Source organism: Pyxicephalus adspersus, chromosome 5 (genome assembly GCF_032062135.1).
Source record: "Pyxicephalus adspersus chromosome 5, UCB_Pads_2.0, whole genome shotgun sequence".
In the NCBI taxonomy this organism is placed as follows: Eukaryota; Metazoa; Chordata; class Amphibia; order Anura; family Pyxicephalidae; genus Pyxicephalus; species Pyxicephalus adspersus.
The window spans coordinates 65,081,453-65,225,631 of NC_092862.1; the positions used below are offsets into that span (position 1 = coordinate 65,081,453).

A 144,179-nucleotide genomic window follows, 5' to 3' on the forward strand; every position below is an offset into this window, starting at 1 on the left:
AGATAGGAGTTATCTGTTTGGTCCAAAGGAGGCTCAGTCTCCCTAAAATATGGAAATTTGCCAGCTTGTGCTTTGTATTTTGCTTCCATGATTGTAAGCCTGACAGCATGTAACATTGTTAGGTCTGGTACACACAAACTGATTCCCTGCCAATGTTGTACTTCATCCAAACAATATTTCTATCCAAAGTCCCAAAACACTGAACACATGTGTACTCTGCCCTTATGATTCCTTCCCTGGATAGAAACAATCAGAACCCTGATCATAGGATATCATCACAGTATACTTTATCATTTGTACACTTGACAACATTTGTATGCTTTTGAATAATATTCACCAACACGTCTATCCCACCCAATCAAAACCAATCAGTCTCTTACCATTGGTAAGTTCCCTTCAGATCTGATAATTTCATCTTCAATCTTGCTGTTTGTATCAGACCTTTATTTTATTCTAGCATTGTATGCACCTGGCACTCTTTAATAGAGAATTCCTATATCAGTGACCAGCACTGTGTGGTATCCTAAGGAATAAGACGTGCAGCGCCCCCTAGTGCCGGCAGCGGGCAATGCAGGAGGCTGCACGTCTACAGGGATCCCGGGGATGCGAGCGTTGTGCGATCCCCGGGCGAATGATCTTTTCCTCTCCTGGCTGTGGGAGGAGGTGGGGATGTATTCTATGAGCTGGCCTTTGTCAATCCCGCACACCGTACAGGCGGATGGTGAGATCCCGGCTGGTGAGCCTCGATAGATCCTGCTCACATGTATCCGGATTCCATGGGATCTGCTGCATTGTGTAGGAGGTAGTGTTATTCGCTGTAGGGGAGCCAGCACCATTCATCAGCATTGAACTTTCAGCCATTGATGTGATATCAGCAGATTGTGCAGGGACACATGCTGGCAGTGGAGGTGCCAGGTGGGCATCCAGCATTGGCATAGATCATTGCAGGTGGTGCATGCTGGCAGAGGGAAGGAGGTGGCATCATGGCCATAGACCGGGATCGGGAGGCCGAGGAGAATGGCTCTGTGCTGCCAGCTTCCAGCACTACAATCCCCCCATCAGAAGACATGTCTGCCGCCCCCCCATCCCCAGCACACCCGGGCTCTCGGTACAGCCCTCTGCTCCTGGACTTTGATGGCTCCTTGCTGCCCTTCCTTGGGGGACTGGGCACCTACAACAAGCGCCTGGTACTGCTCACCTGGATCCCAGCTTTGTTCCTCAGCTTCAGCCAATTCTCAGACTTCTTCCTCTTGGACATTCCAGATAAATGGTGTAAGACTAATGGCAGCTTGCCCTACCATGCCCCCGACCTCCACCTGCGCCTAATCAACGACACCACCCCACTTCCAGAGGTGATGCTCCTACTGCCACCCCCACAGCTGCCCACCACCCCATCCCCCATGGCTGGCACACTGCCCCCCAGCAACAATGACTCCTGCCTTTGTCATGAATGGACCTATCGGATCCACGCTGGCCTTGTCCAAAATGTAGTGAGCAAGGTAAGTGCGCCTGGCGCCCTACTACTTGTTGTAACCTGTGTTCTTCCTATATATCACAGTGCAGGATACAGAGAACCAACCTCAGCATTATTCTTCATGACCGCTATTATATTAATAATAACCTGTAAATGTACAGTGCAAGTTCCTGTAAAAACACAACAGGTTTTTCAACCTTGGTGGCTCTAATAAATAGCAGATCTTAAGAACAGACTGGCCATAAAGACCTTCTGAATAAAACGTGTATAGAGAAACCTATTTAAAAATTAAAAAACAAATTATTTATAAGCACCATGCACTTGTCTAGGTGAATACACTGTCCCTAAACCTTGTAAGATCCTAGGAAAGCCTTGGCCCCTAATTCTTTAGTGTGTCAAAGCCAGTTTACCATTGAGAAACGCTTTCAATAATTTTTAGGTCTCTGGGAACCCCCCGCTTTATTGGGGTTGGTGGGGAAAAACCCTCTTACATTGGTGGCCGGTGGAAATGCACCTTACAGTGGTATATAGACAACTAAGACATCAATCGAGTCATGCAACTGGTTCTGCTACATGGTGTTGAGATTATCAAATGGGGGGTCAATCAGCTGCAATTCAAGGAATCTCTAGGAACCTCTGGAGGAACCCTGGTTGAAAATGTCTGTGCTAGAGCATGTTCTACCAAGGTTTGGGATCCTAATCTTTCCCAAGGAAAATTGGTGCCTCCAAGAACTGCCTGGAAATCAAGTATTTTATTACATGTTATCATTTAATGTTTTATTATCTTATGGCTTTCTGTGATTTTTGGCGGTTGCAAAATTTTCATTTAAAGTCTCCTTTAGGTTTTGAGTAGAGTGGAGAAAGGTTATTACCCCTCACATTTTTATTGTAGCCTGTGACCCCATCCTATATATATACCAAAGACAATATCACAAAAATATCTGGAACCATTCAGGTTTTTAATGTTCTGGTGAAGGGGATTTGCCTCACTTCCACTCCAGTAATGATGGTCATTGGGACAAGTAGTAGAAGACCGTTCCCTAATAAGGACGCAACAACAAAAACTGAGAATCTAATGCACCATAAAAGAAGGCTTTGTATGTAAATTTTATACAGCCTTCCAAGTGTGCAGTTATTATTTTTGCTTTCATGTGTTTTATATTATACAGCACATTGAAGAGTTCATGGTTTTCAATTTATTTAATTTGTTTAGTATTTGATGTAGCAATCTACTACATAATGAATTGTCCTTTCTTTTTCTAAAAGGGGTACATGAACTATTGACAGAGAACATCTTAATATATTCTGAAACTGTCTATGCCACATAGGACCCCATTTGAAGAGAAGGGTGGTGTGGATGTAATAGCTGGTAATGAGAAGATCCTGTTATCTCTGAGCATTGTCCAGCTATTGCTACTGCTGAACCAAACCATCTCAATTAACCTTTCTGTTCTCTTTGAAAATGTGCCATCAGTGCCATGGCCTTTTTTTTAAAGGTTTACAGGAAATGTTTCATAATTTGTTTGAGAAACACAAATAAAATGTATACAATATTTGTCCACCTGGAGTAGGATCTTTTCTTCTGGAATGTTTTCTCCAGGAAATAAACATTGCCAATTAGTAATTAAAAGTGACAGTTTAATGACAAGTGTACGGAAAGTCGGGAGTAGAAAGTAAACTATTTCAGGCATGTTGACGGAGTAGATTGTCAGCTTGTAGAAATGCAACTGCATATGTCATGAATAAGCTCTGTACAGTGGAAACCATTATAAAGGTTATGTTTGTATTTCCTTATATTCGTTTACATACATTTGTTCAGTTGTTTGCAATAAATTAAACACTGTATTTACTAGGAAAGGCTAAAACATGGTTCTAGAGCTTCCCTTTTTATAATAGCAGTAATAGGGCTGTTTCTTCATAGCCTATTTTAATTTATGTTTGAAGATCACTGGACTAAATTTAAAATTCAGTGTGTGTGTATGTGTGTGTATATGTGTGTGTGTATATATATATATATATATATATATATATATATATATAATTTCTTGGATACTGGGGTTTTATTTTGATCTGCCCACAGTCTTATTGGCCGAGGCTGTTTTCTGCCATAGTTGCTGTCCAGAGATAGCTAATAGGATGGTGGACGTAATACCAGCTTTCTTGCCTGCTATTAAACCATTCATGGTGGGAGGTATTTAGGTGTGGAATCAGAGCTACCATAATTTAAAGATCTCATTTAAACCTCACAATAGTAAATCGATGTTTCTGAAACATTGGCAACCCCCGGCAGAACCAGAGACTGGAAAGAAAAATTTTTAAAAGGCATGAACTATTCATTTTGCCTTTTTGTTCTTTATGCAAGTATTTTTCCTTAAGAACAGGGCTGGGCATTTTTTTTGCAGATTAAAAGGTTTGTTTTTTACCACATTTGTAAGGAAAGGTTCAGATAGCTATTGTATGTATCTAACAAAAAATGAACTAGTTTTCCAGTCAATGTGATGGGATCACAACACACTAAAATCCAGTATAAAATATATATAAAAAAAAGTATTTGTACATTTGTAGGTGGTTCATTAGTAAGTAGGCAATATGTATTGCAGCACATTTTGCTATACATGAATTTATTAAATACCAATGTGACATGTATACCTGAAAACAATGCTTTGTTACATTTATTCAGTTTTTAAAGTAGTGGAGAACATTAAAAAATCAGTATGATGAGCAGTATTTTTGCTTGTAATCCTTGCCCGGCATTGCCTGCAAATCTGTACAGGAATAACGACATGTGATGCTGAGCTGTAATCCCAAGGATTGCTAATACTGCATTCGAGTTGTTTATTTTAAAGCTGAAGCTGAACAAGGCAAAATCTTAAAGAAATTATGTTGATTGCTATAAATGATTTTTCTTTTTGGGACTTAACTTTTCAAATTCAAAAACTCCATTGGGTAGCTGTGCACCTGTCTGCACAACTATGACCTCTCAAGCCTTTTAGTTTTTGTTCAAAGTTGCTCACCAACTGCTTGCTGTGACAAATCCTGTCTTCTTGTGAAATTGCATGATTTCCACTGTGATGCAGGGATGCAGGCAAGTCCAGCAGCTATTGTTCTTCCTAGACCTCCTTCCTGCTAGAAGAAAGTGTTGCCTGCATTGCTGTCCTTTGCCATGCTCACTGCATTCATTGCACTGAATGGGGTAGTGCATGAAAATGTGCAGAAAGACGATCAGTGCATTGACAAAACAACTGCATCACAAAGTACAAGTAGGAACATCAGATGTTCTCTATGCTATATCTTATATCCTTGTGTATTTCACACTATCTGGAGCGCAGTGAACAGCATTTCACCACCTATTAGTAGGAACGAGGCCTTACCTTTAGTGTCACATCTGCTTGACTCCCCCAATGGCTGAGGAGTGTGTGCTGTAATGCAGTGTGCAAGCACATTTGACCCATAAAACAAAAATGTCCAACACTGTACTTCATTTTTTAGTCACAAATTAACATTATTGCTGTTAGAACTAATTCTGGTAAATTTGGGGTTTAGCTGAGCTTTAAAAGTGAGCCTGTAGAAAAATAAACCTCATCAAGTCAGATATTCTGGAAAATTGAATATCTGCACACATCTTTTTCATCTTTCTGACAGTTCAGGAGCCCCCGAACACTTGGTGATCAATATGCTAATGGTGTATTCCAGCTCCAAATTCCATCACCCACCCACATCTGTGAGCTGGCATTACAAAAGGTCATGGCAATGCGCTGATTTATGAGCTAGTTTTACTATTTACAGCTCTGGGTTCAGGGTCTTTCGAAGTGCTAAGAAAGACACTTCTAAGGAAACAAAGGTATGCACCAAAGCCTCAATGGGCCATCATTTCAATGGGTGCTCTAAACAATGGGGTTACTATAAACTCTGACATTTCAAAAGCTCCCTAGTGCTATGCTTTGATTTCCTAGCAGCTTTATTGAAAAAGAAGCTTGCAGACCACTAGAAATGTGTGAACGGGCACTTCACTTGCCGATTTCCCCATTCTGTATACCTGCATCTGCTAGGGTGTCTCGCAATTCTGTAGGAGAACTGCTCATTGTCTAGTTGTTGACAGTCCACCTGTCATGTACTTAGGGAATCTGCATGCTTGCTAAGTGATGTCGATATTCACAAATGTTTGTGTGCATTCTTTCTGAGTAGCATTACAAACAGATTGTCAGTGCAGCCTAATGCGTGCAATATTAGGTCCTGAACTTTCAGCACATGACAATGCAAAACAGTATGTATATTGTAGATCACTAAAGATTAGTTTTGCGGTGCAACTTTGTATTGCAATGCACAGCCACAGTGCATGGGTGCAATTTATGTCATAGGATGCATTGTGATGTTAACAGTTTCTGTTTTATAAACCTTTTGAAGTAGGGTTGTAGAAACCTAATGATTGTTTTGCTTGTAGGAATATTTAAAAAAATATTATCCTACCTCCCCATAGAGCACAGCCTGGCATGTAAAGCATATGAAGCACCTTGGCTGGTGATTGACAGGCCAACAGTGAGAGGCAACATTCCCTTACACAACTCCAATGCCTTAGTATAAGGTGTGGGAATTTAGGAGCCATTTACAGCCACTTTGGGAGGTAATATGGCTTGTGACTTCTTAGGACACCAATTTCTATTCTTGTGAGCAGCTGATAGGGATGAATGGAGCCTATCTTTTGTACAGTAAATTCCATCTGTGCAGAAGGATTAGCGGAGAGGTGAGCTGTGTCAGCAAGTTGCAGCTCACTGTCTTTATAAGTCTATAGGCTTTCTGCCATTGCGGAAATTTATAATAATCATGTTTTATTATCACTGACAATTGTAGGATTTCACAGTCTGTGATAAGTAAAAGCTATTCACAGTTATTTGTATTAGCCTAGCAGGACAGGCGTGTCTACCTTTTTAAACAGCTTTTCTGAATTTATTAATATCTATCACACTTCTGAGACAGATGCATTTTGATTCACTTAAAGCCAAATGTTGAACAAATGCCATATTTTTGCAGGAGATAGATGATGCAATTTTCAAAGTTGCTTGGATAGCCTAGCACATATGCTTCCTGGTTCTTAATTTGTTGATGTAATATATAGTAGTTGAGAATTCAGTGACATCACACTTGTACTAACAACAGCCAGATGTCTGTTCTTTCACTAAACCTAAACGATTAGCTTATGTGACATAGCCATTTGTCTTATGACAAAGCTGCTTTATAAGTAGCTTTTCCCATTTCCATGGCATATACAGGGCAATGCTGCTGAACATCTTTGTCCTTCCTTACTAATGCCCCTGCCCTATACCAAGGATGTGTTCCATGAACTGCTTACTAGTGGGAATAAGCCTTGGGCAATGGGGTGTCTTTAGATTCCTAACAGTCAGACTTCAGTTGCACTTTTTGAAGAGACTGTCCATGGTCCTGATACTCAGCACCATGTGACCAGACCACTGAAAATCACAGTTGTTAAAATTTCCATGCCAGTGAATTACATTCAGAAGGTATTCCAGTAAATGTCACACATTCTATTTAGACACGCCAATTAATACCATATGGTGGTGGACACCCTTTATGCACCCTTGTAAAAACTATGCGTTTTGTTGGTTTTCTAAAGTCTTAAAAGATGTGTGAAAGTTTTACAGAAACTCTCCACGTTGACATTGCTTCACTGCGGGAGTTGTATTACTTTGTTTTACTGGGAAAAATCAACACACATAGAATTTAACTAGCAATGCACAATTTGCACAAGACTGTACACAGATCCACTGTGGTGTCAAGTTTTTCAAATTTTTTCCAATATTTCCTTTTTTAACAACTTTAAAGCGTATACAAATCAAAAACCTTGGTTAGGTTTGGAAGAGTCACCCTTTATTTGTCCCAATGACTACTCTCTTCAGTGGAGAAAGAGGGAATGTGAAATCCAAACATTCTGAGTTGTCAATGTAACAGGTGAAGGAAGATCTTCCAATGTGAAAATGATCTCAAACATTTAGCAATTCTTCTTTTTAGTCTTGCAGTTTTTCAAGGAAAAATGGACCAGAAAAGGTATTTAGGTTTCTGATCCTTTGTTCTGGGATAACCAGCAAGAAGAGTGACATTTACCTCTTTCAATTAAATTTAGGCCTCGACCTTGCAAGATTATGATAAGTTTAGGATTTGTAAACCTCCCAGGTGCACACATTGCATACCTGTCTCTATCTTTATGTTTAAGGTAATTAGCTTCTTACAACATTTCTTGTCCCAAAGTGTCCTTTATCAACAATACTTGGTCACTTATCACATACAGGCAGGTTTTCTATTATATCTCATGTCTGATAAAACAGACTTTCCTTAAATGATGGCTGATTTGACTTAATCTTTAAATAACACATAGAATTAAACTAGCAATGCGCACAGATGCACAATGATGGCTGATTTGACTTGTGCTATTGAAATTACTGGAGAGATAGACCTCGAGCACCAAAAAGAGCTTTTAATGTCTAAAAACCACCAGACTTAAAATATGTCCTGAGCTGTATAGATCCTTTTTTACTGGACTCCATGCAGATCCAAATATTGTTTATGTTTGTTTAAGGACATTCATAGCTATTCACAATAACTGTTTTTACCTGAAGCTCCCCCTGCCTAATAAGAAACTTAGCGCCACAGAGGCCTAAAAACAAAGTAGCCAGTTGCTTTGGTGTTTATTTCTTTTTTTCAAACTTCAGATTACTTAGCCTATCCTAAGACTACCGCACTCTTGGATTCGGTATCTATTCGGATAAACCAGCCTAAATGCATTGCACTTGATACTGGAATGTATAATACATTTGTTGATCTTGAGGTTTTTGCAGTCATATTGTAACATGAATCTTTTAGGCTTTATAAGAATTGTTTGTAATTTTAGTTAAATGATCCAAGATTGGATACACTGAATTAATGATCTTTTCTGTAGTAAAAGAATTTACAGGCTTTTATTTTGAGCTGAACATTTTTTTTACATTTTAAATTTCTGGATTCATATCTTTCCTCTATAACTAAGAAAAGTTTTGGGATTAAAACTAAGAATGAACATACTTGTATTGGTAATGCATATTTGTATTTGAGTGAACATTGGTGTATGTCAGGATAGTTCTGGGAAACTTTGGCCTGGTTAAGACAAAACTAAGTGACCTCAAGAAGAAAAAAGAACTGTAGGATGAAGGTTGAAGTATTTTATGAACGGATTAAGTAGACATTGTTGCATCTGGTCACATAACACTTTATTCACAAACAAAACCTGGGAACCTTCCCTTGGCCAGGTACTGTAATCTCAGGGCTGAGGGGGTCAGGTAGCAATAAAGGGCCCCTAGTCATCAATAACTATTGGCACCACGTTAAAGGATGTCTAAATGATTGAATATATTCACCTGGCACATCATATTTTATTTGCACTGTCACCCACTCAACCACCCCAGTCTTCTTCTGGTATATATAGATATCCATTCTCATTTGATTAATGAATTCAGGATTTTAGGAGACGGAGAGTCATGTCCAGTCATGCCTCAGGGTTATCCTATTACTTTAGGTTCAAAAGTGCAGACTGAAAGGAATACTAACACTCAGGTTTCACTTGTGTATTTAATCCTTGAGTGACAGTATTCAAATGAAAGCAATTTTCCATTATCTCCTGGAGCATGCAGCTCCCTCTCTTTCTGTGAGTTTTATAATGTAGCATTGATGTTTATTTGCCTTACCACTGATATTTCATTCTGTGCATATAGCATAGCCAGCTACATGGCTTATTTATCTTCTTGCATCAGTCAGTGCTATAACAAATCCTTTTCCTATTTGTTTTGGAAGCACATGTTATGCTTTTCTTTCTTCTAATGCTTGTTCAATGTATTTCTTATATATATGTCTGGCATTGAGCTTGCCATTGCTCCGTGGGAGCAGGTGATGACATTTTTGGCAAGGTATTAGAAGGAGCGACAGTGCCTGACTGCAGTTGGCACCAGTAGTGATTGCATTTGCTTAGAGGAAGCCTCATATATGAGAATTTGCTCGTTACCAGTGGGGCGTTCACATAGTTTCTGAATTTCTGTAGGTTTTGATACAGTTTTAGCTACATTTTGTAATAAGGCGGCAAGTTTTGCTTGTATTTTATGGACTTGTTTGTAAGAAAAATGATTATCTTCATTTATAGGGATAATATAATATGAAGATCTGCCTGAATATATGGCTTTGTCACAAGAGAGACATTGGTTTGGATTATTCTCAAGGCTTCCAGGGGGTAATCATGCCAAAGCTGTAGCACTGACTGCCCAGAGTCACGGCCTAAATCAGCATTTAGCTAAAGCTTTCAAATTAGGAAAACAACATTTGAGCACTAGAATAATATCTGTATTTTCAACAGTAGATTTCTGTATATTTATATATATATATATATATATATATATATATATATAATCCATTTAATAAAGAATTTGCAGTATTTTGTACATATTTATTATATTCAGGATTACAGATTAACATTTGTTTAAATATATTTATTACATTTTAATGAGATATACCTTAATAATAAGGATGGATAAGGGATTATAATTGGAACCCTGCTGAATAGCTCTTTTGTAAATACCGTAGCCTATCCGTAATGATATAACAATGGTGGCCCAATCAAAGCACCCCCTGAAAGCCAAGACAGGGCCTGCAAGGGTGATGGAACCCAGAAATGCTCTGGTATAAGAACTGATTAGTAGATCCCAGGACTAGGATGTGAAGGAGTACAGCTGGTAATACAGTGAGGATGAGCTGGTCCCAGCCTAGGGCTGGTAACTAGCAAGCACCAAATCCTGAGTAGAATCAAGGTTTATTATTATTACACAGTATTTATATAGCGCCATCATATTACGCAGCGCTGTACAAAGTCCATAGTCATGTCACTAACTGTCCCTCAAAGGAGCTCACAATCTAATGTCCCTACTATAGTCATATGTCATTAATACAGTCTAAGGTCAATTTAGGGGGAAGACAATTAACCTAACTGCATGTTTTTGGGATGTGGGAGGAAACCCACGCAGACACGGGGAGAACCTGCAAACTCCATGCAGATAGTGTCCTGGCTGGGATTCGAACCTAGGACCTAGCGCTGCAAAGGCCAGAGTGCTAACCCCTGAGCCACCGTGCTGCCCAGAGGTACATTGAGGTACATTGAGGTACAGCACGTAGAAGACTGGTGAGATGTCCAGGTTCAAGTCAGTAATGGAGATTATGGGCAACCCTTGTCAGATCAGACCGAAGTCCCTTCACTAGCAAAAGTCAAGCAAGTTCAGAATCGGAGATCTTTTATATATATATATGTATATATATATGATATATTGTCCCAAAGATACATCCTAAAATCTCTGGAATAAGTTCTATGCAGGACTTTAAATGGTAAGTTACTCTGTTAGAAATGCACGTTAATAGATGACATATGTGCACAGTTGCCAATTAGCCTTTTATGCACAGAAACATATACACGCTTATGTGAGTGGCCAAAAAATTGATGGTGAACATTATGTTCCTAACTACCGTTTCCCATTCTTTAATTCTTACAGTCCTTAATGGAGTTTCTATTAGAGAGAGACCAGGTCCAAATGTTTGCAGCTACTGCTGCTGTGTATTTTATTAGGTTACCCTTATTGTTTATGTGTTTTCTCTTTAAAAATCATCAAACATGTTGCTTTTTTGTTTATTACAGGGATCTGTATGGTTTATCTTTTATAAATTGATTCTGGTATATCCTGTGGTCATTAGACTTGTAATGCTAAACTTTCCAGCACATTGAATACCTAGCCACTGTGAAGCTTTTTTATCACTTTTCATACCTGAATAGCACAGAATTTGACATGTCATTCCTCTACCAAAATACTTTTTCTTCTTTGCATTTAAGCTTAGGGCCCTTCTCAGTTGAACAGTCTTATTTTAATGCATGGCACTATTGTGTGCCTGTCTCTTTCTCTACCCTTCCATTCAATTCCCAAAAATAAAGGCAGCTGTCTTTTCTTTTCTGAGTTACTCAATCTCCTTTGCAGCCTTTGATTGAATATGCTTTTTTCTCCTTCTAAATCTGTTTTTGTCATTTAGAGCACAAACAAAAGACATCAGTCATGTCAGATCTTATATAGGCTTGTACTAAACCACTGCATAGGCAGTTCTTGTGAGTAAGTTAGAGCGAGCCCACTCACACATATGCATTTTAATACATATAGATTCTTGTATTTGTATACACGGTGTTAAATACGGAGCTATTTCACATTTGTGTATGTTTAGGTGTAGACAGTACATCGGGAACCTTTTAAAGCTTCCAGTTTGTGTTTATGTATTCCAGTAATGGCTGCATGGCATTTTTAGGGTGGGTTCTTGATTGTGACTACAGTGGCCCATGCCTGCAAAATGTATGGTATTTACTTGTTTCCATCACAATTAAAACGCACAAAGTGTCTCATCCTATAGCAAGTGTTAAAACACGATCACCAGGTAATACTTTAATTAAATCTGCAGTTTTAAATAGATTGAAAATGATTTTTAAAACCAATACTAACATGTTTAAGCCATTATATGAGATTTTAGGGATTGGGTTTACTTTCAAGTACAACTAAGGGTTGCTGCTTGACAAGCACCAAATCTACTTACCGTTTGATGCATCGGCATTATAAGTAAACAAAAGAACTTCCTTTACCTTCTCTGAATAAACAAACTTCTCCATCATTTGTATCTCACCAGAGCCAATACGTTTAGCTATATTTCCAAGTTTTGAGTTGGAGGACAATAGTTTGGGGTTCAAGCATTCCCAAGTTTAAAATGGCACACATGAACAGAGTCAGCTTTAAAGAATAATAAACATGAGTTTCTTTTGTTTGACATATTCATTATGTGCTGTATTTTTCCGTGGTTACCATTTGGAGTATGCACCATTTCAAAAGGAAAACTTGCAGACCGCAAATGGTAGTACATTGTTGCATTTGTGAAGTGGAAACCAATTAGGTGATCTGACTATGGTGAACTGAGATCTAGGTGGTTTCTATGAATCACTATCTATTACCCTAAATAAGGCCATTTTCAGCCACTAGAATTATGCTGAGTCCAATCTATAAAGGCCCAAAGGCCCATTTGTTGATTGGAGGCTGTCTAGCATGAAGGTCATGTCACTACCGAATTTAAAAAAAAGATTATTGACAAAACATTGGTATGTTAGTGCTATGTACCAGGTTTGCTTCTTGTTTTCTATATGTTTCAGTAGATTCATAGAGGCCAAGTGAAAAAGAAATGTATAGCTCGTGTTACACTAAATGACTGTTGTTTAAATCCTTGTGTCTTTGTGACTCTAATTTCTAAATAAAAATATTGTGAAAGAAAAAGAAATGTATATTGAAAAAAATTGAAAAACTAGTGATTATATATTTTGTGCTTTATTTTGCAAACTCCATCTTTTGTGGTCTGCTTGATTTGTAACTACGGTACTCCTCAATCTCTTAAATAACCACAATTGAAGTGTGTGTATGTAGGTATATTTTAAAGTTTCCAAGAAAATATATCTGGCATTTATTATGTATAAAGCTAACCATGGTAAAGTGTCTCTGAATCCAAATTGTGTTTCCATTTTGCATAAACTTAAGAAATGTTAGGTTTTAACTGCTGTCTGTGTTTTTGCTACTGTAATATTTATCCTATTTATTTTAATGACCACTGGGACTGGAAGAAAAATTAAACATAAATTGTGACCCATAAATGTAAAAACCTGTATTGTCATGAGTGTAATTTGCCAATTCTGTAAAGAACAGCTGCATAGTTGTAGTGTTGGCAAAAGTTTTAGTGTATATTATAGTCTAATGTATATAGGAGGAACGCTTAATAAATGAGCCTAGAAGGCTTGTTGTCAAAGCAGTCAAAATGTGTGACTTACAAGTGCCAGTGAAGCAGACCAGGCTGGGCAGATGGTAGATAAACAGTTGGGTAATGGATCTTGTAGAGTGGTTTCTATCACCTGACGGTTTGGCTGGTATTAGGAACAAGCTGTTTTATTTCATTGCTTGCATAAGGCACTACTCAATTAAAGATTTACAGAAACAAAGTGAGCCAAGTTTCACAGACCATTGATGAAGTCGGCAATTTGTCCGGGCAGACATTGAGGCACTTAGATTGTGGTTCTGACCATGTCAATCACCCTATGTGCCAATTGTCCTATAGCAGGGTAGACAGTCCCATTTTTTTTACAAATGCTAAACAACATTGGGGGGCTGCTGTATGCTAGCTGGATTTGTGTTCAAGACCGTTCTGTTCTTCTATAAAAGGATCCAGCTTTCTATAATCTATCTATATATACAATCTATAGTGCTATAGTTTAGTAAACTACTTCCTTAGGGAGCTTATTCCACGTTTTTTATTCCACAATGTATTTTCCAGATGCAGAGCGTGCCCCCTTGTTCTTTGTAATGATCTTGAAGTGAAAAATCTGGAAAAGAGTTTTCTATATGGACCATTTATATATTTATACAGGATGATCATATCCCTTCTTAAACGTCTCTTCTCAAGGGAGAATAGATTCAGTTCAGCTAATCTCTCCTCGTAGCTGAGCTCCTCCATTCCTTTTATTAGTTTAGTTGCCCTTCTCTATATTATATTTTATGTGAACTGGTGCCCCAAACTAGATTGCAAATTCTAGATGAGATCCAACCAATGTACATTGTAAGTGAAATATTTTATTCTTTTCATTATGTTTTGCAGGATCAGCTATAGTCTCCCTAAGCTATTTGCTCACTATAACTGCATGTAGTATATCTGCTATCCATCAAAATCACCTTGTATGGACAATATTGCTGTTAATTTTTAACTTGCAGCCAATCTCCTAGTCATGCTGTGGATGCTTGACAGGACCAATAAAATGCACGTGATTACATGTGAATGTGTAACTTCAACTCTAAGCAACAATGGGTATATGCTATAATGGGTGCAGATATAATCAGAACAGGCATTATGAAATCAATGTTATATCTCCACACTCCGTGAAAAGTTATCCTACATTAGATGTGAAATAAATATTCCCAGATATTTTCACAAAGAGGTCTTCTAGATCACAGCACTATACCTCTTAATGTAATTCCAGTTTGTGATGAAACCCATGTAACAAGAAGGTAGTTACAGTGGAAACCAATAGATCTGTCTATTACATGCACTGCATTTATGATGGGGACTTTTATTAGGCTTCATTCACAAACATTTAATGCAAAATAAGGATCTCATTGATTGCGATTGTCAATTAACCTAGATTTACTCTAAAAATTACTTTTTTAGGTTAAAAGGATTAGGTTAAAAAAGGATTGTTATCCTGCATTAGGTGTGGTATTTGAGCCTGTTATCTTCAGCTGCATTTTACCGTCTCGGACATTGCATTACTTGGACCTAGTTTGTTGGAGAGAGGTGTTTACAGCCAGCGTTGCAGTGATGTAAAGGGGTGTGGAGTCACAATGCTGACAACAATTTAGGCACTAGTATAAAAGAGAAAACTGTCTATTAACATTGAGGTTGAACCAAGTAGACAATGGTATCACCGTTCTGCTTTATATTGGAGGGTTCATTGTAGTTAAATATGCCTAAACATACTGTTAGATCTAGCCTTTCAATCAATATTGGGTTCTTAAACTTCCTACACAATGTGATATGGTATCACAATCTCCTTTAGGTTTACCAAAGTCATCTAATGTAAGTGCATACCTACCCCTTGTCCCCTTCTATTCCATTTGTATTAAATCAGACGGGCCCTTGTACTACATAGTTGTTGGTAAATCTAAAGAAGTTTGTGTGTGGCACTTTAGATATTTAAATGGCCTCACTAGTTGCAATCCAGTTGTTGTGTGTCACATTATTTTCTTCTTTATGGTAAATCAATGTGAAAATGTATTATAGCAATTTAGAGACTATATAATGTATCAAAAATTTGTTTCATGTTCAAATGTCCTGTATCTCTCTCAAGGACACACACATGAACACATTCTTCTGTATTGATTGTTGTGCCCATTATCCTCATAGTAACTGATGTTGTTTTGTTTCCCCCACCTAGCAGCAGGCAGGTGTGTAACGTGCTAATCTGCTCAAATTTTTATGAAGATTATGATGTAACATGCATGTGTAACAGCATTTTGGTAACTGTTTAAACAAATAACCCTCTTCCTGCAGGACACTATGCAAGTCTTGGGGGCCTAAAGGCATAGAGTGACTGTTGCCATACTCCTCTCATGGAAACTTTTTAAAACAGAAGTAAACATGCTAGAGAAAATAAAAACTTTGGAGCCCCCAGGTGCTTTTTGTTATACCGTGCATGTATGTTAAGCACAGCAGATCTATGTATCCCTTCCTGAACTTCAGTGTCACCGAAACCTATTTCCCGTACTTCTATCTTTTTGTGTTTGGAGTCCTCAGGCTCATGAATAGTCAGGCTTGTATGTACATATGAGTAACTTTGTCCCAGTGCAGAATAACAACATCAATTACAGAAACAAAGTGCTGATTGGTAGAAAAAAAAAACATCTAGCAGTTTCTTTTGCCATAAATAACCTGCTTGTCAGCACTCTTAATAAAAACATTAATCAAATTCTGCTGTAAAGTGTATGTAAACCTAAAAATGAACTTTTTCTTATTTGTTCTATTTTGATCTGTTAAATATGAAAATCTTCTAAAAAAAGTGTTCTAGAACACCTTTCATTACATATTACTACCTGCTTTCAAGGCATGGGTAAAAAGAAAGGTGGTGTGTGTGTGTGTGTGTATATATATATATATATATATATATATATATATATATATATATATATATATATATATATATATATATATATATATATATATATATACACACACACATCTTAATCATGTTTTTTGGCCATGTGATTACATGGATAGATACACATTTAGCCATTTAGTAATGGGGCACCTTTAGTGCTGGACCCCAAAGCTATTACACATCTGATATGGTTGACACTGGTTTGTATCCTCTTTGTAGTTTTTTCTATTGTACTAGCAGTTTAATCTCTTCCTGTATAATTAGTCTCTTTTAAATATAAGCTTTCAATATTCATGCATGCACTATTAGCCATGCAATTAATTAAACAATACAAAAATAATTGAAGTCTGCAAATGACAGACTTCTGTTCAACATAACTTTTTTTCACTTTATATTTCAAGCTGTAGTTACATGAAATGTCACAATTTTATTTAAACACAATGCCTACTTTATTATGTATATATCTGTAATCATTACAAAGTGGTTTCTCTGTGTATTTTGATTTGACTAAATATTTCTCACTGTGATATGAACCATAGCGTAAGTGATAATGATAGTCACTGCTATTGTGTACTACTTCTTTATTCTCTTAGATTGTAAGCTCTTCTGGGCAGCTCATCTTAGTGTACACACACACACCTACCTACCTACCTACCTTGTAAACAACAACATTTATCTCAAGTGTCCTTATTTTAAAGATGAGATGTAAGAAAATGTGGTGTGTGTGATTTATATATATATATATATATATATATATATATATTTATATATCTTTAAAATAACCACACTTGAGATAAATGTTGGTTTACAAGGCTACTGTGTTTAAAATAGCTCCTTCAGTTAAGTGTGTCTTATTGAAGGTTGCGTGGAAGAGCTGTGATTCACTGTTGCCAGCATTTTTCTGTGATACTCGCACTCTGTAAAGAAATATAGATATTCCCGAGATAATACACATCTCTCATCCATGTAATGTGTTTGATGGTTTGTACTTTGAAATGCCATATAATGACAGAGCACTTATTTATAAAGTTGTCAAGCTTTGGGTTAACTACTGTTTTTAAAAGAAACTCGGCATGGCCAGTCCACTTTTTTTTTTTGAAACATAAAAACATTTCTTGTAGACCGCAAGTATGTTGCTTATAGCTGGTCCTCGAATTTTTACCTCACTTTTAATCCCATACAGGGGTCACCAGACATGAAAACCTGAAAGAATAGCTAATCTTTCTTGATTTTATACACATCTAGATAGATACATTTTTAATTATCTTGGTGTTATACCATAAAATCCAGAATGCTGCACAATGTGTGTTTTAGGTGTAACAATGAAAGGATACATGAAGGACAGATGTGGGCACACCTTAGCATACATAATGATAAATACATGACTAGGTAATAAGTAATAGCTGTAGAAATCAGTCCAGTAATTTAGATTCTTCCCTTCCACTTACAAATGCTGAGTCAGACTCCTTGTGCTGAGCAGATTCAGGCTGCACTGGGACACAAGGTTTTCAACAGGAAACATTGTTGTACTCGGCAATCTCCCAGATGACACACTCTATGGGCGATATGTCTCCTATTTAGTTGGAGTAATCCACTTAAAAGCCTAGGGCACAAAATACAAAAATACAAATACAAAATATGGAGGAAGGAAAAAGAGAGGTACAAGAAAAAAAGGACAAGACAGATTAAAAAATGGAAGTAATCGTCTGTTTGCTATGGACTACTTTAATATACATGTGTTTTAGCTGGGGTTCTTAAAAATAGATCCAAACCCAACTACTAAATCTCATATAATCTTTAACGTAATAAAGTATTTTCAAAGATTGTTTTCAGTCTGCCACTTTTATTAAAATAATAACTGGCTATCCTAGAATGAAGCTCCACGTTCAGGGCAATACCTGATAGGGGATTGCAAATCTCATACTTTTTTTGTTTGTTTTTTTTACTTGAATGACGACAGTTGTAAATAGGCTACATGGTAAAGACTGAACACCCTGTAAGACGGGTCAATATACCATACAATTCTAGCAGCCCCTGTATTGTAATTTTTAAGCTTATTGTGTTGAGTATCTGTTTCTCCTTCTTTTGCTTTAAAACATTTTATACAGTTTCTAAAAAAGTAATAGAGGCAAAATTAGTCTGGTTTGTGTTTGCTCATATAATCTTTTGTACCTTTTGACCTTACCTATACTGGCCTTGGCTTCTAAAATCATTACTATCTGTTCCACTTCCAGACTATAAATCTGCTTAATAGGTTTCACTCTGGCCCTGTCTGTCTATTGTTACCGGCAGGCAATCCATGGGGCTGCATCCTAGGAGTTGCCTTGCACCAAAATCAGTTTCCACCATAAGGCTAAAGCCTTATGGTACTCACTTAGGTACTCACTTGCAATAATTATCGTTAGAAAACGAACGACTAACGATTATGCACGATTATTTTGAACGATCGTATTGTACACAATTCTGTACATGTTGTAACAATACGATCGTTCAAATATAATCCACCAATAATGTACACACGCTAGATATGATCGTTTGAACGATGCAGGAAGTGACATGTAAAGGTGAAAGTGTGCTGCAGAATTATCCACGATCACTGAATGACTGTACCCACAATAGATAGTGAGCGATGATCGCTCAGTCAGATCCGCCGGGACGGTCAGTTGTTTCCAGCGACAATCGTCGGCGTCGTTGTGCACTTTTTTGTTAACGATTATCGGACCATTGGTCGTTAGTCCTTTGTTTCCAACGATAATGATTGCACGTGTGTACGTGTAACCTTAGTTGGGACTAGCACTATTTTATTATGGCAATTACCACCCACAAGCACTTGCTGGAAAACCCTAAGTGCCCAGGTGTAGTATCAGGCTTTCAGTCATTTACACTTGCAAGCTGAACTAATTCAATTCTACGGAGGTGGCAGAGGCTGTGAACTGCCTCCTCCTGTCTGTCAAATAAGGCATAATGGGCAGACCAATTTGGTCCAATGCCACCTGTTTTTTGCAAGTGGTTTTGAGATGTAGACCACTAAAAAACGCTTGTTTGTCTGCACTGGTTGTAGACCTTTATTTCACTTTCAGTATGTCTGCAGTGATTTTTTACAATCCATACCTGTAGCCATGTCATCCTAATGAACTCCATATTATTTCTATTCTGATATTTATTTTGTTTCAGTTATCAGGTTCCTTTGCCCCAGAGACCACAGATGGCAAAACCTACCATTCCACCTGAAATTACACCATCTTGTTCTCAATCTGTATGACAAATTTGTTTAAGCTATCAGATCCTATAGAAGGAGATCCTGAACAGTAGCCTTGATGAATTGTCACCGGTAAACATTTGTATTCTCTTCTTGGCTGTATTTCTCACACGCAACCTTGGAAAGAATTAATATGCATGTCATGCGTTATGACGTTAGGAGGCTCTGTCCTTGAGCATAAACTGTTGTATGTTGTGTTTTTTTTCTGCTAGCCTGTGAGCACTTGGTAGCTATTATCACTCAGCTTTTTAATTCTACCCAATCTGTCTAATAAGCTTCAGAGGTCTTTTATGTGCAGTGAATTGTAATATGTGTAACAAAATCCTAAGAATGCAAATATTAAATGCAATTATTTGAATAGATGTATATGTTTGCTTCTGATGATATACATACGATTTATATATGTATCACTTGTGAAGTGGCTTGTCTGTGCGTGAAGGAAGGAAACACTTTATAGGGATTTTTATATTTACAAAGTGTTCGTTTCTATATGAAATGGGAAACTGAGCTGGCCACTTGGAGGCTTGTGATTATGTACCAGCTTGCTGTGATCCATTTGAATGCTTCCTAATAACACAAGGTAGGGGACTAAAAAACTACTTTGGTGTCCTAATCATAGACAGAAATTCTCACAAACAGACTATTAAGGCTTTTAGAAGTCTTAAAACCAGTGTGAGTCATTATCTTGTTTTCCAATCAGGTTTCATCTATTAGATCCAGCTGCTGGGAAGAAAACATCAGGCTTCAGTTCAAACATTAGTCTACAAAGTATTAAAAATGGGTAAATCTTAAAGGTTGTTCAAATAAATGAAACCAACGTTTTCATTTTATTGTATTTCTCATTTATCCTCATTTATTAAAGCAAACCTATACTTAAAATCTAGGACATAGGACACTTAGAAAAGCAGGTGGTTAAAAGCATGAACATTTTTTTCGACAACCCCCTGTAAACCTAATTATTTACCTTACTAGCATTTGTAGGCATTTATAATGCCCAAATGCTGCAGTGCCCATAAACTCCTCTCTTGTGTGCTGGCCTATCGCCATGAATAAAGATTTATGCAAGGTTTTTTTTAAGATGTTTAAATGCTGACAAACCATTTGTCTGTATCCATATAACACCTAAAATTTGGCCATCTTATTAGGATACTTTATTTTACTAAAAAAATTATATGTTGTCTCATAACTTACAATTTGCTGCAGAAGAGAATTACCATTCTTGATGGTTTTTTGACTCTCTTCATACTTCCTAGGCTCACCGAAACCTTTGGAGCATTTTACATTATCAAGGGCATAAACAATATTTACATTCTAATACTAGTCGTAGTTAACATCAGCCTTTTTAAATCTTTTTACCATGGGGGAAACCCATTTCCATAACTTTCAGGACTTCAAGGAACCTCCACTATATTTACCATGTCCGCAGTACATTAGTTTGAAGCTTCTTATAATGCTCTCCATTGGGAAGTCACCTTTGCACCAAAAAAAGATCATTGGTGGTAATGGGTGAAGGCACAAATTATTCATTGCTCAAGGAACCCCTTGCAACATCTGGAGGAACTCTGGTAGAGAAACACTGGTCTAAAGGCACAAAGTTAGGCCATATTCACATTGTTTCCAAGCCTTTCCTGGGTGGCTTCTGGAAGCTGCCAGCCACCAGTCAGTTGCCACTGTGATGCTAATTTTAAAATGAGTGATTGTCCAAAAGAACTCGTTTACAAGGGTGGTGGTACAGCTAGCATTCCAAGTAACTGTAGTTACTGGGTAGTATGTTTCCCATGGCTACCCCTATAAAGAATGAGGGAGGTTGATGACTGTCTAATAAAAAAAATGGTAAAATAGTTCCAATGGGGACAAAAACTGCAGAAAAAGTAGGAATAGTATCACCTACATTTTTTGTAGAACAGCAAAAAGATGGTTTCTAGTCTCCCTTCTGTGTGTTTAGGACTTGGCCTGATACCTCTGATTGACAGACTATGGGAGCCCTGAAGTCCCCATACATCAAAAACAACCTTGAGTTAGGAATCAGAAAATGGACTAAAAGCATTGCCTGTAAGATAGTTTACAGAAGTGAAGGACACTTCGCTGCAATAAATGGAATAAACAAAGAAGCCACATTATTGAACCACAAAGATCCCAGAGGGGAAATTAAAGGGCACTTCCTAAAATCTTGTTTTTCCTGCAGGAGTGTTCAGATCCGCAGAATATCCCTTTCCATCTGACATACACATCCACTGTTTAGGGCTCCCTCCTCTGAGAGACAGCACAATTTTTCTTTAGAGTGGCCGCAACTATCTTTGATATCATCATTTTTTGTTTAGCTCTATTGACATTTGGGTGCTTAAAGATGATTTGTTGTAGTACATGTTTTTTTGGAAAAGTATAGGTAAATAAGTATTGATTACATATTTAAATTTACCTGCTTGAGTCTTCATATAGTGATGGCACTGCTTCGGACTTACTTGCAGAAATGTAAAACCAGAGATATATTACAGTATTTAATACTTTAAAATTATAAATTTAATTTCAGTTTATTCCTCACGTCTTTCACTTGCTTCAAAAGCAGCTCTAATGGATAGAAAATATGCCTCTTAAAACTGGCCCTTTGTGACCTTTTCTAATATAAGAAGCCTTAATATGTATTTGAAAATGTAATGAAATGGTACTTAAAGCTGAACTTCAGGCAGATAAAAACAAAATGATGTTGCGTGTTACTTATTTATGTATTTTAACATACAGCAAGTATTATCTTGTATGTATATAGTACCAACAGATTTTGCAGTGCTTTACAAAGTCCATAGTCATGTCACTAACTGTCCGTCACAGGCGCTCACAGTCCCCACCACAGTCATATCTTGTTATCATAGTCTGTGGCCAATTTTCCTGTAAAGTCAATTAACCTAATTGTATGTTTTTGGGACATGAGCGGAAACAGGTATGCCACACAAACACGTGCACACAGTGTCCTGGGGGGGTGGAGAGGTGACACCCCTTTTACAGGAAAATTGATATCACCAGTCTGGTGGCAGTGTTTTGGTAAATTGGCATTGCAGAATTGCAAAGCCTTCAGCAGATTAGACCATTCAAATATCTATATTTGAACTGTGTATTGAGCTGTTTGCCTGGAGTTATTCTTTAGGATGAAATAGCTAGATGACAGGTCTAGTGTTGTAAATTGAATAAGCCTATGTCCTTCACTCTTGGGTTAAACACCAGCTCATTTATCATAACAGGCAAAGCAATTACATGACCCTGTTAGCCGGGGAAAGCATACAGCCTGGTAACTTAAACAATGGCATTTCTCTATTTAATTTATTGCTCGTTGATGACAGAGTTACAATCTCTCCCCTGTTCTGCCCAGCTAGTCAGTTTTTGTTACCTAATTACAGCTTGGCAATAAACATTAGAAAATTGTGTTTTCAAATATACCAATTTTTGAGATATAAAATACATTCTTTGGGGATCGCAGGATTATTTTTTGTAAGTACATTTCTGTTTTTAAACTTTTAAGTAGATAAATGCTGACTTCTTTGAAAACATGAATGTAGTAAAGAAATAAAAAGCTGCCCCTACAGCTCTTGATGTTTTACTAAAACCTGTAAATCCATAGGTCCCCTGCTGTACCGGCTGCTGGGAAAATGTTAAGGAATCATTTTATCTAAACACCGTCATCAATATGCAGCCAACAAACATCCCTCAGTATGACAGTGAAAAAAACCCTAATGATTTTCTGTCTTGTAGTATGTGATCCTGAAACGTTTGGCGCCCATGTATATTTATATGATCTGTTAATGAACGTGCTTTGCATTAAGGCACTTTGTTAAAAATGAAGAGGCTGTCAAATACTTTTTTTTTCAATGTACTCCATTGCATCATGCAATTCAATGCAGATGTGTTGCCTTATTTCTTTATGGTGTCAAAATGAATGGTACCACAACAAGGCAATGCTTGTTATGTTTATTGTGGGCATACCCACAACTCAAAGATGCAAGTGAGCGTGCAAATATGTCTACTAATATTTAGCTTTCCAAATTGCATAATCTGTTATTAACATGTCTTTGTTTCAATTTCTTGAAGAGGCAATAGGGAGAGAGAACCTAATATTGCTTTGTTTTATGTTATGCATTTTATAGTGTAAGCACAACTTTTATAACTTTTACAGCAGGGGTCAGCAAACTTTATTGGCTACTACGCCATTTTAGGAGGTCAAGAAAGCACACTAGGCCAGACTCTCTTTCGAATCCCAGCCAGGAATGCCCCTAAAGGGAAATCCCTCTCCTCCGCAATGCATATGGAGGAAAGGGAATGTCCCCTTACCCCGGCAGTGGAAGTGTTAACGCCGGCCACGGAAGGGAGGCATACCAAAGAGGCTCAAGGGCCGTGGCTTGCGGACCCCTGCCAGCGGGCATTAGGCCGGATCGACCAGGGGGGCATTAGGCTGGAATGGACTACTGGCTAGGACGTATCTGTTCTAAAGGCCAGAGTTTGCTTACCCCCTACACTGGTATCTAGTCTTTTTTTCCTGTACTTGGCTATTTGGCCTTAGCTTCCACAATTCATACTCCTTATAGGTCCCATAAACAACTATGCATGTGTGGTATGATGTTTTGTTAAACTACATTTCTTTACACTACAATAGCTTTCAACACACATGGGGGCCAAAACATTGTCAGTTAACTTAAACACTCCCATTTATAGGTAACTATACCTGAACATCTTGCATTATTTTCAGAAATTGTAGTGTATGCTCAGCTTAAACCAGTTTTAATGCATTTTAATGAATAATGTTCCTTAAACCTCTAACCTTATTCCTTATGTTAAATACTTTACAGCTGAATAGCAAAATGACTTGTAATTTAATAATGCTTCACTAGGGAGAAAGGATATTCAAGACAAATCCACTTAGAAGGATCTCATCATAGCAAGTTAAACTTTCTAAATAGGAATGTGAGTCAGTGTAGCAAGAGCAGTTTTGTTAATCAATATTCACTGGCAAGAATAAGCCATTAAATATCAGCAGCACTTCATCTTATTTCCACCAATATCATGACAAAAAATGTGCCTGCATCTCATAGGTCAGTGTCAGTGTTGCCAGTTCCTCACTTAGCAGTTGCAGGTATCTCTTGTGCTACTACAGTTCCATATGTTCGAATATTCTTCCTTTTAATTACATAAGCTACTTTATATACATCTAAAGGACTATTTTTTGATTGTTTTAATTGGTTCTGTGGTGCAGGGTTGTGGTCATGAAGCAGACTATCTTGTCTCAGCATTCTGGATCTCGGCCCATTAGCTACTTACTCTGGGATGTATAGGCTGAATCCCAACAAGGATGGCAGAAAGTAGGATGATGTGAGTTTAGTAGTTATGTACCTAAAGCCAACACTTTTATTTTGTTATGTTTAGACTAAAGCAGTTAATGGTTAGAAGCACTCTCACTGTTGTTTTATTTCCTGTTGTTTATATCCCAGTAGAGTAATTTTTCTTAATTCCTGAGTAAGTAAAATCCCCTAATAAATAGTTGGAAGCTGAATGAGTATCCATATTTGAAGGTTTTCCCTTATGTTCTGTTAAAAATTAGATTAGATTTCCCATCACTTTGACCCAGTCGTCTCCAGGACAAATGGAGGAGACTTTAGTATTTCCACCCTCTAACCCTTTAGATTATTATAGATAGTATTAGTAATGTCAGAACAAGGATTGTATAGGCCTTCGGGGAAAAAAGTAGATGGGTGCATTGCCAAGGACATTGGAACAATTGAACCCACACGGTAATTTAGTGATCCACCAAGGATAAAACACACCTGGAGACCGTTGTACATATGTACATGTACCTTTACCAATACCTCTGCCAAGTGGTATTGACCCCACAACTATGCAGGCACTATCAAATAGGAGGGGAGGTCAATCAGCCAAAGTTTGATTAAACCCTAGTATCTTCTGAAAGGTTTTATGGAACCCTAGATGAGAATGACTGGAGCTGGAAATGCTACTTTATGTAGGTAAATGCAACCGTCCTACAAATAAATTATCTTAGAATGTTAGCCTAGTAGGAAATGTATTTTGTGTGTGTGGTATCCTGCAGGTGAGCCATTCACATTAGCCCGTCAGTGCTTTTGATGTCTAATGTACCACCTTAGTCATAAAGTACAAACTTAAGGGAACCACTTTGGATGGACATCCATTAAACCGCCAGTATGATATGTATGGACTAACAGTGAGGACCAGGATACCTTAATAAAAAAATTAAGGATAAAAAAAAAGCCCACATAGGGTAAAACATTCCACTAGTTCCTTCTGATAAAATAATGCTTTAACCTCGGGTCTGAACATATATCAATATGTCATCTGGTAATTTAAAAGAGCTAAATCATCTTACTGTCATTTATTTTTGCCAATCTCGGTATTCAAGGTCTGAAAGCTTTGAAGATCTCTGCACTGAAGTGTCTGATAAGTAGTACTTTTGTAGACATGCAGATAATTCTACTCAGCAATAACTTTGCAGCCCTGGGCAGTAAGCCATACAATGATCTTTGCACAAAATACAAGAAGTTGAGAAAGCTTGAAATATTTGTCATTGCTTTTGCAGTGTATATGAATGTAACCTATTGTTCCTTTTTTCTTTTAATCTACCTTTTTAAAAAAACATTTTTTGGCAAAATATGGCCAAGTAGGACAGTCTACTTTTTTATTAGTAGGAGGATTGGTAGGTCCTAAATGCTGTATTTAGAAAAAGTCCCTTACCCAGGCTACATTGTATATTTTCAATTTTACATTTTTGTGTATTTCAACTCTAGTAACATATGACCTTCTAAGGAATGTGTTGCATTTTTGCAAAGTTTCATAGTTTCCCCCTGTGATGTAGCTATTGTACTGTGCAAAAAATATATTAATATAGTTATTCTAGGACTATAAATAAACACATATATAAAAATACTGGGGCCATGTTATTTATCGACACTCTTGGAGCCAATGTAGGTAGTAATGTTGAACAGCCTTGTATATGGTCCTCTCCTGCGCCTAGTTATAGTTCCCTTCCCCTGCACACTCTGTCTTCCACGCAATAAGCATTAGAAGCTACAGCATGTATCTTGATTCCATTTTTTTCCTGGCTGATGGACTACAAGGATCATCCAGCCCACTTCCCCCTTCATCTGTTCTCTCCTGGCCTTCCCCTTTCAGCTTTTTGCTTTCCATTTTTGTTTCTCATGCAGTCTCATGTTAGTCATGTAGTGTCCGCTTCATGTGTGGACATTACCTTGCATGATTTGCATTGAAATGCAGGCCGCCATGGAATGGCCATGTACTGTTACAGTGTGTTTCCGGTCACAGAGACTGGCAGGGACTGTGGACTCCTATTTCCTGGCTCTTGAGGATCGATCTTTTGTAATCCTTGGAGAAGAAGGGATTACACAGTACAGAGTCAAGGCCAATTCTCACAAGTAGTTGTTTTTCCACCAATTCTCTTGGAATTTCATTACATTTTTCCCAGCAGTGCTGAATAGCTATTGTGGCCTTTAAATAAACTAATTTTCGTTTAGGTTTTGTTATGAAATTATGTGCACCTCTTGACAAGAACAGGGGAAGCATGAGGCTGATCTGAATTATTTAGACTGCTATCTTTTATATGAAACACCACAGAATTTACCACCATTGTCACCTACTGTCAACTGCTAGGTGCCGGAGAACAGTGACAAATAGTAATCACTAGGCTTTTCAGAAGTTTGCAAAGTGGTGCATTCTTTAACTTTAAGTGTAGTCACTTAAAAAAGAAAACTTGAAAATAAAAAAAAACTTGCTAATTTAAGTCTTTGGGGAAACGGATCCTGGACTTCATGTATTGTCAGAAAGAAATGCATAGATCTTAAGGTCTGTTCCCTCTACAGCTATGAATTGTATTGAATTTGAATGGGGAGCCCAATAAACCACATTGCACAGAAATGTTGCACATGCTGTGCCTTTGAAAATGTTGTGCATTGTCATCAGTTGTGCCAGAGTATAGTATTACTGTATTAAATCTAGCAACTCTAGTTCCAACTGTAGCTTGGATAGTTATTAAGTATCCATCATGTTTATTGAATCAAGCAAGATATTGTTATTAAATACTGTCAGTGGCAAAGAAAAAATATCTCATGCTCTATTCATTACAAACTGCTTGACATTCAATAAATGTAAACACTTAAATGACTAGCTGATTGGCAACTTTTCTTCTGCACAGATTTACTACCTTCCACATTTACATGTCTGCTTCTTTTGATGTTGTTCTGCTTATATGTAAGACCTAAATGCAAGGATGCAAGCTAAATGAGTTTATGAATATAATGCTTTTAGTCACTTATTGTAGAACAACACAAGGAACAAGGAAAGGTGTTGCCATACTAGAAAAGAACAGGTTTATCTAATCTAATCTGTTAATGGTTCTACTGGCAGGCTTAGCAGATGTTTACAGAATGTTCCAGTGGCTACCTACAAAAAACAGCCTAGCCTATGGGGTATAGGCAGCCTACATCACATATGTGGTTTTAAAGTTTAATCAGTTATACTTCAAGGGGCCTATTATTAAGCATGAAATATATTTTTCACCAAATGTTCTCTGGTGGTAACTTATTTGCTGTCTTTTAAAATACATGCACTTTGGAGATTCACCTGCAGAGAATGTTTGATGAATGTTAAAATTGTCAGAAGATTGACGCTGGAAACATTCTTTTGTGATCATTTCCAGTAGCAGATGAATGAACAAATACTGTACACCGTGCTGATCTGTTCATGGAGAAGGGAGGATGAGCGAGCCGCACCCTGCTGTACTTCATACGTTGTTCATCAGTGTACCACAGTGTGTTATTGAACAAAGTTGGGGGACTGCTGTACACATGACAGATGTTCGGCCGACACAAGCACAACCCATAGTGTACGTCACTGCTTTATAAAAGGACTTCTGGAACTGTGATTTTGAGTAATTGCAGGAGATAAAGGACCTCACAGAACGGTGATCAAAATTCTTCCATCAGTCTGTGTTAATTGAATTATTTCTAGAGCCTATTGATAGACATCTGTACCTGTCTGTGTATTTTTATTACTGAGAATATTAAAATCGGACAATCTTGTGGGAAATAAAACCCTTGCAGGTTCTGCAGAGTGATTGCTTTGCGGTGACACCTGTACACATTCCATTAGTAGAGCCATCTCAAGGCTCCTTCAGTCAATCAAAGATAAAGAGCTATTCCTCAGCCTCTCTCTTGGTTGGCCATAATGCACAAAATGTATTTTGGAATAGTTTCTTCTGACTGGCCCTGGGGTTAAAATGTGTTAATTGCCTAAAACGTATGCCAATACTGGAAGGGGAAGTAACATAGCCTTGGAAGTTACTTGTCATTTGACATTGGGGGGGGGGGAAGAAAATCCTACAAATAAATGGATACATCTAAGCCAAATTTTAGCATTTATGATTTTCATAATATTCAGAGCTCTTTATAGGAGGTTTTGGAAGAATAAAACCTCATTTCACCTATTTACAAAATGATTTATTATTGAATGTGTGTGTAATATATATATATATAATTTATATATATTGAAATCTAAATCTATATATATTGAAATTGAAATCTAATGTCGAGCATAAAGCTTGTATGTAGCCTAGGAGTCCATGTATATCAGTTTATGATCCAATTTTCCAAAAATTTACTTCAGACTTGCTAGCATTTGGGTTTCGATCATCGAAATCAATGTAAGAAGAAGAGATACAAAGTCTGATTCTCACTAAACTTTCTGTTTCACATGTATTCAAGAGCCTCCCAGTTAACATATAAATAGTCAAAAAACTTTTGTATATGGTTAGGTAAATCAAACTTCTAGGCACACAGCTTAATGTACAATTTGAATAAATAATTTTACTATTTTGCCTATTTACTAATATGAGCTGTCTCTGGCTAGTCCAATGCTTTAGCCACTTCTCCAATGCTTCACAGACAAGTGACATGATTCCTGGTTTACTTATTAATAATAGTATTTCTATTAATATTATTAATTATATTAAACAGGATTTATATAGCGCCAACATATTACGCAGCGCTGTACATTAAATAGGGGTAGCAAATGACAGACGAATACAGACAGTGACACAGGAGGACACTGCTCCGAAGAGTTTACCAGTCCCCTGTTTGGTATTTATTGGTGAATAATAGGGAAGTGACTCAAATAAATAGGAAGACTAACTAGTAAGAAGTAAAGTATTGTTACAGAGTTCATGACAAGATTGGGTGTTGGGGATAATGAGTGCATGTTTGTATGTAATATTCTCCATAAGTCCTTTTAATTGCTTGATATGATATATAGATAGGTTTTCATATGAACATGTACAGGTTCTTCCATTTGTAGCTCTTTATGTCAGGAAGAATAATCCTCACTACTGAATGGCTTGTGAAAGAAAATCCCCTACAGGATAGGCTGTTCTAAGTATTTTGTTAAATAAGTAAAGCTACCGATTGTCTCATATACCCCATAAATGATAAACTGTGCATGGAAAATACATTGCATTGATAAGGTTATTTATAGTAAAGAGGATTTAAGTCTGAAAATGAATGTATGTCTGTCTATTCTTTAAAGATAAAAATAGCTCCTAATCGTTATCCTTAACAGGTCCCCTGATTCCTTGGTACTTCCTGCCTAACACCACAGTTAAGGGAGTAAAAAATGTGAAAGGCAGCGGTATTAATTGCCTCGTCCCTTGGCTGCTAGATAGAAGCAAGTAAACAATATCAGTCAACATCACATATGAAAATTTGTAATTACCATTGTTGGAGCAATGTGGAGCACCGAATGGTAAATGGAAACACCAGATCTACAGCCGGACTGGCCAACCGCAGTGGTGGGCACCTGTGTTGTTTAGGGTAATACTGTATCATATTTTGTAAAGGTGCTTGTGAGCCATAAAAATTGGGTGAATTAATTTTTTAGCACTTTCAAAAATAAGAGCAAACTTGTGTGTGCAGTATGTGGTATTTTTTTTCTTTTCATCATTTATTTATTTTTGATGTGCATACACATAGCTGGTTCTCCCCACAATGACCATTATAATGCTATTTCGGATCTGATACTTTTCTTGGCAATAATGGAAATTCTTTAAAGCCTATGTAAACACAATCAATACAATCTGATATGAGCTTTTACCATGTTAGTGATATAATATTTATGTATTTGAGCAGCTTTTTATAAAATAATACCTGTGATCTTGCCAAAAAATGTTTTTGGATACAGAATAACTACACTCAAGTGAGTGCCATAAATGTGCATCTCAACACACATTACACAGGCATAGCACACTGTTTTCACCATTGGGAAACATTCTCAGAAATGCCCCTGCAGCTATGGCTGAGGAACATTCATGAATTAAATCAAATTTGAAAACGCGTTTTAAATAATTTTAGGGTCTTAAGAATCTAAAGCAGATTAAATGGAATCACATACATATACTGTGGGTGAACATAACCCTGTGACCAGCTGCCGGAGTTGTCATCTACTCTTAGCAATGTCTGAACAAATTGGTATGTATGGATAGGCTCAGTTGCAGCACTTGACTTGCCCTTTAATTATGGAAGAGGAGTGGTGCTGCAAGCTTGGAGAGGCTTATTATGTGTTATGGGGACTTCCCACAGCCTGACATAAAACACGCCAACAAAATAAGCAGTTTTCCTAATTACACTGTGTCTGTCAACTCTGTGCTATTTGCCCTTTTCTTGTCATATTATTTAATAAAAATCTAAACTAAAAAGGCACACAATGTATACATGCAAAAAAATCCTGTTGATCAGAATAAAGCTTTATTTACGGTATATGAAAATCAAATGTATGCTCGCTAATGGGCAAAATAGCTTGGGAAAATGGACATTTGTAGACAGAGATGTAGGTAAGATGATCATTGCACTGCTTATTATCACAACGCCTCTGATTTCATGGTGTTCTGTTTTTTTTTTCTTGCAGTGGGATCTGGTCTGTGACTCATCATGGAAAGTTCATATAGCTAAATTCTCACTGGTTGTCGGGTTGATATTTGGATACTTGATAACAGGATGTATTGCTGACTGGTAAGTTGTATATTCTCATGGTTGTCTCACTGTATCCATATTGAGAAGCAGATGTCAAGCTATAAAGTACTCTGCCGATATCAGAGAGTCATTGTCTGATTGAGCAGATTGTTACATCCTAATGGCAAACCTATTGATCTTGTCAGTGAGATAGCTGATCAGCATTGATTGCTTGTTTTTCCCTTATCAAGCCCATCTTTATTTATTTATAATGTAATGTTATGAAAACACATTAGTCACGATTTAGCCCCCATTGTTTTTGGGTTATTTGGTAATTCCTACAAAAATAATAAACAATTAAACATAAGAGAAGCAAGTAAAGGAAAATTGTCACCCCTAACATGCACATACACTTATACCCAGGTGTTTGGCAGCACAGGTTAATAGAGTTGTAAGTGTTCCAAATATTGTGTAGTATATTCCACACTCCTGGTTTCTGTCCAGGTGGCACACAAGGAAAACTTTTCTGGTAGTACTTTACTAAGTCAAGTGCTCCAGCCTCTAAACTGGAACTTCTGACTTGTATAACTTCAAAGGTGAATTTCAAACTGAGCTCCAGGAAACTAATAATTACAATTCAGTATTATGGTATTGTTTTTTATATAAGCAGTCTTTGTACCAAAATTTGGCATTGTGTCAGCCTCTTGCATCCCCTGTAAAGCAGAGCCTAAAGAAAAATAAACAGAAGGGACTCACTGCTGGAGCTAAACATTTGCATGCTCCATTTACTATGATATCTTTTTGTATTCCTTGTCCAATTAGGAGCGTTTCAATTTTATACCTTGGTGTAGGTCTATGTACAGTAGAGGCAGGTTAGGTTTGTTACATATGTCCACTGATTTTGGAAGGAATCAAAGTTACACACAGTCCTTAAATAATTACATTACAGGGAGGTAAGAAGGACACAGCCACTATTGCTGTGTCTTAACATAGTGATCACTGTTATTTATTATCAAAGTAATCATATGGTCAGAAGACAGTTGTCAAGGCTCCTGACCACTTTCCAGAGATATGCGCTAGATCTCAGATTTTGGGTTTTCATTCTCACATGCACCCTCACTTAACCAAGTTAGAATAAACAGTTTGTTGGGGTTAAGAGCTTTCCATTATTTTACATTATGCAGTCTGAAAGTGGTAAAAATACAGAAGTTTGCTGGTGACTATCCACGCTAGAACATTTCTGTGTGATCAGTGGTTATGGGTTCACATAATTCCTTTTTTTATTACGTTACATTTTTGCTAATGTTGAAGGACTCCCTTGTAAGGCAAGTATAGCTATATGAACAGTATTCTCTGATTTCCCTCTGTAGTATTGTTTTATTTTATTAAAATATTTAACAATGACTGCAAGTAATATTCTTTAAATGATGATTGCCGTGCCGCTTTGTTTGTCTGGAAAATGCTCCAAGTTTTAGATATCTGCGTGTACTGCATTTCTATGAAAACCCATACAGAGATGTACGGCAGGATTTGTGTGCTTCTGCATCAAACACGCTGTGTAGAATGCAGACTTCTCAGTGCTCCAGTGTCATTTGTATTCCTAAGGCATTTTCAGACTACCTAAGGCATTGTGGTATGTATTTGTAACTTGTGACCAAACGGTCTACGTTCAGCAAGGTCATCATCGTTACTGTCTTTGACCTTGAAGTTGCCCTTCACAGTGTTAACATCAAATAGTTTTCTAGCATGTTGCTGCCCAGAGACAAACACCAGTGAGACTGCAGTTATTCACTAGTACGCATGTACAGTATTCCTCTGGTTACTAAGCAACCATTAAATGACTCTGCTGGGGAAAAGACCATAGGATTCAACAGGAATATGTGACGTTATTAATATTAGCATTGCATATAAACACTTTTTGTTTCCCAAGAATGCTTATAGGTATGTTCACATTTAATGAAACATATCCTGCATCATAGAACAAAAGGACAGCTCAGTCTTTACTGATTTTACTGATTTACTTTACGGATCATTTGATGCAAAATTAGAACTTCAAGTATAGTAATTGTATTGAATTACAGGATGTAGCCAGTGACAGTAGAAAGCCACTTTCAGTAAAATTCCAAATGATGTGATGCTTTTTTTTTTAGAACAATATATACTTTGTAGTATTGCTTAATGCATTTGTTTACACAATTAGGCGTGCTTTAAAACAGAGCTTTCAGTGTTTCATTTATTACTAGTGTATGTATATGCAGTTTGTTAGGTTTATTCTTGCTAACGAGTACTTAAAAAAAAAAAAGCCCTTAGTCCTACCCACCAGGTCAACTTTCTATTGCCCAGCATGTTGTATGCCAACCTAAAGTGGGCTGAGCCCAGAAAGTAAATATTTTATATCAGTGTTATAGGGGACATCTAGAAGTGGTAATTGTGGCTTACTAGTAGCCTGGAAAATTGACATTTGGACTGAAATTTCTTCTTAAAATAACCTTCAGTGTTCTCCCCAAATTTTTTTAAGCTAGGTGGGGAGAAGCTGTGGATAGGGGGATACATGTCAACTTTAGTATTTCTAGTTGTTGTTGCCATAGGAATCTAGTAAACCTGTAGCTCCCCTATACCCCCCTATACCCCCCCTATATCCCCAATTTATTTGTTACAACTTTCTAATCACCTTCCACTTAATACATCCAGTTTTTCCATTGTCTTTTTTTTTATGCCCGACTGTGCAGTGCATATGTATTGTGACTCAACTTTTCCCATAACCACCCAAAATAGTTGTGTGGTTACTGAAAAGTGCTGGGTGGTTCACCCAGCTAAAAGGTTCTAAGGAGAACTCTGCCAGTGTACTATGAGGGTACCTAGGCACTCACATACCTTCCTCTTTATACCTATGTGTTTTCAGTGTAAGAGCTAAGGCTCTCTAGTGCTTGACTGTTTGTCTTCGGCAGTGTGGAGTGAGATTTGATTTTGTCTTTACTGTTCTACTTGCTGAAGACTTTGGTTTGAGGAAGTAAAGGTCTACCTTTACCATGAAGCCAGTCCTTAAACAGGGAGACAATGCAGAACAAGGCATTGTAAGCCCCACATCAGTTTCTAACTAACTTTCAGATGACCATGCTATTCTCCTATTCAGAGAATGGTTGGATCTCCTCTAGGTGGGAGGATCTACTTTCCTATCACAGCTTTTCAGACTAGTACTCATGAAAAGCTCCTATATATCCATAATCCAGTTTGCCTGCAGCTTGCCTATCACATATAATACAACCAATCAAATTAGGATGGGCCCAAATGTGGCTATGGCAGGCCTTAAATGGTTTATTTTTACATTTGGTTGTCACCTGATGGTATTTGATATTTATTCACCGCACATTTCTTTCAGTTCTGTAAAGGAACCTTATTATAGGTTGGCCAAGTCAAAATTTTGTTACTTATATTGTTGCTTAAAACACTTCAGGTTTTTGTCGGAATCTTTTGCGACCCTTTGACCCAGCCTTGCAAAACTAATCGATGACTTTCAGATTGCTTTGTGTTAGCTGGTTAAATGATTGGGTGCCTATGTTTGTTAATAAAAGCTGAGTAAATAAGGAAACCACAGTGGAGAGGGAATCGGAGAGTGAAAAATTCCAGGAACAGAAGGTTATAATTAACTAGTGGTATTTCACATATAAATATAGTATTCCATAGGGGGTAGTCTTTCCAGGGAGTGTGTATTTTCTAGTTACCATCACCGGATTCTTTGTCTTTTCTCAGTACGTATCAAGGAGCATGTAATACAGACAGGTGGTACATTACCTAGCAGTTCAATAAAATTCATCTGCTCAAATAAAGAACAATACCTTGCCCTAGAACATTACTATAAAGTGTGTATTGATAAACATTATATTTCTGATTTTTAGGGCAGCCTTGGAGGGGAATCCAAGCAGGGCTTTTACACAATTGATATAGGATTGGTATATAATTGAAAAGAATAAATATGTGACTACCATTGATTTTTCTGTTCTCTCCAAGGATCGGCCGACGTCTTGTGCTGCTGTTCTCTGTAGTCTTCAACCTCATTTTTGGACTTTCTGTGGCACTCTCTGTGAATGTGACTATGTTCAGCACGCTCAGGTTTTTTGAAGGTTTCTGTCTTGCTGGGATATTTCTCTGCTTGTACGCACTGAGTAAGTACTAAAATTTGTTCCTGTTCTTGTGTGCTATTTTAACTGGTGGTAGATGTGTAAGTACCTCCATCGTAGAGTCAGAAACGTAAAACTCCCTAAAATTAAAGGAAACATTTTAAAGAACAATTCTTTAACATAACAGCAGTAGGGTCTTGTACCGTGCTTGCCATTGATCAATGCAGAATGGTTCTGGCATCCACTATGGCTAACTTGAATTATTAAAAAATGCAAACTTTTTGGATTGGTAAGATCCCTTTATCAGGTTTTATATTATTCTGAAATAGTTTCTTACACCCACATTTTTGTACTACTTTTACTTAATATTAAAAAAAACAACAATTTTTCTCTTGACATATTTGAGGCATTTCCATAGGGCAAGGCTGTATAGATAGAGACCAGAGAAGTATAATGGGGTAATTGATTTCTAAATTAAGAGAGAAGTCCAGGCACAACTCCTTGAGCTGTCCATATATAAGAAAAGCTTTATTGAAATACAACCACTTTGCCTGACACATGTGAATAGTCTGTATTATTGTAAATAGTTTGGATATATTAGCGTTTAAGAGTGTAGATGTGCTCGTGAGCAGGAGATAAAAAGTCCAGGCCCATTCATTAATCAGTGGGGATGAGAGTTCTTTTAAAACCCTTGGTCAATGGCTTTACTCTATTTTTGGAGGATAAAAATACAATTCAAATTGTAGATGCACAAAGAACTCCAGAGTTTGCATCCCACAGATCTCAGACATAGGGCCTCATTTATTAAAGCTCCCCAAGGCTGGAGATGATACACTTTCATCAGTTAACCTAGGTGATCCAGCAAACCTAGAATGGATTTCTTTAAAGTCATTTGCTATTTGAAATGTTTTTTATCCTGGACCAGACCCATTCCAGAATTGCTGGATCACCCAGCTTCAGCGATGGAAGGGTATCTTCTCCAGCGTTGAAGAACTTTAATAAATCAGGGCCATAGAGTCTATGAGAGTTGAATTTATGTTCTATCCACTTTAAATATGGGTTTTATATTCCACCGGAGTCTTGTAGCTTCTAATATTTGTGTCCTGGCTGATATAGTTATGGGTTGATGGATCACATGTATATAAATTTATGTCTGAAACATTTGGAGCCTTGGAGCCTGGGCTAAACTTCAAAATCACAATGGAAGCAGCAATAAATTACCTACTTACATAGACAGATATGTTCATTATATAAATGGATTCCCCTCTCAAAGCCACTTATAAATTTGCCACTGAGTAGGCCTCTATGTCAGAAAGGCTGATCTAAGGGTATGTGCAGATTTACGTCACTCTCTTTGGAGTACTCGATTGTAACCCAGCACCTTTTTCTCTCAAACTGACTACCATGCTTGCATTATTTTTTCTTGTTCTCAAACAAGTACAGCATTGGTATTGCTGCCATCACATAAATATATGTGCTCCAGTAAACTTGGTTAATTTTATCCAACAATAGGAGTAGTGTCTTTGTTATAGGTACAGTACACATCTTTGCCTCTCTTTCGAATACTGTTTTTTTTTCATCCCTTTTTAAAAAATTGGTTTCTGCATTCTTGATATGATTAAGCCAGCAGATATTTTTCAAAATTAGAAGTTAAAAGAAATACTTTGTGACTCACTCAGGGATAAAACAGGTGGGTCTTCGCAGTACACTGTGCTTCTCCATCTTTGGTTTGATTAATCCTTCACAATGAGAAGTCGTGACTGACTAAGTGTTACTAAAAAGCATCCGAGTGCTACGGCAATAAACAAACCAGTGCTTGTGAGTAAAACCACACTTTTCCTAAATTGATTCACAGCATATTTGTGGCTTCTGATGGGCCCAGCAAATATATGCAAATAGCTGCATAGCCATAGCACTCTTAATTGTGGCAGGCCTTTTAAGCAAAATGCTTTAGAGATTGTACCCTAGCTATTGAAATTGTTGCCCGCAGTATTCAATTCAGTTCCAGCTGTCATTTTTCCAATGTTAATATTATATTAGAAAAAAAATCTGTCTTTTTAATTTTGGCTGTGTGTTCCTTTTGTGATGGTAAAATGTGCATTGGTAAAGAAAAATATCTTTTGATTCTTTTCCACTGGTTAGTCCAATACATGCCATGTTGGTTAGGGTGCGAGTAGTAGACATTTTTAATGTTAATGCCTGGCACTGTCTTGGTGGCTTTGGAGTTTAGAGCAGTGATATTACCCCTTTTATTACATCATTGGGAAGCATTATATTTGATCAAGAAAGGTCAGATATTGTTAGTCTAAATGTATACTATAAGGTCTGTTACAGTATTCTAACAAACACATTGTACTACCTATTCTGTTTCAGAAGATAACTTTGCTTACTAATAGCAATCAGTTCATAAAGTTTGTGACGTCCCAGAAAGGTAAACAAAGCTGTCCCATTTTTATGTTTGCATATAGCGTTAGCCACACAATTAACAAATATGCATAAGTTAAACAAGTAAAACACCATTATCCGCGTCTAAGCACTGTGTAAAGAAGAATATTCCATACTTGAGTGGCCACAATGTCACTAAGCTTGCTGTGCTGATTTATCTGAAAAGTGTATTTTGTCTCGTTACAGTATGTGGAGCTTGACATGCTTAAAATTGTAAAAAGGATGCAGTGATACACTAGTTTATATAAGGAATGTGTGATATAAGTGTTCTCTTTACATAAAGACTGGTGACAAGTCTGGCAATATACACAAAGTACATTTGGTCTTCCAGAATGAAAAGCATGTTTAACTCATGCTGTTTTGCTGTATAAATCACATTTCGTTACGATGTCCATGCGTCGTCCATCACTTAGCAATTATATTGAGAAGCTGAGGGTTTAAAAATATAATAATTGTTTTTTTCCTTGAAACTGAAGGTGCATATGGAGCAATAAAAAGCAGGCTGATAGACATTAGACTTTACTCTTGTCCATAATTCACAATTGCTGACATTGGGGAGACACCTTTTTGTTTACAGTAGCTTTCTACGTAAGTCTTCCTCATATGTCTCTGCATAGGGCTTCATACTGCATACAACCCTCCAGCAGCCCTTGGGGGCTCTTTTTGTTTTCCTTACCTAGGTGCTTACCCATGTTCTTTAGTCTGGGTTTACATTAATACATTACATAATGTTAATATGCTCTGACCTGGATTGCCCAATTACAGTATATGAAATGACTGCCTATTGCACAGCAGTGCATGAAAAATAAAGTTTTTTTCCCCCCCCAATAGCAGTGCATTGCAAAATTAGTACACCTGTTGTCATGCATTGCAACGAAGCTGCCCTCAGTCTCCAACAACACTAGGTGTAACAACCTCCAATGATAAGGCTTGAACCCTCTGTTTTAGTTAGTGCCACTGGTCTGTGTTTTCTATCAAAAATTTATAACTGGGCTATATAAATTTCAGAATAGGATGGACGAAATGGATCAATGAAATACAAATATTTGGTTAGAACATTCCAATATTTAGCTTTCATCTGTGTATTTTGTGATTTTCTAGAAGCTCAGCTTTTGGCAAAGAATGGATGTTTTTTTTGTCTTCCTCTGTCTTCCTGCTTGGGACAGACCTTTGAAAATTTGGTTGTGTGTTGTAAGCTAATCCAGTTGCCTATTTCTTAACTAAGCTTTAGGGCTGTCATTCCATGCACAGCAAAGCTGATCATTTTCAACATTAGCGCCCTGAAACCAGCATGTGGTCAACTTCCATTGAAAGCAAGTCTCATTTCCATATTTGTATTGTTGGCCTGCCAGAATTTACCAGAAGCTTCCAAATTACCAGTGAAAGAAAGGAGGAAGGACATTGTTACAATGGGTGGGTTTGAAAGAAAGTGAGAGGGTTATTTTAAAATTTTGTTGAGTTTTCAGAACCTGCAAATAAAGTAAAACAATCAAGTTGTACAAGTCAGACATGAGATGGGCAAGACTGCAAATGCCGAAGAAGCGTACAGAAAAAATAGAATTGGCTTGTTCTTGCAAACAAAAAATGCCAAAGGCAATAATAACACCAGTTACAAAAAAAAATGGTTATAAGCAGGTCTAATGATATAGTAGTCAAGAAAATATAAAACGCATGTTAAGGTAATGGAAGTTCTAAAGTTCCAAGCCTGTAGATTAGATGTCATAACTGAGGAACATAATAAATTAAAAAGAGGTAAAGTAGAAAAAAAGAAGGTTATGGGGCATTATAGGACAAGGCAATAGGGAGATGAGCAATAGGGTATGTGTGGTAAAGGGTAAGCAAGGGTAGTAGAATTGGGTTCTTCCATGGTCCCAGTGAAAGAAGCAATCTTGACCCATAATCTCCTCAAGATGAGCATTGAAAAATTATTCAGGCAGACCAGGATTGGATATAGGCCTTGGTATAGTCGCCCTCATTTGTGGCCAGGATTTACATTCTTATATACTTGACCTCTTGGACCCATTCTGTGATGGTGGGACCTTGGCTTTTTTTTTTTTTTTTGTTAAGAAGTTTTAATAAGCCTGGGGGAAAACTGATAGATTACATGTCAGGATTGGGGGGGGGGGGGGGGGGATTACAATCTGGTTTAGTTTTTTTCTGTGTGGGGTTTCTGTTGGGCTGGGATAGACTGTAGGAATATGTGCAAAGAAGGTTATTTACTAGTCGTGAAAGGCATTCTGATTTCCCATTCCCATGAACCTTGTAAGATGTACAATGTTCATTCCTGCCAGAAAGTGGTTTTATGTGGTTACTTATTAAGCCAATTTATTGTAAGTGCCATCTAATTGCTTGTCCAGTACATGCTTCCTGTAGTAATTTGTTTTTAAGTATACAACTTGTGCTGTTCTTTCCCAGTGTCAAAGTAACCAGTCATGAAGAACTTTAGCAAATCCCGCCTAAAAAATAAAGGTTCTACTGGAGAAATGTGCCAAAAACCTTGTAAATAAACACTGTACGTAAACCAAAATACCCATGTATAACAGTGTAATTTGTTTCCTGTTATATTAAATTATTAAAATGTTAAATTATACGCAGCACTGCAAAATAGTTATAATTCACTTTCCCGTGCTTCACAAAAGCAGGCCATATATCGAGTAATCAAAGTACAACTACTGCCCGATCTTCAGATTTACCAAACTGTAATATGAAAACAATCCATTCAACCTGTATCTATACAGGCAGGGCCTTTTTTTTATCCTGGGCTATGTTGGCTATACTACAGTCCTCTCCTCGAAAGTTTAGTTGACATAGTTTTCATCTGTCAGGCCTTCTTCAACTATAACGTGATGTGATAAAGTCATGCAGTCACAGCTAATCTATTGTGGATGGACATATCCTTCCTTCTCTTTAATCATGCTTGGCTTCATTTATTACTATTTGAACTGGACATGCCCAATGCCAAACGTAGGCTAGCCAAAAAACATGCTACTTGATGTGCAGAATTAGGATAAATAATGCCAAAAATTAGCACAATTTTTTGGTAATTGACGATTGAGCTCTCCGATCGTCAGGATCTTGCAGCAGAGAAAAGTAAGTTTGTTGCAAAGGAAAGGACAACCTTCCAACCTTGTGCTATAATAAGAATGTCCAGAATATTTAAAAAAAAATACTAATTTCTGCATTATTTTTGCCATATTTCCCTATATATACATATTTCCCTACATATATCCCTACACAGTTATTGTCCCACTTACATCTCTGACATGGTTAAAAAATACTCCCCCTGCCGCTCCCTCCGCTCCTCAAATGATCTACTAATGACTTCCTCACTCATAACCTCATCACACGCACGGATACAAGACTTCTCTAGAGCTGCTCCAACTCTCTGAAATGGTCTTCCTCGCCCTATTCGGCTTGCTCCTACTTTCTGCTCATTTAAAAGAGCGCTCAAAACTCATTTTTTCAAACTTGCCTACCCATCTTCTTCTGTCTGCTAAACCCTCATTACTTCCCACCACTACATATCGCCCATCCTATTGTGTGTGAAATTCCCCCACCTACTAGATTGTAAGCTCTTCGGGGCAGGGTCCTCTCCTCCTGTATCACTGTCTGTATTAGTCTGTCATTTGCAATCCCTATTTAATGTACAGCGCTGCGTAATATGTTGGCGCTATATAAATCCTGTTTATTAATAATAATAATAATATTTAAACATGCTGTATTTATTTTTGTAACCTTGGCTAACAGCTTTTCTAATGTAATAACTATCTTCCATTTTCATAAAATATTAAATAGTGATAATAACAAATGAAATAGGAAATAAAACTTATTGTTCTTGTTACATGGACTGAATATCTATCTCCAGTAACTGCTGTACATTTAAATAGAGGAATCTAGCAGAGCTTTCATTTTAGGGCTTGCTAGAAGGAATTGCCTTTCGTGCTCTGCTGAAAATTGCCTGAGATAGCAATTTCCTTGCATGCAGCTATTTTAATGGAGTGAATGGAGAAGTACAGAGGAAAGAACGCTGTTGAAGAGTAGACTTGTTTTATAGAGTTTGTAAGTGTTTAAGCACTTGTGAGTATGCACCCCATCGATAACTGCAATTTCAATGTTTAAGATTATGAACTAAAAGAAAATGCATTCTTTTGGTAAAATGGTCAAGATTAGGGAGCATTTGGGTATTACTTGTAGTTTTTGTTTTTGCTTTAGTGGATATCTCTTTAATGTAGCATTCTGATATGACTTTGCTGCTAAATGAATGTTTACCAATATTTTGCTATCTATATATCTTTAAATATGAATTGACACTCTTGTTCAGCAACAGCCGAAATAACCTGAATGGCCACTTAAAGATTATATTGGTTTAAATCAGTCTAACAAAGTAATAGCATTGCCCCTAGGGCAACATTGTAGCACAATCTGTGTGATCCAATAGTACACACTAAAAGAAGACAGCAACAAACAGATGAGATCTGTAAGACAGCAAAAACAAACTACTGCACAGGCACTTGGTTTCATCCAGGGGAAGATATTTTGGTTCTGTAAGCAAATATTAAGTCTAAATGACAAATTGATAAAGATGGCACTGGGAGTACTGAAAAGTGAGGCATTGTCAAGACGAGTATTGTAACCTTATTTAGAATAAATACCTGTAGATAGAACACGTTCCCGTTACTTAACAATCATACACATAATGTAAAAAATATCTGATGCTGAGTCTGCTTTATCTCATTCAGCAGGAGGCATTGTAACTGCCTTTAACAATGTTTTCTATTGTAAACTTTATATTACCATTGACAGTACAACTATATATATGGCAGCAGCATATTGAATTTGATCCTGCTTGGCTTTATTGATCCACACAAACCAACACAACACATTTACCCCTAAGGGCTTAATGATAGAGTCACTTGAGAAGTGCATAGTTTGTTGACATGTTTGTTGGAAGCTAGGATTTGAAGTGGAGTGAACGTAGCATATGTGTGCCAAGAGTTTAGTCAGTGTTTTTTGTAAACCAATTACAGTGGTTTAGCTTTCCAAAAAGCCTTTTTCCAGCTAATATAATGACTTTTCCATTCTGAAGCTGTTAGCCTTATAGTAATGATGTGTTTTGTCCCTTTTTACTTAATATTATTTAATATTAATATTGATGATGATGATGATCCAACATGGCAAAATTAAGCCCCAGTATTTGCTTCCCTTCTTCTTAATCTTGTTCAGTGATAAAGATCAAAAAGGATGGCAGAATGCTGCATTTTCGTGGGCCTCTTTATATCGGTCAACTGGGTTCAATGCTAAATAGACGTATAGGATGGAGAAACTTTATTTTTATTGTAGGATAAAACAGTGGTTTGTCAGTTACTTACAGATACCATTGGTGTAGAATTATCTCTGTATGTCAGCTCCTGAATCTGGGGGTATATTACTTAATTATCTCTGTATGACTTAAAGCTGAAGTTTTATCTGATAACATTTTACCTTTTTCAAATCTTCCACCCCATTCCCACTTGTCTTCTGAAAAATAAAATATTAAAAATAATAACTTACCTGCCTGATCTCCACTTTTTAAATATACTTGCCTTTCCTAGCTCCACCACAGGTGCCCCCACCTTCACCCAGTACTCCCCGAGGCTTAAGATCTTGATTGGCCAGATGAGAATGACATAAATCCAGCACATGTGCACACATGAATATATATCATTACTGCACTATGTATGAGTACAGTCCTCCGAAGTTTACAGTCAGTGTGCCCCATAGGTTAATGCAGCTGAAAACGTTAAACTGTCTTAGGAGGGCTGCCACAATGAAGTAAGGCTGGTGGCATAGGCATGTTTTACTATGCCCAGTCAGTAAATGGCACGATCTGTTTGTTTTTTTCTTTTGTTGACGGTCAAATTGGATAGTATCCAGACTTTCTAGCCAAGTAATCAGGTCACACTCGATCATGCTGGCATTTTATAGATCTCTGTAAGCAAAGTTATAGTCATTACATGCACAGGGTTTAGATTATTTGCATTACACGTGGTGAAGAACAACTTGTACACAGATACAGCACATTAAAATAATAAAAGCACACCACATGGAAATTGCTGAATAAGCCAACATTACAACTTTATTCCATTAGTGTCTTCAGGTAAATATGTTATACTTGAACAAATAGTACATAAAATTCATATAGTGTATTCAGCCTCATAAGTCTCAAATTTATTATGTCACATGGGAAAAGTACATACATTCCTATATAACTACTACTTCAAACTAATGACATCAGAATCTGGATTTTCATATTTGGGGCTAGAGGTTAGGACCTCCTCAGGAAGTATGCAGGTGGAATCTTTCTTATTTAAGGCTTAGATATTGAGGATCTGGTGTGCTTTTTGCCATTGACATGTGTGACTGTTGGGAAAATAATTTGCCAAGTTGTTAAGGACTGGCTGAACCAGTAACATCAGAAAAATTCAACAAAAAAAGAACAAACTAAAGAAATAGTCACAAACCCCTGCAAATGAAGGAATTTTGTATGGATAATTGGTCACACATTTCACTAAGTTAATATCAGAGACTGGTTACACAAAATGCCTAAAAACTAATTTCTGCTAATGGGGCAATACAAATTCTGAGGCTATAGGTTTATGTACTTTTTCCACAGTATATAACATATATTACATCATTACATCTGCTGAGTGAGTGAAAATACATAGTTTCCTTTTAGTTCAATTTTATCACTGTTCTCTGCATACACTGTTTGAATGTAAATCTAATGTTTGTGTGTTCAAAAAAAATCAACAATTCCCATGTGTTGTTCTTACTTCTTCACATAACTGTATTTTACCATTTTACAGCCTCCTACCCAATGACTGTAACAAACAAATACCTTTTACGTCCAACATTTTTTACCCCTTACATGAAATCTAAGAAGTAGGTCATTTAACACACAAAATTTAAGTAAAGTGTATCTTAACACGAATATATATGGAAAATGTAATGTATTTCATTTAAATGTGATTGCTGAACTAAGGCTGGGAACCTAACCTGGACTGGCAATGCATTTCTGCAGAGAGTAGGAAGAACCTCACATTGACCTTATGTGAGTTGCTCTACTTCAAACATCAATATCTTTATATTAGCAACACTAACAAAGCCTGTACACATTCTCCACCTGAAAATAAATATTGTAATTTAGATGATTAGATTTGGTGTACTATGGTTCATAAACATTTGTCCTGTACACTAATGTGGGTTGAAATATGGTGGAGCTTCTAAACTTGCCCAACCCAACTATTAGTTTACCACTATTCAAACTTGTGCACATGTAAAACTCTATTTTTTAACCTTCCCTCCCTTTACATACTGTTCAATGGTTTAGTCTCCCAGAATAAAGTTTTAAAACTCTCACCACTAATTAGCCACCTAGTATAGTACTAAGCTAATACTTTCCAATTGGAGCCACTCAGACATGGCCTGCTAAGTGACCTTCACAGTTGGTGGATGAACACTTTTTTTTTTTTTTGCTCAAGGGTGTTTTCATCTCCATATACAATGTTCTGCTTAATACAATCATTGTGTCACCATGAACAGCAGGATCTGGTAATGACTTGCAGGCAAGCCAATAAATACTACCCTTTAAAAAGTTGCCTTGGTTTCATAAATTAACCCAAATATAGAATCTAATTAAACTGCACAGAAACATTTTGTTTAGGCTGAAGTTGCTAAATAAGTAAATAAGTATAAAGCCATTTTTAAATATTACGGGATAATTGCTATTTTAGCTAAAATATTTTTTTTATCAGATTTACTATCTATTTGCGCTGGTTTAAGCAGTGGTTAAAATTGTTTACAAGCCACAAATGTGCTTAGCTGCTGCGCTGGAAGAATAGTTCCGGGGGGACAAAGCTGATTTAAGTAGGGCTAAATAATTCATTGCTCACAGTGTTTAAAGCTATTAGAATGGAATATGCAAATATAGTGTGACTCGCTTGAAAATGAACAGGGTGATAGAAAGAACATCGGCCTTTTGGAAAGCCTGGAGAACACCAATTAAGTCATTGCTGGAAATTGTTCCAGTGTGACCCAGCATGTGGTGCATGAGGCAGAGCCAAGCATTCCACCGGGTAACAGTGATTAGTCACTATTTAACATACAATTAATAGCTTCAGCATTTGCACAGTGTAACTCATACACTCCATATCATTTGTCTAACTTGTTTATTTTGTATTGCCTTCAAAAATGTGTATGTTCCAAGCACTGGAAAATTCCTAACTTGCTTGAACAAAATCAAAGCTGTACCAGCAATGACAGCAAAGTAGTTTAGTTTGTGCCAAAGGTAATTCAAACCAGGACAAAAACATTTCATCAGTTCGCAAGTGGAAAGTAATATCTGCCTACAAACCTGTTCCTAATTTTGTTGATTTGTAATATGGGTACACACACATGTAAAGGGTTGCTCAATGATCTGTACAATAAATGTTATGCACATTTCTTTTCAAGCTTGTGATTCCCTGTGTTTGAAGCAGCCTTGAAAAAAAAAATTGGAGTAGCAGAGGTTATGACTATACCACTGCCATGAATGTTTGAGTATTGATTGCAACAGTTTTTTTTTCTTTTTTAAAGAGATTAAAGCCAAGGGAGTTAAAGGTATTCATTGTAAACAGACATGAAAATATTAAGGCCCAGCCAATGTCATAATATGCATTGGCTTCAAAGGTAAGGTACACAGGTGGGGTCAGAACTTTTTACATTAATGTAAAAAGTCCTGATAGGCAGTCTTTTTATGGTAGTAAAGACTGTTACATAGACAAAAATGCTTCTACCTACCTGTGAAGATTTTTTTTCTGAGCCTCTTGGTCTAGATGTCATGCCAATATAAGGTAGTTTGAGAGTGGTCCACATCACCACCCAGCCAATGAAGATGGTTGAAGACTTCAAACACAAAAGTAGACCAGGTGAAGATGTCAGTGTGGCAAGAGACATTGCAGCCATCTCCATGTTGAATAACACATTAGACTGCCATAATGTACAAATATACAAAGCATGTATATTTATTGTTTTTCAATACATTTTGCCTAAGCAGCTTGTGTGATGAAGTTGAGGCTCATTTTAATGATTGGGTGATTGATGTTTAATGTAATGGTCAGTATCTGGCTGTAATAGTGTTTAATCTTTTTGTGTACTCGTGGCCAGCTCTTACTTGTGTTGCTGGTGGTCACTAGCTCAAGGATGTTCCCTGGTTGCTGTTTCATCTCCTTTCTGGCTAGAATAAAGCTGACAACGTATTTTGATTTCAGGTGGATAGAAATGTGCTTACATTTCTGTTCTTATGTGTTCTTTATTTTTTCCACTTCTTGCTCCCTTGAATCAGATCTAAATATAAAGCTTTTATAAAATTGATGTTTAAAAAACTGCATGCAGCAGCAAATAGAGATTACGTTTTAGGCGAGGTCCTTCCTAAAATCTTAAAGTGAACTAACACCAAAGTATCCTGTGGGTTTTAGGTCACCCATCTAGCGAATCGCTTTATTGCGGAAGTTTGTAGTATAAACCCTTAGCTCATCCCTTAGAGCCAACATTGACATTTTGTCTTTGACAGGGAGATAATACATCTAAATAACAGAGCACACATTTGTCCCTGAGAAGGCCCAATATTTTTAGAACCACTTAAAGTGGAAGTAAACCCCAAAATAACCCAAAACAAAAAAACACACGTTCAATGCCGCAGATTGGTCTATCAATTGGGAGGTTTCTTCCATCGGGTCCTGCGTCATTCTGGTATCCGTCTTCGGCCTGGCGCAGAGGGAGCACCAGGTGCCGCCATTTTCTCCTTCCTTCTTCCGTGTTCTTCCTACATCACCCGATCTCGCAGTATCTAAAAACTGGAATTTTTCTCTGTTCTGGAGCTTAAGCTGATCATTGGGAGTTGGCCCCTTTAGTTGTCAACCAATAATATGAGACCCCCACATGACTCCAAGCTCCTCTTCTTCCTTCACCACCTCTATTTCTGGTCTTAGAAACTCATTATGATCAAAGGCAAACTTATTGTTTGCAAAGGTATTAGATTTAAAGTTGACCTTCCAAAAAGACTTATTATGAACTGCATCTTTTTAAAGTAGAAATAAGTACCCAGCTTTTATATTTAATAATTTGTTTTTTTTTTTTTTTTTTTGAACTACTGCTTCTACTTCTGCATTCCTTTCCTTGGTGAGCATGGCATAGTTCTTGACTTACACTCCATTGATGTGCCTCTGTACATGTAGGTAGACTGTCCTGAAACTTCCTGGGACATTAATATCCCAGGAGGTTTGGTTTTGGGAGCTAAAATGTTGGCAAGGACAGAGCATGCAAAAGCAAAACTGCTGACTAGAAGAGGACAACACAGGATTAGATTGGTTTTAAAATATATTTATTGTAGACACTGCATAAAAGCTAAGAGGAGTAAAGCATGTTTTGGGGAGTAGAAGAGTTTGATTTCTCTTGTACTGTAGTTTTAATTCTTTCACGTTGATTAACAATAACTGCAGAATAACAAACTGACACAATAAAAACACTTGTTTCTTACCCCAAAAGAAGTGTGTTTAGCTGTTGTGTGTTTGTTGCTTTGTGAAATGTTAGGTCGTACAGATAACTTTTTGATTCTCAAATATCTAATGACTAAATGTCAACTGTTATTGTAGTGCACATGAATGAAACGGTTGTATTTTATCATTTCTCTTTGTTGCTTTGTGTGTCATGAGGTTTTCGGTATCAGGATTGTTTTTTGCCTGAAGATAAAACCTAGTGGTTCAGACTCTGTTTAACAATAACTTAGCCCACAAAGGATATCACTGAAACTGTAAACCTCTTTATTAAACAAAGAAAAGGTAACTGCAAATGGTAGGGATCCCAGCACAGCTCCAAAGAGAAAGAAGGATAAAGGATTAATGATAACATGGCCCTGACCTTAAACAGTAACTCTTTTAACACAAAAATTGTGCACTTCCTCTTCTTCAGCCCCCACATACATGTCTTTGCTTTATTCTAGTCTCAGGAGATTTGTTGATATGGTGTCACTACTGCATTGCTTTTCACCTTATTGCACAAAAGCTGTACCCAAGGACCTGCAGTGCATCTTCCAGCTTTTGCTTTATCAGTTCTAGTCATCATAGGGCAAGCTCTATGGACACAAAGTCTTGTCTCTAAAAAGATGGCCTCCTTTACACAGTAAATCGGTTAGTATATATTTGGGGAAAGAGAAGAGGGCCTACAGGTAATAGCCGTGACTAGTTATTTTTTTTCTATTTTTGGCCATAGTTTTCACAGTTTATATATTGTTTAGGTTATCTAGATAAAAAAATGAATATATTCTTCTTTAAATGCTGCTGGAGCTGACATAACAGTAATGTTGACTGTTGTGCACAGTGCTCATGGAGAGAATAAAGATAAGACAGTGCCGATCTGCAATGGATACGTCTTACTAAGAATTGGTGCCTACCTCTTTCTGCCTGTGGATATTTTTCTCCATTCTTGTATGTGTTGCTAGGCTGATCTGTGTCAATGAAATGCTAACTGCAAGTTCTTTTTACTAAAAGAACATACAGATTATTTGCAGACCATTTAACATACTGTGCTAACCATTTTCTTTTAATTGGGCGTTAATGCTTGCATGTTAGAAAGATCCCATCAAAATACCCAAACTTGCATCTACCCCTATGCAACCAACCCATCCAGCTGTTATTCTTGTTTTTAGCGATACCATTGACATTATATAATTGAAGATGTGTCAACCCTAATCATACATAATCTGTTTCTAGATGCAGCATGCTTTATTTTATGTTACTTTTCTCAGCAAATGCCCAGATTTATCTAAGTACCTGATCACAGAATAGTCTCAGCCTGTTGCCAGGGCAGCATGAAACTGACGCTAGCACTGGGAAATGACATTTGTAAAATGTATTTTAAATCTGACATTGCTATGACCAGTACCGTCTAAGACAATACTATCGCTATACTCATTTCATAAATAAAGCTCTTAGTGCCTGTCTTTTACTGTTCAGGGGGTGCATTTTTAGAATGTGTTGGCAGTATGGCTTTCATAAAAAGAGTATAATATGATATAAATTACATCACATAAAATATGCATTTCAAATCTATCTACTATAGGCTGTTCTAATAAAAATCATTTTCAATGGTCTGTGTTAAAACAGTTTGAAAGATCTGCAGATCTTGCAAAAATTTGGTCCAAACCTATCCATTGTGCATTCAGGTCCAACCCCTTCCCCAGCAGCACATGCTTATTAATTCTTTACTTTTCCACTTCTCCCATCGTTTGCCAGTATCCACAGAAATACCCGGTTCTTCTGGGTATGTAAGAGCATGTAACTTCATGTAAGCCAGGCTTTTCTTTTGCTTCTGGAAAATAAATGGAGAATTATTGGAGGGAAAGGAAGCTATCTATATTCTGTTTGGAAGCTCTACATCAGCAAAATACGAATTCACTAAGGATCCTACAGTAACAATCATCATCAAAAGACATTCTGAGCCGGTTTGTTTGCTCTAACCCTTACAGATCCCCTGCACATTTGAAATAGAAGTGTAAGATAAACAGCTGCCCATTTGATGTTGCTAGGTCTTTCAGTGACAGCGTTCAAAGGGTAGGAAAAAAAAAGTCCACAAATATATGTGTAAACGCTTCTCCATCACCAGGATATATTAAATCAGGTGTAACTTTTTTTTTTTTTTAGTTACCCCAGGTGTATATGTGGGCATCCTTATCTTATCAGTTAATATTTGAAGACAATGATATTTATAAATTTTTTAACATCATTTAAACTACACATATGTTCTGTTAGTTACAGATGCAAATATTGGGTATACATGGTTTTTGCATCATTATTTATGATCTAGTTCACCTTATACCTATAATATAGTTTTTGGATAGTTGAATAATATCGGGAATGCAGCAGGAGGCAATGGTACAGGCAGTTTAACACACAAAGTTCCCAGGTAGACAGGAACTAGCTAGGTTTTCATTTATTCTATCCGATCCTGCCTGTAAATGAAATATTCTTTTAGTGGCCTGATCTCTTTTTTTGTGAACTTGTTTGTAATGACTCAGAAGAAAGTTGCTCTAGGAAATGCTAAATATATTTTGCAAGGTATATACACCCTTCCCCAAGCCTGTTGGCCTCAGGGACCCCTTTCTTCCCTGATGACCTGGACATATTCCATGATGACAATTCCAAAAATCATTGGTTTCAAATTGTGATAAATTGCTTCAGGGAGCATGAGACATTATTTTTATAGACCTTAACCCCATTGAGAATCTTTGGGATGTACTGGAGAAGTCTTTACATGGCAGCCCAACTCGCCCATCATCAATACCAAATCTTAGTGGAAAAATAAATGCAAATCTAGACATAAATACATTTTGTTCCATTGTAGAGGCTTACCAAAATGGTAACCATGACTGATGCATGCTGTAATAAAAGCTAAAGACGGTCCAAATAAATGTTTTGTGACTTTCATTTGGCCACACAGTATATTAATAATATTAGCAACTATCACGCATGTAATGGGAGTAATGAAGTATAAGTGTCGTGTTGAGTTCCTTTTGCAAAGAATTAAGCATGTCGCATTTATAATGGACTGCAGCTTATTGGTGCACTGAATTCAATGAGCATACAGTGAGTCAGGCAGAGAAGGTAATTTGGATTCTCTTTATTTTTAAACTCAGAAGCTAATAAACTGCTTAAGGAAGACTGAAAGGTTTATCAGAACAGCTTTTATACTGCTGTGACAAATGTGTTTCATTTTATTGTCTGCACATAGCAATGGCCTGACATAGAATGTCAATGTTCACAGGATCATTGTGGCAGTCAAGGTAATTTCCATATCACTCTATCTTGTACTATTTGTGGCAGATACAGAAAGCACAAGACTGTGCAGTGAACTCGAGCACAGGTTATACGCTGTGGCCTGGCAGTCATCATGAGCTTTACTGTAATCACTGTCATTTATGTTATGTAGACAGGCAATATTATTCAGTTGTATATAAATAGCAGTGCTGCTTGTGTAATACAATAAATGACTTGAATAAACCTGTACTTTTAAAGCCCTCTAGAACCCCAGTCCCTGATGGTGATTGGTCCTACTTTATTGTTGGAGGCACGGTAAATGTTGCCTAGATTTTATCATATATCTGCATTAAATTTGTGTTTTTTATCTCTTTAAGCTAATATGCAGTAGCTGAAGCTTGGCTGCTTGGTTTACTTTTTTGGCACACTATAATGTAATGTGTAATCTCCTCCAGTATTATTTGGAACAAGATGTGCTTTTTAAAAATAGGTAACCAGTAGTCACTGCACTACATTGAAATAAAGGGGGTACAGATTACCTGAAATATATTGTTTATTTTATCAGTGTGCAGGACCTACATTCATTTCTTTGGCTAATATACATCAGTCCAGGCATTTGGGGTGGACAGAATTCACTGAAGGGCACATTTGTAATTTATTTATTTATTTAACAAATGTGGTCCTGGTTATCTCCGATGACTGTACAACCAAACCTCTTATAATTGTATTAATAGGGAGAAGCTAATTGTAATTCATAAATTGCTGTGTAGAATATATGCATGATGATCTTTGTAAATACTCCTGTGGACAATAAAAAATCCATTCAGCTACTGTCAATGAGAATAAAGAAAAAGAAGAATGCAGAAGGAAGGATGCCGCATTGTTTCAGCATCCTCTGACGACTAGCCATATGTAATGAATGGTCTCTTTATGCCACTTTGCAGAAATTTGCTACAGTGGTTGGGAAAAGAAAGTTTCCTGGCTTGCAGGATGAGGCTGTGACAAGTCACAGACCTGTGATTTAATTAGTGCCATGTTTTAGGAAATCCTTTTTTTTGCTTCAAAGATATTAATTACATGTGTCAAATCACTTAATGGTAGGAAGGAAACACTGACCAAGCAGATTCCTTAGGACAATTTCATGTAACATCATCCAGTTCAAAGCCAGGCTTTGCACAAGCAGATCTCAGTGTCTCATAATGTTTAGCCTTTTTTTCTGTCTGTGTCCTATTGAAAATCAATCCTTTGAAGTGGTGTAATGATGTATTTTAAACTTTGGGGGAAAAACGTGGGAAGCCTATGAAACCTAAGTTTAAGGAACTTAAAGGAATGTAAAATATTAATTTAGGCTAAAAAAAGAAATATTGAAAGTATCCACACACACAGTTCATTTGACAAAGTGCTTTAAGTGGCCACAAGTCTCCTCCATGAGGACATTAAATTGTCTGTTGTTTTTTTTTTTTGTTTTGTTTTTGCCATTTTATAGTTAGACTGTGTCCGTTTTTTGTAGTATGTAGAGAAAAGGAAGGACAGAGAGAAAAGTGAGATAAATATTGCGGTCTATCGGACTGATTACATCTAGTGGCCTCTTCTTGTCATTTTGCTAATGTGTGGGTTGTGAGAGATTCACCTAGCATTGAACCCTTAGAAAGATTCTGTTGCTCTTATCAGCATTACAAAATCCCCATTCTTTCCTCCCAAAAAGGTCTGTAACATAGAGGTGGTGTTCGTATGGTCGTTTGTCTAGTTTGAACAGCTGGATGGAATGGGACAGTAAAATGTTTACAATGTATGTCTTTGGTGGTCTAACATATTAGGGTCACCATCCTTTCCTTTTTCCTTTCTTTTCCTGTTCCCTTTCCAATTATTTGTCCTATCCCATGTTTAATATGATTGGCACTTTCTCTCTATTATGCATCTTGTGTGTACTGAATACAGATACCCAGTTTAATTATCTACAAGGATACTGTAATCGGTCTTCTATGGTGAAGGATTTTATTCAGACCTCCTTATTCACACTGAACTCCTCTTGCTGCTGTCAGAATTTCACTGTCTTTGTTAGTAAGACTATGTGACATGCATATTATTCAACAGAGATTGCATGGGTATTCTTGCATACAAGCCTGCTAGAAGGAACAGACAGCCCTGTCTCCAGCTGCTTACACCACTGAAATGGAACATGCATTCTTATGGCCTAAATAAAGAGAGGGAAATGTGCAGCTTGCTTACCGTGTGTTCACATGGTTTATGACATGGTAGGATGTTTTCTCCATGTTAATTGGGTATTTATGATACCATTTAGCTTGAAGATTTGTTAGTTTACATTGTTACCTACATTGGAAAAAATGAATGTGCTTTAAGTTCAGATTTTTGACTCACTACAAATAGTTTTGAACACGCTGGGTGACTTCCATTCCATGATAATTTTAATTACTGTTGGACATCCCACAGCTAAGCTGTTCAATTGTTCTAGTGCAGTGTTTCTTATCCAGGGTTCCTCCAGAAATTGCTAGGGCTTCTTTAAAAAATGAGCAGTTTGTGCCTCTCAAGTCAGTTTAACAGATATCAATTATCTTTTTGGTTATCTGTATGAGTGACATTCTTTCAACTGGCCAGCAAGGCATTCTTCCACTGATAACCACACTAAAGTACTGTGATATAGTAATTATAGGAGAGGGGAAAGTTATTACAAGGGTTCCCCATGTTAGAAAGGTCACAAAACACTGTTCAAGTGTGAACACCAAACATGGGATTTCTCTTACTTTGGGGCATTTTCTCTGTTTGTAAGACATTATTATTAATATTACACAGTATTTATATAGCGCCATCATATTACGCAGCGCTGTACAAAGTCCATAGTTGTGTCACTAACTGTCCCTCAAAGGAGCTCACAATCTAATGTCCCTACTATAGTCATATGTCAATAATGTAGTCTAAGGTCAATTTTAGGTGGAAGCCAATTAACCTAACTGCATGTTTTTGGGGTGTGGGAGGAACCGGAGTACCCGGAGGAAACCCACGCAGACACGGGGAGAACCTGCAATCTCCATGCAGATAGCGTCCTGGCTGGGATTCGAACCTAGGACCTAGCACTGCAAAGCCTGGGATGCTAACCCCTGAGCCACCGTGTTGAAGGGAAGAGCATCTCCCAAATGGGGCAAAGAAGATGGAAGAAAAATGATATGTTTAAAACATTCTTACCTTAAAACAGATTAAGGAGAAATAAACTTGTTTTGCTTTAGATATACATTAGGTACAGTATACAGTAGGTGAGATGAAATAACACTACTAGTGCTAGTCATTGGTTCTTGAGAATGCTGAACAGTCAGTGGGCCGATATTTTCTATCATATATATATATATAGTTTTCTATAATTTTGTACAGCTAAATACAGCTGGCCTTCCCCATAGGAGAGCAGGTTTTTGATGGATAATGCTGTATTGAACTGCCATCTAATGCCTCCATGTATTCAGTTATCTTTGGTGTGGTTAAAGAGGAACCATGGAACACAATGCCTTTCAGAAGATGGATTTAAGCAGCTAACTGACAGTTATAAGGATTTAACTAGACATCCAGCCAAATGCAAATACCAAGGCATTTTCATCCTTTCTTGATATACATACCATAAATAAATACTTTATGGGGATTTATTTGGCCTTATTTATGTGGTTTGGTTTCTTAAAGCTAGTGGAAATGGGCCCATTTTCATATTTGAAAAAGGTGCATTGTTTAAGGGATAATAGTTCAGCTGAGGAATCTACTTTAGCAGTGGATCCAAACACGAAGAAAGGCCTTTTGAACAAATGCAGCCCAAATGAACATGTAGATCTATTACCTTTCATTATGGGGTTAAAATTATAGTCGCCAAATGGGTAGGGTGCATTTGAGGAAATAGTATATTTCTATGATTTTACATTTAAGAAGAGTTGATATAAGCTACCATATGCATTACAGTTGGCCCTAGGTGTTCTTATGTTCTCATTTTCTTATATTCTTATTTGATGCATGACTGTCACAGCTACTGGGCATATGAAACACTTTGCGGTATAGAGCAGAAAAAAAGTACGATTGTGTCAGCCGCAGCTTGATGATTGTCATGGGATGACTGCATATAAAAAATACAGACAGATACAAGATAAAAGGCACAGATAAATCTCTACAGGAAAATTGTACCATAGTTTTATTGAGGAACAAAAAAAAAAATATATATATATATATTAAAAACAAATCTTCCCGTATAAATACAATACGAAACACAGGGAAACAGTGTAGCATTTTAGCCTTTGTTCAGCTTGGTTTTTGCATCAAAAGATTATTGTAATTAATGTATTCATCTTGTTAAATATCCAGCTTCTTATTTCCAATATGCAGTTTTAATTTTTTTGGAGTTACACTCTAACTTTTTAATTGATCCCCTGCTGTTAATGAGGTTTAAGGACTAGCTGTTCAGAGCATTTTTTTCTTTCTTTTAACACATCTTTGTTCATTATATTCTGTTCCAAAGTTGAGACACAAAAAGTGCACATGAGTAAACATTTGTTTGGTGTCCAGTATGAGGAAGATCTCCATATCCCAATTCATACTTCCCAAGAATAGATACTACATAAGAAATATTTAATGATTCAGCAGTTCTGTATTACCAACATGAAAGGCATTACTTAGAAATATAGGGAGCAATCTTTTTGTAATGATCAAAATATATAACACTTGGTTTAGATCCAATTTGTGATAATGCCCCACAAACATTTAATTTTGTAAAATAATCTGTTGCGCATGTGATCTTCTGTATCTTGAATGCAGTGGTTTGACAGTTGAGATGAAAACAATCAAAACCAACAGTTTCCGGATGCTAAGAAATTAATTGAGCAGGGTAGAAAAGTTTTGCAAACTAATTATTGTTCTTTGAAAAGGGCAGCACCATACAGATACAAAACTTTGTCACATGTGTCCCATTGTTTCAAAATGAACAGAAGTCTTTGTTTATGGGTGGCTTCATTAGGTGACCCTACAGCCTATTAGTAGACACATTGATTTCACCCGAAAAACCATAAGAATCCATTTATCACTGCCATGGCTAGGAATATAGACTTATTTAAGGAACATTAGGAACATTTACATATTTTATGCTATTAGAATGGTTTTCCAGGTTGTAGCTAACATTGAGTTCTCCATGGATAAATGAAAGGAAAGGCAATTGTTTGCAGATGATCACATAATCCCAGTACTTTGCAATAATTTTTCATATAGCTTTTTAACATGGCGATCATGTTTTGTTTTGTTTTTTTTGGGAGACACCATTAGAGTAAATGTTATCTTAGGTAACAATTGGTTGCAAACAATATGTTGTGATAACATCCATGGGAAATCAGATCACATATTGCTTACAATCTCCATATAGGTAAAAGCGCAATAACAAACTGGCCATGACATGTTTTTGGAATATTTGTGTAAGTATGCATACATTTATCAGATTATCTCCTGAGATGAACAGTCCGACACGTGTACAGTTGTTGCCCGACGTCATTCTTCAATCCGCTACAGTAGATCAATGAACCAGGGAATGTTTCTGTGAATGTCAATTTCACTGCTTTATAAATAGACTCCAAAGTGTCAAAGCCAATTTTCTAGCTTCATTACAAAGTTATAAAAGTCATCCTGAAGATTATACCACTGATTTATTGATGTGGCATCATAACCAGTGAAGTTTTTCTGATGCTCAAGATCAATTTCTCACAACTAGAGAACCATTCAGTGGCCACCAATAAATCTGATGGCATAAAATACAAACAACAATATCCAGTCTGCTGCTTGATTGAAAACTGTATGCTTCTTTGTAGACAGTGCATCTTCTTTTTTAGTTCTTCTAAAAAGCCATTGAAACGTGCAAGGCTATGAAAAGCATCCCCTGTTCATTTGCAGCCATTTGGAAGGACCCATGCTAATCACTTTGATAATACAAGCACTGTATTTATCTTGGGCATAAAGCAGGTGCCTGGTGCAGAAACAAGCAGGAGGAATCAGCTTTTCTTGGTACAAGATGACAGAGACACAGCAAGACTTGCTGAAGATGACACACTCCATTTCCTCAGATGAACCTTATAAAAAAAAATTAAAAAAAAAAGTTCTTGGAAATACTTGACACAGATTTCTGATGGTCTGCTTTTGCTAAACCATGTGTCTTAATTTAATAATATATCACTTTTTTTTGTGCTTGTATGATTTTTTTTTTTCTATTCTAGTTATTCTTGGAATAAAAAGAGGGCAAATCCTGAAAAAACACAAACATTAAACCAGCAATAAAAAGTTGAGATCTAAACCAGAAGCTTATTTTGGACCTACGGTTGACCCAAGCATTCTGCAGCAGGATCAACCATGGTCCTAAGTCAATGGGAGCAGTTGGGAACCATTTTTGTAGAAGGTTGCCTGGCATGGTTTCAGAAAGCGTCAAGTTACATTTGGCCGCATGACAAACACACTACCTACAGTGCAGTTTGCTCCTGGGCATATAGTTTGCCAGTATGATAACATACTGGTTGGCATCATTCATGGCTAGCCAAGAGTTAATTAGTATTAACAAGTTCAGACCAATTTAAATGACATATAACAGTATTTCATACGTTTAATGAAATAGTAAAAAATATGCGTTTTGTTGTCTTCAGCATAAATTACCAGATTCTGTAAAGAATAATATTTCCCAGGAAACCATATTTTGTCATTTCAGACAAATTCACAGTATATTCTAGTGCAGCCAAATATGTAAAGTTTACTGCCTGTTCTGTTGCAGAGCTTGAACTTTCTTCCCCTCACTTACCTCGCTGAATCCTTTTGATGCTAGATATTCAAGAATGGCTTCAGTCTCAAGAGATCCATTTAATAAAAACATGCACACGCAAATCTGACAGCCTAGTTCAGCCATATTGTAATTGGTTTTAAAATAGCATGCAGTTTTGTGCAGATTTTTCATTTTAAGTGAATGTGGATTTGAAGTGTTTGTAGCAAAGGTAAAGTCCTTTGTAAGTTATCCAATCTCTCTGTGATTGTAACACAGTCGGGCTTTGAATCAAATTATTCATTGATTGCAATTTAAAGTAATGTACCTGCTTGTCATTTACAACTGTAATGTTGCATGAATGATTTCTCACATCTTTTATTTTCCACAAATCATCAGAGAATAGTCTTTTAAATGATTTTAGGACAGCTAATATGTACAAAAATATTGCAGTGATTGGCAACCACCAGTTTGATTCACTTCCTATTGACAAAGTTGTACCCTGCTGAGCTACACATGATGCCATTTTTATCTGATCTGAGCTATTGTGGAACATTGATGTGACCTCTAACTTGGTGCACAGAAATTTGACTGGGTTAATATTAGCACGGTTTGATCTGAACTAGTGTGTGAGATTGATAGTAAGGAATATTTGGCACACAGAGGTTTGACTGGGGTAAACATTTTTCTCAACAATAAATGAATTGCAATAAATGGTGTAGAAGAAATAAAAAAAAAAAAATAAAATAGGAAAAATTGGTCAAGCTATAGAAAACAAGAGTTTTTACAAAATGTGCATTTTGGTGCATTTCAACATATTTTTCTATGCCCCTAAAAGTCCTCACCACTTTCTTTTCCCTCCACCTATTGTAGACATAAGGTTTTCAATGCTGGCAATCTAATATTATTAGGGTTTTACATGGTCACAAACGATTTTGTCCTTCGACTGGCTAAGTTCACAAATAAGAGTAAAGCTGTAGTAGCTGTAGTGCAGTGTGCAGGCACCTCTGACCCGTTAAACATGTATTCTGTTCACCATGTATTCCATACATGTGTTTGTTTTCATTTATCAACCTGATTGCTATTAGAATCGGCATTGTTTAGATTTGAAACAGCTGTAAAAATTGCAAAAGCTTAAAAAATGTAAATGTAAGCATTTTTAATCATTCGCAAGTGGCACCAATTAAAGTTAAGGCACCAGAATCGGCAAACTATCCCTTGACATTATATGTGCTAGTATAATAAACTAGGAACCTCCTTTCACTTACCAGGTTGTAAAGTTGGGCAATTATTCCCAAACACACCCATGGAAGGCTACTTTCTATCTGTCCTAAAACATTCCAGTGTATGAACATGTCATTAGGTAAACACAGCCATCAGCTATATTCATACCACAATTAAAAGGTTAAATCTGAGTAAAGATTTAGCAAATTAAATGATAAAAAGTTTCAAAGTACAGATTCAAAATGGAGATCACTTTACCCCCTATGTTAAATCAGCACACAGTTGATTAAATATAACTCAGAACAAATAAATTGAGAGAACTTGTATTTCAATCCACATTACAGTATATGTTTGATAGCATTAGCAGTTCCCTGATTGTTTTATCATGTTGCCTGGAATTGCTCTTTAACATTCATTGTGTCATAAATCATTTTTCTTTCATTGTTTTCAGTTGTAAGGAGAATATTTCTCAGCAGGTTTACTCAGCATTTATGTCTAATGCATATTTATTGACCCTTTTATTGTAGTGATATTATTCTGTCTAGCTGGATCGCTTTATATAGCAATTGATCTAAGAATGTGTCAACAGGTTTCAATTGCGGACAATTTTTATTTTCTCAGGCCGAATCTAAAGTGTGGTGGAAATGCAAGGCCTGGTAATTCTGTGCAGTACTCTGTATTGTCTGATACTAAGGCTTCATACACACATAAAATTGTCCTTGCAGGAAATGATCTTTCATGATTGTTTCTCAGTGACAGATAAACAGCATGTTGCGTATACCAATGTTTAATCAAATTCAACTGGAATTCAAATAATCAGTATATCACTCATATGTCAGTGTTTTAGGACTCCTGACCAATTGATTACCCAGCACAGCTACTTGCATGTGCTAGTACAAAGTCCCTGTGTAATTTTATTTAAGAACTGTGCTATATCCCCAGAAACATATTAAACAAATGTTATATCCCAAAACCCTCAAGATAACAATAACCCGTCCTAAATTGTTAACAACCGATTTCTGCTGTTTTCTCCTTTTTAATTCTCCTCTGGTTCTTCTGGATCCTATGTATAGTGCAATATAAATTGTGTTCCGTAATTGAGGCTTCTGATTGTGTGTTGTTTAATGCAGCTTTGTGATGTAATAAAAAAGGGAATATATGCAGGCATCATCAGTGGTTGTATATAGAATACATTTAATGTCATAGGAGCATCCTCCAAGCATAGGACATTCCAGTGGGTTCTGTTTATAAGTAAAGTAACATATGTTGTAACGTGACAATAACATATGGACTGATTTACAGAACGTCATCATTTGATCTGAGACAAATATAAATAGGGAAAGAATTTTAATCTAAAAATAATGTCATGTTTTAAATATTTGTAGTAATGACTGTTTTTATTTTGTCATTTTGGATGAGAAATGTGTTTCCTGTTGGGTTCAGTGAAGGAATACTATGAATAGAAAAGCTTTTATATTGATTTTTGAAAATGCATTACCATTGAAACTATGACAAAGCTAAAGAAAGGTATCTGAAACCTTTGATGAAAGCAGCCATTCTCTGAGTAATAGGCTACAAGCCAGTGACATCATGATAGAAAAAGTTGAATAGGCTCTGTACACTGCTTCCATCAAAAGCTTCTGAGACAAGTGTTCACATTCAATACCCTGATGGTGCATTAGTGTATGGATTTAGTCAACATATATGAAAAATATTCTGATTTGGAGCAACAGTGTATGTAGATCTGCAGAAAAAAGCTGTACATTGTGATTCACTCAAATATAATGTCTGTCCTAATTTAACCTAAATTCGCATCCCATGGTATGAATCATTTTATTCCCTCTCTGGACTGATTATCTGAATTTCTAAATTAAATTTCTAGCCTTGCTGCAGGAAAAAGGTATTAGACAGATGGCTGCTGCTACTTGTACAACTAGGCTTGTTAGATCGCAGAAATCACAACTAACATTCACCCAAAAGAAAACTTGATTGGCTGGTTTGATTTTATTTTGGTAAATTAAAGGATGAAAAAGACAATGAATCATTTTATTTTTATTCATTAATGTGTGACATGCACTGTCAATTGATGTTGAATTAAATATCTGACTTTTTCTCTGTTCCAGGAATAGAGCTGTGCCCTCCTGGCCACAGATTCATGATCACCATGGTGGCCAGTTTCATTGGAATGGCCGGGCAGTTCCTTTTGCCAGGTTTGGCAGCGCTCTGTAGAGATTGGCAGATTCTCCAGGCTGTCATCATCTGCCCTTTTATCTTGATGCTCTCCTACTGGTAGTAAGTTTTCTCCTATTTTATCAGTAGAATTTTCTTCATGGATTTTACAATTTGCAAAGCATTTCTCAGAATAAATTGTTTCACATTTGTTGTTATTTTATAGCTGTAGGACTTATTGTATATGTATGTGTATTGATATGTCAACTTTGAAAAGTGTCTTACCATCAAATTATTAAAACCCAATTTCACAAAAATTTGGGACATTCAGTACAATATCTCTTTGACACAAAGAAGATAAAAATAAATATTAAAAAAAGTAGCTTCTTAGCATTTAAAGTCAGTGCTATCATAATAACTATCGTGTTTCCCTGAAAATAGGATAGGGTCTTATATAAATTTTACCTCTGAAAATCGCATTAGGGCTTATTTTCAGGGGATTTCTTATTTTTCTCATGTACAAAAATCTATATTTATTCATGTACAAAAATGAGACAGGTGGCAACAAAAAAGATGACAGTTACCAGAGGCGTAACTACCGTAGAAATCAATGAGCCCTCCAGCAAAACTTTTGATTGCTCTCTCAGAAAAAAAATTGTGCCCTCACACAATATCGTATCCCCATATGTGCCCCCACATATTATGGTATGTGTGGAATGCATTCCCCACATAATAAAGTGCCCCCACATACTGTATATAGTGCCCCCACACAATACAGAACATGCCCATCTATGTGAACACACATACATACATTACAGCATTTGTTAAAAAAAAAAAAAAAGTACTCACCACTACTGATACCTTACTCCGATCCTGCGGTGTGCGTCCCAACTACTTTAGTCCTCTTCTCTTGGTATCCCTCCGTCGCCGGGTACCATGTGACTGCACTTTCCGAAGAAGCTTGCACAAAGAAGCTGCTGATAGGGCTTATTTTCGGGGTGGGGCTTACATTTCCCCCTTGCATGATTAGCATGCTAGGGTTTATTTTTGGGCTAGGTCTTATTTTCAGAGAAACACAGTAAAAAAGAATGCAAAAACAATGCTAATCACACTGTATCGAGTGTTAGAGGGAGAGGCTACATGTCAAATCATAATACATGTCCCAATAAAACTATTGTGTATTATGCCCAAACTTCTGAACACAATAGCAGTTTAAAAACTCCAACAGTGTTTTTTAGGTATATGTGTGAAAATTCTAAAAAAAAAATGTAGCACAGGTTAATTAATACATGCATAATATATCTCTTTAAAAGTGTTTTGAACAGTTTTTCAGTACATGCAACACTTTTATTCAACATAAATGGAAGCAAAGTGCTTGCACTAAGGAGTTGTGAGCATGTGTTTAGAATTTGCCCACACATACGCTTCAAGGACATTTTTAGTTGTGTCATGTATCCAACAATAATGCATTTTCATGTATACTGTGTGATTATTTTTCCATATTTGTTAACCAAGTTCATAGTTACGTTAAAAGATTTTTGTACTGTGACACAAAGTAGGAGGAGCACTAAAACACATTTTCCCCTTTTTCGATAGTCTTATTAAATGGTAAAATTGTACTTTATTGTATATTTATTGTGATTATAGCACATTTCTTTCTGCTTTTTCCTAGAACCTACCCACACCATAACATAATAACATGCATTGTAATGTATTAGGCAGCATATTCATAATTATAAAGATCCTGCAGTGCAGGCCAACACCCAAAATATATGTAGTTTATGTGTTGCACTGTATTATAGATGTGCATTTTGGTGTGATAAGCTTTGCATTGCAGTACTCATGTACAGCACATAACACACCTTATATTGTTTTCCATAACTCAATGCAATGTGATTTAACTCCTATGCACCTACCTTTTCTCCCTGCAAATAATCTCTTCAATTCTTTCTGAAGCATCTTTCCAGAATCTCTGAGATGGCTGATGGCTACAATGCAGTATGAAGCTTCTAAGAAGCAAATTCTTCAGATCCTTCACAAGAACAGGGTTAACACTGAAACTGACATCAAAGGAATAATGCCAGGTGGGCATCGTGTGCCATACTGAATATTATATTGTAGTAAAATGTACATAGAAGGCCTGGCGATTTATTATATATATATATATATATATATATATATATATATATATATATATATATATATATATATACGGTAGTGAAGCATTAAGCATAATAACACATTTTGGACAACGTGTACTTAAAACATTGTGAAAAGTTTGTGGATGGCTTTTTGTACTTCAGTATAACTTCACACAAAACTAGGTCCATGCAGAAAAGATTAGATGAATTTGGTATACAGGAACTGACCTAAAGTATGATTAGAATGCTGATTGCAAGCCTGATGTTCTCATCCAAGATCAGATCCTCACCTCATAAGTGCTCATTTGGCTGCATGGGCACAAGTTCCTGTACATACCATAATCTTGTGAAAAGCATTCCCAGAAGAGTGCAGGCTGTATGCATTCACAATCACATACAGTGCATGCTAATGAATATGTATTGTCCATAAACTCTTGGATGTGTTATTCTATTGCAGAATTGGAGAGAGAGCTATTGAAAAGACCAAAAAGAGTTTGCATTGTGAAAGTGGTGGGAACAAGGAACCTGTGGAAGAATATTCTGGTTCTTTGTGTGAATTCGTAAGTATATTTAAGGCATGTTATCTTAACTTAATAAATGTTGAGAACAGAAAAAAAAAGAACTGGTAGAAAAAAAAAAAAAAAACTTAAAGTAAGAAATGAATAGACTATTAAATTGTAAGAGGGAGTGTTTTCAGAGGTGAGAATGATCATAAAACTATTTAAAAGTCATTTAGAATTCTGAGGTCCACATTGAGTCTATTATATCTTGTATCAAACACAATTATCATTTGTATTTCAAAGGGTTTGCATTTTTAAAGCTCCATGGACATGAACCAAAACTTTCATGTCTTTTTATAGAGTGATCAGGGTGGTGAGAAATGATGTCCCACAGGTGTACAGAAATAATCTTTCTTTTGTTCTTTTATAATCTATTATTGTAGATTAATTCTTGTTTTTAATGTTCTGTTTTGCACTTGTTGGGAGGTAAACTGCATTACTGTTGGTGCAGCTGTATGACCCAGTAATAATGAATATTTTTTTACGTGTGTGACGCTTTTTAATGAATAGGATGGAAGTGAATAGGCAAATGCATGGGTAGCGGCTGAACAATCTGCAGCACTTCTTGTTGCAAGGTTGCATTCCCTTTTTAGCATTTTTGTCAGAATAAAGTTTTCTACTGGGTGGTTGCCTGAAAGCCTGCACTAGGGACTGTTGTAGGATTTTATTCATTGTTTTCTCCTGGTTTGCTGTGTTGCAGCTCCTTGATTATCTTTTCCTAACCTAAAGATTGTATGTGGTTACTAAAGGGAATTTCGTCCCACGGAGCAGTGTTTATGCTTGTACTGATGGTTTTGTTGCTTTAACTTTTCTTAGACCTAGTTTCTGGTTTTGAGCAAGCTTTAGGTTGGGTGAGAAGGAAATGCAGTATTCTTCAGCTTTGCTTTTCTTTATTTTCAGAAACACATAGGGCAACAAGGACTACATGGTTTTGACATAGGGAAAAGCATCATACAGAAAGTTAGGCAAAGCTAAAGCATTACTGAATTGCTTTAAATGGAAAGATTTTGCAGTATGTTTCAGATGTAGAAAAAATTGCGTGTTTGAAGCTTTGTGCCTGAAACAATGGGCATTAGATTCTAATAATGGATTCTGCTAGTACTGTGAGATATTTTTTCTGCTTTTTGGGTCACAGTATATGTGGTGCTTTCAACTTGGCTGTGTTTAATGGCTTGTTGGAGATGTTGGAGTTTTACTGGTTTTCCTATTTATGTGTGGGGTTTGTCTTTTTTTGTTGGGTAGGAAGTTCATGTATGCACTTGAAAAGTCAGTTTTTTTGGAGAGTGTAAGCAATGTGTACATTTCTATGTTTATCCACATGACAATATCATCAATATAATGATTGTATATACAGAGTAGTGTAGGAGCTAAATAAATGTAAGCATGTGCTGCTATAAAAATCTAAATTAAGTTGAACCTAAGATGAACTATGAACAGAATCACCTAAAGTTGTCTAGTATGGCACTGGTTCACCTGTCTATCATACATTGTCATAACGACTGGAAGGAATTGCTTAATAATGGAAATGAAAATATGAGTAAAATGATTTTCAACGTCCTAGTCACCAAACATTTTTCAAATAGTTTACTTTGTTATTATGTAACTAAATGCCATGTGAACAATCGTTCTTCCTAGTATATAGTTGTATCATTGCTGTTTAATTTTGTTGATGGCACATTACATCTGTGAACTCTGATGTATTTTACAGGCTAACTGGATATGGGATACACCACTGTTTTGCCAAAAGTCTCATGGACCCTGAAGTCAACATGGGCACAGGCATGATGCACAATTTCTACGCCAACTACTTTGCTATGGCAGGGATTACACTAGCATCATGCCTGGCAATGTGCCCTGTTGTTGGGTTTTTAGGAAGAAGAGGAGGATTGCTTCTATTTATGATTTTAACTGCTCTGGCATCTCTTCTTCAGCTAGGACTTCTGAACTGTAAGTTATTAGTTGTGCAAAATAATTCTTGATAGTAAAATTGTTTGTATATACTGTATGTACATATGTGTGTGTGTGTGTATGTTCAGAGAGTATGTATAGCAGGGTTCTCCAATTCCTGGTGTTTCTGAATATTGGCCCTGATTTACTAAAGGCTAGAGGACCATTGCCTGTCACGGTTGATCAATCAAACCTGAAATGGGTTTCTTCCCATGGAAACAACAGCAAATGTTTGTAGTTGTGGATCAAGAAATTGCAGATAAGAGTTTCAAAGCTTTGCCACATAATTACGTTTCTTTTGAAAACTTCAAAACTTTGCAACCCTTGCCTGTGTCATAGCAGACCAGAGAGAGATTTATATAAAGATCAGTGAAATGGCAAATGTGTGATTGTAGTCATGTGTGCTACACTTTCAGTGCTACAATTTTTTACATTAAATCAGGGTTCTCTGTCTGTGTTTTCACATGACTGATATTTCACTGAACAGGTACACTATGATCTGCTGTTACCTGGTCCAGAATTGAAAATATCTGTTCTTGGTTGTGTTACCTATTCTCTTCTATGATGCTCAGTCTTTAGTAAATCAGAGATATTATTGTGCTATTGTTTGGGGATCAAAGGTTGTGTTTCTCAAGTTTACTCAAGTTTTACTATGGAAATGTTTGCTTAGGACCAATGTTTTAAAGACAACTTGGACAAAAGCAAAATAAACTGCAGCAATGTAGATGATTTTTTTTTTTGTATTTATATCATTCCACCATCAAACAAAGCTTTTTACAGACCACATAGTACCATTCATGTATGTTTCTACCTGCTAAAGTAAACAGATAACATATCCACAAGAGAAAGACATCATATACAGTTAATACATACCTCTTGTTACCATCCAGAGCCTTTTGCTTTCAGATAGTGAAGGCTAGGCATAGGCCCTAGTTCTGTCCTATAATAGAATGCCCTAAGCCTGATTGACCTGTTGGTACAAATAGGGATTATCATGTGGGGAGCAAGGGAGCTCCTATCGTTGTACACGCTTTTTTTTATTTAATATTTATTTAGAAGGAGGAAATTTATAAAGAGAAGGAGGAAACTTGCATCCACTTGTCAAGAATACGACAACATAGAAATTCAACACCAGTGTCTGCAATGCAATAGTGTAAATCACTTAGCCATTGCTAAGAAACCATATAGACACTTACCTTTCATTCTTTAGCGATTGCAGCATTAAGTTGATGTAATAGTGTATCTTTCTTGTTTTTATTAATATGCTAGAATAAATGCAGTTCAGTAAAATTATTTGCTTTGTATGATAAATGTATAGCCATTGAAATCTTAAAAGAAACAAGATTTTATTGTCATGGGGATATATTTCTATTAAAGTGAATAGATCTGGTGATGTAGGTTTATTAGCACAATAGCTATTTTTACTGTGAATGGAAACATTACATTGTAGCTGATCCTGTAAGCCATAGCTAGCGTCAGTATATTAATGTGTTTGTATATTACCAAGCATTAAGTTATAAAAAAATCTGTTACTGAGCTGTGTTGTACAGCACTGGACCTCTGCTGTAAAACTGACAGCACATATATACATGTGCATATGTGCACAGCTGGGAAGACCTCAAAGATGTACAATGTATGACCTTGAAATTTAAATAGTTGAGGAGGATTGTGTTTTTTTTTAACAACCCGAATTTCCACTGGTGAGGCCAGTGTACTAAAAATGCAGCATGCAGGAGCAGAATTTTGTGCATTGCTTTTAGGTCCTATTAAATGAAATGCATCTTGTCATGCCCATTCATTTCACTTGAATTGGAAAAAACAGGCAAATGAACAACAAATCAGCTGGTAGAAACAAACACATTTAATAATGCCTATTATCTGACTTTAAAATACTCCATCTACAGGCTAACTTTCCATTTGGGTGACACTTATATTAGACAGCACCAAGTGCTGAGATTCAAAATATTCCTTCATCAGGAGCAGTGAAATGTTCCCAGATATGAGTTTCTCATAGAAGTTAGAATATAAATCTTTCTAGGTAGTGATGGTGTTCTTTAATAATAAAAAAGAAAGCCTACTCATATTTTGCTGATATAACTGCACATTCCCTTGTCAAATATGACTCATGACTGTGTACAGCTAGACTTGAGAATCTTCTCCATTTCTGCATATGTATTTCTATCCCATTTACATTCTATCTTTGGCTTCAGGATTCATTAAGGGAGTCACTTCTGTCAAAGATATTTAATCTGAATGTAATTAAATTTTCTATGCAAAGTGTAAAGTTGTTTTAAGGTGATTGCACAATTTGATTAGATTCACTGATTTATATTTTAACTTCTTTCTTTATCTCTCTCTTTTTTTTTTATTTTGCTCATCTTTGGTGATAAGTGATTGGAAAATATACTCAGCGTCCTGATACAGGTATGACATTTATTATGAAATTTCTTTTTGATGAACAGAATATTTTTGACAATGTAATATTTAGCACAACACTCCAGAGAGAGACAGTTACCAAAATACAGTCATTACCTAACACTGCTGTAATCCAATACTTTGGGGATTGCAAATTTTCCTGGTTCCCTTCTGTGTAGACTATTTCCTCCTGCTAGCCCGTGTCTCTAGTATATCTAGAGACACAACGGGGAACCATGAATCTGAAACGCTCAGAAGTATAAAATTCTACACTTCCAGGTATTTTTTTTACACTTAATATTCTATATGTTTCTTAGGTTTATGAACAACTGTGTAGTGTGATAGTCTACTGAATATATACTGAACAAATTGGTTAGGTGGACCCTGTAAGAAACATTTGTTGATAAATCTAAAGAAGTTTTTGTAAAGTTTGTACATTTAGATTGTAATTTGATTTACCAGCCTAACATTAATTTTACTTAACTCTAAGTTAATAACTCCAAACTAGCTCCTTTTTCTGCAAACACACCTATTCTTCTGCTACCAGCAACAGTCATGCTGAATCCTCGTAGCTTTTCACTGGTAGGCACTGGAGCTATGTGTTTAGCTGCAATCACCGCTAATCCAATCTATCCTCCCTGATTCTAAGCTCTATTCCCAATTTGTGATCTATCATGAATCGATAATCAATCAATGTGCTGGTTTTGCTATACGAGATGTACATGTACAGATGTTTGAAGCTTTTTGTGTAAAACATACTGTTAGTCATAACAGTCAAATTTCTATTTAAGAATCACAATATTACCAAGTACTTCATTGAATATGTTAACCTCTTTCTTTTATCTGTAGGCATGAGTGAAACTGTAAAAAACAAATTCTCCATCGTATTCTCAATCATTGGGATGTTTTCTTCTCATGCTGTTGGAAGCTTAAGTGTCTTTTTCTGCTCTGAAATCACCCCTACGGTGATCAGGTATGGAAATCACCCTACAGTGAACACTCCTTTTGTTCTTTTTTCATAAATAGAATTCTGGGTCACAAAGCTGCTGATTTATTTCTGTAAAGATTTTGTAAACCATATTTGTAAGCATATACCGTTTCCACTTATTCAGAGTGTACCCTTTAGTAGTATCTAATAGTTGTCTACTTTGATTGTTGCAATAATTATTTGGTCTGCTTAACTGATTCATGTTTATAAGTCACTTATAAAAAATGCTGACACGCCTGTTTTTTATAGTCAGTATATAATCCAAACTTGTATCCAAGCTGACTCACCTTTGTTGCTGTGTTTTTAAAAGTAATTTAGCTACTTCAAAGTTATACTTTTATTCTATAAAGCATCTGCTGTATTCAAGGTTAGACACTGTAGTATTGTTGTAACCAGCGCAAAAAAAACAAAGCAAGTTTAAAGCTGACCAGCAAAAATAGTCCCCAGTCCAAAAATGTCCCCTTTTCCCCCTACACAGACTGGTGTTTTTAATCTGTAAATTACGAGTCCGTTTTTTTAGCTTGTATTCTGGCTTCTTCCGATGTCCTCCAGTTTTTGTCTAGTTGAAGGGGGCTTGTGCATTGCTTTACAACTGCCTTTTAGGAAAGGTTGCATATCTCAGGGCCCTTTTTTCCCACCTGTAAAATCCTGTGATGCTTCCCTCCTAATATTGTAACATATGTCATAATGGAAGATATTTACCTGCACATTGCATGGTGTTTAATATAGTTCCATGTCATCAGCCAGCTGCTCTTGATGCAGAAAAGAAAGCTAACGTCGTAGGATAAGATCTACCATAACTGACTGGCTGGGGAGAAGAGGACAACGCTGGATTTGTATATGTAGCATAACAGTACATCAAAAGCAATGGGCAGTTATTTGTTTGGGAAGGTGAAAGATATTCTGGCTTTATGTACACTCTAGGAGAAGTCTTATGCTGTCTGAATATGTTGTAATAATAATAGTTACAGTGCACTTATAATTGACACTGCTGCAAAGGCTTTAGAATGACCAGCGAATCAAGGTATACAAATTATGCTCTTTTGGATTGTTTTTAGGGCATACTTTATTGCACAAGAACCATGACTGGTAAAAATACATACAGGAACATTAGGCCTGATTTAGTAAAGCTTTCCAAGACTGGTGAAGATAGACTATCATGAGAGAGCCTGTGATTCAGCAAACCTAGAATGGATCTGGTCCTGGACTGAAAACCTTTGCCAACAAATAGCAAATGATTTTTAAGAACCCCAGGTTCTCCCATGATAGTCTATCGTCACAAGTCTGACTCTGACTAACTGATATGAATGCTTGTTCCATATCAGCATTTTAAAATAGCAAAGCCAGAGCAACCAACCAATTACATTTTCAGAAGAAGGTCAGCAATGGTAACCCCATTATTTTTTTATACTGCAAATTTTGCTGATAAAAACTGACGTTTGTTAAATTTAGGCAAAAAATCTTTTCATGGATCAGTTTTCCTAAATCCTAATGTTTTAATAACTGCCAAGAATAATGCAAGTGTCTGCTGAATTAAACACTGGCTTTTTTTCATAATCTTTATAGGCATCTTGTGTATTGTCAATTAATATTACTACTTAAAGCAAAATAACATTTATTAGAATTTCCTAATCCATGCTGACAGCATTAGGCATCTTTATGTGCGTGTACATCCGGTCTATTATATTTTCTTTATGTAATAGGTGCCCTGAGTTCTACAGACAATGTGATCTGCACAATATCGACCCAGCTTCCTAGGATGAGTACCTGTCCCACCCCTTTTCTGCATCCTAAATTCCTTTACAACCCCATGGTTTCAGTAGCCATCAATGAGGCTTAGGAGCCTTGGTCACATTTTTTTTTCTGGCAACTGAATTGTTGGATGTGACAGCTTTATTGCAATGCCAATAGGAGATAAAGAGTAAAGGATTATCTGTACAGAAATGTTCTTTTCTCCATCTCTGTTGATAACCTTTCTGTTTATCTGCATGCATATGAACAAAAGTAGCATAGAGGATGCTTTTATACTGTCACTACATCAGCACATATCAATCATGGAGATCTTCTGTTGTCATCTGCATTATATAGGCATTCGGCTAGTTGAAGATTTGTTTCCTTCAGCACCGCTATTCAGAGTAGCTACTACACTTGCATAATTTTTTCCTTTAACAACCCCCACTAGAACCATATTGACTGGCAGCAGGATTAGCATAAGAAACCAAATGTACCACAAAATAAAAAAACAAATTATTTACAGGTAAAAAGAAAAGCATTTGTATCAGTCCTCTCCATTGAGATCACAGGTTTCACATAAAAAGGGTCTCACTCTGCACCATACTAGCAGAACACAGGTACTTCTACTCATTGTGTGGTTACTCTACAAGGACAATGAACTGTAAGATATTGAACAAGTGTTGTTAAATGCATCTAGATTTAATTTAGCTGGATTAAAATGGAGGTTCACTTGAGCTAGAGCAAGCAGTAATTTACCTTTAAAACAAACCCTGACCTATGTTGCAGGTACTGTGGAGCAATTGATCTTTAAAGATTGCAGTAGAAGCCCTGAAGTCCATGTCTAACTTGGATTAGTTCATGCTTCTTTTCCCTCCTATTGCACATGTATTATTGGTTACATTAGCAAAAGGAGGTTGGAAGGCTGCTGATTCACTGTTGGGAAAGGAGCTGGGTGAACTCAGCTGCTCGTAGGGACAAGCTTCTGCTGTGAACCTTAAGGGTGAACTTCTCCATGGTGACTTCAACTACAGAGGTGGTTAACTGTGTGTTGTTAAGAATATGTAAAAATTTGAGGTCCCATATTCTGGTTACACTTTTATTTTAAATGCAATTTCAGTGGTTAAACTAGTTTGACAAAACATTAAAAGTTGCAGCATACATTCTATTTTTGTTTGGCTTCGCTCTGACCATCATATCACTAGTATATTGTCTTTACTAGATTCTGTTGTTGTGCTCATGTTAGCTAGTGTGCCATTGTTTGGATCCATTAATAGGAGAAAAGCTTACCCTGATATGAGCTGTCAAAGTATGAGAAATGTTTTACAGAAAATACACCATTCTCCTGAGTCATAGGTTTACCAATTAGAGAATAACCGTAGCAGTGTATACACAATGCAACAGGAGAATTTATACACCGAAATCAGAGAAATATTCTACTTATGAGCTTAAATAAAACTTTTCATCTGATAAATGATTGTGCAAGAAGTGCTCTGCATGTCTAGGCAACATCTGCTACCATTACTAATATATTATTGGATTTGTTTAGTTTTCCTTCCCAGGGAAATCTGAATCCTCACAAAACTTTAGTTTATTCTTTGAGAGTTTAGAACTAATATGCTCCAGTTCACACTTGTATCACTGTGGTAGCATATACACATTACTGTGCATATAGATTGTAAGCTCTTCGGGGCAGGGTCCTCTCCTCCTGTATCACTGTCTGTATTAGTCTGTCATTTGCAATCCCTATTTATTGTACAGCGCTGCGTAATATGTTGGCGCTATATAAATCCTGTTTAATAATAATAAAATTATGGATTGGTTTTGCCATACCTAACATATGCAGCAGTGCACTGTGCACATATTTCAAGGTGCACTGGAATACAATTAGAATAAATTATTCACAATAAAAGGACCACATTTAGAAAGGCCTAACTCGTCTGTTACTGCGGTTTGCAGAACGAACCTGCAATACTGCAGTAAATCCTCTATCCTACCCATCCTTTTATTTCTGTGGCCCAACTGAGATTAAATCCCTTAACTTGTAATCACTAGGACAGAAAGTGGAGGTAAGATCCCCAATGAGGACACAGGTGACCGTTAACACAAGAGAGTCTGTTCCTCCTTAATCCTAAAGTTAGAATTATTCCAAAAATTAGGTTTTGGTCTTTTTCAACACAAATGACACTATTGTATGTATTTATGGACATTAAATGCATTTATCCCCTTCCTTCCACCACCCAAATGAAAATAACATTTGAAAGATGTCAAAATGAATGGATACAAGTCTTTTTCTTTTAGAAGAAAAAGTACATAAACCAACCAAGGACTTCTCTTTATTCATTTCATAGTTACGTAGTAGGTCATTTCAGTTATCCAATCATATAAAAAGTAAATTCTCCCTGATTTATTTTATCTGCACACAGTTGGGTGTTTAAAGCAAAGGCAGCTACAATTTCTTTTAGATAATAGTATCAACTTCATTAGAAAATCTGTCCGTGTGTGTGGTGTGAAGAATCAGGAATACATGTAGTCATCGTTTGTGGACTTTGAGCTCAATATCCTTGCAGTGTGCTGTTTGTCATATCATCCTGGTAATACATATAAAATGCAGAGTAGTCTGACCTGCTACTACAAGCTTCCCCTGGAGACAGTAATATGAGCCATAAAGCTTTCTTCTGGGTCAGCCTGTATGATTTTACTTTACATGCAGTGACAGACAAAAAAGTGTTACTTTTTTGTTGTATTTTATGTTGTAAAATTCAATGTTACCATTCTCTCCCCGCCTAGTAATGGCCTGTTTGCCAGGGACTTTTCTCTGCAACCCATTACTTTTATTAAAGCAGAACTCATATTCTGTATCACAAAACATGCAAAATGAAGTGGGGGGCACATTTAGAAAGACCTGTTTTTTTTTTCCTTAAGGCCATAAAGCAGTACCGTCACCACCAAGTTACAGTTCTGCTATTTGGGTGCTGAGTGTATATATTATTACATTGTCTCCTATCATTACCCCCTATGAAACAACTCAACGTACATTATAAAATCTGTGTTTTAATACCAGATGGTGGTGGTATGCTTAAAAAGTGACCGATCTAAAAAGAAACTCAGAGAGCCATTTATATTCAGTTGTGATATTTGTATCACAGTGGGTGAAAAGTAGATGTTTTCTTTGGGACTTATTTCACATAATAAGACTGTTGTTGCATCACATTATATGTAATAAAAAACCCCCTGAATGACTGCAGTTGTCTGGTAAATATTCCCTCTTAGGGAACATGTAAATCCCAGACGTTAATTAGGTGTAGCTCTTATGGAGCACAGAGCCTGATCTTTTATATTAACCCCTTATTTCTAAAAGTCTAATACATTCTATACATTGATGCTATTGGATGTTGGTATGGTGTAGCAAAAACACCCCGGAGCAGATTTATATGCCCAGTGGCTCCAACCAACAACCATTATATTGCAAATGACATCAGGCCATTTGTTATGTGTAGCTTTTCTATTTCCTATAAGTAGAATTTTAAAAAAAGATAGAATGCTAAGGTTTTGTAAGAACCCCATGGGAACAGTGTACTACTGAGGTGCTGGTATTTTTCCCTTCTATTTGCCAGAAATGCAATGAGGTCCTGCAGTGATTCTTTGCTAAATAGGTAAATGCAAGTGTTTCAAATAGGTCTCGGAAACAACCTTACATGTTAACATTTAAACATTGATAGAGCAACTGCTGCCTTCTATTAGAAAGAGATTTTGTTTTTTAGAAGATCCCGCTGTGTTGTCTTTAGTTGTCTGAGTTGGAAGGATGCCTGGATAGTCCCCGTTCCACAGAGAACATAAAACATAACATAAGCTACAATACTCGTCAGTCTGGCTGGAGGCCCAGGCGGTGTTCCTACCTGTGCAAACTATTGTAGGCCATGTCAGTTCTTTCTCTAACATACCCTACTCTTTCCTTTTACACTTTCTAGAATGTATACTCTCCAGTCTTATTTAGTGGCCTGTAAAGACAAATGTTTTAGAACATTTTTTGACTTTACATATAGAAAGAAAAACCTAAAACTGTGATGTCTACCTTTGCGGGGTCAGAGATAGTTCACTGCACTTGGATATATTTATTTGTGCATAGGTCAGAGCCTTCTCCATTCTACAGCATAATAAAAGGTTTTTCATTTTCTTCATCAGTCATCCCCTGCCATCTAGTGGTTCTCATACCAAAATTATTAAATACCATATTATTGCTAGTCCAAATATGTTTTCTTGAAAGAAATCTGCACTAAGAGAAATTCATGGGCCGCCATTGACTTCTTTCAAAATGCAAATTGCACGGCTGTTGTACTAATCCAATAACTTCATTCAATTTACTACTCCAGAAAAGAAATGCACGGCGATCAGAGAAAGCCATGCATGTAAGCATTCTCTATGCAGGTTTCCCTTTCACATACATCTGATGAGCTACCTGCTATCATTTATGTTAGTTCTGTGGTTTAGAGATCCTGTTTATAGATTCCCTTTATTGTTCTAAAAAGGTTTCTCTAGGTACATTTTTCCTATGGAAAGAGGAGAAAATGAATATTCTGGTAGATGTGCATATAGGCCATCTTTTGGAAGCCTATTGCAGCAGGACCTAACATTTGGTGATGTTTTATGCCTGCTTATGTCCAGGCATAGATATTCTATAATCTTAATTTAGACTTTATAAATGCTGCCAAACATTCCTTTCTTCTGACTGAATACATATGCATTTATTATTCTTCAATGTTCATGCAAAATATAAATAAAAAAAGTTTGTCATGTCTAAATTATTTCTTTTTCTGTCCCATAGGGGTGGTGGCCTGGGATTGGTCTTAGCCAGCGCTGGTTTTGGAATGTTAACAGCGCCCATCATGGAGCTTCACAATCAGAAGGGATACTTCTTACATCACGTCATCTTTGCTTGCTGCACATTGATCTGTATAATTTGCATTCTTCTGTTGCCTGAGAGTAAGAACCAAAATCTACCAGAGAACATCCCTGATGGGGAGCATTACACTCGGCAGCCTCTCCTACCTCACAAGAAAGGAGAGCAACCCCTCTTGTTAACAAACTCAGAACTCAAGGACTACTCTGGCCTTCATGACTCTGTAGCCATGGGAGATGGGGTGTCCGAAAACACAACTGTCAACGGCATCAAGTCGGCATAGCTGGACTGGTCCCATGGAAGAACATCATCTATTTATTATTTGTTTCCCCTTTGCACAGGTCTTACGGGCCAATCATAGGATTGTCTGACTCTGGGGGCACCCTCCTACATGGCTGCTAAACCTTGTCAACCTTGTCAAACACCAAGAGAAAGCTCGGTTTCTAGCAAAGCTCCTGGAAAAAAGTGTTTACTTTGTCAACAAATGTTACACCGTTTTCCACCAATATGTGTGTGTTTTGTTTCACTTCAGTTGGTCACTAGGTACTTTAGGAGAAAATCAACATCTACTTCAATCATGAACAAAAATAATTTTCTCTTATTTGGCAATACTCTGCATATTAAGGATCTCATTCTTCATCATCCAATATATTTTTCCTTTTTCTCTTGGTAAAACTGCAGTGAACAAATGCAGAAGATGCCCACATAGCATTTAATATAGAAGAACTGTGACTTTTGTAGGTTTTGGGGGTTGGTCTCAGTTTCAAGCGTGTCGCTAATTTCTTTTCGCTGGAAATAATCTGGCATAATGAAGGGGCAACTTGTCCAAGCTTTACTGGAAGTTTCTACCCACCAGTGGTTTAAAAAAAAACAAAAAAAAACTTTTTTTTTGCACAAAGTGTGAAGGACATTTACACTGTATGTAAATATGAAAGTGAAGACTGAGCGTGTGGACTCCAAGTTCAAATAGTTTTTTTTTTTCTAAAATACTTGAGCAATACAGACCAATTGGGAAATGAAATAAATACCACTACCTAGAAAGAAGTCTGTTGGCTGCTATAGGGTCCTGTGACATGCAGCTATGACTGAGCACACCTAACGGTTACCCCCTCAGGTTTCACGTCTTGGCGTTGAAGACATTTGGGAAAAGGCTTTTAGAGATGTGCAGTAAATACGTGCCAAATTGTGCAGAATCCTTCCCTCCTGTATGAGCAGAACGTTACCTGCTAACTGTAGCCAGGTTCTGGTTTCCATCAACAAGTACATGCTAATTATGTAATGCTTTAGCTGTCCAGATTCCCAGGTAGATCATACAAGTTGGCATCAGTGACTGACATTGGGTTATGTGGTTTTTTTTGGAGTCCCACTTGAAATGTAGCAGATTTTTAACCCTGCCATCAGAATGTGGAATAGTTGCATTACATGGACAATGATAATTATGTCAAAGAATGTGAAGTTTTACATTGAAATAGTAGGGTTGTTTGAAATACACTGCAAACAAGCTGTTGCTGAATAATATTCCCTTGGGTTTTAAGATTTTATGTAGGGAGCCTTATTGACTAATCCAAAGATCTCTAAGCCCTCTCGATCAGAATACAAGAATGGGTCTTGAAATAATACAATACTGGTTTGCTGGTTTAGATGTGATTGCTACTGGAAATATTAGTTTAGATGCAAAGCTTTGCACATGCAAGGTAGATCTACTCTTTAGCATGGTGCTTATGAATAACATATTAAGATATGTTTATGGTTACTGGTCAAGCTGTTACAGACAGCATTACAAAAAAAAACACTTTCAGCAGTAAAAATGAAAATGATTTCCAATTTGCCAAAGGTTAGATTAGTCAAAAATCTTTCCTTAAAATGGGCCTTCACAAAGGCATATGGGTACAGAACACATCCATGGAAGTGTAGTAATTGTAAACTGTTACATTAGTGCTTTCTAGTTGAATACTGTAAATTATAATGTGAACAATGCTTTTTGGTGACTATTTTGACGCATCATAAGAAAGATCGGGGGAAAACAATCAACTTTGGCCGGTTTAGTTTTGTGAACTGGAGGGAGGGATGGATGTCGGGGGTTTGTACAAATGGTAATTCAATGTTAGTATTTTAATAAATGTTTCTAAATGTTGTAGAGCCAAACCATGGTTTCATCAAACTGGAAGAAGTGCCATTAAATGAACTGTTAAGTGTTGACCACTTTACCGTTGGGGTGACTTATAGCGCACTGCATCCTCTCTTTAAAAAAAATAAATAAATAAAGAAGGGGATATGATGCACCTTATAAGACTAATGTGTTCTGAAGTGTACTGTGAGTGTTTCTGGGGGAAAATTAGCCTATTTTAGACTAGGTGTGCAAAACGCCAATCCTACCCATTTGTTTTCAGTCATGAAAGTAGTAACTTTTAATGTCCTCTTTGTATAGTACCCTTGAAACAACCATTCATCAATTGTGGACCTTGTACTGTAGACTTTTCAAACCACTAATATTATTCTTGCTACCATGTCCATCATTCTAAGAGCCAATGCAATAGTTTGAACTGGTCAGCCATGCGAAGCTACTGTACCAGTTGTTTTATTTTTATAAAAGAACACTAATTGTACACCTCCAGGCACATGCTATTAATACACAAGGGACAATAATTCAATTTTTTTGTATTGACATTATATGGAACTATAAAAAAAAAAAAGAAATTGCTATAGGTTATTGCTAAGATACTTGGCTGCAACTTGATGCTTTTTGGAATCTTAATGAACCTGTAGTGCAGATTGGTTTAAAATTCTTGACGTATTTAAAAGCAATTTCATCTCTTGCAATATGGATTTGCAAAAATATATATAATTTTTTAATAGTATCCCTGTGCGATGAGAAGAGCTACATTTTTTTATTTTCCTTGTGTTTTAGGACAAGATTTTCATTTTTATCTTTTTGTTTCTATTCAGGAATAGTTTGGTGGTACACATCCATAGCACAAGCTTTCAAATGGAATACTGAAAAAATTGTCTTACAAACTAAATGTGTGCATGTCACCTGGTTGTATCAGCGCAAAATTATTTGTACTGTAAGTGTACAGAAATAAAAACATACAAAATGACAGCCATGCAGCCTTTTTTAAAAAATATTGATCATGCAAAGAAAATAACACTGAAAATGATTGTGTGCTTAAGAAGGATCAACATTTTTAATTACATGGCATAAGACTTTTAGCATGCTACATCTACTACATGCAGCTGGCAGAAATACATCAAGATGTCAAATGCATAAAAGATTAGTAATGAGCTCAGCTGTACAAACACTTGTGTGTATGAGTAGCACTAGACCATTATCTAAACTTCAAAAGAATGTCCAATAGCCCCTTTACAGTAAATCCATTTTTGTAAATGTGCCATTTCAATGTGTATTAAAATAAAAGCAGTCTATTTTTATTTTATACGAAGGGGTATATTTATAAATAATTTCACTGTAAATTTGTCCATTCATTCTTTAGAATACATTCACAATTTACAATTATGACTTCTGTACACTTTATACGATAAGCCACTAGGTGGCAGAAGGAGTCATTGGGCCTAATTTATTATATCGCCAAGGCTGGAGGGGATACACTTTCATCAGTAAACCTGGGTGATCCAGCAAACCTGAAATAAACCTGGTCCAGGATTCCAAACATTTGCTAGCAAATGACTTTAAAAAAATCCATTTCAGGTTTGCTGGATCACCCAGCTTCACTGATGAAAGTGTATCCTCTCCAGCCTTGGAGAGCTTTATGTATATAGAAGGATTTGAACAGCTGACAGCAGAGTAATTTATGAATCTACCACTGTTTCCACACACAGAAAAAAAATCTTTTTGTCAGGGTTACAAAGTCTAATTTGTGTGGACAAAAATTGCAAGGATTGTGACAGTTTTACAGCTTTCCTAATGCTAAAAATTGTGAATGACATTACACTCACTTATGCTTTTATGCTGATGCAGTAAAAGCTATTAAATAGATCATTTGTTTTACTTTCGGAAACAAACATAACAGGAAGAGGGTATATTATTTATTTTATTTAAAACCCACTTTTACAATTTGCTGTTCGTGTTGGGGATCTGGATCAAATCAGGAAATCCTTTTATTTACTTTTCTACATACCTCTGCAGCCACGTTTAACTTACATTATCAAGGTGAATACTGTTTTTACTGTTCTTCACGAATCAATAACCATTGGATTGAACTATTACTGCATCTAAACATACATTGCAGAGCAAGTAGAAATGTCATGGCACTTCACATTTTAACAGAATGGCATGTTACCAATAGGGTCATCATTTACCTAACAGCATAGGCTTCGCCAAGCACAATTGGAGCAGTGTTCCCACAAATGCAACTTACTCCGGAACTCCTTTAGGCATAGGACTTGGATTCATTACACTGAAAATTTAGGTTCAGAGGTCTCATCATTCACAAGTTACTGTTGGTCACTCAACACCTTCATTCATTCAATTCCCTATGGCAATTTCATAGAATTATTCCCCAAGAAAGCTAGATCAGTGGAACTTGCAGGTCAAGAGCTCACTAGGCCTTCTTTTAGCACCCTTTTCCCACCTTTCTTTCTAGGGAGGGAATATATATTGCCCATACTGTGCTGTGCTTCCTACATTCTTCCAGTAGTTGGTCAACAAACCAGCAAACTACATTAGCAGTACTCTCCAAGAATACCCAAATACCTTGGCACATACTGTATATGTCATTCAGATCACCTCCTTGTTTTCCCTTGGGGACTACCAAAGAATAAGAAGGCCTTGGTGCCTCCCAGATTGGCTGAACCATCTGCATAGTTAATCAGGCAAATGGTTAAAAATCCTTTTAGGGGGCACAGCTCATTCATAGCATTTCCTCTTCCTGCGCAGGGGCCATTGGAGTGTCAATGAAAACCTATTGTAAGGTGGCAACACATTGTCATTACTGCAGAATTTTCGAACTTCCCTCCATGGGTGTGCTAGTTATTTCTCATCGTGTGCTGACATGGAGTGGTCAGGAAAACAGAAAATTACTTAACATATATATACTCATTCATATTTTTTTTTTTTGAGGATGGCTAGTTATACACTAGGTGTATGGACCGGCTTGAATGCATCTATTTAGATCATAAAAGTAGGAGTGGAAAGGGATTAACCCATCAAATGATGATATGAAGCTCATCAGGAAAGGAACATTACGGAACTACATTTTTTGTTTCTTTCCAAAGTTCTTCAGATATACATTTTGGAACAGCTTTTCTATAGTAATAACTATGTACATTAGGACAGTCATTTTTGCTAAAAAAAACACAATCAAAACATGATAACATACAAAAAGTTTTAATTCTGTGTTTCGGGATAAAATACATACAGGATACAAAATAAGTCCGCATACTTAACTGGCATTCCTTTGCATACAGAATGAGATCAAGTTTGAAAATAATCTAATTTAAAAATGTGAGCTTTATCCGTTGATTCCCCTAATACATTTAAATCTGGTAATAGAAGCTAATGTTATGCATTTGGTCTGTGGTATATAATCAGCTACACGCTTCTTTTCCCAGCACTATTTAGGCACGGAGTATAACTGCTGCTCCTCATTGACTTCCAGTAACTGTGACAGCAACCATTAGCTGTAGATCTGCTCAGGTGGAGTTAGGCGTCCATTCAGTGTGACAGTCTGTCCATTAAAACTTTTCAGGAAAGCTATCCATTTCCTGCTTGATTCGTTTCTCGATCAGCAACAGTAGCTGGCTGTCGTTAGTTGGAATGCCGATACTAACAAACACTTGTTTTTTAGTCTTCTTTGCTGGAAAAAAAAAAAAAAAAAAAAAAGCACCTCCCTCCGCTCCTCCGGACACACACCTCCTCTTCTGTGTTTAGCCGGCGAGTGGTGAGATACTTTTCCCTTTATTAAATATCAACAAAAAAAGCACAAAAAACATTACTTCTTTCCTAATTTGTACCAGCTAGCAGCCACACAATCAATTACAGGTAGTATTAGTCTAATGTACCTATTTTAACTGATGAAAAAGCCAATGTACAGGGAGAAATAATTCTCTATGATCAATGGAAACAAAAACCTCCCAACTTCCTGGTGTGGGCTGACAACAATTCAAACAAAGTGAAAAGTTTTTTTTTTTGCCTCACAGAATTTATGCTAAAAGATGGAATTCCTTACTAAATTATTATTCCTGCTTACATGCATTAAAATTTTCCCGAAGACTTGTTTAAGTTTAACCTAAATGTATGGGAGACAAATGTTCGCCTTCCAGAACTTCCATTTTGCCAGAAGGTGGGTGGATTCTTATCACCAAATATTTATTCATTCTCATAATTTTTCTATATAAAATTTCCCACAAATTTATCTTAGTTCCTAAAAAGTGAACAAATATTGCAAGAGAAAACAAGAGAAAATGCCTGTGCGTTCAATATTGTATGCATTAGTGGACTGAGCTGAGAAAAAGAAACTTAGGATTCTTTACGTTAAAGTTAATAACTGTCTGTTTTTATTCTGTCAGGGTTTTATTTTCTAATTCTTTTTTAAGCTGCCCAAGGTTCCTGAAACCCAGTTTTCTTTAGAACAGAGTCTAGGAAGCAATTCTTCCATCCCCCAATAGTAACCAGTTTTTTTTTTTTTTTTTTAACCACAAGTTTGTTAGAAGGTACATATCACTACAGTCAGTGATCTTTTCATTTAAAAATTATTTTTCTAATTACAAAAAATCAGAATAGTGTGAGGCAGACAGTATATTTGTTATTATAACTTTCCAGCAATAAACAGTTCTGCAGACGATGCACACAATATTATATCTTACTTTTTTTAAGTTTATTTTGGTGCTTGCTTCTTCACTACAACGTATTCCTTTTTTTTTTAATTTAAACTACAACACACCTTTTTACCTGGGACATATGATAAGTTATGTGCAAACCAGAAAAAAAACAAAACAAATCAGTAACACTCACAAGAGTTGCTGTGAATGAATGCACTTTCCTTTCTCCAGTCCGATAAATCAGGCCACAAAAAAAAAAAAAAAAAAAAAAAGATATATAGTAAAATACACACCTAACCGCTGTGCAAAGGAACTTGAAGTAGGATCAGCCTTGTCTCCAAGAATCGAAGTAGACAGTGGTACCGAGTTCTGGAGAAAGAAAAAATCAAAGGACAAATCATTAATTTGTTTGCATGTTCATCAAGTGGCAAACCTGACATGTTTTTAGATTTAGGGATACAAGGCTTCTAGATCAATGCAAATATGAAATAAAACATGTTATGATAGCTGGCTCATAGCTCTATTTCTATTGGTGGAGGAATTTCTTGATGCAGTTGCTTTAGTAAAGCCAACATTTGTCCATACTGTAGTTTTATGTTTTACCAACACGTACAAAGTTTGAAACATCAGGACTAGGACTACTTAATATGTGTGGGTGATATGAATGATCACAAACAATTAAATGCTTATCTTCAATATATACACACACTTTAAGGTTTCCTCAAAATAAACCGACACATATTAGGAGGAACTTGTTATAAATCTCGTAAATGGTAATTTCCTGGTTCTCTCCAACACTCGATAAAGTTGTAAGTGTAATATCAGCAAGTACTGCCTTTTGAAAAGCCAAACAACTATGACTGTGAGAAATCAGCAATGGCAGCCTCTAAATACCAGTCACTGTGAAGCACAATAGGGCAATGAACTCAATTCCTCAATTTCTAGATTTGGACTTGGTCTCTTACAAAGCATGAACCCATACCAGCTTTAAGAATCTTTCTACAAATTGCTTTCTAAGTAGAATATATTTCACAAGAGTATAGAGTAAATTTCCGGAGTTCCCAAATCTTCCATATCTTTGTTTGAGGTGTGGTGCAGACTGGTTTACTGGTTGTCATTTGGTCCTGCCTTGCAAGAAATACTCCCTGGAGTAATGAGTATTCTACCATTACACCCTTCCCATCCCACAACCTACTTCTTTTATAGCCTAGCTCATTACATATCCAATAAGGACACTATACATAATGAGTTGTTTCCATGTTTTGTATTTCCATAAGTAGGACAAGAAGGAACAAGGAAACAAAAACATAGGAAGAATAAACTTCAGCTTCCAATTGGTACACACAATGAGCAGCCAGATTTCTCATTTATGGTTTCAGGTACAGAGAAGATTGACAGAGACACCTACATGCATTGGCTCTATTGTCCTCCTTCCTCTACTCATGTATCCACAGATTCCATGTTATTTATACAATTATGGAGCCAGTGAAGTCAGGACTCCCAACCTGAATTTCTGCAGCAACCCGTTCAAATTTGAAGCAAGGATCATCACCCCAGAAATTATAACTTTAAGAACAATGTAACAACTGCAGCTCCAATATTTCTGTCCTTACAGATACTACTACTTAAGTCATCTTTGCAATGTACAAAACATTTTATTAAAACAACTAAAACAAATACAGATACTGTCATTGCTGATTCCTTTAAGAAATGACAGTTTTCCGGTGTTCAGATTGATCCAGAGGCTTTATTGCTCTCAGTTACCATGCTGCACAAATATTTTAGAAATTCAGATTTTCCTTTAATTTCATTTGTCCGATAACATAATCGCTGACCTAAACATATTAAAATCAAAGGGAGGATTTTTTTTTTTTTTTTTTTATAACGATAAAAGGTCAGCATTGACAGACACAGATTGCTCAGCACGCTGATCCTAAGTCTGCATGTTTTACTGTGATGTTAATTTAGTATCATCCACTAGATGGAGCCAACATGCCATTAGACAAAAACTAAAGTAAAAGTTCTAATAAACACCATGCACTGAAGGACTGTCATGGAAAAAAAAATTAAATAGATTTAAAAAAAATGTTCTACCATACCCAGAGGTACCTTCATCATCTTGTATTCATATAAAGCCAAAATATTACACAGTGTTTTTAAGCCATAATCCACAGTCTTATCACTCAAAGGGGCTCATCTAATGTCCCTACCATAGGGATGGGAGAAAACCCAAACAAGGGAAGAACATGCAAACATCATGCAAATAGTGTCCAGACTAAGAATCGAACCTGGGGCCCTAGTGCTGTAAAGCAAAAAGTGCCAACTACTTGATCCACCATGAAGGTATTGTCTTTGCTTTTGACAGCTGAACTAAACAGAAGGTAGTAGAGGAAAAGTGAGTAAATGGTTCTGGTCATTTAACATTTTTTGTTCACATTTTGCACATCATGCACCTTCTGGAAGTGGAGACTGCTGATCCAGCACTGCAGTGGTCTGAAGCCTGGAGGTTACCCAGCTACCAGTCAACAGGAAGTGTGTGTGTCACCCAGGCAGCAGCATGGACATTCTACTATACAGAAAAGGGCCCACAGATGAGTAAAAGGAGTACTTAAAGCAGTACTAAAGTAAAAACAGAAAATATACACATACCTTCAATCCTGTAGGTCCCTCGGTGGCGCTGGTCCTTCCCACTATCCGGAGAGGAAGCTGATGCTCCTCTGAAAGAGCAGCCCGAACCTCCTGGGATGTGTGACATAGGTATCCCTGGAGGCTCTGCACTCCCATTAAAGTTTACCCAAACTCAGGGGAAAAAGCCGATCTCACACATGCACAGTCATGTAATAAGTCACACAATCTTACGCCTGTGTTGGGTGACGTAGGAAGAAGAACCCAGAAGAAGAGGACAAGATGGCGGTGACTGGGGCGCCGGCCTGAAGATGGATGTCAGGACGACGGGGGACCTGATGGAAGAAAACCCCGTTACCCATCGACTGCACTGCGGGATTGAAGGTAAGTGTATTTTTTGTTTTGGGCACTTTTGAGTTTACTTCCTCTTTAAGTCTTGATCTCCTAGGCCAGTGGTCCCCAACCTTGGAGCTCATGGATCACTAAATGCACGGACGCCACCCTGAACCTGCAATCCGTATGGGAGACATGGTCTGTAGCTCTGGCCGGTGTGCATTTCTGCCGCGGCCAACTAGTGCAGACCGGGGGTTGAGGACCCCAGGCTTAGGCAAACAAGACTTAAACGGGCGCTGCTGCTTTTTGTTTTTGAATTAAAAAAAAAAAAAAGGGGGTTGCACTTAAAAAAAAAAAAATCACTAACATTTTTACCTTCCAAAGAAGGTAAACTAAAGTTTAGTTTACTATGTAAACTAAAAATGTTGAGTTTATGTGTGCTTTAAAAAGTTTTTTTTTACTTTTTTTTTTTAGGAATGCAAATGGGATGGGTGCAATAACAGACCTACAAACACATTGAATACATTCAATCAATATGGTCACCCATATCCACCTGGGGAGGTTGGCAGTAAATGTATTACAGAGGGTGGGCACACATCATTGTACCTGTACTGCTACAGTGGGTAATTTATTTGGAACAAGACAAATCTACCCCTGGCACTAAAATAGGTTTCTCATTAGGATCTGTGTGGAAATCCTCTGGTGTCCCTGAAATAATCTCTCATACATGGACCTTGGCTGCAGGCTCATTTACTTGTTTGTGAACAGTTTTCCTCTGCATTGTCAACATAGATGTACAGATGTCTCAAAGTAACCCAGAACCAAAGCAATGCAAATAAGAGTAAACCAGATGTAATCACATGTATGGTGAAATGCCTGTACAGGGTCCAATCTCCCATACACCTACAGATAAACATTGGACACAACCTGCATGCATTGTCTGGGCAGCTTTATGTATGTGTCAGTTGTGAATGTATACCCAGGCCATGTTTTCATATTATAGTGTCATTCTATGGTAGTAATAGGACTGAGGCTGACAGGGAGTGACTCAGTAATAATAAAGACAGGAAACACTCACAAATCTGCTGCACATGGCCACTGCCAGGTTACTCAGGGAAGGAGAGAAGCCGACCCACAGGAAGAAGCAGTCTTGTAGACTCATCACATGGAAGTGTACTATTCTGTCACATATTTTATCGTTGAAGTTGTGTATAGAAATTGGACGAGGCTTACACTCCTCCATGTCTTCCACACACACCAAACTGACGGCTCTTCTTTATCACGTCATCTGCCACTGAGCTCCGGGACGCCATATTTGATGATGGCAAATTAATGACTGTGCAAGCTATTTTTATCCATTACTACAAGAACCTTTTGCCCCCTAGTGGTCAGGTCCTGTATAAGGATAGGAAATAGCCCATTCATATATGGGCAGGCTAATTCCCATCCAGTACAAGGACCTTTTGATTCCCCCTAGTGGTCAGATCTGGTATAAGGCTAGAAAATAGCCCACTCATATATGAGCAGGCTAATTCAGTGGTTGCCAGTCGTGTGTCATTCAAAGGGGAAGAAACTTTCCCCAGAGTGACGTCAAGATGCCAGAACCTGCCCACTCTCCCATCACAGGCTCAGACCTGAGATGGGAGAGTGGGCTGGTTGTGTCTCTGGACACCGCCCTGAGCCAGCAATCCGTACAGGAGACATGGTTCATGGCTTTAGCCGGTGCTTCCCCTGATCACCCCTGGGGAGCGCACCAGCAAGAGCTGAGTATCACCAGTTGATGACCGCGGCGCTAATGTCCATCCAGTACAAAGTCCTTTTGATGCCCCCTAGTGGTCAGGTCCAGTAAAGGGTAGGAAATAGCCCACTCATATATGATCAGGCTAATTCCCATCCAGTAAACGGGACCTCATTATTACTTAGTGGTCAGGTCCAGTACTTGGATAGGAAATAGCCCACTCATGTACAACAAGGCTAATTCCTATCCATTACAAGGACCTCATTATTATTTAACAGTTACAGTTATCCCTATGATAACTCATTAATTTTAGAAAACCATAGTTACAGTTGGGGTCCCTGCTTGACTGAAAAGAGCTGGAATACATGCCCAAGCCATATAATATTAGCAGAAAATGACTATAGGCATAAAAAACGCCGACTCAAAAGGCATCTTATGATTTGTAAATTTTTGGGGCAGTCGTAAAATACATGAAGGAGCAAGCCTAATGAGGATGTGATGAGGATGACCCCAAGTCAAGTAGCAGGCGCATCTTCGGTGTGTGCCTGGACAGATCTGGCAGTAGGTGGATCTGAGCGCCATCAAAATCAAATAATCCTTAGAGCCATCCTATCACATCAATTTTTATAGCAAAAAAAGTGAACTCCACAGATCACATCACTGGGCATAGTGGAAAACTGTGACATGGAGTCAGGGACCCTATGTGCTTAATCTCCACAGCTGCTGTCAAGGATTTATCCAATAGAAAATTGAAGATAGAAGTGACGGCAGCTTTCAGATCTGAATATGAGGTAGCCTCTGACTGGCCTCCAACCATGATAAAAATTCTGCCGTTGTGGTTTTCATTATCCACTAGGCCATAAAGAAACCTATACCAGGAGATCAAAAATGGGTATTACCACCCACTTCTACAAAAAGCATCTGCTACTACTTTAGGTGTCCACCTCAGGATTTCTTCCTTGGCTTAGTCCTCTCCAGCTGCATACAGTCTTGAACTCAGAGCCCTCCAGGTAAGTAGAATTTCCACAGGGTCACAGGTCAGAAATGGCTTCCTATATATTTCATGCGCTACATGTGTACATGAAATACTGGAATTCTTAAAACACAAATACACAGAAAATGTATTGCAGTAATGAACCAGACATGAAGTAAATAAGTAATGGACTATGCAATGCTGTTCATCTGAAAAGGTACTTTAATTTGTGAAAAAATGCACATAAAATGTAAATATTACTCAACGTATGTAGATCTGCTTTATTAAATATCTATATTAAGAGAATAAAATACAGAAAATACTGATCTGCTCTGTAGAACCATAGCTTTTAATGCTAAGCATTCTTGGTGATACTTAAAGGGAACAAAATCAGAATCCTAATGCTGTCTAAATAAGGCTGTAAAATATAGAAAAAAAACCAAAGTTAAATAAATCAGATATGAACCTATAATTCAAGATAGCCCTTGAACATACAGTAATTGCTCATAGAATCTGCGTAAATATTATTCTGAAATGACAAATGCTGGATCCCATCACAGTGCCATGGAAAGTGAGTTCCCTAACCCAAATAACAAGCAGACGACCAAACAAAACCCTCTTAATCTATATTAAATAACCTTTATAAACTTTGGCTCCTGGTAACTCTCCCTGCATAATATCTTAGCTACATACAGAGCTAAATACCTTTGTAAACTCATCCAAACTAGTCACATAATGACTAAAGCTCACCATACAAATTAATATTTCACTGTACAATAAGCTTTAGATTTAACTACATGGGAGGACCTACTAATAAACATATAATCAATGTATGTATCCAGTTTGGTTGGCCTTTGCATTACAAAGCTGTTTTGGATCTGGAGGAGATTGTGCAGATTGACTGTAACATGTTTGTCAGTTGCAAATCATTCTGTGCAAGCCAGTGGTAGTGGTTGTGTGGTAAACCCCACTGAGAAGCGACATGTTGCTTCCAAGATACCACTTGACAATGCCTACAAATTTACTTGTACACACATGAACTTTTTAACAACTCCCACTGCTTAGAGTATGCATACATGCACCTCTGTGGTTGATTTACCTCTCCTCTGAACTAGGGTATCAAGATTGTATGATCAGACAGGTTATTCTGCAATATGCATCTTACAAGTCTGATCACTTTATAGTTTCTGGCAAAAACCAGACTTTCACCCCTCCGTGTCTCTTCCCCCCAACATGGCCTAGTATTTGTGTGGGGTTATGCAGGGCTTAGGCTGAATCTACACAGACGGTTTCCCCAGCGTTTAATCATAGGCTTTAAAAGCCACGTTTGAAATTCCCATGCATTCCAATGGGCTAATCTACACCAGGGCGTTTCCTTGAGGCACATATTTGAGTGTTATAGATAACACTCTATGCAACATTTTAAGAATTAAAACGCAGGGTAAACTCATGAAAAACGCTCTCATTGAATTTAATGGAGACTTTTTTTTAAGCGTTCATTTTTTTATGAAAGTTTCCATTGAAAACAATTGAGGCTTTTATAGTTTTAACAGGACTTTGGAATCTGGAAGCCCCCTTTAATAAAGGGAACTCCCAAATATCCACCGCACCACCCTGGGGAATGAGTACAGGGGTACATAAAACCCCTTACTCATGCCCTGAAAGATTAAAAATATGTGTAAAAAATAAGTAGAGACTAATGTTAAAGTAATTTTATTAGATGTATGTAACTGAACTTTTTTTTTTTTAACGGGTTATCCCACAATGAAAGAATGATTCCCACTGCTGCATACATGTCATGACTCCTGATAATGTGAGATTCCCAGGCACTGGAGGGCAAATGAGGACAAGGCTCCCCATTCACCTCTAGTGGTGAATGGTTGAGAATTGGGAAACCCTGATGATGCTTGAGCCGAAACACTGAGTGGAGCAATCAGCAGAGCTCTGCCGACAGCTCTACTTTCTTGATTGCTCCCTCCAGCCCTAGCAGAGATGTGGCATGTGTTCTTGGTTGCAGTACACATGTCACATTTTCGCTAGGGCTGCGGGAGCAATCAAGAAAGTGGAGCTGTGAGCAGAGCCCGCCGATTGCTTTACTCTGATTGGCTGAGGCAAAATTAGCTGTGCACCCCATCATCTACCCCACATCACCCTGGAATATTACCAGTGCACCCATACACCTGCCTCACCCCCACCCCTTCCTAAAAACCCTTATCAAACTGGTATAATAGTAGTCTGATAGTAGTACACCTCAACATCTTTCTCCAACTTCCGGACCCCCTCCCGTGATCATCCTGAAATGATACCAGTGCATCCAATCACATGCCACCTCCCCCTTTTAAAACCCCCATATTACCAACTAAAAATAGCAGTGCCCCCATCAACTGTTTTAACTTTCTTTTAGCCCATATCACCCTCAGAAAATGTCAGTGTACCATCAACCACCCCGCTTTTAAAAACCACAAATGACCCTACAAAATGACCAGCGCACCCTATTACCTGTTTACCACTTACATAAAGTGGAACAAAACTCACTGCACATGCATAAGAGCAGAGCAATTTTTTGTTTTGTGTTAATGAAAGGGCTCCTTCTGCACATGCCCGAGATCAGGGCATTAATAAAGGAGCAGCCTAGACTCCCAGGACACCTATGTCACACATCCCAGGAGGCTTTGCCACCGTGATCTAGACAGAAAGGGGAGGCGCTGCACCCTTTTTTAAGACCAAAAAAGCTAGTATTGAACTTCTTTTACTTTAAGGGTTTTCTACCCTTTTATGAAAAGTAAACATTGAGTGTAGGCCCGCTTTAATCCCAAAATCATCCTACAATATTAATATTGCACCCCATCACTTCTCTGAACCCTTTCTGTACCCTCATATTCCCTAGAATAAAATCCAGTGTACCCCAAAACTTGTCCTTACTTTCTAGACCCCATACCATCTTTCCCTTCTTATACACCAGGGGTCGGCAAACTTTTTGGACTACTAGGCCATTTTAGGAGGTCAAGAAGGCACACCAGGTCAGAAGAAACAAGGTGTCCAAGGTTTTTTCCAGCCGTGACTGCAAGCGAGCAGCCTCAGTCTTCCGCTTATCAGCGGTGTAGTCTCTGTATGTGTGCGCATGCTTGGCATTAAAATGCCCCTTGAGATTGGACTGCTTGAAAGTGCTGTTTGTATCATTGCACACTAAACACAGGGCTTGGTTAGACAAAGAATAATTTGTCAGTCCATTTGAAGTTAAGACATGACGTTCGAGGTCAACCTTCCAGAGACTGGTAGCTGCATGTTGCTTCCGCATTTTAGGTATAGTTATTGGGGTTACTGTGCGGGAACTCACGATAACCCAACAATTTAATTAGGCCGGATCCATCAATATATAACTAGGGCAGAGTTAGGCCAGACTGGAATACTGGCTAGGCTGGAGTCTGTCTACCTCTGCTATAAACCCTGCAGTAATGGAGGTGTCATAGTAGTACACCCCAACATTTCTCCCATCTTCCAGACCCCTCTCCTTTCCAAAATATCCTCAAATGATAGCAGGGTACCACATGCACCCCTCTTCCTAAATCCCCAAATATTATCCAGGCACCCCATCACCTGGCTTACCTTTCCCATGCCCCCATATCATCTTCAGAATATTTTAGCATTTAGCAAAAATCACCTGCCCCCTTCCTTTACCCCCCATATCACCCTGCCATAACACAAGCACACCACAACACCTGTATCCCCCTTTCTAAACTCCCATATCACCTCACAATATTATCAGTGTCCCCATCACCTGTCTCCCCTATAAATCCCTAAATAACTAGCAGTGCCCCATATTAAGGATATGACACCGCTGATAATACATAAAGCACGGTGGTTCTTGCTGTGTGAGGAGACTGAGAATCCGTTTTCCCGCCTCTCAAGCTGCTCTATTCCCGGGCTTCAAGTTTGATCCGCGAAGCCCCGCCCACTCTGGTTCTCCGGTCGCCGTCACTTCCGGGTCCGTGTGCTGGATTGTAAACATGATCCAGTGAGAAGTGTCGGTTGGTGAATGTGTGATTGTACCGAAATATCGAGTGTTGTGTGCTTACCGTCACCGGGCCCCATGCAGCCTGAATGTGACAGCTGGATTGCCGGAGGTATTTGTAGAAGGCTTTATAGGCAGCGCTGTGCAGAACTAGTTCATGTGCAGCACGAAGATGGTTTTCTAGATGTGGAATCAGAATTTGTATTGCTGGGGAGATTTATCCTGGCTTTCTTTGACTGACAGCTGTCACGTGGACCGGAAGTGAGGAGAGATCTCCTCCTAGGAATGCAGACAGATAAAATCAAATTCACGTTCAATGCCTCATTTGGGATATTGCCCTTCACTCCTTCTTCTGCCTAACCCCCATCAAATGTAAAGAAAGCGAAGGACACCAGGGGCCACACAAGTCCTAACCCCGCAATCATCTACTAAAAGAGGGATTTTTCTTCACTTCCTGCATTATCTGACAAACAGGGACAGGACTACTAGAAGATTTCTACTTAGTAAAATCCATTCACACTTCCTGTTCTATCTGCCACCCATCAAATAGACAGTGCCTACAAATCTGGATCACCCAGGTTGACTGATGATAGTGTAGATTCTCCAACCCTGAATAAATCAGGTCCATTAATGGCAACTTCTAAAATTAGAGTTGGCCTCTGAAGGATTTTGGGTTTCCCTGGGGCAGACAGATTTAAGGTAATTGAAGGCCGTGCTTGCATTTTCAGGTGTAGATATCCAATCTTACGGGCCTATTATATTAAATGTTAATGTATATGAACACATTTGTTTGGATTTTCACATCTGGACTTTCCTCACTCATCTTTGCATAACAATATTGTGCTTTATATGTTTATTTTTTGTAAACAGAACATTTTATAGAAGAACAATGCCCCCAGCCAGGTCTTCCATTGGCTACCCTTGGATTCTTGATGCAATCAAAAAATATAACGGAGAGAGCTTTATGCTTAAACCAGCACCGGCCCAGGTAGTTGAGGTAAGTTTTGTTCAGTGTTTGTTTTCTACATTTAGCTTATATACAAAATAAATACAGGTAGTCCCCGGGTTACATACGAGATAGGGACTGTAGGTTTGTTCTTAAGTTGAGTTTGTATGTAAGTCAGAACAGGTACATTATTTTTATAAAACTTTATGGAGCCTAGATATTAATTAAGTTCTGGAGCAAGCTGTGCTTTGATATGCAAAAAGAAACAACTGCAGAGTTTGTTTTGGTCATTAATGAGTTACAAGAGGCTGCAGAAAGAGCTCACCCCCCTAAGATCACCCACAGCCTCAGCTGTGTTTAGCAAAAGATTTGTTCTGCAAGTCATGCAAACCGCCCCTGCTCCACTCTTCAAGCCTCCATCCTGCACACAAGCTAGCAGGAAGCCCTGTTCATATTTAGAAGGTGTCTGTATGTCAGATGTCATTAACCCAGGGACTACCTGTAGCTTGGGTCTGACCCTCCTTCATGCTAGAGCACTATTTGTAAACAGAACTGTTTTTTTTTTTAACTCATGCTGCTATACCTTGCTGTTAAAAAAGATGCTTAGATATTACTGTATATGCAACCTGATACTGAAGAAAATAGTTTAATGTATCGTATTTTTCGCCGTATAAGACGCTCCAGAATATAAGACGCACCCAATTTTAAAGGAGGAAAATCTAGAAAAAAAAGATTCTGAACCAAATACTGTAGTAAAATATTTTATATCAACTGTATAAAGTTAACAGCACATTTGTGTGCACATGTGTATGCACATTTTACATTTCATTTACCCTGTAGTTGGTCCGCCTGAACACTTTCTCACACACACCATACACGCTGCCTGTGATCTATCCAGAAGCAACAGTATGACGTAGGGAGGGCGGTGTGTGTTCTCCCCGTGATTCGGGGGCGGAGCTTGTGGAGCCATCCTTCTGCCCATCAATCATGGGCATCCAATAGAGTAGTAGGTGAAGTGGGGCGGAGCAGTAGCAGCAGTATGAGGTAGGGAGGGCGGTGTCTTCTCCCCGGGATTCGGGGGGCGGAGCTTTGGCGGATCAATTCTTCTGCCCATCAATCACGGGCATCCAATTAAGTAGGAGCGGGGCGGAGCAGAACACGGACAGCACACAGTAAACATTGACCGGAGGAGGCGGAACGTATGGAGCAGGAGGAGCAGACGTGCGGACATTTCAGGGCAGCATAGATTGATACAGTGCCCGGGAGATATGCACAGAAGCGGCGAAATTGTGCCCACACTGCCCAGCAAGGAGTGAGACTGCCCGGGGAGACATGAGGAGGCACAGCCCACACTGATGGAGGGAAAGGTACCGGTAAGCTCAGCAGAGCGTTGACATGGTGCATGGTGCCCGGGCAGCACGTGGTTAGACTGTCGGGAGGGGGGACAAGGCGCGCTATAGAAGGGAGAGGGAAGCCCGAACACACACAGCCTGGCCGTGCAGGGAGGGTCAGAGAAGTCTCCACAGCCCGCAGTACATGCCACAAATCCAAGCAAGCACCACACAAAGTTAGGGGCAGTTTGAATGCAGGCAAAATGTGTATTTGTCATATAAAACGCACCAACTTGCCCCCCCCCCCCCCAGGGCTAGTAAAGCTGAATTCTAGACACAGATTTGTGCAGCTATGTAATCACTGATATATCATTATATACCTAAAAAGCCAGATTGTGAGTAAGAAAAGCAGCACAAGAATCTCTTTATGCTTTGTTAAGAAGAATGCCAATAGAGTGACAGTAATAAATTAGAAGGGTGTAGGTGGGCTTACATAGAATATCTGCACATTTCTTTTTATTGTATAACCTATAGCCAATCTAATTATTCTATGGCCACAGTGTTGTTCATTTCCTTACAATACTGGACAACATGTATGTCAGTGACCGCAGCTGTAAGGAGTATCTTTTTATACACAGGCATCAATATTTAAATTTGCCTTGTAAGATGTCTTGGAAATTGAAGGTTTTCATTTTATTGGTGTCTATGTGCAAACAAACATGCGATCTAGCTTTTGCAAATAATATTTTCTGGGTTTACATTCTTTGTTGTTTTTGTTAATGCTATCATATTTTATGTTCTTTAGTTTTTGAAAATGCCAGAGCGTACAGAAGAATGTCAGTTTCCAGGAGCTGTTGTACATATTTCCGATCGACAATATTATATCAGAGCCATCATTACAAGGGAGGCACAGGAAACTCTGGAACGGTAAATATAATGGTCACTGACATGAGAAATGGTTATGAAATTCTCATAACCCCTATCCAGCCTTTCTCAACTAGGCTGGCTAGGTAGGTGATAATTGAAAAGTAATCCATGGCAAATTTCCTACCTACACTGACCACCAGTGCAAAGTGTGATGTGTATACTGATCACTAATGTTAGGGGGACCCCACGATTTCACTGCCAGTGTTTTCCTCCTATTGTAAACATTCATTTAGTTTAATTTTTTTTTTTACTAAAAATGATGTTGTATAGAGCAGGGTGTCAAGTACATCAGGTGTTTGTTTGTGTATTTAAAATGTTCTCAGACACGTGAATGTGGATAACTAAAAATTGTTTGGCTAAAGCCCTGCACAGATGTCAAATAAATGTCAGAACTCTGTCGGTGGAAAGGTTCTTTTCCAGTGACAGAAAAAAATGGGCTCTTTACACACAGCACCTCATGAAGAGGGGAGGGGGAGAGTGTGATCCAGCTTACCCAAAAACAGCCAGGTGGTTACTAAAAAGTGCAGGGTGGTGCACCACAACACCCTGTGTGTGTATATGTATGTGTATGTGTATATATATATATATATATATATATATATACACACACACACCACTGATTCTTTTTTGTCTGTTGGTTTATTGTTTTTCAGAGAAGATGAGCATTTTACATTAGCCCATATCAAGAACAAGATTGTTATCTTAAAAAAATGTACACTCTCCTTTGCTGCTGAAGAAGACCCGGTGAGTGTTGATTTTTAGTGTTACTGATTGGAATTAACATGGTTTTATTTGGATTTAAATGTAGAGCTGTAAAGTCTGCTTTAACAGTACAGACTTTCTGTTTTTGAAGTTCTTGATCTGCAATGGCCTGAGAGTGGTCTAGCCTTCCTGGAGCTAGTGGTTCTGCTTTTCTGCTTTTGTGCTTACACTTGTGCTTCACCACAGAGAATTGTGGTTTTTCCGTGGAGATTAAGGACTTGCCCTTTGCGCCAGTTTTGTTTTTTAAACAATGCAACAAAAAAGTTACCTAATATTTGTTCTTATTTAAATGTATGAAAACTTGGGTCTAATAAAGCTATATTTTCTTAACTTAATAAACGTATTAAATGTGCCTTCTGTAAATATATGTGTTAGGCAGGAAGTGTACATTGAGACATTTATTCTGGAGTAAAAGGTATTTTAAGGTAAATTTGTAACAGCTGCGCTAACAATGTTTTTCCCTTAACAGAAGTGGTTCTAAAGCTGAACTCTAAATAAAATCTAAACTTACAATGGGGCGTCCCATACACTGCAAGGGTTAAATGCTCTTTTTTGTTTTATCTAGGGTATCATTAAAAAGCATTATTATTTCATCCCTTGGTTCCCCAGCAGCCAGCACTCTCAACGTCCCTCTGACACTTTAGGTTCTGGGTAGACCTGGTACTGCATTGTACGTGATGGGTCACCAACAGAGCGACAAAGCTAGAGCCACAAGAGACCTGCCGCTCAAAGACAAAGGAAGTCTGCAAGTGCAAGGAAGCAGGTAGTGAAAATAGCTTTTCATGGTACACAAGACAAAAAAAAAACTGAGCATTTACCCTTTGCTGTACAAGGGGGATCCCCACTGCATGGATAATGTTATCTCCTGAGATTTAGCTTTAAAAGAGACATGGAATATATAATATAGAAACTAATGTAAACTATTGTCAATTCAGATGGAGTTTCTTTCTTTATTAAGGCTTTATGGTATGGAAAGATCTGATATTTTTCTAAAACGTTAGAGTACATGAACACACAAAGGTCAAAACCTTAGTGTTTATGGGTACAGGTCAAGACAAATTAGTCAAGTTAAACGCATAGTAAACTTTTTTTATCAGGTTTTTAAAGCTACAGCATTTTTGGAATGTTAAATGGTAATTGAATACTGGTTTGAAACGATGAGTAAAGGGGAACATGAAGAGCTGTCCAGCACTATACACACACATATTTGTTATATAAAATGTATTTTTATGTATGGGTGATCCACTTTGAGTTCTGTAGTAGAGCAGTGTAAAAGTCCAGAACCAGAATGAAATACTGTAGTACCAGGCAGCCAGCACAGAGGATGTAATATCATGTGATAAAACTACTGTGTCACAATATTTGTTGTTCCTTTGCTGTTGTATTGTAATTTATATGACTGTATATTCTATAAGCAACTTACAGGATTCTCATCATTTTCAGAGACGCTGTGAGTTTTATTTGACAATTCAACATTTTTGTATACTGGCCATGGAGATAAACACAGTGGACTTACTGAACTGGTAAGTGATTGCACATTTGTCAATTCACAGATGGTGGCTTGCACCAGGCTAACATAGCAATTAAAATAGGCTGAGGCCCCGTAGGGTTTCTACATGTTCGTGTCTAAAAAACTGTTAATTTTTATAGGAGAGAGCCCTTTAAAATAAATATAAATCTTCACTTGACATGCAAGTGCTAGAATACGCCACCAGTTTTTGATAACAAAACAATCTTGTCTTAATCCATTCAATTGCCTTGGAAATCTGCAACTAAAACCTTTTAAATCAAAACATGAAATTGCTAGATAATTGTTGGTGTGTGACCAGCATTAATGGGCATATATTCATGTGTATATAAAGGATATATATTTACAACGTATGGCTTTCCTTGGAAGACAGACAATTTATTTAATTTAATGTCATCTGTGTTTTAGTAATATGGAGCCTGGAGTAAGGAAGAAGATTGAGGAACTTTGGCAGTAAGTTGATTTATATTTACTGAATGATTTAAGTATAAGTTGCTTAACAAAATATCCATACTGTGAAGCCCTCAAGATTTTAAAAGAAGTGTAGCACAGATTCTTACGATAAGTTTACACAAACTGGTTCCCCAGGGTTATAACGCAGTATTTAAAAAACAAGGTTTGAACTTTCTGTTCATTCCAATGTGACTGTACATACCAGAGTGTTTTTGACCTTTTTTTGGAGGTGCAAAGATAATGTAAAAAGCTCACAAATGATTGAATACACATAAGAAGTATTGCAATGCCCCCTCATCAGAAATGCATGGGTTCTTTTTAGGGGGGTTTGGGTGTTTTTGCGCATTTGCAAACATTTATTAATGTTTTTCTTCCACTCTACCTTTTCTCTGCAGTATAACCTGGTTTAAAATGCCTTTTTAAATTTCATATAAAAATTTACCTTTTATAAAGTCAGTGTAAGCCTAACATTGGTATCTTCTTGTTAAAAAAAATAGTGCACATAGAAATAAATACAGGTAGTCTTTTGATGTAACTTTTTGGCAATTCACAAGCAGCAGGCCGTATGAAACGGACTGTAAACACCAGCTAAGACTATAAATAGACACTTTATAGGTGCTGGGATTTACATGATATTATCATCTCTCAACCTCAAACATTATACAGATGTTTAAAAAAACAAAAAGTTTATCTGCTGCCATATACAAAAGGAATACAACCTAAATAATAAATGATTACCTTCTGTTTAACTGTTTTAGTTTGTTGGTTCTTATAATTGCAAAATGTGGAAAATTGCTTTTAGGAGCTTTTGGCATTGACAAATTAGAATGTTAAGGTCACGTCTGCAAGTTTCCCCCTGCTTGTTATAAATTTCCCTGTACTTGTCTTGTGTTCTAGGTTGTACATGAAGGAGCTTCAACAGACAGAGACCATGTCAGACATGAACTTGTCAGGTGAGTATGGCAGTTATGAGCTCTGATCACATCTACCCTCTCTTTCAGAATGTGTGTCCTTATTTTTTTTTTTTTTAACTTTTTTTTATTTGGGTCCATTTATACATAAACATAACCAAAACAAATACAACCAATGGGGGGAATACAATGTGTGTCCATATTTTTACAGTAGATGACTGCATATACCGTAATAAGTTATTTATTTGTTTTGCAAAGGGCTTTCATGTTCTCAGGCTGGGTTCACATCTGTGTGGTGCTGAACCATACTCATTATTGTGGACATAAAACAAGAATTGGTGTGCCGTAGTGCCACTTATTCTGTATGCCACTCAAATGCACACTTGAATATGAAATATTCTACTTTGTGCCAAGCAAACATAGAAGAATAGCCAAAAAGATAGCCCCACTGTTATCTATAGTTGACCATCTGTAAATGCATTGGTTAAAATGGTATGCTGGATTTCTAAATCATGAGCAGGCCAGGTATCTAAAATTACATTAATAGGGCTATAATAAGTCTGAGCCCTCAGCCAGAATTGTTGAAGCTGGGATTGATGCAGATACCTTTTAGGTGTTGTGTTTATAACCATATCTCCCTGGACTTTCTACTGTTCTACTGTGAAAGTAAATCACCTGAGAACTGCAAATAATAAAACAATGTTTTAATTGTAAAACAGAAAAGAATTTCCCTTTCTTGTATTTCTTTAGACTGATTTTTTTTCCTTTATTTTATTATTAATCTAGATATTTCACTTACGCAGCTACTGATGATTGCAAGTGAAGAGAGGCTTGCTGATTTGAAATCCCTCGCTGAACAGTGTCTTGATCTGGACACCTATGCCACCCAGGAGATTGCACCACAAGCTAGAACCATATGGAGTGCAGAGATTAGAAACAACAAGGTAGCATTTTAAGATAATTGTGTCCTTTTGTTTTTTGCCTACACATTTGAGAGTACATTGTTTATGCATAAGCTCCTTATACACATATGCATATTATACACATATGCTTGGAGTTAAAAAAAAATTAACCCCTTGACAAAGTGGTTTGTCCAAATTTGTGAAATACAATGTACATACATACAACATAATAAAGTTTAGAGGAGTGTTAACTGGCCCAGGGTGAGGTGGATTGTTGCAGTCCAAGTGCAGGAGAATGTAAATACTTACAATTGATTCCATATACTGGTTGCAATGATTTAATCAGAGCGTTACCAGAGATTGGTCTGGCAAGCCATGTAATTTGTTTAATTTCCTTTTTAATCAGTTTATTGATTTGTGTAAAGTGATGATAATTTTTTCACAAAGCTGTTTCTGTCCATTCTTTTTAAAAAAATGTAATAACTGGGGTATCCAAAAAATAAAAGAATGTCAGTGTTGGGGGATCAGGGTATAATGTTACGTAGGGTATAATTTTTTACAACCTTAGGTAATTCTTGTTCCCTGTAGATGCAAGATACCAAATGCTGTCTACTATGGCGGGAGTTCTGTACTGTATTAAGCAGTTACCTTCCAGAATCTTTTCATGTTTTGACCATGCCCAAAAAAAGCATAATACAGATCTTCTACAGAGTGACATTTCAGATAAGAAATGCGTGGTGGTATATTTTAATATGTTTTCTTGTATAAAGTGACTGTTGCACATTTCCTGGGTAAAGTAGGGAGAGGGAGAAGTAGTCATAATTTGTCCATTTGAGAAATACTAAGTCCATTTGTTAATATTACTAATATTAGATTATATAGAATCATCCTACCTCGTGGCTCTGTGAAATAGGCAATACATAGTGCAATTTTAAACAGCAAAATGGAAAAAATGGATAAAGCCCAGCAGCAGAACATCTAACCTTGTAAATTGTACAAGAAGATGGAAGAAGATAACCATGTACAACAAATATACACACAGAATATCCATGAGGAATCTACCAAATATTGGGTTAAGATGTATACACAACAGTCATGGAAACAAAAAGAGAGATCCCTGCCCTTTCAAGTTTAACCCTGTTGCTCCTTTTGGGTAGTCAAAGTATTATTGGTAGCATACATTTACCCTGCTTGATTGTCTGAGCTGGGTTCTGCTAGCAATCAGTCTATTGGATTGGACCTAATGGTGGAGGAAAGGTTATTTATGGTTTGTTAAGAGTCAGTTTGTAGAAATCTAATCTAAGCTCTATTTTGACAAAATATATAAATTTCTAAAAGGCGAGTGGTTTCTTTCTGGTGGCATTAAAAGAGTTTTATAATCTTAAGTCCTTCATAATAAAAATAATTGCAAACACTGTCTCTGGGGGCTTTTTGGAACTACAGGTCTCCTGCCCTATAATGGAGGAAATATAGATCATTTTTTGTTAAGCTGATGTTTGGTCCTCTTTATATGTCAAGTTGTTCAGCAGTAATGTTGAGAATGCCACCATTTTTACCAGTATGTGTGTATTTATATATATATATATATATATATATATATATATATATATATATATATATATACTGTGATTGTACTGTGTGATGTAAATATATTCTTTTCAAAATGCTTTCTCCTATATAACCCCATAACTTTTTTTTTTTTTTTGCAGAGCAACAACAACAGTTTTTCAATCCCTATAAATTTGCTCCTTATCTCACCAGAAGAAGAATTAGCTCTAGAGCAGATGTCAGGTAAAATGTAAATCAATGGCCCTAGGAAGCATTATATCCAAGTATAGGGTAACCCAGTAGTGATTTGTGAAGCTGACACCTAGGTTCCCCAGATGTCTGTCCCAATAACACAACCCAACTTCACCATGGGCCTGGATTGTGTCATAGTGTAATAACCTGTGACAGGTTTTCAGATTTAGTGCACTCTTACAGTGATCTAATTGATTGCTGTGGGTTGCTGCATGTAAGGTTTGCTTTTTGCATCATCTTACTGAGTAAGCCTTGACTATGTATGCATAGTAAGTACTTGACTATTTGGTATGTTAGTTATTTGCCTTGCTTATTAAATGTCCGGTCTAGGGTCGTCATTTTCGATCTTTTTAACTTTGAAGCCTTGAAATAACTTTCAGGTCTTGGGGAACCCCTGCTATATTTACAGCTCCCAGTACAATGCCTAATGATCACAGGGAAAAATTCCTCATATATTGCTGGCTAGTGGGGAAAATGTCGCCCTCACAGATAACCAAAAATATCCTTGCTATAAGTTAAAAATATCCTTGCTGTAAGTTAAAAATATCCTTGCTGTAAGTTAAATTGACCTGAGAGGCATACATTTTTCTTCTCTAGTCAAAAAAAGCTGAAATAAAAACTTTTTAATTATTTTGTAAATAACATTATGGTTTGTAAAATAATTTTTAATATTCTAAAAAGGACAAATTAGAATAAAATATGCTTTCATTTATGAAGAAACATATTTTTTTTATCACTGTTTAGAAAATTAACACCTTTTTTGTTTTGTTTTGTTATATCTTTTACTCATAGGGCTCCATTTATAAAACAGGGAAGCTGACATTCCCTTGAATCTTCCAGGTTCATGTGTTTCAACGGCAGTAATTGATTCCCATAAGGGAATGTTTGGGGGAATGTCAGCTTCACTGTTTTATAAAATAGAGCCCATAGTTGAAATGTGACTTAAAAATGTGTGTTTGCACTTTGTTCTAGAGTTCAGGCCTGACGTTAATTCTGACAGCGACGTCGATAATGAAGGATCGGATTCCTGTAAGTCTGTTCAGTGGGCTGTGACAATTCCATGCACTATTTTAACTAGCTACTCTTGTGTCGTATCCTCAGAAGACTAATTAGAGATTCTGTTTAAAGTTCTATACTGCTCATAAGCAGTCACATCAGAGAGAAGCTGAATTCACAGTTGTTTGCTGGTTCTTGGTTCATCTATATTTAGACTTCACAGCAATGTAAGAGTAGACCTAAAATGAACTTACATGTCTATCATACCTGCACTATGGGGGGGGGGGGGGATACTGTAAGTAGTGCTGATCTACAGAAGGGGGTGCTAGAGCTGTACTTTTATAATAAAATCTAGTTGACAGTTTACTTGTGCTTTAAAAATGGCAATTCTAGAGAAGCAGATTGATAATAATGCTGTTCTTTGGCATCATAATTTAGAAAGCTCTTATAATAAGGCTTTAGATATATATTCAGAAGACAGTCCAAAATAATGAAAAAAATACCTGAGGCTCTTAAACAGAAATGTGAATGAGAATCTGTCACTTAACACATTTTGGAGGAACCATTATTGTGTAGCACTGCAATCTGGGAGGCCTGGCCTACACATATTTTGGACAAATGTGGCTGCCCTTCCCTCATGTAGTTTAAAAAAAATTTAAAAGTCTGTATGTTTTTAACTGAACAGTTTAGATAATGACAGGGCAGCAATCATGTCAGCATCAGCAATAATGTTAGATTAGAGGTGGCAGTATTAAGTACTGGCACCATTTCTGGGTCAAGTCTTTGTTTGGGTCCTCGTAATCCTGGAAGCAGTGTATCACATTGCTTATAATGCACATTGGTTATGTTTCAAAGTATGCATTAAAAGTTGTTCAGGTTACACATATGTTTCTAAACCCCATAGCAGTTTCAGGTTCACGACACTAAATTTTGCCAAAGTCAAGTTGCTGTTAAACATCACAGTTTGATAGACTGCAAGTATATCTTATTAAAGCCAAAATCTGTAGCTATGTTCTGTACTACAACAAACGGTGTCCTTGGTAGTAGCGTGTTTTGACATTTGACCTCAGTGTAACTTGTTTTTAGACTTTTTTTTTGCTGATCTGTTTTGGTCTTCTAGTTTGTGCATCCCACATGGTTGCAGAGCAGGCATCCTTGGGGATTATGTTTCCCTTTGGGATATTGGGGTATAAATACAAACACTGCATTGTATTTTTCTGTATCCAAGCTACTGATATACATACAAGTAAAATGTACAACTGGTTGTATACCCTTAAAACTACCCTTTTTGTCTGATCTGTTGCCAGTTGGTAGAACAAATATTAAATCTTTTAGGTTAGAGTAACATTTAGGCAGCTAGTATTTTTAGAATGAGATCAGCGGCATAGAGTCCAGTATTTTTTTTTTTACTTTCAGATATGGATGCCATGTTCTTGTGGTGACTATTAATGGTAACTATGCAGTGTGATAGTCATGGAACCAGCCTTGAATCGGTGACATACGTTTGTAAAAAACAAAATGTCTAGAACATACATCCATATTCAAATATAACCTAGGGAGGATTCCTTATGAATTGGGATTCTTTTTTGTGTCAGATTGGCATTCCTCCTGCTGAATCTTAGTATTGCAGCATAACCTTAAAGCTAACATTTTGACAAAGCAAATATTGTTAACACATAAGAAGCATATGCATTGGTTCCTAAGTCTTGGTGTCCCCTTGCATATTTCTTTCAGTGCAGTAATTGAAAGAGAAGCAGTGTGTAGGAGTTTTTGTAAATAAGAACTGGACACTGCCTCGTGCTATACTTATGTATTATGACTGGTCATTGTGCCTGATCTATTAAAGCTCTTCAAGGCTGGAGAGGAAACAATTCATCATTGAAGTTGGGTGATCCAACAAACCTGGATTGGATTTCCTAAAAGTCATTTTCTTTTTGTTAGCAAATGTTTTCAATCCTCAACAAGATCCATTCCAGGTTTTCTGGATCACCCAGCTTCACTGATGAATGTGAATCTTCTCCAGCCTTGGAAAGCTTTAATAAATCAGGCTCATTGTGTCTGCTCTCATTGTAGTTTTTTGCAATCAGCTGCTGGTAGAATGACCTGCTGGGTCCCACCTACAGTTTTGTGCAGCTCAGTGATACTTAATGATACTTTTGCAGTGTTCTACCTAGCCTCTTTTAGCCGGGCACAACACCCGGCACTTTTCAGTAACCACCTATCAGTTTTTGGAAGCTTACTGAAGAGTTGGGTCACAATACAGCACAATACAGGGGCTGCCACCCACCTACAATTTCTTCCCACCCAGCTTAAAAAAAAGTTCTGGGTTGAACACTGCTTTTGCAAACTAATTTTTAGGTATGCTAAAGCATTAGGTACACACAACATTTGTGACAAAGGTTCTTTGCCTGTTTTTTAGATCTAAAATCCAATTTTTTATGATGAGGAAATAAAAACTGGCTTCAGGTTATTTTCCCTCCTGCTACTTCAGCACTCATAGTTAGTCACATCCTCCTTAGCATGACTGTAGTAGTGAAACTTAACACATTAAAACATGTATAGTCAGCCTTTTGCCATTTTAGTAAACCTGTGTTTACTGTGCTCCTGCTATCTCTATACACAAATAAATGCAGCTCATTGATCCTCTAGAATTATAATAATAAATGTATGTCTTCTTTTAAACGAATTCTTTCCATCCTTGCCTTTTGCAGCCCAACAATATAACAGCGCAAAATCAACACTTTCCCAAGAGCCTATGGACGATGCTTGTAACAGTGAGCCAAAAAATCCCTGGGACAACCTGCAATCGCTTTTAGTTAGCGGATCTCTAGGTTCTGGTAAGTAATTAAACAGAACTAAGAACAACAAAGAGATCTACCTTTTAATTATTATCATAGGCAAATGTTAATGATGTTAAGTCAATTGTATTCAGTTTGTATCTGTGTCTTATATCTGTGCATTTACTAAAAACACTATATATATATATATATATATATATATATATATATATATCTCAGATAGTGGCTTGATGGGGGGGAGGGGTGATTGCATGACTTGCAGATGAAATCTTTTGCAAACAGAGCTAAGATTTTGGGTGATCCTAGGAGGATGAGCTCTTCCGCAACATCTCGTTACTCTTTTTAATGACGAAGATATACTCTGCAGTTATTCCTTTTTGCATATCAAAGCACAGCTTGCTCCAGAAATTAATGAATGACTAGGCTGAATAATTCACAGTGAGGATTTTATACAGTAACTGACACCACGCTACCTAATAATATGTTTAATACAAACATCTGTCCTAACTGCATTTTTTAAAATTATGTACCTGTTCTGACTTACATACAAATTCAACTTAAGAACAAACCCACAGTCCCTATATGGTATGTAACCGGGGGAATACCTGTATATATTTATATATTTATAAAATGAGAAATCTGAGATTCCCCTAAACATTCCCTGGTGGGAAGCTTTCAGGTCCACGTATTGTATGGTAGTTATTGATTCCCATTGGGGAATGTTTGAGGGTATGTTGGATTCCCTGTTTTATAAATAGAGCCCTAAGTGTATAACATTGTTTAAAAAAAACATTTACATTGGATGCACCCTAGATATAGGATTCACAGAGCCTGGTGGTTTTTCTTAAGATAGAGTTGTTTGTCTTTCAGACTCCTTCTATCTGATTAAAACTTTATAGGGAGTAAACGTAGTCTGCTAGGAAAATAAAAACTTTCTTGTAGTTTTTCATAAAGTAGAGAAAGATTGAAACTTTTGTTGGAGGGTTCCTTTAGACAGACTTTCTGAAAACAGTTTCTGCATTAAGAATTAAACAAAAACAATGACAAGGGCATATAGAGTCTCTGACATGCATATATATTTCTGTCTATTTAAAGGCAATTACCCTCCTTTTCAATACAGTACAATGTGATCAGCAATACAGAAAGTTAGGATAAATCTTTTTAGCCTTCATTAGCACTATAAACCTGGCAGGAGTTTGAACCCTTACCCTTTTTTATATTCAAAAGTAAGAAAAATTACTATAAACATCTATAAATTCACAGAGAGGGAGGGGAATTGGCCATCATTCCAAGGCTACATGCACATTTCAACTTGCACTATTGGGCAATAATCATTTTATTATGAGCATTATTCACATGGACTATTTCACATTGCAAAAAAATTGATATACACAGGAGCCAAAAAATGTATACACACTTCAATAGTGGTCATCTATGCTCTTTGCTGAAATCAGAAGACTCTAGGTCCTAATGGCAACCACTTTGAGCACCAAATGTGATTAAAGATGTCAAACATGATATACAGCTACCCTTTGAAGTCTAAATGAATCTAGTATAACTGTTTTTATGTTGAAGTATGTACACAATTTTTGGACCCCCCTGTACTTTGTTTTTCATTCCAATCATAACTTTCATAACCAATTATAACCAATGCATATCTTCTATGCACTTTACATTATCACAGAAGACACTACAGAGTTTGTTATGGGACCCCTTCAGACATGTGGGTAGTAAATGTAACTATTTCAAAATTTTATGATTCAGTAAGGCCCCTACACATCCGAAAGGCTTCAATTAAAGCTGAAATTATACCAATTATAACCTTTCTTTATTAAATTATATTTTTTACGTATGTTACTGAATTTTACTTTGCATCAACCTCTTTTTTGGCTTAGTGTCCATTTGGTGTTGATTGATACCTTTTTTTTTTGTCTTTATATATATTTTAAGCAGGCTCTGAGCCAGCCACCTCTCAGCAGAACAGTGAAAAAGAACCTGCTGCAGATGCTGACACCACCCCAGATATACTCCGCTATCATCAAGATAAGTCTCTGAGTGACTCCTCGGAAAGCCAGGATGAGATTTCCCCACTGGACCTTTCAAAACAATCATCTCACCAGATACAGCCAGAAGCAAATATTTCTACCAGCACAAATCACACAGGAGATTCTAGTAGTAACTTTGCTCCCCATTCTAATCAAAGGAGACTTTCAGACTGTAGCCAAAGCTTGCTTAGCTTAAAACCACTTGCCCAACACTCCCTAAATCATATACACACCTCTCCACAAGGAAAGGTAGCAGTGAAGAATGACCTGCCAGGAAGTCACATTTTGTCTCATGGTTCAGAAAGCAAGTTGGAATTTAAAATTATTAGAAATATTTCCCCAATAAAAAGTAGGAGGTACAAGGGGACAGACCATAGCCCCAGAGAGTGGAAGGCAGTGAAAAGGAAGCAAGCTCCTGAAGATCTAGATACCATATTCTCTGACCTAGAGCAGCAAGCTTCTGTTCATACAGAAAGACCAGATTGTGCACCTGATCTGATGTCCACTGCAAACTATGGAACCCAAACTGACAGCAAAGTTCAAGAAAGAGGTAATATGACAAATGATTCCTGTATGAATAAAAAGCAATCACTGACAGAACAGGTCAATAAAACAGCAAACACTGAAACTGCGGTAACCTGTGGGATAACTTCACTCAGAAAGAAAGCGCTTCCATATAAACCCTCTTTAGAATTTGTGACCAAGCTAAAAACAAAGGTTGAGAATGAACTGCCTGCTGCAGACTTACCAACAACAAGTAGGACTGGCTGTAAATCTTCTCGTGGACAGACCTCTTCCTGTCTGGTACTTCTGGAAATGAAGAATACTCTAATGGTGAGAAAAGCTGTATTACCTTGTGCCATACATTCAAACTGCAGGTGTAAATTTAATGACCAACACAGTTGGTGTTGGTAAAGTGCAATGCATTAACATTGTATTTTTGTACCATTTAAATCAGAACCTAGTGAAACCTTTTTTATTTATAGTTATTGAAAATTAATGCTTGGTGATCACATTGTGTCCTCTCAGTAGACATGGCATCATATGTCCAAGCTGGTTGGTTCTGTGCTATTTTGAAAGTAGTAACATCACAGAAGAAATTTGAAGACTTGAAAATGAAGACTTACCTCCCTATTGCATTTATCTCATCATATCAGCTTAACCTTTAGCATTGTTGTAGTTATATGTACATGGGATTAGAAAATTCATCTTTTTGACATAAAGCTTTTTTTTTTCTTTTTTCCTTAGCTGCAACTTTCATTCTTCTTAAGTAGCATATATATATATATAAAGGTTACTGTGTGACTGTATATGTATGTATCAGATCTAATTACTATTTGATGTATAAGACTTCCTTTACATCCCATGAATGAGCCAAATCACATTTTTTGTACCTCACTCCCCCTTCCACACACTGTAGCTCAGAGAGGGTGTGAACAGCAGAGGCAATGCTATTAGGTTAGAAGTGGATGTGGTCAGGTGCTCATTGACAGACCACAGTCATGTAAATCAGCAATGACAATTCTAAAAGCCTACATGAGAGTGGGTACAAATGGTTCTTTGAATTCAGGTGCAGCGAAATAGCACTGTCACCCTATCACCGAAAGTTGCATGAGGGTAGCAGGATCAACAGCACTGGTGAAAATAAACTTAGATGCTTCAGCCCTTTTTTTTTTTTTTTTTTTTATGACAAATCATAGTTCTGCTATCAAATTTTTCCTGCCATAAGTGACTGTAAGTTATGTCTGTGTCTGCTTCAGTTGCTTCTGTATAATCATTTTTCCATAAATTTCTAGTAAAAACAGCATGAAAATATTGTGAAAACTATCCAACCTATGAAGGTTTTTATCCAGATGAGTCTTGGATTGATTATTTACTTTAGTAGGTGCCTGTGTGCTAGTCTGTTACTGTGTAAACCTTTTATCTGGTATGATCTTCAGTACCAAATACCTATGAGAATTAATGTTTTGTTTCCACAATCATTAATCTTTTATGTATCTGTGCTGAAAACCTAAACTCGTCATACAATTGATTCTTTACAAACACATGATACAACACAGGTTCAACAACCTAGACCGGCCTATGTTATACACTATTTGTGTTTGAGCTATTATTATGCCTACAGGGAAGTATTCAGCATGCCTTACTAAGGTGATATACCTTAAACTGCTATACCAATTTGTGACATAATGGATTAAACTTTAGCATGCAGCAACTGTTTCCTGTTGACTTGTATCACTGTGGTTCTGGGTACATTTTCTAACACGGACATCTGTCTGTATAAAATATGTATGTTCCTCTTATGTTAAGACAGCTTCAACTTTCTGCTACAATATTTGGCTTTTCTTAACATTACCGCCAAGGAGTGTGCTTTGACATGGATTGGTTCTATAGGATAAAAAAAAAGTCCTTGATCTGCCTTAATGTCAGTATTTTAATAAATCATCAGAATGGGTACATCACAAGTACAGATCTGACCATAGTCTATGAACAAATTCTTGTACCAAGAAATGTTTCAGGTCTTTGTTTTACCAGAGCCTGTTTCCACTACAGCTGTGTATTGTATTTTCCAAAACGCCCATGCGTTGTCATGAGTTTTGTATGGCAGCCCATTATTTTGATTGGACAGTCCAACAGATATATCACATATAAATGTAGTGCAGTGTGTTGCATAAAAACTGTATATATATCATTGCTCAACCCAGGAATTTTTTGGAGCCTGGTGGGAAGAAATTGTAGGCGGGTGGCATCCCCTGTATTGTGACACAACTCTTCAGTAGCCACATAAAAACAGCTGGGTGGTTACTGAAAAGTGCTGGGTGGTGCGCCTAGCTAAAAGGGGCTGGGGAGAACACTGTATATATAGATAATTAGTTCATATTATAACTAGTACATATAATGATTGTCACATCCGTGTCGTAACCGTAAATATAAAAGTAGGGATTGGGTGCATATGTGGCCACCATTTTTGTAGATAAATAGATTTTTGATAGTATGTGTAATTCTCACTAACAATATAAGTAACATTTTTCTGTTCTTAGACACACTGTGACGGCAAGCCCTTCCAGTATAAGTACAAGCCTCCATCTGCCGCCCTCAGTGCTCGTGTGAAGTCAGTGCGGTAAGTTACAGAATTATTGTTCATTGTTTTTATCACATATTTGTTTATCATTTTTGCACAGTTGAGGTTTTGTTCATCATATCTTAACATGCATGGAAGTGTTTTCGTGAATAAATAGTGTACACAATTTAGGTCTGATATCAGTTGTTTCTTCATCCTACAATTTATGTTCTATCAGTCAGTCCTTGGAGTTAAAGTACAATTTTTGCCACTGCCTGTGATGCTCTACAGCAAGGGAGGGATCTCAATAGACAAGGGGAGGATCTTAATAGAAAAGGTATACACCAGTGTCCTATGAGATAATCCTACCCTCGGAGTGTGTACTACCAGCTGATTGGGCATGTACAATGATGTCACAATTAGCTGTGTCTGCTCTGTGTGCTCGCGCATCTCCTATCTGGTGAGGTTGCACTGCGGTTACCCTCCTCATGACATGGAACCCTGGTTTGGGAAAAGCTTGGTACCGCTCACTGCTGCCTGGAGTCAAAACTGCACACTCTGTGGTGGGAGGGACTGAGCGGCTGGCGGGGGGTGCCTGTTACACATAGCTGGCCACTTACCTTCTCTGGAACAGAGGGATGTTGCCAACTGAAAATGTGGGAGTCAGTGGGAAACACATTTTGTCCACAATCCATGGCAGTAAAGACTAAATGGGGGCACAGAGCCTCCTGGGATTCATGACCTGCATATTCTAGAAGTCTTGGGCTCCAAGAACAGGCATGTGCAGGATGGACTTTTATGTCATTCAAAAAATAAAAATGGCAATTTCACACATGCGCAGTGAGATCGGCCTTTTTTTGACAAATACAGCGGCATTCGTCACAGATCTGTGCAAATAAAGGTGTCATCTTTTTTATTTTTACTTCCACTTTTAGTTTCACTTTAATAGGAAAAGATCCCTGATTGTTATTAGGATTTTATGTTTGAGACCCCGTATCTTGCAAATTGTTATGTTCAGGGGGCTGAATTAGGTTTAGTATCAGCTCTTGGGGTACCCTGAAAATTTCACATTTGTTCAACAACCCGTGTGGGAGATATGAAGGTTTATACATTAGGGTAATGACAGCAGCATGGACACAGACACAGCTCTCATGCTGCTGGTGTAGGAAAGGTGTAGGATTATCTCATAGTACAAGGTGGGCAGGGAGCAGCCACAGCTGATCTCCGAGGTCTATAGAACATGGCCACTCCCTGGGAGCTCACACTGAAGCCCGATCTCATAGAAAAGATAGGAGATGTGTGCGCAGACACAGCTGATTGTGACATCATTGTACATGCCCAATCAGCTGGTAGTACGCATTCCGAGGATAGGATTATCTCACAAGACACCGGCATATTTATAAAATGTCATGTGCTTTGTATAGTCTGCACAATACCCGCTAGGTGTACAATGGTGCTCAAGTGAAAAGAAGTGTTATAAGAACCATGTTGATAGTCTGCATCTATAGCTTTGTATAGCAAAAGCTTTGTGAACCTAACAATATTTTATTATTAAGAATACTACATTTAAAAACAATGGTAGAGATGTCCAGCTTTTTTTTTTTTTTTTTTTTTTTATAAGCTTTTTACCAATCACCAATTTTTTCTTATCTAGCAAAGCATTAGCATTAAAATGTATATCTAGTTTTGAATAGAGTGGGAAATAATTACCACCCCTTCACAGAAATCAAAAAAGGAGAGGAAATTTCTTCAAGCTGACACAGAAATGGGTGTATCCATTGAATAATATCCTTTTACCTCCTTTCCTGTGACAATAACATTTTGGATTGCTGGTTTCTCTTTGTATTTATAACATTGGTCACCAGAACACATAGAGGTGTAAATCTCTCCAGCAGGGTCACAGATAGAAGTAAAAAAACTGAGATCTCTCCGTTTATTAGTTAATCCACAGTAAAATACCAAGGATTCACTTTAACCTTTAATCACTTAATTATAATTTTGAAGTAATTTTGTACTTTTTTTCCCAAAATACAGGGCAGATATGCCACTTGATAATATTTAACCAGGCCTGTTGACAAATCACTGTTTTTTCTGTTATGCTGGTCTGGTTCTACATGAGTCAAAATAAAAGAAATAAAAGGCTTTAACCTGCCCCTCCCCTCATAAGATCTGTACATCCCAGATGCTGCAGGAAGGCCATGTATAAAAACAAAGGAAAGTGCAGTAAAAGGCAGTGCCTGGCCCATCAATATAATCGTATTGTTTGATGAAACCTAGGACCTGCTTACAATCTGTAGTTCTTCGGCCAGCAGTTGCAATCACCAGGCTGCTATTGTGGATATCCGCTATCTGGCCTCAGATTGCCCACCATCAAACAATGGAATGGAACAGCCTGTAGTGAAAAAAACAAAGAAAATTGAATCTTGCAGAGTCATACTATGTCACAAACTGCAAACAGTCTAGCCTGACATATCAAACTGAAAAGCCAAACACAATGTCTCAGATAGAGCTCCAAAAGCCTAAAGCCGCATACACACGTGCAATTCTTGTCGTTGGAAAGGATCTTTCACGATCCTTTCCAACCACTATGCACTGCACAATGCATGAACGAGTGCTGTACATACAGCACAGTTCTGCTCTATGGAGAGGGGAGGGGGAGAGTGACAGAGCGGCACCCCGCTGCGTGCTCTCCTCCTTCCCCTCCATTAGGATCGCGCGTCGTTCATCGTTCGTGGATCCGCCAGGTCGGATCCACAGACGATGAACGACGCAGGCTGTACACACGCCAGATTCTCACCCGATAACTAGCCAAAGCCGATTATCGGGCGAGAAAAATTTGACGTGTGTGCGTAGCTTAACTGCCTTGTATAGATATCCATATGGTCCTTGTATTACATTTATCCTAGTAGTGGGAGCTTTCAACAGAGAATTCTTTAAATAAATTTATCTTCAATCGGATTGTTTGCTTGAAGAAAAACTTGTTTCCTACGTTTTTTGTGCACACTGTTTTTTGCAATAACTCATATTTTTTCTTCCTTCTGGACAGGATACCTCCAGACCTGCGTGAGTGGGCAGTTAAAATTATTTCTAAAGCCAAAGACACGGATCCATAGGTTTTATCCTGCACTTTTTTTTAACCGAAAGCTACTGAGTAACCAGAGGAGCTGAGCAGACATCTCACAGTGAAGGATGGGTAGTGAACACAGAACAGAACACAGAACAAGTTGGAAGGTTGCTTTGTGCCATTAATGACTTGTTTGGACAGTTTGAACCTCTTTTTTTGCCTCCTATGGAAGCCATGTACAACCTGATCCTCATCTCATTGTCAATATCAAAAACCAAATCAGACACAATGTTTAGGTCAGGCTCTAAATTGCCTCTTGCTTTAATGCACTGGTATAGAATAATACAAAGAAAAATGTATATATTATACTACATTATACAGGGCTGCTTCTTCCTGCTAATATTTTTTTTAAATAGCACTAATTAGCATAGATCTATAGAATAGTTCTGTATCTTCCAAAAAAAGTTAATATAATAAAATAGATGTAATAACATGTTTGTCTCGTGATTGTTTGCCTTGTATTGAAATGGTTAATGGAGTCATTCATTCCTTTGTGGACATTCAGAACCTTTATGACAGATGTGTTAGTCACTTTAGTATAAAACAGGATACATGGCAATAAATATTACCGGTATATCTCAGGATCACTTTACAAAAAAAAAAAAACTGTCTGGTACTACTTGCTTACTATGTCCCCCTTTATCAATGGCCAGCAAGCGGATTAAAGAAAAACTTCTAATAAGTAGAGTTTACTTGCTTGTGAAGATGCAGTCACATGACCCATTGGTTCTCAGTGCTGCTGTACACCAGTGTTTTTTTAACAGTTTGTGGTACTCAAAGGTTCCCACAAAGGTTACTAAGGGTTCTTTGGGTCATGAGCAGTTTGTGCCTCTCAGTATAACTGACACCAATGATCTTTTTGGCTATCTGTACATTCTTCCTTATGGCCAGTAATGCGCCATTCTCCCTATTGATTGCCAAGCTAATGTGCTGTGATTTTTAGATGTTCCTTAAAACGTAACTATACTAAAAAATGCCCCCCCCCCCAAAAAAAAAAAAATACATTTACCTTCAATCCCGCAGGGCAGTTGGATCTATCTGGGGGTGTCTTGCATCTGCTCCCGTGTCAAACCAGAGCCTGCGCTGCCATCTTCTCCTCTTCCGGGTTCTTCATCCTACATCACCTGACCACTGCACATGCATGAGATCGGCAAATTTTTCTATTTGCGTGAAAAGGAAGCATCCAAGAGCCTCCTGGGATACGTGACGTAGGTATCCCTGGGAGGCTTTGGGCTTCCATTTATTCTCAAACGCCTAGGCAATCAAGTAATAAGGGGTGGTGCTGCATCTTTTTTTTTTTTTTTAAAGGGTGTTGCACCTAAAAAAAAAAAAATGTTTACCTTACATAAAAGGGATGTCTACCCTTTTATGAAAAGTGGAATTTTTGAGTTTAGGTACGCTTTAAGACCTGAAAGTTATATCAGGGCTTCCCCCATGCTCAAAAGTTTGAGAAAGGCTGCTATTTGGGGAACATCTACTTCCTCTTTTAAAGTCCTCTGTAGATGACAGCTGGCCTCAAGAGGACTGATCATAGTTTACAGTACTAGGGCAGGCAATGTGAATGTGTAGGTTTAAAGAAGAAGAGGAAAGAGAATGGGCAGACATTGCAGTACAGTTTCACATGCACATCGTAAAAAAATTGTTGAAAAAAAAAACTTAGACACAAGACAAAACATACTAGGAATATTTTTATTTGAGGTACAATTCAGAGTTCAATTCTGTTTTAACTGACATAGTATAGTGCCATTAATATTCAATCAAGCTATCCATTACCATTTGGCACGTGCTGAAGCATCTGGAGGTTGAAGTGCATTTGTGTGACTGGGCTTTGCTCCATCTGCTGCTCATCAGATTCTTCTCCCACTGGGAAGCTTTATCTCCACACCATCCCCAATACAGCATTGTGCTGGAGCTGCTGATGAGTTAGCATTTGTATGCGTGATATATAGAATGTAACACTGATGAAGAAATATATGGAGAAATGATATATGAATAAGATTATGGAATTCTTTATTCACTGCTCTACATCATATACAAATGAGCAGCAGATGGGTAAAGAAAAGTGTGTTGAGCTTCCTGCTGTTTTGTCATTATTATTGAAGTAATTCTACTGAGGATTGATAAGGCGAATGAGAACCATGTCACTGCCACTATTGACATTTGAGCCTGAGCATAATAGAGACACATTATTGTTATCTAGGTTTAGACATCTGGTCTTTTCTGGAACATAGCAAACTCGGCTTCATGCCAGTTAATCAATACATCTGGATGATTGCCTGTTTTTTGGAATTAAGCTTGTTACATAAATGCAGTACAAATAAGAAAAGAAAGCTATATCATCATTTTATTAAATTATGTCTATACAGCACTTAGGTGCATATGCAGACCCTCCTATTTTGTTGGTCCTCTTAGTGAACAATAAAGCTAAACTCATATATTCTCATATATTCTCACTATATACATATTCTATATGTATATTCTCTCTGGAGTCTTGGTTTGCTTTGTGTTTTTCTTTCAGGTCTGTGCAATAGCCACTGCTACTCCCTCTGCAGTGTGACTGGTCTTGTATCCACCCCCTTCCTGTAGTTTTCTGGAGGTGGCCTGTAAAGAAGGAGCCTGCTGGGTACTTTGCAAACCCCTCTCTGCACTAAATGTGCACCACAGTGATGGTGTCACTGCTGTTTCTAGAAAGGTAATATCTGAGTGTGTGAAGGAGTTAAGTGCATACTATATAGATTTTAAATGTTTGAGATTGGAGTCCAGCTTTAAAGAGAAATCTGTATACAACAAAAATGCAATGTGAACAGTGATTACAGATTTTAACATTGGAAATAGTTTAATGGAATTTGAGTTGTACAATGAACAAAAGCCTTCTACAAAGTCCTAGTATTGTGGAGTGCACAGGGCTATTAAAGTAGAACAGATATAAAAGACACAGATTTACACAGCTTTCTATTATTATATTTATACATTATTACATTAATTTATATTATTAAATATAGTGGTATAATACCCTGCATGGGACCAGTATAAATTTCTTGCAGTCCATTTACTGCAGAGCAATGGTAAGCATAAGTGGTGGAGCTGGCACAAGTATCCAATCATTTTACTGGATAAAAAAAAGAATGCTAAAAGTGACACCTTGGACTCAGAAATAGTCAACTGAATGATGCTGGCCATCTAGTAGCAGGAAAAAAAGAGCTACAGGGAAATATTGCAATAGCAAACTAGTTTTATTTTATCTCTGATTAGGCTTTTCATTGTTGCAGTGATATGTTTATGTTCTGTAAATTTTAAACTTGCTGGATTTAAAAATATTATAGAAAAGTGGTATTTTTACTTTTACTGCTGCCAAATGCCACTTTCTTTATTATTATTAGTAATTGCCCCTAAAGTCTGCTGGAAACCAACATTTCTGGAATTGTAAGTTTCCCACATTTTCATGCTGCTTAATGTTTATTACTACTAATGTCTACATTGATACTCTGCCATGTATGTAACACAATTACCTTGTAATAACATTTTACACATAATATATTTCTATGACATAAAACCTTACATTTTGTAGCTTTGTACAATCCTTTTATTCTGTCATTTTTTTCATAGTGGATTTTTCAAAATAACTCCATGGGGTTACTTCTCAGCTGCTCTACAGATATTTTATTTAGTGCTCTAATGAAGATAAAAGGATCCCTTTTCACTCAGCTGCTGCTCTGTTGAAATATTCAGCATGCCTTAGATGCTGACTTTCTGACTTGTTCCCACATCCTGGTATCAGTTTGTGGCCTTAGTTTAGATTTGGGAAATATGCTGTAATATTAAAGTCAAGGAAATGATGTACAGTGATTTCCCTTTAATAAGACATAGGTGATTTTACCCTCTGTATAAATGCAACTGCTAATGGTTCTCTGTATGTCTAAACACATATCAAGCCTAGTTTTAAGTAATGCACAAACCTCATAAAATAAATGGTAAACTGTCTTTACCTTCCATGATTGAACCAAATTCTCTGCAGCTCAAGATAGAAGGGGGTTTAGCAAAAAGAGCAGTGTTGTCTATCTAAAAAGTAACAGGGCAATACTGATAGCTATGTATGTCTCCTGCATCATATGTTTATCCCACTGCAATGCATCTTTCTTAAAGGAGACCTAGGTCACCAGGAGTACTAACTGACAAAAGAGACATTTGTGTGTCTCAAAAAAAAAAAAACCCTGAGCCCTTGGGGCTTTTTGATTTAGCTCTACACTGCTCAGCACATGCACAGTGTAATGCAGTGCCGCATACAGAGCCAGCCACCAGAAATAATGTAATTCCTGTGTGATCAGTGGTTATCCAATAGATGAAAAGGATTTCTGTGCCCTCAGGAGTTCAGACGGAAGATGTCGGCTTCTAACATGGCAATGATAGGCCCTGGAGGGTGGGGGCTGTTGCACACAGGTAAGTCCGTGCCATAATCACATACTTGTTAATGATGGCAAAAGCTCTCCACCCACCATGAGCGTGCCTCCTAAAGATTGGCAACTCTGCTTTGAATTCAGAAGCAGTGCAGCCTCATTGCCATACCAAGAACCTGCACTGGTAGGGTCAGCAGGTATTTGGGACTTCTGAAATCTGATATATTCACTTACAATTAGGCACTTTTGCACATTGTTCTACTTTAGGCATTTGCTAATTTAACACACATGATTTTGCATAAATTTTGTTTAAGACTTCTATTCTTAAACAAGTTTTAATTATGTCTGATTTACTAACAGGGCTAAGTGGTGTCAGCCCTCCCAATGTCATACTGCTCAAACAATTTCCCTATCCCATTCGTAACAAGATAAACACTAACTGATCTTTATTTCCAACATTAGAACTGGAAGGGCTAATTAAGCTTCTTGAGTTAACAGGAGAAATTTGCATGGGACACAAAACAGCTCTGAATTGCTAACAAAACGAACAGGTATTCTTGCACTTACTATATATAATATAAAAAGAAGCATTTCTTTGCTTTTCCACCCAGTCTCTTTATGATTACCATATATGATTATGTAGAATGAGAACTACCACTGAAATTATTTTTTGATTGGTAGGTTATTGGAAATGTATTTGATTTTACCTAATGCCTGCAGATGCTCATTAACAGCCGTACAGCTTCTACTGTTATTTTATTATGATCCAGAACTTCCTGACAACTCACAATTTCCACAATCGTATTCCTGTTACAGAACTTGTTTGTTTTACATCAGAAATGACTTTGGAAATAATGACAGCATGTCTTGTTTCTAGATTCCTCTATCAAATACCAAAATATTGCCACTGCAGTAAAAAGCCTTACCTATTCCTTAATGTTTTCTTGAAGAATATACAGCTGGTTCATAGTGTCAGCTAAAAAGATCTTACAGTGTATGTGTGACTTTACTGCTTCCAGAAGGTGATATCACTCAGATACCATTTACACTGCCTGTCATAGGCACTCTGTAGAGAAGATGATATCATTAACCGTGTTTAAAGTTACACTCCAGGAAGAACTGGAAATTAAAATTTGAGATACATACCCTCATCTCCTGTTGGTCCTCCACAGACATCTGCTTGCAGTAGTTTGAGGAAGATAAACATATTGCTTTATACTCTTTTGCACAAGTGTAATCTGAGTGTTTGCATTTTGTACAGCTGCTTCTTTTTTTTACTTATGAATGTCTTTGTCATATTATCATTTTAATGCAACATGGCAGATCTGTATACTTCTGTTCATTGTCTCCTATAAAACAAGTTGAAATCCATATAGAATGTGCAGCAAACCTGCTCATTGCTCTGGTTTGTTACCTAGGCATTTTTGTAACACATTGTCACCCCAATAATTACATAATAATAATAATAATAATAAATAGATATCCCTAAACACACCAATTCAGGCTTTTTGTTGTTTCTCAAATAACAAATTATCAGTAGGAAGGACTTTTTTACAGCCACCAAGTCAGGTTGCATTTGACTTTGGAAAGTGATAGAGGAAGTAGAGAAGAAAGTTGCACATTCATTTCAGTAAGATTGAGGTGCATACATGTGAGCCCAGCAAAAAAAAAAAAAAAAAAAAGATTGACCATCTTCTCAATAATTACCCAATTTATTCATATGGGATGGCTGGCAAGCAGTTCAGGTATTGGGCCTGATTTATTAGAACGCTCAAAGACCAGAAAAGATAAACTATAATGAGAAAACCTAAGCGCTACAGTAAGCCTGAAGTTAATTTCTTAAGATCCTTTGCTATTAGTTGGCAAATGTTTTCAATCCTGTACCAAATACAATCCAGGTTTGCTGGATCACCCAAGTTCCCCCCTGATAGTTTATCTTCTCCAGTCTTTGAGACCATTAATAAATCAGAAACCTAAAACCTAAACCTTTTTTTTCGTAGCCAGTGCATCAAAACACACGGTGTGTTACTGTGCACTGCAAAGCAGAAAGGGGCAGTGCAATGCAGTGATATTAAAAATAAATGTGTAACTTGCAGTGGAACGGTGGAAAGACAGCCTCATGGATAAATTTATTTGTGAACAGTAATGCTCAATCCACCTTCCTGAATACTGTAGTCTGCCCACTACTTACCAGGCATCCAAATGTCAGGAACTTGTATTTCTGCAATTCTGCACTTCTCACCGTAGATCAGTGTTTCTCAACCATGCCTCTTATATAGCTGGCCATTATAAAGAACCTCATCCTTACAGCCAAAACAATTGGTGTCAGGTAAACTGACCTGAGCGGCAAAAAGTGCTAAGGACCCCCTAACAACCTCTGGAGGATCCCTGCTTGACAAACACGTGTAGAAACAAACAGCTATCTGCATCCCTTATAGAAAAACAGTGGTACGTTGGTATGAATCCCTAATCCATTCCAGATCCTTGGACTTATACCAAACAAGTTTTTCCATAAGAAATACAAGGAAAATGATTAATCCGTTCCGTTGAAAAATAAAATACTTTTGTTATTGGAAAATTATACATTGATGGGGTTGTACAGAATAATTTAAACACTGCTTAATACTAAAATAAATAAATACAAAAGAAATTAGATGAAATAAATTAAAGTTTAACCTCACTTTACCTTTCTGAGAATAGTCGAGTGCCTACGAGGATGTTGCTGAGAAGGGAGGAGGAGGAAATGTTATGTAATTCACAGAGAGTTATAGCGCGGGTTGTTCACTGAATGGTGGCAACCGATATACTGACACTCGTGGGCAGTTGTGGCTTTGTCTCGAGAAAGGTAAATAATAGTGGCGCGCGGTGTTGTGACTCATTTTGACCCATACAAGTTCTAGCACAAAGGTTGTATACCAAGCAAAATTTTTCATGTCCAAACAGGACTTATACCAAGTTGGACTTATTCCAAAGCAGACTTATACCAAGGTATCACTGTATGTTATACCAGCCTTTCTTAACCTTCTTACCCAAAAGAAACCTTTGAAATAATTTTCAGGCCCTTTACCTGTCCAATAAAAATGTTTATACCTAAAGCTTGTGATATAGTATCAGAACATTGTAAAAAGTTGTATAAGAATAATTACCATGGCGTACCAAGGGTATTTAACACTCTGGGCAGGTCATTTTTAACACCTTTACTACAGTTGCAGCATTTTTTAGGTAGTCTTACAGTTCATTAGCTGGCATGAGATGAGCCGTGAGAAGATTCGTTTTAGCCAGATCATTCAACAATCTCATGTTTATGGGCCAGATGGAGCAGATTTTGCATAGGCTTCTAGCAGAAATAGCCAGTCTACATAAAAGTGCTTGGGATGAACACAGATCTATCAGACACAAATGTTTTAAAAAAAGAGCACACGTGATGGAAACCTAGGTCTTTTTGTGCCATCAGCCCTCTATGTTTCAATGGATGTCTGCTGCTTGTGTGGGGACATCTTATTTTCAATCTTTGTATTCTACTCCTCAATGTTGCCACTTCTGTCCACTTCTCTTCTGCACAGGAACTAACATAAAAAATGGGCACCGTTAGATAGATGGGCCAGAGCATGGTCAGATCATCTCTTCATGTCCAATCTCTCTCTGGTGCCAGTGGACAATCTTACTTATTGATTAGAGTTGTCTTTAAGTATTGTTGATGTATGTGGAAGGTTGTATTCCATTTACAAAACTTAGCTACAGGTTATGAATAAACTTTCTTTAAAGGCCAGCAGCCAATTAAGATTTGTATCTGCACAAGTAGATTGAGTTTGCTTTCTTCAGTTAGTGTTTAACCCTGAATTCTTTGCAGAAATGCTTTCAGTTGTATAACCACTTACAGTTTTCCAGTTTTCCACACAGTTCTGTATTTTTTTAAGTTTTTATTTTTCACTAAGCAAGTCTGCTAAATAGAACAAGAGATGATAGATGAAGATCAAATATGAACAGATTTATCCTCAACAACATGTTTTCATTTTTCTAAATATGCAGCTTTCATTATAATAATAGCAAAATATTCTGATTCAGGACCTTGCCCAGGTAGGGTGACCTGGATGCAGTAAAGATATATATATATTGTAAGAATATTAAGTAGTTACTGTGTCCCTTTCCTCTTGCATTGATTGCATGCAGAGAGGTGGGGTTCCTATAGAATCTAGACAGATAATGCTACGGTAATCACAGAAGAGAGTGGATCATGGTCGGACCTATGGCCAAACCAGATCTTTTGTTGTATACTCTATTGGGTGAGGTCCTTATGTCCCTTATTCCTGACTCGTTCCTTCCTCAGGGATTGACCTGGAGGATACTCTTTAACATGCACCCTAGGTGGAGACTCCAAATGCCAAGACGTTGCTTTGGGTGCTCCACTTTTTTCAGCATTGATATGAAATTTAAACTGAAGTGGGTGCATAATTATATAGGAAGTGGCTGAAGGAGGAAGAGATCAGCATCCATTTAGGGTTTATATGTACTTCAATGTACTATACCACTAACATTGCTTTGTTTTCGAGTCAATTTTCTACCCTTGTCCTTTAAAACAATCTATACTTCACAGGGAATAAAATATGCAGATACATTTGTTTAAAAGTAATCTCCATAAACTATGCAGCCTACCACCTAAAAATGTTGTTTTTGTGGTCCCAGAACAATCCCAAATAAAAATCTGGTGCTACTGTAGATAATAAAACAGAGAGAGCATTAGAGATGCAGAGATGTCTGTGCTGCAAGGGTGTGACTGCATGTTAATAGTAAAGAATCTAAATTTACCCTTTGTACACTATTATTCATTTCTAGCAAGCTTTTACATAAAAACAGGGATTCTAGGTCCAAATACATTGCAGCACACATTTAAAACAGCAAAGTGACAACTTCAATATACCATACATTATTGGACATATAGAGTCAATATGGGCCAGACAGACAAGTTGGATATGGTTAAACATGCCTGGTATACATGACAAGCAAGCTTATTGTCACTCTGGACACAAGAAGACCAGAGCTGTAATGGATACTGGAGGAATATTCAGAAAGTCATTGAGATTAGATCATCATGATTCATCAGTTAACCCTTTAGCTGAACATACCCTACTATTTTTTATTCTGCTTTTTGAATCACAGCATTCATATAAATCCTTGATAATTAGCAGCTATGCAAATAATTGCTATGTAGGTAATGAAATGAGACGAGGAAGGGTCTTGCCACATTTGCCATTGATATCATGATTTGTAAATGATTGTGGAATAGGTATAAGTACGTTTGTATGCCCCCTCCTTCATTAGATTTCCAGACACACTTATCCAGCTCAGCAGTTACCAGTATGAGACCAATGATGCTTCAGGAAGTCTTCACACAGCCACCCCTTTTATTGGACCATCTTCTTATTCCTGGAGAATGAAAATGACATCTCTAATGGCTGCTTCCAAGAACAGCATCTTTTTCTGTGAGCAAACTAAGCGTCAGCATCTCATTATTGCATCTGGCTTTGTGTAAAACTGTGTGCAGCCCCTCCTTTGCGGCAGCACAAGAAAGAAACACAATCTATAGTCATGTTAGTGGAAACTGCTTGCTTGAGATGTAGGATTTCTTTGTACTAAGGTTCATTTCCAGCTTGGTGGGCAATTTCCTGCAGGAGAGTAAAATCACTAAAAATGTATTCTGATCTACTAAATTTAGGGTTTCCCACTGTTGTTTTTTAACCTTTTGACATTTTTGGCAGGGGAAATCTGTACATTGAACGCTTCACTTGTTGATCACAAGGACCCCGGAGAATTAGGATAATCATCAACTGACATTTGAATGGACTTCTACTGACCAGTGCAGGGATGGATCTCTGTTGTTCAGTCAGGACCAGCATCAGGGGTGCCTGCAAGGTGTATACACATGAACAATGAGCAAGAACCATTGTACAGTATCTTACAGTATGCATTTATCATACTTCCCAACATCAGAGACTAATTAACAACCAACAGCCATTCAGACAATAAACATGTTAACCAGGAGTATGTAATGTACAGCACTAGTCTTCAGTTATATACAACAGAATATATAGAATTGAGTGGTTAGTTGGAGGAAACATTCCTGGGTATGATTAGGTGTAAGAAAAAATGGCCAGAATCAGTGGGTGGTAGGAGGAAAAAAACTCCCGATTCGGGATTAAAAGGGGCCATTGGTGGCTCTTGTCTGTTGAGAAATATTCTGCTGATAGGATACATCTACTACAAAGTAATTTGTACTCCACATGAAACCTGTAAAAAAACATAGATACTTTATCAGTAGTCTGTGTGTCAAAAAGTTGCCACTTCTCAGATCTCCGGCTGTTTGGGCATGTGAAATACTTGCCCCCTGCCCCCCCTCTCCTGGCAGTAGCCATAGTTCCTTTTGTACAGAGTTACAAGACATACAAGTTGGTGGCAGGAACCACTGCATGTGCCAAGGGAACAAGGCATGAGGGGTGTTCAACCCATCCAGCTAGTTGAATACTTTCAGTGGCTTGGGAGCAGAGAAGCATCAGCTAATCAATTGGCCACCCCCTAAATGGTAAGTACATTACATCTTATTTAACAGGTACCTAAAAGTGATAACACTTTGCTATGTGTCAGAAGATTTCCCATCATTTCTGTCCCACAGACATGGAAAAAAAGGTCATTCCAAAGTGAGGGCATATCCTACCCATTCCCTGTACCTACTGGACGGCCTTGTCTAGAACCATCTAACCTCGGTAAGCATGTTCTTGGAGTCTAAGGGCCTGTACACATGTCAATTTCTATAGCTAGAAACAATCATTTGGGGGATCACTGTATGGACAGTAGATTTTTGCCCAAGACTTACATGTCTGTTGACATAAATGAAAACACAGCATGCATTTCCAGCAATATTGTTTCCTAATAGTCAATAAAATCAGTAATTGTTTGGTTGCCAATTCATTTAGCCTGTGTGACCAAACACTACAAAAAGCATAAAACATGCAGCTGAAAGGTGGTAGAGGTGCTTCATAGGAATAGGAGCCTGTTTATTGCTGGACAATATGAGAGCTCCTTTTATGTTTATATTTCTCTTTATTACATGTGCTGGACTTTACATTTCCAGCACTTTTGTGATACTTAACCCCTGCACTGCTGCTGGCTGCTCTATTTATTAAATGTCATCTCCTTTTTATAGTCACCACAAAAGCTGGAATTATTACAGCATAGCTTAATCAAGATTTAAAGTTGTACTTATGTCAAAACTATATTTTCAAAGGATAATTCTGCACTACTAGGGTAAATGCTGTTTTTCCTCTGGGTACTGTTAGGAAGCACTTTAACTTACCTCATCCCTCTTGATCTTGGTTGTGGGTGGGCCCTCGCCATCTTCACTTACTATGCAGGGCTGTTGGTCTTGCATTATACTTGAGAACTGCAATAAAACCAGTGGTGGCACCAAGAGGAGAAAGCTTGGAAGCAAAGGCCAACAACAAGTAAAAGTGCTTGTTAGGGTTCCCTAGGTGAATATGAGCATTTATTGTTGGCAGTGTGGGAGAAACCCTACTGCAGGGGTAGTTGTGACCCGGAGTGCAGCTTTAAACCATGTGACTAAAAGCTAACTATTGTAAGAGCTAATGGCAGTCTAATAGATCTGGGATAATCATACAGATTAGAAAGGCAGTGAAGAGACAACTCCTGATCTATATAGCTGATGTGGATTAGAATTTCCTGAAGCCACTGGATGCACATGACAGCCAGGTAACTAGTGTTTTCTGAAGCAATGGTATCTTACATAATAATTTATCACAACACTGATTCTTACAAGCAGACATGTAGCAAATGAAACCCTCCATCTGCTGATCCAGTTGTCACATTGTGTAGCATATGGCTTTCTTCCATTACTATAGACTGAACCCTTCACCTTGTAGCCTCCCATAATGATGAGGGTAGAAAATGGGAGTGGTGGATATTATCAGAAGTTTTCACACTAAATCAATTGGCTTTAAATGTAATACTTAGCCACCCTTTATATACAGGAACAATAAAATGATATAATAAAACCCCCAGACAGCATTCACATCCTGCTAAGAACACCCTGCCCATTAGTCTACATCACCTCTGTCCTTTGATGGGGAGACAATGCAGAACCCCATACCACCCATGTAATGTTCTCTCATTGGCTTCAGCTCTCTCTTCTAACCACTCCTCATGCTCCATCCACATTACATCATCCAGCACAGTGCCTGTGAATGGGAGATGGGGCTCCAAGTCCTCAGGAGAGTAGTAGAGGGAGGGAACAGATTCTACCAGCATCCCCCTGCATCCGTATATAAGCCCAGGGAGAGGAGAGCAGGCAGCCAGACACCAACACAGGAGTGCACAGGACCAGATCAGGGAAGCAGGACAAAGAAAGGTCTGCATCATCTACACATCAAGACATAACATCATCCAAGCTTCCCTGTGCAACTAACAGCAAACTACAGTCCAACCATGCGTGAAATCGTGCACATCCAGGCTGGCCAGTGTGGAAACCAGATCGGTGCTAAGGTAATTGGATGTGTGGTTCATCATTGCTGACCCCATCATCTCATATAAGGGATTTGAAATTGTAATCAGCAAAAGTAGTTGCATGTGTAAGTGATCCCATCATCTCATACAAGGGATTTGTAATAGTAACCAGCACTGTGTCATTCCTTATAATAGCTACACATCAGCTTTCTGCTCTTACTATTCAGCATGCACAGGGAGAAATGTGTGCCATGAATTATTCATCTCCTGGTTACTCAAGCACTGATTTCTTATTCATGTGGATAAAGGGTTTAGCTAGTATTCCTTACAAAGCCCACTGCCTATCCTAGAATACCCATTTACTAAAGAATGCTATGTATCATGGAGGAGATTGCCCTGATCATCGTACCCCACCCATGGCTGTACACTACATACATTACATACTTGTCATTGTATGGCGGAGGCTCACCCCTTCTTCATCCATAACACATATAAATACACACTTTCTATAGAAGCTTTATTCACTCACATTCTTATCACCCCCTCATCAGTCACATTGAGTTTAAAGGGATGAGGTGACAACCCTAAACATAGAACATTATCATAGTAGTCACATTCAGTTGAACATTTTCTATAATCGCTTATATAAAATTTGTATTTGAGCACTCTAATTTCCAAAAATAAAATTGCAAGAATGTAGCAACCAACTCTAGATGGTAATATACATCCAAGAATACAATTTAAAAAAAAAATGGTGCCATGGTGTAACAAATAATTTTCTATAATGAGCTTGAAGAAGCAAATTGCATAAATGGGAGTGACTGCTATTATATACCTGATTATTGCAAATACAGCATGAAAAAGCTATTTGTGACCCTTTTTTTTAGCAATGTTAATGAAACAAAAAATTCAGACATGATGGATATAATGAGGTTTGGGGGGGGGGTTGCTGAAGCAGACAAGAGGCTGGGTGGGGTCCTCCTTTGACAGCCACCTTCATCACTTGCTATGGGGGAGGTGTGTCAGGTCTTTGTGTGCTTCCATGGATTGCCTTTTGTGCAAAGCATGAAAATGAGCCTTTTCACACGGTGTCGCCTTGCCAACCGAATTCATGAATTGCAACTGCTAAGTAGCCTAATACAGTATATGACTACTGTTCTGCCTAGTGATTGTTAGCTGGTAAAATGTATTTAAAATGTTTCATTGTAAGATTATTAATAATATCTGAAGTGTATATTGATATAGCTGATGGTAGAAAATCTAACAAGAAAAATATGTGGCGTACATTTTTATTTTATAACACATATTGGATGTACTATGTGCAGACAGATAGCTGCAGTCTTGGGTGTGGTTTACCCAGACCGGCATTCCCAAATTATTTCTTTATTGAATTCTATCCTTGTTAAACAATGTCCTTGTTAATAATAAATAACTAATACATATTAAACTATATACTGTTTTTTTTCCAAATTGCTGTCATAATGCCTTAGTTATGTTTATGAGCATTTTCTTTCTGCTTTTAGAGGATTTATTATAATATTTTTAGCAAAATTATCTTTTACAGTTTAAATCTATATACGTTTTATTCTAGCACTGCAAATTTATATTTAAAGGACAATTTATTTTTATTTTCAGTTTTGGGAAGTTATCAGTGATGAGCATGGTATTGATCCCACTGGCAGTTACCATGGTGACAGTGACCTGCAACTGGAAAGAATCAATGTGTATTACAATGAAGCCACTGGTAATCCTCTTTATCTTGTGTTCATAATTAGCACACAATAGACAAATACAATTATGTGTAATATTAATAAACAGCATGCATCTGCAAAATATAAGGATAATTTTCTTACATTAGAAACGTCATTATGTTTCATTCAGGAAATAAATATGTACCACGCGCAATCCTTGTGGATTTGGAACCTGGAACAATGGATTCCGTAAGATCTGGACCATTTGGACAAATATTCAGACCAGACAACTTTGTATTTGGTAGGTATTTACCACTATGCAAATCAACACAAGTTTTTGAATAGGTATTGTGGGTAAAATTCCCTGGTTTTGGTGGTGAGTTGAAGCTACAAAATGCCCCAGCACTGGTGCTCAGTGCCAGGAAGAATTGCACTGGCTTTAAGTGGTAATAGGAGGAGAAATACTTTATTGTTGGTATATGTGCAGGGCTTTCTCTACAGTTACATGTTTGGACCTGTCCACATATGCAAGTAGAAGATAGGAGAGTTATAAAGTTGGTTACATACATATTTCTGGCACATTTTTCAATTTCATCACCTTTTATATGCAGTTCCTTGTATGCACAGATGAAATCTTTTTGGGTGTTCTTGAATTTTCAGCCATTAAGACACAGAAACATATCTGGCTAACTCAAACATGATGACAATTGGTTTTCTCAGATCAGGTGACCGTTTTTATGTGCATAACCATGTTCTACCTCATACCTGTGGAGAGACTAAACTCTTACCTCTTCTGTGGTTTACACCACTCAATGCTGCTCCTTTTTGCAGAAAACTGGCCCTTGATAATCCACTTGGGAAATGTTGATGTACGATCTATGTTGAACCACAGATCTGGTTGGTTCTTCCCTTTGACTTCACATCACTTTTTAACTTAGTACTAATGTAAGGTTAGAGGGAGGAAAACAGTGACAGCTGTGATGTATCATATCACAAGGATCAGGACTTCCAAGTGTCCATTTCTGAGTGGATTTTAGAAAACCACATCTCTCTAAAGAAGCAACTCTGAGATATCAAAACTGCCATTTTTTTCATTACACAGCAATGGCAACAATAATTTAATTAAGACCATTCAGGCCAACAAAATGTTGTCATAATATTATATTTGCATATATCATATTTTATGCAAGTTATTTATAAGCCTTTCATGGACATCTAAAGCCCCAGGACTTAATCTTTGTTGCCACTATCGTGGATGTGATGTCAGCAGCTTCAACAGACTCAAAGCTGTTACTAAAGTGTCATTCTGTGGTATTCCCCTTCACTCCTTCTCTAGTGGCCATGTGAGTGGTTATGTAGAGAGGTGATAGAAGCGATGATAGAGAAGGCTTTGACATGCAAGGAAAGGGTGGAGCAAGAGATTCAACCATTCCTGGAGTAGTCATATTTTCTAGCACACTGCAAGTTAAAAAACATAATGCATTTTAAATACTTGTTTTTACTGTTCTTGTACCTTCAAATTTTAAGTTAGTGACAAGACCCCCCTTTTTTCAGGTCCCCAACTAGTGGGCTGTGACTGTCTGACAGCTGGGTGGCGAGAGTACGGAGACCAGCGGTGGTCCACGGGTCTGGCCGGTGCACCCCACAGCGGGGTCAGGAGAAGGACCCTGCTGGGGGGCATACTGTCCAGGGCCGCGGTCCATGTCACCCATATGCATCGCAGGCTCAGGGCGTTTGGTGGTGTGTCTCTGGAAACAACCCGCCCACTCTTCCATCGCAGGCTCATACCTATGATGGGAGAGTGGGTTTTGAGTGACACACCGACACACCGGGCATGCATGGGCCGTAGATTTAGTGGTCCGCGAGCTCCAAAAGGTTGGAGACCACTGTGCTAGAAGAGATAATACTCCCATTACATTTTGCATCTTTAGAAGCAGACAAATAGAAGTCCAGTCTTTTGTATTAGCTCAGCATGATGAAATGATTAAAATAGGTAGCTCATTTTTTTTCTGATCAGCTCTTTGGTTCACAAAATTCAACTGTGATTTATGCATATCTACTTTATGTTAGTTTTTGCTGTTCCCTTCCTAAACTGGGTTTCCAAGTCCAGTTACAAAAATGCCTTCTGAACAAAAAGAACTTGAGACATTAAATTTTATATTTTTTTTCCCAGGACAGAGTGGTGCTGGAAATAACTGGGCCAAAGGTCATTACACAGAAGGTGCCGAGTTGGTGGATTCAGTTCTAGATGTAGTAAGGAAAGAATCTGAAAGCTGCGACTGCCTACAGGGTTTTCAGTTGACCCATTCTCTGGGTGGTGGCACTGGTTCTGGCATGGGTACACTACTTATCAGCAAAATTAGAGAAGAGTACCCAGACAGAATCATGAATACATTTAGTGTGATGCCTTCACCCAAAGTCTCAGACACCGTTGTTGAACCATATAACGCCACCCTCTCTGTACATCAGTTGGTAGAAAACACAGATGAAACCTATTGCATAGACAATGAAGCCCTCTATGATATCTGCTTCCGCACTTTAAAACTAACGACACCAACTTACGGTGACCTCAATCATCTGGTGTCCGCTACAATGAGTGGGGTTACAACCTGCCTTCGTTTCCCAGGCCAGCTGAATGCAGATTTGCGAAAACTGGCTGTTAACATGGTGCCTTTCCCACGACTGCACTTTTTTATGCCCGGATTTGCTCCACTTACTAGCCGTGGAAGTCAGCAATACCGTGCCCTGACAGTGCCAGAACTAACGCAGCAAATGTTCGATTCCAAGAACATGATGGCAGCCTGTGATCCACGACATGGACGCTACCTCACAGTGGCCGCTATTTTCCGTGGAAGAATGTCCATGAAGGAAGTTGATGAGCAGATGCTTAATGTCCAAAATAAAAACAGCAGCTATTTTGTTGAATGGATTCCCAACAATGTGAAGACGGCTGTGTGTGACATTCCACCTCGAGGCCTCAAAATGTCTGCCACCTTTATTGGCAACAGTACTGCAATTCAAGAGCTGTTCAAGAGAATCTCAGAGCAGTTCACAGCTATGTTCCGCCGCAAAGCTTTCTTGCATTGGTACACTGGTGAAGGAATGGATGAGATGGAATTCACTGAAGCTGAAAGCAACATGAATGACTTGGTGTCAGAGTACCAACAATATCAAGATGCCACAGCTGATGAACAAGGAGAATTCGATGAGGAAGAAGGAGAAGATGAAGCCTGATGAAAACAAGTTCTTATCTTTTTAGAAAACAACGGCACAGTTTTTAAGATAGCCAGTCTGTCTACCCCAGTTTTGTCCAAGCATGCTTGTTTACTATAATGAAAATGATGAGAGCAGTTTTCTTTTTTTTTAACAAAGTCAAAAATAACAGCTGTTCTTCTAGACTCTTCTAATTCATAAGAAAGCTGAAACTATGTTTAGAAGGATGTAGAAGTGATTTTAGATGTTGTTGTGCAATGAATGGGAACATAAAAAGAATCTGTCTGCACAGTGTTGCCTGTTTTTATTTGTGTCCAGTTCTTTTTACTACTAAGCCTTCATTATATTCCTATTGGGAGTTGGATTTTCCAATAACAAACCAAGAATCAAAATAAAATTAAAATTACAGCTATGTATTTTTGGCAAACTATAGCAAACCCAAAGCTTTAACTAATTTTATCATTGATATAGGATAAGATGTACAAATACACATCTTATCTAACTTCACATCTGTCCCAGTTTTGTCAGAATGGTCACAACTGTAGGGTCCAGGGGCAGAGATTTTTTTTTTTTTTTAAGTGGTCATAATTTTGTCTAGCAAAAGAAAATGGAGTAAAAACACCTGAATTTTACTTGGTCTTAGCAGTCCCTGCACAGTAGAGCCAAGGCTGGGGGAGGGAGAAGCAATTTGAGGAGCCCATCAGGTATGCTGCAATGTAAGGAAAAAGTGCAGGATCATTAAGGAAATGTGCTCATCACTTTATTGCTCCTTTCATTAGGCCTGATTTAATAAAGCTTTCTAAGACATTCATCAGTGAGGCTGGGTGATCCAGCAAACCTCGAATGGATTTCTTCAGTCATTTGCTAGCAAATGTTTCGAATCCTGGACAAGATCCATTCCAGGTTTGCTGAATCCAGATTCACTGATGAAAGTGTAGTCTTGGAGAGCTTTAATAAGAACCTGACATTGCTACTGAACCGTTGCAGCAAAAATAGGTCTCCCTTTCATTTTTGCATTTAGCAGTTTTCCATAAGTTTATGTTATTAGGATTTTAGTCTTTTTATCATGAGTATCGTCAAATAAGTTAAAGGATTCCAGTGGTCCCTATTGAAATGAATTTCCCTATCAGCACTTTCAACAAAAGATGTCCTAGGACCCAAATATAAATGACTAAAACCATGAAAAGCGCATTTGCTGGCATATAACACTGGTACATCCAAAGGAGACAGAGAGCTTTATTAAATCAGGCAGGCACTAAGGCTGGAGAGGATGCACTTACATCACTGAAAGTGGGTGATGCAGCAAACCTAGAATGGATCTGGTGCAGAATTGAAAACATCTGCTAAAAAATACCAAATGACTCAAGAAACCCATTCCAGGTTCCCTGGATCACCCAGCTTCACTGATGAAGTGTATCCTCTCCAGCCCTGGAGAGATTTAATAAATTAGGCCCATAGTATCACCTCACACAATATGTATTTACTACAGGCAATTTATGTCTATCACAACAACTTAGATATCCCTTTAGGTGGACATGTTACTAGGGTGTCAAATACAAATAGGCCAACTCACTCTTTTCTGACTGTTTCAAGAGACAGATGCAAACAGCATTCTAAATTCTGTATGTTGACAAAAAAAGACATGGTTAAAACAATGAAACAATGAGTTTATGGAAGAAAGGTGTACATCTGGTTGCTGCAGTGAACACAATGAATTTACCAAAACCACACCCACTAGCAGGACTAATCCTATTGGCTAAAACAAGCGCCATGTTGTACCACGCCCTATAAATTGTATGACCAAAATAATTTTGCATGGACAGGGCTTTAAAAAGTACTTACAATTTACCAAGCGACCCAACTAAAAATTAAAACTTTACTTTTTAATTACAGGATATATAGCAATTAAAATAATGTTTTTAATTTTGTTAACCTGATTGGTCTGTTGATTAATTGTAAGTAACTTTGAAGCCCATTAACAAAAATAGTTTTCCAACACGAGCAGACAGAAACAGGTCCCAATTCTCCAACCGTGGCAAACATAAATCCATTACATGAAACTGACAAGATAAGAATGTAAGAACAGCTGTTTGCTTAGTCAGTTTGAAGGTGGAGACTGCAATGCTGTCACCCCTACATTTGCTTAAAGAATTACTCACCAAGAACAGGCATGTATACAACTGCTTTATCCAAAACTAACGTGATGACATAATTCATAATTGCAAAAAAAAAATGTTAATGTTTTTTTTTACTATGTATAAACCCCTTACCATAAATGGGAAAACTGAGTGTCACATCCCAGAAGCAAATATGGGAAGAGCGAATGCCTACCTGTGATGGAGAAAGACTCTCTAACAAAGGGGGCCTAAAAGTAGGATTACAAACTAAGAAAAAAAAAACAAGACACATGAACAAATAAAATCAAATTGAGCAAGTGGCCATAACAGAAAATACATTGACAATTGAATTTCAACAATCAAGGTAGGGGAGACTGATTCACTAAACAATAATCTGCTACCACATAGGAGAAGATACTGAAAGCCCAAACCACAATTGGTGGCTACGTGTAATTTTCTACTCAACGCATTTCGCAGATCTAGTCTGCTTCCTCAGGAGTACAATAGAAACCCTTTAGTGGTAAAGTGATGTAGTAGTAGCAGTAATGATGATGCACATATGGCTTTTGGGGCGACCAAGGGCATACACAGGTTAGGCACTAGCACAGGAAAATGTTTGAAAAACTTGAATAGATATTATGTTGCTGTATCATCCACAGCACAGATACAAATGTGGTCTAGGGCAGGGGTCAGCAACCTTTACTATCAAAAGAGCCGTTTTGCCTCCTCTTCCACTAAAGAAAAATAGTCTGGAGCCGCAAAACATAACACAGTTTATAAACTTTTAAAAGTTTTAATATTTTTTTAATTTTACCTGTTACAACAAGTGTGCATGTGTAGGCCTACTTTGAAATAAATTAAACACTGAACTATGCCCCTAGAAGCTTCCAACGTATCATCCTTTTACTGGAGGCTTCTAACGTAACAGGGTAGATTTTTTTGATGGGCAGAGTTCTTTATGTTCTGACGATGCCTTAGCCATGAAATTTTAAGGGGTGTTGGCCACAGGTGTCCCTCATTTGCAGCTTTAATTTTGTTCACCTGTACCCCCCAATCTTGAGTAATTGGGGTTCAGGTGCTAGAAGCCTCCAGCAATGTGTAACAGGGTAGATTATTTTGATGGGCAGAGTTCTTTATTTTCTGACGATGCCTTAGCGATTCAATTGTAGGTGGTGTTAGCCATAAGTGTCCCCCACTTGCACCTCTATTTTGGTCACCTGTACCGCCTCCCCCCTTTCCAGAGAAATTGGGGTTCAGATGCTAGATGCTTCCAGCAATGTGTAACAGGGTAGATTTTTGTTGATAGGCAGAGTTTTTATGAATTTTTAGGAGGTGTTAGCCACAGGTGTCCCGTACTTGCAGCTCAAATTTTTTTCACCTGTACCCCCGTTTCCAGATAAATTGGGGTTTAGGTGCTAGAAGCCTCCAACAATGTGTAACAGGGTAGGGTTTTTTTGATGGGTGGAGTTTTTAGGAGGTGTTAGCCACAGGTGTCCCCCACTTGCACCTCTAATTTTGTTCACCTGTACCCCCTTCCTGTTCCAGAGAAATTGGGGTTCAGGTGCCTCCAGCAATGTGTAACGGTAGATTTTTTTGATGGGCAGAGTTCTTTATGTTCTGATGATAGCCTAACAATTAAATTTTAGGGGGTGTTAGTCACAGGTGTCCCCCACTTGCACCTACATTTTTGGTTTTGTACATCCCCCCATTCCAGAGGAATTGGGGTTCAAAGGAGGGGGATGTCATTGTACACACCCATTTGTACACGCCCCGTGGTAGTTTTATTTCACTGGTAATTTTTTTCATTTAGAACACCAGATAGGGAATCCCCCTCCTCCGCAGTGTCTTGGGAGGAAGGGGATCCCCCATCAGAGATCTCCCCGCGGCAGCCGAAGGGAGCCACAACAAGGAGGCTGAAGAGCCGCATGCGGCTCCGGAGCCGCAGGTTGCAGACCCCTGGTCTAGGGTTCTGTGTGTTGGACAGTGCCTACATGTGGGGAGTGATGGCCATCTCCCACATGGTTAGAAAGGGAGGAAATCAATGTTAATATGTTGACTGATCACTTACGACCTAATCATATGTTAAAGTAAATGTATGCTTTGTCCACACGGGAAGAAACAGATGTCAAAAATAAAATTAGCGGCTATTGTGTTGAATGGCTTCCTAACAATGTGAAGACCGCTGTATGTGACATTCCACCACAATTTAAACATTATTTTAAAATTGCGCAATATACAAACTCAAAAAATATGCAATATATTTAAAATTTTAATAAAAAATTGCATTTTTTTTTAGATTTTGTAAATAACAGAAAAACACCACAACATAGAAAATACATCAGACAAATAATACAAAGTATACATATGCAATATATTCTAACCACCAACATAATTATATATACACCGCCACAGTATTAATATCTATCAGATAGAATAAAAAAGTGTATTTATGGCAGATTGTTACCCATGACATGGATGCTACCTCACAGTTGCCGCTATTTTCCGCGGAAGAATATCCATGAAGGAAGTTGATGTGCAGCTGTTTTTTTATTTTGGTCATTAAGCATCTGCTCATTAACTTGTTTCATTGATATTCTTACGTGGAAAATAGCGGCCACTAAGGTGGCATCCATGTCCTGGGTCACAAGCTGCCATAAATACACTTTTTTAATAATTTAAATTGTGGTGGAATGTCACAAACTCAATTATGCAATATATTCTAACCTTAATAACCAACATAAATATATATAAACCGCCACAGTATTAATATCTAAGATAGAACACTCATATAATATATTATCTGCAGAAAAACCATGATCAGACTTCACCATCATAAACACATTGTCCAATCAGCCATGGTGAGAATTATTAATTCACTTCTTGTGCTCAAAACACCATATATACACACATATAAGGACCTGCCTTTGGTACTACCTCTCCCACCACAGACAGGCAAATACATACTTGAATGATCAATTACTCTGGGGAAATCCCATCTTCCTTGGAGCGCTAGATTCCATATGTATCAAGAGCTTTGTATTATCTGGCATAAACTTTATAGCCTTATCTTTACCATATTCATCAAGATCAGAAACATAAAATAAAGACAGGAAATATATAGTGGAAGAAATTAAATTTAGATTTAAAAAATGTTTAAAAACATACATTCACAATTCCAAAGTGCATAAACAGCATTCTCATGTGAAGTTAAAAATATTGAAATCAGGTCCAAAGCATAAAGATCACCTGACATGTTTTGTCATTAAATTTAGTCTTTGTTTTTTTGCATTACAAATTAAGCTCATTTTAGACCTAAAATGATTTCACAATATAGTTTATCGTAGTTCTCTCCTTCTGAAAACATCATGATGAATGCAGGAATTCTTCAACTAATCTGTTAAACTCCTCAGCATATCTAAGGTGAAGATTATGTTTCCCCTCTGGCATCAGATGTAATCTGAAATATAAAAAACAAAAATTTTTAGTAACTTTGTAAATAGGACACCTATAGAGGTGACTGACCCCCCTTTTCAATACACAGCATATAACTGTCAATTTACATGGTATTTACACAGTATTTTGTCTAGTAAATTAACAAGGTCAACCCTTTCATATCACTTGTTTACAGTTGAATAGTTCTATAGTTGCAAGATCTGCAATTCTCATGTTCATGAACTGTGAGCACTGGCAGAGGAGAACTCAGGAGTTTGGTATTAACACAAGACAGTGGGTTTGGCGAATGACACATTAGTAATATTTAGTTATATTTCCCCATATTGAAGAACTGATGTCTATATACATATATGTAACACAGTGTAAACGTATTGCCTATATTGTGGATGTAAAATTTAGTTTAGTTGTTTAGTATTCAGAAAACGTAAACCAATATTAAAATATTGGAGATTTTTGCCTACACAGGCTTGCAGTAGTGTGTTAAAAGGATGGAACCTAAGAAATTAGGTGGCCCACCTAATTTGTTCACCTCTATGATCTCCATTCCCGTTTTTGAAATTACTCACCGAGTCATATCAGAACAAAATCAAGTGGGTAAAAGATAAAGCTTTAGCAACACACCAGATGGCCTACTTTAAATCAAAGCTAAGGGACATACATTTACCTATATTTGGCAGATCATATCTACCTTAACCTCCCTATTGGTCTGAACAATAAGCAAGTATTTTTAAATTTCAAAATAGTACATATAAAAATACTTATTATTTTAATAATATTTTCGGCCTGGTCCCGCCTCCCAGCCCCATAGTCCTGCCCTCCAGCCACACGCTCGCACTGCCCGGCTGGCATATGCTTCCCCTGGCCTCACATCCCCAACGTTCATGCTGGGTACGCAGATGCCGGGCATCGCTGGAGGACGGTGCAGGAACAAGGTAAGACTTTAAAACCCCCTAGCAATTCCACTCCGAGTGTGGCTGGGGGTTACCGCTTTTGGTATGGATAGTTCACCCCGAGCCACACTTGGGATTACCACTAGGGAGGTTAATAACCCCTATTCAGGTACGGAGGATCGTGAAAAATCACAATAAAACTGGGGCTATTTTGAGCTATGTTAAAGGTCCTTAATTCTGATCAAACTAGGACTTTTAAAATGATATATATCCAAGACTCACTAGAACAGAGATTTGTAGGTATGCCTAGAACATGTATGTTACTTGGTTTAACACTTGGCTACTGTACTAATCATAGGTAAACTTAGTACTTCAAATATCCAACACAATTCCTTTTTATATTGTTCTTTTGTGCAAATACTGTAGAGGCCATTGTTGCCACATATGTATTGCTCCCTAAGAGCCTCATTTACAGCAAACAAACATCATCTATCTATAAATACCTAAATAAGGACTGTAGCATGATCATTATACATGATTATGCTGCAGCAAAAAGTAGTTAACATCCAAACACTCATCATTGCTGACAAATCTATTTTCCCTGCCACCATCTACTTCACACATATTGTACATTTGTGGAGGGTGCCCAACTGCCTGTTAGTAATGTACCATGATGAACTCAGAGGCCTTGGCTGCCTGGGTATGTGTATGGCAGTTCTTACATTGCAGGTTAACCACAATAGGTTCCTGCTAACTCGAGTTCATTTGTTTGTTTCCCAGTATGCTTTGTGACATCACACATCTCCAGAGCAGAGGTGCTTACGGTTCTATTCGATGTGATATGACAACTGTGTTGGTGCACGTTTTGGCTAGCTATTGCAGATGTGAAGAAGGCAGTTCTTTCCATTTGCCAGCAGCAGAAAGTCATTCTCTACTAGAGGTATTGGTGGTCTCACTTAGTCCTCTCATATCTGAACACATAACCCCAGAGGATACGACTTCAGAATCCTTGATCCTAACAACCTAAATTAATCCTTTAGGAAAACACTAAACAAACCCTTTCACCGGTAACCCTACATCAGGCCATGTAGCGGCTGTACCATCATATGTTAACATGTCCATCTGTTGAATACTAACCAAATGCCACCCAAATTTCAATTTGTATAACTAGATAGAACTTTTAGTTGAAATACTAACCTTTTTTAGAAAACACATTAACAAAAACATTTTAAACGTGAAGGCTTATGTACATTGAGAGTTTTATAAATTTTATTTATGATAAATGGTCACTATAACAAAAGTAAGTTACTATCTGGAGCTTCTTACCTTGAGTTTTTAATGTGCTGGTGAAGATATTTTGGATGAAATGATGGAACCATTGGGTCTTTAACACCATGAATAATTAATGTTGGACAATCAATTAGGGGAACCAAGTGTTTACAGATGTTACCTATAAAATAAACAGAGAATTGCATTTGTCTTGGGGATAATGCAGGGGGGCTCCCAATATCTGCACAATATAAGCACAGAAACCTTTAATTATAGTTTAGTGTAAAGTATATTGTAAAAATTGTATGTATATGTAAAATAAAAAAATTAGATACATTTTGGTGAAAACTGCACTAAAGTTTGGTAGGAGATTTATTATGCACAAAAAGTAGAACTAAAAGCCTTTTCTTTTTCTGGATAGAGGGGTGAAGAGGCAACCTTCCATTTTTTTTTTTTTTATTGCGGTCTGTGATTCTCCCTTCCTAACAAAGAAAAAAAAAAATGGACATGGATTTGACACTTCACTGCCAGTGTTTTTTACACACACACTTTCATGAAGTTGTTTCTTGTACTCAGGAGTGCATTGGGATATCCAAAATGTGTTGTGTAACATTTGTATACATGCCCTATTTGTGTGTATGATGCACCAGAAGTGCTTTTAACTGTATTTTATTTTTTTAGCATTTTTACTTTCTTTTTACTTAAAAAAGACTTTAACCTAACCAGTAAAAATGGAGCGTAATCCACCCCTCAACATCCAGCCTTGTCATTTTCTATGATGTGTGGCACCAATCAGTAGAGAAGCTTGTGCTGAGCTCTACTTTACATAAAACGTTTGACATCTGCGTATCATTTTAACTGCTCTTATCTCTACGCCAGATCTGCCGCCAAATACAGCAGTGCTTCAGGGGAAAATAGCTACATTACACCCATAGAGTAGGTAATGGGGCCACTAGGTGACTACCTAGTTCAACTAAACTCTATATTATAGAGACTTATGAAAAATCAAAGGGAAATGGCAGATGCTTAAGCACACAAAGCCCTTATATGCGCATGCCAGAATTATGGTGAATGGAGATGTTGGAGAGGGATTTTGTACTTTTCGATGCCCCAAAAAAAGATACAGGTAATAGCTGGCTAGAAAAGCCATTGCATGATGAATATTTTTTTTTTTTACTCATTACTCGAGGCTACATGGGTTTTCTAATGGCAATGGTCAGCAAAATACTTCCCTGGCTTTTTGGTTATGTTAGGCAATTAACAACATTAATAATGCCTATGTTGAAAAGTATAAATGATTCCAGTATTTTCCAGTGTAAATACAATTATACCATATACTATTTCACTAGCCAGTTTTAATTATATCACTGACTAATTACCAGGCGTTGCCCCGGTATTTATTTATTGCAATCTTAATTTATACTTTAATATTATAAGGTCTCATGGTTGAAATGTGTTGATGCGTTTTCGAGTGATGTTGGAACATAGCTAGTTTGCTTGAAATGTCTCCATGCATTTCCTAGTGATCACATACACACATCTATATATAAATAACACATACATACATCCAAATATAGCTCTGACATATAGCACAGCGCTGTACAAGATCAGCGGTGCAATAACATGACTCTTATGTCTAGCAAGTTTGGTTGAAATGTGTCAATGCGATTCCGAGTGATGGTGGAACATAGCAAGGTTGGTTGAAATGTCTCCATGCATTTCCTAGTGATGACACATACATACATACATACAAACACAGCTCTGACATATAACACAGCACTGTATAAAGATAACTGGTGCACTCACAGGAGTTACATAGTTACATAGTCACATAGTAGGTTAGGTGTAAAGATTTAACACCCTATAAGACATAGTTGGTCCAGAGGAAGGCAAAAAACCCTGGTACAATTTGCTTCAACAGGAAAAAAAATTTCTTCCTGATTCCATGAGGCAATCGGATGTTCCCTGGATCAACAGTCACTGGTATTTTTACTTTAAAGCCTTAATACCCAGTTATATTCTGTGCTTCTAGAAAAACATCCAGCTTTTTCTTAAAGCAATCTATAGTAGTTGTTGAAACTACTTCCTGAGGGAGCGGATTCCACATTTTCACAGACCTTACAGTGAAGAATCCCTTCCTTATCCGGAGCTTAAACTTCTTTTCCTCCATACACAAAGAGTGCCCTCTTGTTCTTTGTAATGACCTTAAAGTGAATAATGGCGAAGAGAGTTCTCTATATGGACTATTTATAAATTTATACAGGATGATCATATCCCCCCTTAAACATCTCTTCTTAAGGAAGACTATATTCAGTTCAGCTAATCTTTCCTCATAACTGAACTCCTCCATTCCTTTTATTAGTTTAGTTGCCCTTCTCTGCACTCTCCAATTCTACAATGTCTTTTTCTGAACTGGTGCCCAAAACTGGACTGCATATTCCAGATGTGGTCTGACCAATGCTTTGTACAGGGGCAGGATTATGTCTCCATCTCTGCAGTCTATTCCTCAAAGTTATATGTATGACAAGTTTGGTTGAAATGTCTCCATGCATTTTGAGTGATGGTGGAACATACACACATATATACAATTTTAAATATATAGATTTTAGAAAAAAATAAAATGAATATTTATGATTTTTAGGCATACTTGTCACTAGTGAATACACTTACCATCAGACACATCAAGAAACTGACTCACAGCCTCGACCCAAGCAGAAAACGTGTTTGCAAAATATTCTTTTCCATATAGTTCTTCCATGGGCTGTCTCATCTTTGGACTCCAGTTTGCTACATCTTTTACAGCTAAAAAGGTTACAAGACAAGTCAGTTTCTTACTGGTTTTGTTTGTCACACGGATCATACACTATGTGTCTACAGTATATTCATACAGACATCTGCAATTAGGGTAACAAGAAAAATCTTAAGGGTACACATTATAGGATTAAATGTATAACATATTTACACCAACAATTGACTAAATTACCAAATTTTTCTGTATGTTTTATTGTCTATACATATCATTAAAAAATTGTACATACTTTTTTTTATATATACACATATGCATTTTAATATACTTTTTGCAAGACAAAATTGCCCAACAAAAGCCTTGCAATACAGCAGCAAGATTGGGTCTTGACCCACAGCAAGTAAGTTTACAACATATACTTATATGAAACATTTCTTCAAGGGTTTAGGTGTATCACTACAATAATACATCCAGGTTGTGCATAACAAGGCAAAAATTCTTAACCTTACCATTATATATTTGCAGATCTTCTTCAGTCACATAGGCATTGGCTCCCCAGACAACAAGTTTATTTATTAGAGATGGGTAAGTGCCTGCAGCAATCAATGCAGTTATACCGCCATCACTCCACCCTAGCAATGAAAATTTCTCGAATTGTAGGGCCTACAACAAAAATGTGAGGTTGGGGCTTCAGTGCAGAAATAGATGCTAATGTTATTTGAACAGTCTACCTACCAACCAAATGGCCATCCAGCCAGACAGCAAAGTTAATCAGTAACCTTACTTTTCTCTACTACACTGAATGCTAGACTTAGGCTAGGCAAATCTTTATTAAAAAATACATATAAAAGCAGATCTTTTGTCAATAACATACTCTAAAAAGAACAGAATAGTTGAACTGAATTTACAAACAAATTTACCTTTCTTCCTCTGCTAATCTTCCCACCCATCATGCAATAGAGAACAAAGGCAGACATGTTTGAAGTCCTGCCTGGTTGACAATTATGTCTCCCCTCATAGATACAATGTAGGTGTCAAGCTCTGTACACTCCAAAATAGTCACAAAATAT

At 37.5% G+C, this 144,179-nt stretch overlaps 5 protein-coding genes across 8 annotated transcripts in view; 3 read left to right on the forward strand and 2 right to left on the reverse strand.

Annotated features, from left to right (window-relative positions):
- The first annotated feature begins 646 nt into the window (after positions 1–646).
- On the forward strand, positions 647–79,883 carry SLC22A23 (solute carrier family 22 member 23). The gene is made up of 10 exons (XM_072411775.1): positions 647–1,499; positions 31,504–31,607; positions 35,556–35,710; positions 62,056–62,224; positions 64,058–64,185; positions 64,700–64,802; positions 66,511–66,749; positions 69,141–69,173; positions 70,014–70,137; positions 76,709–79,883. Exons 1-10 carry the CDS (start codon positions 984–986, stop codon positions 77,064–77,066), a joined length of 1,929 nt encoding a protein of 642 aa, XP_072267876.1. The 5' UTR covers positions 647–983; the 3' UTR covers positions 77,067–79,883.
- Positions 79,884–82,111: 2,228 nt separating this feature from the next.
- On the reverse strand, positions 82,112–87,817 carry PSMG4 (proteasome assembly chaperone 4). Its single transcript, XM_072411776.1, has 3 exons — positions 87,597–87,817; positions 83,854–83,929; positions 82,112–82,596 (listed from the first exon to the last, which is right to left on the reverse strand). The coding sequence occupies exons 1-3, from the start codon at positions 87,759–87,761 to the stop codon at positions 82,475–82,477; spliced, it is 363 nt and encodes a 120-aa protein (XP_072267877.1). The 5' UTR covers positions 87,762–87,817; the 3' UTR covers positions 82,112–82,474.
- A 5,390-nt stretch (positions 87,818–93,207) lies between these two features.
- Positions 93,208–115,258, forward strand: ACD (ACD shelterin complex subunit and telomerase recruitment factor). 4 transcript variants are annotated; one of them, XM_072411777.1, is made up of 14 exons: positions 93,208–93,353; positions 94,112–94,238; positions 96,324–96,445; positions 97,099–97,189; positions 98,651–98,730; positions 99,144–99,188; positions 100,086–100,141; positions 100,886–101,043; positions 102,711–102,792; positions 103,774–103,830; positions 106,509–106,634; positions 108,546–109,474; positions 111,682–111,761; positions 114,748–115,258. In XM_072411777.1, exons 2-14 carry the CDS (start codon positions 94,131–94,133, stop codon positions 114,812–114,814), a joined length of 2,001 nt encoding a protein of 666 aa, XP_072267878.1. In that variant the 5' UTR covers positions 93,208–93,353; positions 94,112–94,130; the 3' UTR covers positions 114,815–115,258. The 4 variants fall into 4 exon arrangements, with proteins under 4 accessions (XP_072267878.1, XP_072267880.1, XP_072267879.1 ...); XM_072411779.1 differs by having other exon boundaries at positions 108,549–109,474; XM_072411778.1 differs by lacking the exon at positions 93,208–93,353 and adding an exon at positions 93,360–93,940.
- A 12,305-nt stretch (positions 115,259–127,563) lies between these two features.
- Positions 127,564–132,923, forward strand: LOC140331069 (tubulin beta-2B chain). Its single transcript, XM_072411781.1, has 4 exons — positions 127,564–127,769; positions 129,366–129,474; positions 129,612–129,722; positions 131,595–132,923. Exons 1-4 carry the CDS (start codon positions 127,713–127,715, stop codon positions 132,653–132,655), a joined length of 1,338 nt encoding a protein of 445 aa, XP_072267882.1. The 5' UTR covers positions 127,564–127,712; the 3' UTR covers positions 132,656–132,923.
- A 4,944-nt stretch (positions 132,924–137,867) lies between these two features.
- The window catches only part of BPHL (biphenyl hydrolase like), a 16,243-nt gene continuing 9,931 nt past the window's right edge, over positions 137,868–144,179 (reverse strand). The window contains exons 4-7 of the mRNA XM_072411784.1: positions 143,619–143,772; positions 143,034–143,165; positions 140,421–140,544; positions 137,868–138,208 (exon numbers count right to left, since the gene is read on the reverse strand). Coding sequence (XP_072267885.1) covers positions 138,115–138,208; positions 140,421–140,544; positions 143,034–143,165; positions 143,619–143,772 — 504 coding nt within the window. The 3' untranslated portion in view covers positions 137,868–138,114. The remainder of the gene's footprint in view (positions 138,209–140,420; positions 140,545–143,033; positions 143,166–143,618; positions 143,773–144,179) is intronic.

Bases quoted from the DNA above. Each gene is read 5' to 3' on its own strand.
- ACD (XM_072411777.1), top strand. From the start codon at position 94,131: ATGCCCCCAGCCAGGTCTTCCATTGGCTACCCTTGGATTCTTGATGCA. The intron at 100,142-100,885 runs GTGAGTATGGCA...TTATTAATCTAG, and splicing joins GTCAGACATGAACTTGTCAG to ATATTTCACTTACGCAGCTA. The intron at 111,762-114,747 runs GTAAGTTACAGA...CCTTCTGGACAG, and splicing joins GCTCGTGTGAAGTCAGTGCG to GATACCTCCAGACCTGCGTG.
- SLC22A23 (XM_072411775.1), top strand. From the start codon at position 984: ATGGCCATAGACCGGGATCGGGAGGCCGAGGAGAATGGCTCTGTGCTG. The intron at 31,608-35,555 runs GTAAGTTGTATA...GTTCTCTCCAAG, and splicing joins ACAGGATGTATTGCTGACTG to GATCGGCCGACGTCTTGTGC. The intron at 64,186-64,699 runs GTGGGCATCGTG...ATTCTATTGCAG, and splicing joins CATCAAAGGAATAATGCCAG to AATTGGAGAGAGAGCTATTG.
- LOC140331069 (XM_072411781.1), top strand. From the start codon at position 127,713: ATGCGTGAAATCGTGCACATCCAGGCTGGCCAGTGTGGAAACCAGATC. The intron at 129,475-129,611 runs GTAATCCTCTTT...TGTTTCATTCAG, and splicing joins GTATTACAATGAAGCCACTG to GAAATAAATATGTACCACGC. The intron at 129,723-131,594 runs GTAGGTATTTAC...TTTTTTTCCCAG, and splicing joins ACCAGACAACTTTGTATTTG to GACAGAGTGGTGCTGGAAAT.
- PSMG4 (XM_072411776.1), bottom strand. From the start codon at position 87,761: ATGGAGGAGTGTAAGCCTCGTCCAATTTCTATACACAACTTCAACGAT. The intron at 83,930-87,596 runs GTGAGTGTTTCC...TTCTTTCTCCAG, and splicing joins TGGCCATGTGCAGCAGATTT to AACTCGGTACCACTGTCTAC. The intron at 82,597-83,853 runs GTGTGTATTTTA...TTTTTTTTCCAG, and splicing joins TTCCTTTGCACAGCGGTTAG to CAAAGAAGACTAAAAAACAA.